Below are 144179 nucleotides of genomic sequence, written 5' to 3'. Positions count from 1 at the left end.
TGTGGGCCAATGACCTGTGTACAATTTTACATGCTGATCCATGTGTGTTGCTGCTTGCTGAGAAGCTTAAAGCAGCTGCGGAGTATGTGCTTGAGGCTGAGGAGGAAGCTCTCAAAATGGCTTCCAGAGTTTCCACAGTGTCCGTCAATGCCAGGAGAGTGCTTTGGCTTAAAGCCTGGGAGGCGGATAATGAATCTAAAAAGGCCTTAAGGTGCCCATACACGTACCAATAACCCGGTACTTTTTGTGCTAAAATAGCATTGCATCCCATGCACAAGGCATGCACAACGATGCTATTTTAGCACAAAAAGTACCGGGTAATCAGTACGTGTATGGACACCTTTAGAGGCATTAGCTTTTAAAGGAAAGCTGTTGTTGAAATTATTAAGCAGGCCACGGGAGGCAAAAGTACCTTCCTGCCAGCTCCTGCAGCTAAGCAGGCCTCAAGGTTTTCTGCTTTTAGGCCGTCCTTTTGGCCGTACCCTAGAGGGGGTGCATCCTTTCGAGGACAGTCTTTTAGGGGGATGTTTCAGTCCTCCAGGGGCAAGGCCCCAAAGTCAAAGTTCGGTTCCTTTCATAAGAAACCAAGCACCAAAGGAGAGGACAAGCTCTCCGCATGACTACCTGGGGAATACCCCAGCGGTGGTCAAGGTGGGGGGTCGTCTGAGATGGTTCAGGGCTGCGTGGGCATTGTTGGACCGGGATTCCTGGGTGCTAAACATTGTATCCCAGGGTTACAGAATTCCCGTCAAAGGTCTTCCTCCGAGAAGATTCATTCCTACACCACTGCCAAAGGAGTCGCGGCTCCGTGTTGCTCTTTTGGGGGCGGCTCAATCTCTCTTAGAGAAAGGGGTGGTTATCCCGGTCCCTCGAGCGGAGTGGAAGAAAGGCTTTTATTCCACTCTGTTTTTGGTGCCCAAGCCAGACGGGTCTTTCAGACCAATCTTAAATCTAAAGTCCTTGAATCTCCATCTGTGGGTAGACCATTTCAAGATGGAATCTCTACGGTCTGTGCTGCTAAGCCTGGACCAGGGAGAATTTTTGGCGTCCATGGATGTCCAGGACGCATATCTTCATGTGCCAATCCATCCGGAACATCAGGCTCTCTTGAGGTTTGTGATAGGAGACCTGCATTTGCAATTCCAGGCGTTGCCCTTTGGTCTGGCCACAGCACCAAGGGTATTTACCAAAATAATGTCAGTGATGGCGGCTGCCCTCCGACTGAGGGGAATCACTGTGATTCCGTATTTGGACGACCTGCTGTTCAAAGCAGAGTCGGCGGAAAAGTTGCAGAGTCACTTGGCAGAAGCCATCAGGTTTTTGCATGCTCACGGTTGGCTTTTACATTTACAAAAGTCTCAGTTGGTGCCGTCACAGAGACTCCAGTTCCTGGGAGTTGTCCTGGATACCCATCTACATCGGGTATTCCTACCAGAGACAAAGGCCAGGGACCTGGCCTCCTTGGTGCGGGAGATTCTGGCGTCTCAGAGCCCATTGGTTTGGAGATGTCTCAAACTGTTGGGGAAAATGGTGGCGACTTTCGAGACGCTACAGTTCGCCAGGTTCCACTCTTGAGTGTTCCAGTGGAACATCCTGACATCTTGGTCAGGGAATACTCAGACCATGAAGTCAGAGCACATAGTGTTGTCTCCAGAGACACGGTCTTCCCTGCGTTGGTGGATGGAGGTGGATTCCCTTCAGTGGGGTCGGTCTCTGCAGTCCTGGGACTGGCTGGTAGTCACTACCGACGCCAGTCTCAGGGGCTGGGGGGGCAGTGGTTTTGGACCTGCGCCTCCAGGGCTGGAACTGCGGGCTGTGTGGAAAGTGATATCTCTGGCAGGAGAGAGATTACAGGGTCTTCCTTTAAGGATTCAGACCGACAACGCCACGGCTGTGGCATACCTGAATCATCAGGGAGGCACACGCAGCAAGCTGGCCATGTGGGAGGTTTCCCGGATCTTCTTGTGGGCGGAACAGAATGTTCCAGCATTGTCAGCGATATTCATCCCGGGGGTGGAGAATATCGAGGACGATTTCCTGAGCAGGGAGGAGCTGCTAGAAGGGGAATGGAGCCTGAACCCACAGGTGTTTCATCAGATTACACTGAAGTGGGGAACTCCGGAGGTGGACCTGATGGCATCGAGGTTAAATCATCAGGTGCCCAGGTTCTATGCCAGGACAAGAGATCCACTGGCCGAAGCAGTGGATCCAATGACTATTCCCTGGGAGGGGAATCTGCTTTATGCCTTTCCGCCGTTTCCAATGCTGGCGAGAGTATTGAAAAGAATCCAATCCCAAGGAATTTCCGGTGATTCTAGTAGCCCCGGATTGGCCAAGGAGGTCCTGGTACTCGAGGCTTCAGAGATTGTCTGTGGACTTGTGGCGTCTACCTCTGAGGTCAGATCTATTAAACCAAGGGCCATTCTTACACATGGATTCAGCTCGGCTAAATTTGACGGCTTGGCTATTGAAACCGCCATCTTGAAGAACAAGGGTTTCTCGGAGGCTGTGGTTAACACCATGGTAAAAGCTAGGAAGTCAGTGTCTTCAGCTAACTATTATAGGGTCTGGAAGACCTATATTAGGTGGTGTGAAAGGCAGAAGTCGCATACATCGCGGTTTCGACTTTCAAAATTGTTGGAATTTTTGCAGGATGGTTTTTCGTCTGGGTTAAGCCTTCAATCACTCAAGGTACAGATATCGGCCTTGTCGATTTATTTCCAGAAAAGGATAGCTTTGCTACCGGAGGTGCAAACGTTCCTGCAAGGGGTTTCATGATTGAAACCTCCATACAAGCAACCAGTGGCTCCATGGGATTTATCGCTGGTACTGGAGTGTCTTTAAAAGGCGCCCTTTGAGCCACTGAGGTCGGCTGACCTTAAGTTCCTTACATGGAAGCTTGTATTTTTGTTGGCTGTTGCGTCAGCAAAGAGAGTATCAGTGTTGGGAGCGTTTTCATGCAAGTCTCCTTTTCTTATTTTTCATGATGACAGGGCTGTTCTTCGAACAGTACCCCAATTTTTGCCAAAAGTAGTCTCTGCTATTCATCTGAATCAGGAGATAGTTCTGCCTGTGTTTCAACCCCCAGAGGGTTCAAGAAAAAGGGACAAATTGAGGAATTTGGATGTTGTGCGCATTTATGTGGACAGGGTGAAGGGTGTCAGGAAGACTGACACTTTGCTAGTCTTGTATGATGTGCACAAGATTGGTTGGCCTGCCTCTAAGCAGACCATTGCTAGGTGGTTGCGTTCTGTTATTGCCTTTGCATATACTAAGGCTGGTAGGCCTGTGCCGGCCAGGATTAATGCGCATACCACCAGGTCGGTCGCCACCTCTTGGGCGGTTCGACATGGGGCCACAGCTGAGCAGGTTTGCAGTGCTGCCACTTGGTCATCTGTTCACACTTTTGCCAAATTCTATAGGTTCCATGAGTTCGCGTTGGAGGACGCATCATTCGGGCGAGCAGTGATGAGAGCTGCAGACCTGAGCGTACTAACCCAAAGGACCGGCTCTGGAACGTCCCAATGTTGAACTGTGTCACCAGGACCATTGAAAGAGAAAAAGGGATTTTTGTAAGAACTTACCGTTCGAATCCCTTTCTCTGATATGGTCCTGGTGACACAGCGATCCCTCCCTTACGCTCAGTAAGTATGCCAGTGTTCATGATGTTTCATGTTATATATGGTTGAAAAGTTATTTTTGAAATTGTGCATATAATATGTACAGGCGTTTGTACTGAGTTAATGTATTCCAGTGGCTTTGAAAGATTGAACTGAGGAGTCTGGGATGCAGAAGGGAGGAGCCTACCCTCTAAAGCTTTAGGATAGGTGCCTGGCTCCTACGGACCCTCCTACATCCCAATGTTGAGCTGTGTCACAGGACCATATCAGAGAAAGGGATTCGAACGGTAAGTTCTTACAAAAACCCCTTTTTAACAGGTAAGAACATAAATCTCCTTTTAAATAAGGTTTAGTTAAAAGTGGATATAGTCTGATCACCCCCACAGACCCAGTCACCATTAACTAAGCTAAACGAAGGGAGGTGCAGCACTACACTGTGGTGGCGCTTCTAGTAAGACCACGGTTGATGCACTTCTGAGTTCTAATAACCGGAAGTGGCCTCAGGGCACTGAGATTGGACCAGTGCACGTAACGTCACTTCCGGTGCGGGCGCAGCAGGGGAATAGAATCCCCCATCGATTGGGAATAATAGGGGATAATTAAACAATTTATCGGTTTCCCCTAGTTTTGAGTTAACTAAAGCGGTCTATGGTGCCACATCTCTGGCTGTTTCAATTAAAGCACAAAAACCAAGTGATATAGTAATCGTGTGACCCGGCAATGACCCGGAAACAAATGAGAGAAGTCAAAATCTCTATATACTCAGCAGAGTTTTTAAGTGTATTTTTTGGGTATAATTATGAGGTTTATATACAAATATGATTTGTATATGTATTATTATTCTGTCTCCTAGTTAGTCTTTTTATTATTATTAATATTAAACAAGTGAATCAATTGAATATCCAAGTGACCCAATAAGGAGTCTGGGTATAAATATCAGAACCGGCACAGAAATGAGACACCTTGATGAAGCTACTCGTTATATCAGCGAAACGCGTGGTGCAACCTTGCCCTGTGCTAAAGGATTTTTATTCCACTTGCTGATTCATCTGACCTTTACGTCCCACTGTCTTGGAAGTCCATTGTTATACCTCACCTGGACAATATCCTCATCATTTTTTAGGTTTCCTGGATCTGGTACAATAAAGCACCTAAAGCAGGCATGTCCAAACTGGGTGCCGGACGCGATTCCGACAGTCATTTACCCAACGTCGGGATCCTGACTGTCAAAATGTCGACAGACGGTCACCCGCTATTTCCCTCGTGGGGGTCCACGACCCCCATAGAGGGAGAATAGAATAGGTGCCCGAACCGTGCCCGCAAGGGGCTTTGTTGCGCTCACCATGCTGTCTGAGTCCGGGCAGTCGGGCTAATGGCTGTCGGGATCCCAACTGTCGGAACCCTATACCACACCCGTCCAAACTGTGGCCCTCCAGCTGTTGTGAAACTACACAACCCAGCATGCCTTGCTATAGTTTTAGCATTCCCTAATAGCAAAACTGGCAAGGCATGATGGGACTTGTAGTTTCACAACAGCTGGAGGGCCATAGTTTGAACATGCTTGACCTAAATCATCAGGATTAACACCTCCAGCGTCATCCAGGACTTTCCTTTGCCATCAGGACGACTCCACACGGGACTATCGCTTGGTTCAGTGCAGGTTACATACATACCCATTGGGTTGATTTACTGTTGCACATGGTCTCATTTTTCCTGATATTTGTTCTTTTATATGTGTTAGTAAAAGTGATATTTTATTTGATTCACTTGATAAGATTATTTTTATAGCACTGCTTTATTTCTCTTTTTTTGTACACTGACAACAGGGGGGATGACTACTCCCTACAAAGCAAGCTCCGAGTGAGCAGTACATGACGAACGCTCATAATTAACTATTGTTAATTCCCCATTTCGATTTGTTACTAATCTAAACGAGTCTACTCATAACTGAGTGGGGTATTCATAGACTAACGTATATTCAACAAATAAAATGTGTAATATGCTGTACAAGCATATGGGAACTTAGGGGGGTATTCAATCTGCGGGTCACGGCTCTCAAGCTGGCTCGAGAGCCGTGACCCAGTCTCTTTGTCGGTCAGCTCGACCGAGAACAAGCACGCCTGCCACGGGACGAGAAGGGGGAGTGGCCGCGAGACATGGCCTGGAATAGACGAGCTGCGGCCGTGAGCCCGGCCGTTCTCGGCAGAGCGAGCTCGACTGCAGTCGGGCTTGTTCTGCAAGATCCCCTGCTCAATGCTGTCGAGTAAGACAGCATTGAATAGGGCCCGGCGGCTATCTCCCCCAACGGGAGATGCTCGCCTGTGATTGAATATCCCACTTAATGTTCAAGACTAATTTATAATAAATAAATCTATTGTCCGTTGTCTCCAAAACACTGCCATCTGCTGGCAGAGAGTGAAACTACATCTCTTTCTCACACATGCACACAGAAGGTAGCAGACTAGCTTACTAGTTAATGATTGGCTGTGATTGTTGTCACCTAGGCCCTTATTCTAGTTGAATTGGACGGATGCGTATTTCGGACAGTACCCGTGTTTTCTAAGCCCCGCCTACTATATGGATCGCTCACACCGTCCGAATTCGGTAAGACGCTGACCGAACGGACCGCGAGTGGATGTTTCATGTGAACACCTCCATCCTCCAATGGTCGCCAACCACATGCGCAGATACGCCTCCGCACATGCGCAATCACCATCGGCCGTCCGTCAGCATTCGGAGCCATCAGTCACTAGCTACTGGAGTAATCCCAGAGGACTGGAAAACAGCGAATGTAGTCTGCACAAAAGTGGAAGCAAGCAAGAGGTAAGCAACTATCGACCAGTGAGCCTTACATCAGTAGTAGGGAAATTGATGGAAACACTCTTAAAACAAAGAGTTGTAGAATATCTCAAAACCAGCAATTTACAGGATCCAAAACAGCATGGGTTTACTGGGGGAAGATCATGTCAAACAAATCTGATTGACTTTTTTGACTGGGTGACTAAAGTAATAGATCAAGGTGGGGCTGTAGATGTAGCTTATCTAGACTTTAGTAAAGCTTTTGACACTGTCCCACATCGCAGACTGTTAAATAAACTTGAAAGCTTGGGATTGGATTCTAAGATAGTTGAATGGATAAGAGCGTGGTTGTTGGACAGAAAACTTGTTGTAGTAAACGGAGTACAGTCAAAGGAGGGAAAGGTTACATGTGGAGTACCCCAGGGATCTGTACTTGGACCGGTGCTTTTTAATATCTTTATTGGTGATATTGCAAATGGAAATGAGGGTAAAATGTGCCTTTTTGAAGATGACACAAAGGTATGTAACAGGGTAGACACACCAGGAGGGGTAAAACAAATGATTGAGGATTTAGGTAGATTAGAGAAATGGTCAAGAGAATGGCAACTACAGTTTAATGCCAAAAAATGCAAAATCATGCACTTGGGTCTCAGAAATCCAAAGACTAAATATAGTATAAATGGCACTATAATGGAAACTACTGAGGAAGAGAGGGATCTAGGTGTCACTATTTCAGGGGACTTAAAGGCAGGTAGGCAATGTAACAAAGCAATGAAGAAGGCAAGTCAGATGCTTGGTTGCATAGGGAGAGGTATCAGCAGTAGAAAGAAAGAAGTAATAATGCCACTGTATAGGTCATTGGTATGACCTCATCTAGAGTATTGTGTTCAGTTCTGGAGGCCATATCTCCAGAAGGATATAAATACACTAGGTGATTCATCGCGCCCTACGGGCGCTCTTCACACCGTCGTAAGGGGCTGCGCCCCCTTAATTTGTGAACATTTGTATATGAGAAAGATGGTTAGAATTGTATGTAAGATGCCTGTATTGCAACTTGAGTTATAGGTGAAATGTGTTAAATAAAGAGCATATGATTTGGAAGGGGGTGTGTATTGTTTTGTTTAAACAAAAAGCGGTTACAGAGTAAGATGTACATTGATAGTGTGGATGGTACAGTGACATTTGTGGGTGTGGGGGGCTGTGTGTGCATGTTGTTTAGGTGTGTGTGTGTGTGTGTGTGTGTGTGCAATAGTATAGTAGGGTGTTTTTGAGTCAGCAGCTCCCCACTGGCGGAGGTCACGACACAGGAAAACAGGAGGCTGGGTAGTAATAGGGGTGTGTGGACATAAGGGGGACTAAAGAGGAGGGTGGGAGATACTGTGCAGCTTCTGCCAGTGGGTGAGGGTCCAGCGTGGCAGTACAGGATGGTGGCCCTTAGTCAGTGTCTCCTCCTACTGCGTGGGAGTTCGGGTGCATGAGAGCAGGAGGCTGGGCTATGAGGCATGATAGGGGCATGTGGCCAAAACAGCGTCAGCGACTCCCCAGTGATGGAAGTTACGGTTCAGGAGAGCAGGAAGCTGGGTAGTGATAGGGGTGTGTGAGTATACGGGGGACTAAAGAGGGGCTTAGGGGTGCCGTGAATTGTGGGGGGGGGGGTGCCGTGAATCAAGGGAGGGAGGGGGCGCAGGTGTCCGCGAATCGCGGGAGAGGGCGTGAATTGCGGGAGGGGGGGTTGCAAATTGCGGGAGGGGGGTGTGTGCGGGGGGGTGACGTGAATCGTGGGAGGGGGCATGCGCGGGGGGTCCGTGAATTGCGGGGGGGGGCGCGATAAATCACCTAGTTGGTTATATATTCTTGTAGAAGGATGGTAGGATGTTGCTGTCATTCAGAATGCATTTACATAAACAGTAATAGTAGCAGTAAAAGATCTGACTTAAAACACCTACAGTAAAACAGAACAGGTGTTATATATTATACAAAGAATTGGTTGATGATGTGTAGGTTGACGTGCACATAGTGGTCACTGTAAAAAAATTGCTACAAGAAAAAATCAACACAGAAAGGTCAACACATGTAAATGTTGACATAAGTGTTGTCACGAAATGGGTGTGTGGAATCAGTCGTGACTGGAGTGGTCAGATGGTGGATTGATGGAGTGGTGCGGATCTCAGGAAGAGAGGCGTGACCAGCCGGAGATGGGTTAGCACAAACAGGTTTATTGAAGGAACTCATATAACAGATAATGTAACCAGGATCAATACTTCTTGATTGGACAAATAATAACTAGATGCAAGTCTCTGATAAATAACAAGTAACAAAAGATAGCAGTCCTTTGCAAAAATAAACAAGATGGCAGTCCATTCAAAATAAACAAGATATGTGCCGGTAGTTCTGGGAGGATAAAGCAATGTTCAGGATTTGAGTTTAGAGAAAAGGATACCTGAAGATTGGACGACTGAAGATTGGATGGCTGGATGACTGAAGATTGGATGGCTGGATGACTGGATGACTGGAAGCTTACAGCAGAGACGTAGCACACAATAGCTGGATGCAGCTTGTAGCAGGCAGGTCAGGAAACTGGTATCAGGACAGGGTAGCGACTTGGCGTTGACACAGGAACAGGTGACGGAGATAACAGAACTGAAATGGCTGACTTGGCATATAACAAATAACTGAAGAAAACCGAGTATAAACACAGGAACTAGATGAGCAGGAATTGGACCATTTGTGGACCAGACCGTGAGCGCTGGACCAGCCGGACAAGCAGAGCCTCTGGGAGCTGAACACTGAAGACTCACGCAGGGATTCCAGGAAGCAGGCTTGAACTGCACAGAACATCCAGCACATGCAGCAGGAAGACAAGTTGCTGAAGTCAGTTCTGCCTCTGTGAGCAAGATATTTATCCCCCCTGCCTTGTATTGATTGGAGGAAATGACAGAGGGCAATCTGCAATCTGGGGCAGGAATCCAGAATACTTCAGTCTGAACTAAACAGGTGAGCCACATGGAACAGGAGAGCAAAGGGTTACAGGTGATTCCAGCTTCTGCCAGGATTTCCATCAGGTGCAATCAATCAATGAACCAGCAATGCACAGACTGTCTGGCAGCATGAATGGAGACAGGACTGAGTCAGACTGAGACACAGAGCAGAATCACCATACAGGTAAGCTTGACTAAGCAGATCTGTGACATTACCCCCTCCTTCAGGGTGGACTCCGGACACCTATGCCAGAACCTTTTTTGGAAGGGAGCTCAAGGTTAACGACGATGCTTCTTCTTTTTCTTAGATGAATGCTTTGATTTTTTTTGAGGAAGGTGAAGCTTTAGGTTCTGCAAAACAGGCACCAGAGAGCACAGGACCTCCCAGGAAGGGAGTGGCATCATAATCAGAATCATACTCTGAATTTGAGTCTTGGTCTAAGGTCAGGATTGAAGACCTCTCAGTTGAATTGAAACTCCCTGAAGGACCACTGAGGTAGCATGAAGCGGAAGATCCAATACATATGGTGGGTATTGACGGGGCAGATTGCTTTTCAGAAGATGATCCTGGAGAATTGGACAGTCCAGAGGAACCAACACAATGGGTGGACATGGATGTGTACCCAATTCTAACGTCCATAGATTTGGGCATCAATAGACAATTTTTTGAAACCTTGGAGGTTCTAAGGCATTGTTGAGATGGTGCACAATCTTTAATGGATGGCAAAGAATGGTCGGTTTTGGCCACCGGATGACTTTTAACTGTAGTGGTGGAGGAATTCTTACAGGGAGTCTTTGAACCAAACCTTTCCACTACGGCCTTGGAGAAGAATGTCAGATCTTGAAGTCTGGAGTCTTTAGATTCATAAAGCGGACAAGCCCACTCCAAAGCTTCTCCTTTAAATGACAAAAACAGGTAACTGACGATGTTGGCTAGCGTGAGACCAGATGAAGGTTCGGTTTCCAATACAGACAAATATTGGTTCACCAGGGCTTCATAATGGACAAGATCCCCATCAAAATAGATGGGCGAATATTCTCTGCTTGAATCTTGAAATGGTTTTGATGGAATTGGGGCTTTGGAAGGCTTCAGCTGATCAAGAATCTTGGACTTTTTAGGAAAAACTGGAACCACGGAAGCCTCAGACACGGCGGGCACATTGAGTGTTTTGTGCATGGCAGACCCCTCGGATGCCTTGGGCAAGGCAGTCAGCACTGGAATAACTGGAACAACCTCAGGCCCGAAGGCCAGGGCATTAGGGACCTCAGGCCCGGAGGCCAGGGCAGGTGTGTCCTCAGGCCCGGAGGCCAGGGCAGGTGTGTCCTCATGCCCGGAGGCCAGGGCAGGTGTGTCCTCAGGCCCGGAGGCCAGGGCAGGTGTGTCCTCAGGCCCGGAGGCCAGGGCAGGTGTGTCCTCAGGCCCGGAGGCCAGGGCAGGTGTGTCCTCAGGCCCGGAGGCCAGGGCAGGTGTGTCCTCAGGCCCGGAGGCCAGGGCAGGTGTGTCCTCAGGCCCAAAGGCCAGGGCAGGCGTGTCCTCAGGCCCGGAGGCTAGGGCCAACATATCAGACTCTTCTCCTAGGTCCTTGGTACACAAGACCCCCTCCAGGAGCAGGACACTCTGATTCACCGCCACTTGGGGCTGGAGACTGAGAGCCCCCTCCTGGGGCTGGAGACAGAGAGCCCCCTCCTGGGGCTGGAGACAGAGAGCCCCCTCCTGGGGCTGGAGACAGAGAGCCCCCTCCTGGGGCTGGAGACAGAGAGCCCCCTCCTGGGGCTGGAGACAGAGAGCCCCCTCCTGGGGCTGGAGACAGAGAGCCCCCTCCTGGGGCTGGAGACAGAGAGCCCCCTCCTGGGGCTGGAGACAGAGAGCCCCCTCCTGGGGCTGGAGACAGAGAGCCCCCTCCTGGGGCTGGAGACAGAGAGCCCCCTCCTGGGGCTGGAGACAGAGAGCCCCCTCCTGGGGCTGGAGACAGAGAGCCCCCTCCTGGGGCTGGAGACAGAGAGCCCCCTCCTGGGGCTGGAGACAGAGAGCCCCCTCCTGGGGCTGAAGATTCTGGACCCCCTCCTGGGGCTGAAGATTCTGGACCCCCTCCTGGGGCTGAAGATTCTGGACCCCCTCCTGGGGCTGAAGATTCTGGACCCCCTCCTGGGGCTGAAGATTCTGGACCCCCCTCCTGGGGCTGAAGATTCTGGACCCCCTCCTGGGGCTGAAGATTCTGGACCCCCTTCTGGGGCTGAAGATTCTGGACCCCCTTCTGGGGCTGGAAAGGCTGAACCCCCTCTTGGGGCTGGAGACGGGATACTCGTTCTGAATCTTTAGCACAAGATACCTCTGCTGGGGCTGCGGTATTGGACAACCCTCCTGAGGTTGATGAGACGGACACATGCTTTTGGGCAGAAAATCCTGAGACACCACCTCCAGTAATGGATACAGGAACCTTCCCAGGAGCTCTGTGGACAGCAGTAAAACCGTGTTTGGCCAAGATGATCTTTGTTCTAGGGCCCCAAGTATTAACTCGGGTTTCTTTCTGAGCTGTAACGGGAGGAATCTCCCCATTTCTGGGCTGACGGAGAGAACAATCTTCTATGAAATGGTCTGAACCACCACAATAGAAGCACAGGTCTAGCTGCCTGCGCCGCTGACGTTCCTCCTCAGACAGCTGGGCTCGTGGTCTGCTTTGTGGTATGTCCTTACAAGGCTTATGAGAGGACTTCTCAGGAGTACTTGGAAGTGTAGTGGAAGTTCCTTTGAGCACAGTTCCACTGGAAAGGGGTACCAAAGAACTGTCCAATATGGCGGAGACTACAGAAAAAAATTTAGATGGTAATTCCTGTAGTTGATTCAGTAACTAGTGTAAAACCTTTAAAGTCTCTGATTCTGGCTCTTTAAAGGCCCAAGCAGAACCAGATTCCAGGTGGCAAAGTAACGGACTTATGACAGACCCACTGTCCGCAGAAGCCTCATCGTCCTCCTTTGGAGTAGCCAGGTAGTCAGGGGGTAGAGGTGAAGAGGCCAAATGACATGCGGCTGCAGATGTGACACATGAGGATTCATTAGCCGGCAAGGATTGCTGCAGCTTGCAAGAACAACCAGATAAGTCTTGCCAGAACTTTGTGAGTAAGAACTGAAGATCAATCTGTCTCTCCATGCTGGTACTGTGATCTAGACAACCCACACTTCTCACACTCTGATCACTGACCAAGTCCATGGGACTTCAGCAAACTGTCACGAAATGGGTGTGTGGAATCAGTCGTGACTGGAGTGGTCATATGGTGGATTGATGGAGTGGTGCGGATCTCAGGAAGAGAGGCGTGACCAGCCGGAGATGGGTTAACACAAACAGGTTTATTGAAGGAACTCATATAACAGATAATGTAACCAGGATCAATACTTCTTGATTGGACAAATAATAACTAGATGCAAGTCTCTGATAAATAACAAGTAACAAAAGATAGCAGTCCTTTGCAAAAATAAACAAGATGGCAGTCCATTCAAAATAAACAAGATATGTGCCGGTAGTTCTGGGAGGATAAAGCAATGTTCAGGATTTGAGTTTAGAGAAAAGGATACCTGAAGATTAGACGATTGGATGACTGAAGATTAGACGATTGGATGACTGAAGATTGGACGATTGGATGACTGAAGATTGGATGGCTGGATGACTGAAGATTGGATGGCTGGATGACTGAAGATTGGATGGCTGGATGACTGGATTACTGGAAGCTTACAGCAGAGACGTAGCACACAATAGCTGGATGCAGCTTGTAGCAGGCAGGTCAGGAAACTGGTATCAGGACAGGGTAGCGACTTGGCGTTGACACAGGAACAGGTGACGGAGATAACAGAACTGAAATGGCTGACTTGGCATATAACAAATAACTGAAGAAAACCGAGTATAAACACAGGAACTAGATGAGCAGGAATTGGACCATTTGTGGACCAGACCGTGAGCGCTGGACCAGCCGGACAAGCAGAGCCTCTGGGAGCTGAACACTGAAGACTCACGCAGGGATTCCAGGAAGCAGGCTTGAACTGCACAGAACATCCAGCACATGCAGCAGGAAGACAAGTTGCTGAAGTCAGTTCTGCCTCTGTGAGCAAGATATTTATCCCCCCTGCCTTGTATTGATTGGAGGAAATGACAGAGGGCAATCTGCAATCTGGGGCAGGAATCCAGAATACTTCAGTCTGAACTAAACAGGTGAGCCACATGGAACAGGAGAGCAAAGGGTTACAGGTGATTCCAGCTTCTGCCAGGATTTCCATCAGGTGCAATCAATCAATGAACCAGCAATGCACAGACTGTCTGGCAGCATGAATGGAGACAGGACTGAGTCAGACTGAGACACAGAGCAGAATCACCATACAGGTAAGCTTGACTAAGCAGATCTGTGACAAGTGTGGCACTTCATTGGTGTCCATGTCGACACATGAGAATGAATATGAAAACATTCAAAAAAGAAAAATAAATCTTCAAAAACTCATGTCAACCTTTTTCATTGTCGACCATAGCCGTGTCAGTGTTTTGCATGTGCCATTTAATCCTGGGGTTGCCGTGAATCGCGAGCGGGGGTGGGGGGAGGGAGGAGGTGAGGTGTGTCCGCGAATCGCGGGAGGAGGGGTCGTGGGTGGATGCCGTGAATTGTGGGAGGGGGGGTCGCGGGGGGGTGTGGGTGCCGCGAATCGTGGGAGGGGGGATGCGGGGGGTTGCAGTGAATCGTGGGAGGGTGGGTCGCAGGGGCGGGGGGTGCCGCAATGACAGGGGGGGAATCGCGATAGGGGGGGTCGCGGGGGGTGGGGGGTACCGCGAGGAAGGGGGGGCCTGGGGGGTTGGCACAAATCGTGGGAGGGGGGGTTCGCGGGGGTGGGGGGAGGGAGGAGGTGAGGTGTGTCCGCGAATCGCGGGAGGAGGGGTCGTGGGTGGATGCCGTGAATTGTGGGAGGGGGGGTCGCGGGGGGGTGTGGGTGCCGCGAATCAAGGGAGGGGGGATGCGGGGGGTTGCAGTGAATCGTGGGAGGGTGGGTCGCAGGGGCGGGGGGTGCCGCAATGACAGGGGGGGGAATCGCGATAGGGGGGGTCGCGGGGGGTGGGGGGTACCGCGAGGAAGGGGGGGCCTGGGGGGTTGGCACAAATCGTGGGAGGGGGGGTTCGCGGGGGGTGTGTCATGGGGTGGGGCCGCAAATCGCGGGAGTCGCCGCGAATTGGGGGGGGGTGTGCTGTGAATCGCGGGAGGGGGGTCGCCGGGGGGTGCCGCGAATCGCCGCAAGAAAAAATCAACACAGAAAGGTCAACACATGTAAATGTTGACATAAGTGTGGCACTTCATTGGTGTCCATGTCGACGCATGAGAATGAATATGAAAACATTGAAAAAGTGAAAAATAAATCTTCAAAAACTCATGTCAACCTTTTTCATTGTCGACCATAGCCATGTCAGTGTTTTGCATGTGCCATTTAATTGTGGGGTTGCCGTGAATGGGGGGGAGGGACACATTGCTCTGTTTCTGGACTTTCTTCTTAATTTATGGATTACCATCACCTGTGCTTAAACACCTTTCTTATCAATTACCCTGTTTAAAACAGGTGATGACAATCATAAATTAAGATGGAAGTCCACAAACAGAGCATTCTGTCCCTCCTGGAGAGGGTCATGTTGGGAGGTATGGAGGTGTGGGGCGCTCACCTGGTGTGTCTGATGAGTAGCTGTGTCTTTGCTGTGTAACATGGAGAGGCAGAGGGTGTCTAGCACTGTCTGTGGGCTCACTGGGCTGGTTCTCTGTCGTGTGAGTCAGTCATGTGAGTCAGAGGCTCCACCCAGCGTTACAGCTTCAGACACACTTTGAGTGACAGATGTAGCCAAATATATAAGAGATTAGAGACTGTACAAAGAAGGGCAACTAAAATGGTGCATGGCCTACATCACAAAATGTACCAGGAAAGACTAAAAGATCTTAATATGTATAGTTTAGAGCAGAGGGGTCCAATTAGGCGTCACTCACGGCAATAAATTCAAGTAGACAGCAACGTGAATTCCAAAGTTTAGAGCAGAGAAAGGAAAGGGGGGACATGATAGAAACTTTCAAATATATCAAGGGTTTTAACATGGTACAGGTGGGAGACATTCTTCACAGGAAGAGGAGCAACAGAACACGAAGACATGCACTGACACTAGAGGGAGGAAGGTACAGGTGGGAGACATTAGTCACAGGAAGAGGAGCAACAGAACACGAGGACATGCACTGACACTAGAGGGAGGAAGGTACAGGTGGGAGACATTAGTCACAGGAAGAGGAGCAGCAGAACACGAGGACATGCACTGGCACTAGGGGGAGGAAGGTACAGGTGGGAGACATTCTTCACAGGAAGAGGAGCAGCAGAACAGGAGGACATGCACTGACACTAGAGGGAGGAAGGTACAGGTGGGAGACATTAGTCACAGGAAGAGGAGCAACAGAACACGAGGACATGCACTGACACTAGAGGGAGGAAGGTACAGGTGGGAGACATTAGTCACAGGAAGAGGAGCAGCAGAACACAAGGACATGCACTGACACTAGAGGGAGGAAGGTACAGGTGGGAGACATTAGTCACAGGAAGAGGAGCAGCAGAACACGAGGACATGCACTGACACTAGGGGGAGGAAGGTACAGGTGGGAGACATTCTTCACAGGAAGAGGAGCAGCAGAACACGAGGACATGCACTGACACTAGGGGGAGGAAGGTACAGGTGGGAGACATTCTTCACAGGAAGAGGAGCAGCAGAACACGAGGACATGCACTGACACTAGGGGGAGGAAGGTACAGGTGGGAGACATTCTTCACAGGAAGAGGAGCAGCAGACAGGGCAGCCGAGAGAGGGGGGGAGCGGGTACAAATTACCCGGGCCCAGGCTTGCTGGGGGGGCCCCGCAGGGGCCCTGGTCCGACCCCTCCCTTCCCCCTCTGTCCCGCCCGGGTAGCAACAGCAGCACACACTTCTACAGCATGTGCTGTGCATGTGTGCTGCTGCTGAGATTACAGTTTTTAGAGTTTTCTTTTACCCTACTTAAAACATTTTGGGGGCGTGGCCTAAGTGCGGGAGGTGCCCACACCTCCCACACTTAGGCCATGCCCCAAAATTTTTACCGGGGCCCGGAATTCCTCTCGGCTGCCCTGGCAGCAGAACACGAGGACATGAACTGACACTAGGGGAGGAAGGTACTGGTGGGAGACATTAGTCACAGGAATAGGAACAACAGAACACGAGGACACGCACTGACACTAGGGGGAGGAAGATTCAGTGGAAATGTGAGGAAGAATTACTTCACAGAAAGAGTAGTAGATAAGTGGAATAGCCTCCCATCAGAGGTGGTAGACGCAAATACAGTAGTACAATTTAAACATGCTTGGGATAGGCATATTGATATCTTTACAAAAAAATAAGGATCAAATAAGGGTTTAGGTAACATGTTTAAAAAAAGGGGCAGACTAGATGGGCCAAGTGGTTCTTATCTGCCGTCAAATTCTATGTTTCTATCCGACTCAATCAAAATAAGGGCCTTAATGTTGATTTATGGGCTCACAGCCCTTATAGAGGATCCAACAATAATCCAATTAACACCACCTATGGATCCTTTAAAATGTGTCAGTGAGTAATGAGTGCACCGGTCAGGTTACCTGGAAAACAAGAACTGTGTGGGGTCCTAAGGACTAAGTTTGGGAACCACTGATTTTTTCAACTGTTCTGTGTGTGGGCATGATCAGGAGTGATCTGGATTTCAAGGGTAATTGGACAGACGTTGGATTGTACATGATATATGTGTGTGTAGGTGAGTGATTTATTCAATACCAAGTGAGAGAGAACATGGTCATACAGACTGCAATAATCTAAATATAGGAGTACTAGTAAGCCCACTGAAGTCTGCTATTGTGATTGCCTCTGTGTTCGGCCAATAAAAGCGGTCTGATAGCCCAATAAGAGCCATCTGTTGTAAAGAACTATCCAATTATGGCCCTTTTATATCAGCTGAAAAATGTCCTGTTTAAACATGGGACATGGGACAAGGATCTAGGGCCATGTGCTATTGGAGATCACAGGAACGTTAAGCGCAATCCCCAAAAAGTGGGGGCTTGGACCAGGAGTGATACAAATCTAGTTTCACATTCTGATGTTAATCTGTTCTCAGTCCGTTTTTGCACCAAATATAGATTACATATACAGCATAAATAAACACGCTGAGACTGAGATGGTAGTTAATCATTATATACGTCCGGTTGTATGCAGACTATATACAATTCATTTCATGTTTTTAAGTTAATTTGACAGTTATATCTGGGCTTTGTACACAATGTCATCTTATGTGTATATTTGATAGAATCTGATTTGAAGTATTTTGTTTCTGACCCATGCATCTGTCGAAGGACAAAGGCCTTGGACAAATATCAACACGAGTCCTTAACTCTGCTGCAAACTTGTTCACCTTGTGTCTTAAATCTATATAATCCATGTTATACGTTGTATTTAGATGTTATTTTTAACAATCAAAATTGCGGCAATAGTGCCCCCTGCTGTGTTTTTTTTTAAATCATTTATGTTTATTGCACAAGTCAAAATTTAGAACTATGACATCATTTAAGAGTTTTTCAGCCTATGGGTAGTATTCAATCCGGTATTCCAACCGTCAGAACGTTCCTCAGAATCCTGAGCCGTTTTCACTACTCTCGACAGATACTCAACAGACGGAATTCAATGCTCAGTCCGAAGATTGTTAAAAATTTACAGTTATGGTAGACTTACCTTCGGTTAACTCCCATGAACCTCGGTCCCATGACCCTCGAAGAAAGAGAGTTAACCCATAACTCTTGTTTTCTTCTGCGGGTTTCATGGTCTGGACAGGGTGACATCAGGGATGTCCAATAGCAGTAACCTAATGCTGCCCATACATATGTCAGATATTGCATGCAATCATTCGATTTCGGCCACATCTGGACGATAAATCAAATGATTGCAGGCATTTTTAAGCTAACATTTGACGCGATTGCCAGGCACGCCATCTAATGTCGCTGCACATAATATTTATTGAATTGCATGAGCAATCAGCTGAGGGAGCAGGGCAGGGATGGGGACCAGAGCCGGCGGCGGCGGAAGAGGAGCGGGAGCCAGTACCTGAGCGGGGCAGGGAGGGGGACCGGAGCTGGCGGACGAGGAGTGGGAGCCAGTACCTTAGCGGGAGCCGGAGACTGGAGCGGAGGAGCTGTCAGGCGACGGCGGCAGCAGATGACTGGACGGCCCTCTGATTGGCTGACAGGGATCTAGGTCGACATGGGATAAGGTTGACAGGTAATTAGGTCGACACAAGCATTAGGTCAACATGGTCTAGGTTCAGTCAAAAGGTCGACATGGGGTTTTTCATTATTTTTTGAGCCATGTGCCGACAGTATTTCATGCCCTACCATCCACTAGGGCAGGACTGGGCAATTGCGGCCCTCCAGATGTTGATGAACTACACATCCCAGCATGCCTTTCAGCAGTTTCAGCATGGCCACATAGCAAAACTAATACAAAGCATCCTGGGATGTGTAGTTCATCAACATCTGGAGGGCCGCAATTGCCCAGCCCTGCACTAGGGCGTGGTGGGAGAATAAAATAGTGTGCCTGAAGCATGGTGAGCGCAGGGGACGTGCTGCACATGTCGACGTGTCGACATTCAGGTAATAAAACCAGGTTAAAAGACCCATGTCAACTGTTGACCTAGACCATGTTGACCTAATGGTTGTGTCGACCTAACAACCTGTCGACCTTGCAGTAGTGGTGTCGACCTAATGACTGTCAACCATCTTTACATCGACCAACCAATCCATAGACAATGGTAATGGGAGATCAGCCTGCTGAATGACCAGTCGTATCCAGCGAGCTACAGTTTGTTTGTACACTGGCCAGACCCTTTTGTGGAAACCGTGCAGCACAAATTATACCTATGACTTTTGAATGGAAGCAGTACGGTCAACATATGTAGTGAGAGCCCTAACTACATCCAAGGAGCGCTCAGCCGGAGACAGATCCTCGGAGTTGAATGCAGGGACAACAATCTCCTGGTTGATATGAAACCTGGACACCACTTTAGGAAGGTGTGTAGCTCTGGTTCTAAGCACCGCCCTGTCTGAGTGGAAGATAAGGAAAGGGGGATGGCATGAGGACAGTCAAGTCCGATACACGTCGTGCTGACACGATTGATAAGGGGAAGACAGTCTTGGCTGTGAAACACTTGTATTCTACTGTGTGCAGTGGTTCAAAAGGAGGTTTTCCTAAAGCCTATAACACTAAGGACAGATCCCATGGTGTTGGTACATATAGTGGTTGGATACGTATAACTCCTTGCACGGAAGTAGGTGTATGTAATTGGTTTATTCTTTGTTGCAGAGTCTGACATTTGTCTGGCGTTAGAAATAGTCTCTGTGCCTGGGAGTCTAGGAGTGTGCCCAGGTGCAGCATCCATTGTGATGGCGTCAGGGAGGATTTCTCCCAATTGAGAAGCCACCCATGCTGCTGAAGAATAGCTATTGTTGTCTGCAGGTGCAGGAGGAGGTCGTCCGCGTAAGGCAGTGATGGGGAAACTTCAGCCCTCCAACCAATGTTCCCTCTAATTTTACGAAGGCTGTGTGTGGCTAAAGATTCTGGCTGTGCAACTTTGGAATGAAATTAAAATTTTTGTGCGTCACTTATATATAACTGGAAAATGACATTCAGCATTTGTGTTAACTTTACTTCAAAATGATATTAAACATTTAAACATTCAAAATACAGTACACAATGTAGTTAATGGGTGAAACACACATTAATTGAGTCCACAACTGCAAAAAGGGACCACTTCTGCTTGTGCGCTCAGTTGTAATGTCTGTGCGCATGCTCCTCAAGGTGTGTGCGCGCGCACGTGCGCACAGCTTAGAGGGAACACTGCCTCCAACTGTTGTTGGAAAATGCTTCAAAATGATCTTGCAATTCTAGATGGGTGGGCAAAAAAATGGAAGATGAGGTTCAATGTAGATAAATGTAAGGTTATGCACCTTGGGAGACACAACCAGTGTGCAAGTTACAACCTTAGCGGAGAGGAACTGGGTAATTCCATACTTGAAAAGGATCTAGGAGTCCAAATAGACAGCAATCTAGGATGTAGTGCCCATTGTAATGTAGCTACAAAAAAGGCCAACAAAATTCTGGCATGTATTAAGAGGGGAATGGAAACTAGGGACTCAAGGGTAATTATGCCACTATATAAAGCATTGGTGAGACCTCACCTAGAGTACGGAGTGCAGTTCTGGGCCCCACACTATAAAAAGGACATCATAGAATTAGAAAAAGTCCAAAGGCGAGCAACAAAGCTTATTAGGGGAATGGAGAATTTAAGCTACGGGGAGAGATTAAGCAATTTGGGACTATTTACATTAGAAAAGAGACGTTTAAGGGGGGACATGCTCAACATGTACAAGTATATCAAGGGCCAATATAAGGAACTGTCACACACCCTCTTTTCTTTTTTTTTAAAAAAACACAATTTATTGGTTGAATCACAGATAAATACAATCTAGTTACATTACAAGAACAACAATAGGTATGCAAATCGTTATTGTTAAACGTCGATGTGATCCAAACATTTTTCTGTAAGGAGTGGGAGAGAGAGAGAAGAGCCTCGCATTGGCAGTGTGGCTGGCTGCCAGCAGGAGAGTCTTAGCGAGGCGAGTAAGAGAGTAGGGAGAGCGATAGAGTGAGGGGGGTGGGGGAGTAGTGAGAGGGGGGTTTGGGAGGGTGTGAGAGCAGAGGGGGAGAGGGAGATGTTTGAGACATCAGGGAAGGGAGGGGTGGGGGGGTGGCCTCTAATCCTAAAAATCAGAAATCAAATGGGGGGGGGGGAGAGTTTTGAGAAGAGAGCCAGGGGGACCAGACCTTATGGAATTTCTTAGTGGAATGGCGTATGATGGACGTCATGTATTCCATTTTATGGATATACCAGATGCGGGAGATCACTGCTTGAAGGGGGGCTGGGGTGGATTTTTTCCAGTCGATCGCTATTTGACATGTCATGGCAGCAGATATGTGGCGGAGTAATTTGTTCTGATGGTGTGTGAGCATGGGGAGGTTTAAGGGAAGAAGAAAGTATCTAGGGTCGAGGGGGACGGCAACACCAAACAAGCTTGAAAGTAAAGTTGTTACTTCTTTCCAAATGTTGGCAATTTTCGGGCAGGACCACCAGATGTGCATAAACGTTCCCTCAGCCGCGCATCCTCTCCAGCACCTATCTGACGAATCCAGGAACATCTTTTGTAATCGGGAGGGAACGTAATACCATCGATATAGGAGCTTATATATGTTTTCTTTGGTCTTCACGCAGATCGAGCTGGAGGCGGCATTATCCCATATTTCCTCCCATTCTTCAGAGTCTAAAGCAGGCATGTCCAACGTTGGCCCTCCAGATGTTGTGAAACTACACATCCCAGCATGCTTTGCCACCGTTTTGCTAATAGAGAATGCTAAAACTATTGCAAAGCATGCTGGGATGTGTAGTTTCAAAACATCTGGAGGGCCAACGTTGGACATGCCTGGTCTAAAGGGTGACCTAAGTCTCGTTCCCAGGCTAGCTCATGCGAGGCCCTTGTGGGGTCGGAATTTGTCCCCAGAAGTGAGTGGATTGCGGAGATTAGACCTCTGGTGGAAGAGCGCTTCCAGCAGATATATTCAAAAGATGTTAGGGGTCTGGCGGTGAGGGTTGACAGGATTTTTGAGTGAAAGTGCCGGACTTGCAAGTAACGAAAGAAGTCTATGTTTGGGATTGCCGTGCCCCCACGAATGTCTGAAAACTGGGGAAAACTAGTATCGATGGCAATATCGTTGAGGTAGTAGATCTTCTCTTTTATCCAGCTATTAAAGGAGGATTGGCCGAGTCCGGGGGGGAAATCTGGATTGTGAAATAGGGGGATTAATGGGGAGGGGGATGGTGCTAATTTAAATCTTTTGTTTACGAAGTCCCAAACTGTTAAAGACCGGGAGACCACTGGGTGGGCGAGAGTGGTGCGAGGGCGTCTGGCTCTGGGGAGCCACAGCAGGGACGCCATTGTGGCCAACCTCAGTGCTTCTGCTTCGATCTTTACCCATACCTTTTCCGCTCCCCAGGGATTACACCATTGAGCGCTTTGTGACAGTTGGGAGGCATAGTAATACTTCCGGAAATCTGGAATTCCCAGACCACCCTGTCTTGAGGGGCGTTGAAGTAGCTTTAGTCTAATTCGGGGACGTTTTTTATCCCATATGAACTGGGAGGTTTGATGTTGTAAGGTTTTGAAAACGTAAGGGGGGATATATATTGGGAGGGTTTGAAAAAGGTAAAGGAGACGAGGGAGTATTGTCATTTTAACAGAGTTAATTCTACCGATCCATGAGATGAAGTAAGATGACCATGAGGTTAGATCTTTTTTAATCGTATCTAAGAGTCGGGGGAAGTTAGCCTGAAACAGTTGGTGGTAATGTTGTGTAAGGTAAATTCCGAGATACTTGATCTTTTTGTTCCAATTACAAGGAAGCAGGGTCTCTAAATCGGGTTTAAGAGTTTCTGGGATATGAAAATCAAGTACCTCGGTCTTCTCCACGTTTATTTTATAGCCAGAGTATTGAGAGTAGTGTCGTATCTCGGAGAGAAGAGATGGGAGGGATCTGGCCGGGTCTGAGAGAGTTATTAAAACATCGTCAGCATACAATGCAATTTTGTGTTCGGAAGGGCCAGTGTGAATACCGCGGATATTAGCGTTGTTACGTATTCTCGCCGCCAGGGGCTCCATGATAAGAGCAAATATGAGCGGGGAGAGGGGGCAACCTTGGCGTGTACCGTTCGCTATCTTGAATTTGTCCGATGTAGCTCCATTGACCGAGACCCGGGCTGTCGGAGTGCGGTATAATGCTCTAATGCCTTCTAAAAAAGTTCCTGTGAAACCCATCCTGCCCAGGACCGCAAAGGCAAAGGGCCAGGATATGCGGTCGAAGGCCTTTTCTGCGTCGAGTGCTAGGACCAGGGATGGAGTTTTCTGCTTTTGGATGGTGTGGATTAGGTCAACCGCACGCCTCGTATTGTCTGATGCTTGGCGACAGGGGATGAATCCAACCTGGTCTGGGTGTACCAGGTGAGGGAGTAATGGGGCTAGCCGGATAGCCAAGATTTTGGCGTAGATTTTTAGGTCTACATTCAGTAGTGAGATCGGTCTGTAGTTGGAGCATTTAGTGTGGTCTCTGTCCGGCTTTGGGATCACCACAATGTCTGCTTGTGTCGCTTCCGTGGTGAAGGCAGCGCCTTCTAGGATGCTGTTAAAGAGCTCGGTGAGGTGAGGGGACAACTCCTTCGCACAAAGTTTATAGTATTGGGCAAGCCATCTGGGCCTGGGGCAGCAGAGGTTCGCATGGAGCGAATTGCTGCAATGGTCTCTTCCCCCGAGACACGAGCATTTAGAGGGGAGAGCTGAGAGTCTGTGAGTGTGGGCAGAGGTGTGTCGGCCAGATAGGAGGCTAAGTTCTCAGTCGTAGTTGGGGAAGTAGGAGAGGGGTCAGTCAGGTTGTATAGAGAGCTGTAAAATGTACGGAACTCCTCTACCATTTCTTTAGGGTCGTAAGTGAGAGAGCCTAGCTTCTGGGAGTATAATTTATCGATCGCTTTGGATGCTTGTTGGCGACGTAGTTTGTTAGCTAGGAGCGAATCTATTTTGTCTGCTTTATCATAGAAACGTTGTTGGAGTTTCTTTAGGATGGTCGCAGCACGGTGTGAGAGGAGTGTATTTAGCTGGCCTCTTAGCACTTCACCTCTGCCAGAGAGGAAGGGTGCTGTAAAAGAGAGTCGTCTAAGCGCCATCTTAGAGTCTTCGGGGGGCGTTCATATATGTCTAATAGTATGAAAGTGCCTGCATGGTCTGTCCACGTGAACGGGGTGATGCCTGCTTCCCTAATTTGGGGGATCATAAAAGAGGAGATGTGGAGCATATCTATCCTAGAGTATTGTTGGTGAGGGGCTGAGAAGTGTGTAAAATCTTTATCATGGGGGTGTTTGAGGCGCCAGGAGTCGCATAGACCATAATGCTTCAAGGAGGCGACCAGGGTGCGGGAGGCTTTGGGGACCGCCGTCGAGGTGGCGTTTGGGGGGGGAGAGGATCTGTCAAGTAGTGGGTCAATAATTGTGTTAAAGTCTCCTCCCAAAATAATATGACCCTGTGCCACTTTATCTATGCGTTTAAAAATGGTATCAAAGAATTTAGATTGATCCTGGTTGGGGGCATACATGGAGATTAGGGTTAAGGTTACTGAGCGGATGGTTCCTATCACTATAAGAAACCGGCCATCAGGGTCTGTAATGGTCTTAATCGGGAAAAAAGGTACATTACGGTGGATTAAAATAGCAACCCCCCTTTTTTTGCAGTCAGCAGAAGCAAAAAAGGACTGTGAGAATGCGCGACCCTTAAGTTGGGAGTGGGTACCTGTGAGGTGGGTTTCCTGCAGAAACACGATAGCTGCGTTCTCTCTTTTACAGGCTCCCATAAGGATCGTACGTTTCCTAGGGGAGTTCAAACCATTTACGTTAATAGACAACAGTTTAAGAGTCATGGTGGTTTATGTGTAGACATCTCATGTATATCTAGAGAGTATAATGGGGTGAGCTTAGGAACTAGAGGGGGCCACCCCAGGGAGGGGCCGGGGGGGGGGGAAAGAGTAGAGGTGAGGGGAGCCACAGAGGATAGAAAAGGTTAGTAAGGCCAGATGGAGAGAGAAAAAGAAAAGTTGCCCAAAAGGGCAGGGTCCCTGGAAAGGAGGGTCCCGGGTGGAGACCGCTACAAAGATAAACAGCATTACATTTGTGCAAAACATTTTAAGGGAGTATGAGGGGGTCGTGGGGTTTGGTGGTGGGGTCCAGTCCACCAGGACCGAAGCAAACTTAGTCGGTAATAACCTAGCAAACTTATATTATATAAGTTGTATAAACTCGATCCCTGCTGTGCAGGGCTTTCAGACCTGTGTTGTAAACAAACTAGGTGGGAGGAGGAAGGGGGAAGGGGAACAGGGAGGGGTAACACTTCAACTTTGAGTCATGGGGAAAGGGTAGAAAATGTGTACAACGATTTAAATCCGTTAGAGATTCATAACATCATTAGGGGTGGTAAATTGGTAAACATTTAACTAGTTATAAAGAGAGGGAGGTGCTTCCTATCACGGGGAGGCAGTCACATGTGGCAGGTTGGTATGTCCTGCAGTGGTATAGGTAAGCAAAGGGCACCACTGCGTGTTTTCAGATAGGCTGGCTGTTTTCCGCCTGGCGACGGGATACTTTTGTCCATTCCGGAGAGGGTGGTGGGAGTCGTTGTGGTCTCGCTGAGGAAGCCCTTGGATCTTCTTCCATGGACGAGGCCGGTAGGAGACCCAGTTTGGCCAGGAGTTCTTGACCCTGGGTTAGGGTTTTAACATTGTGCACGCACTATTTGCTGTGACCTGAAGCATAAAGGGAAATCCCCATCTGTAACGAATTTTGTGATGTCGGAGAATTTTGGTAACGGGTTGAAGATCCCGCCGTTTCTGAATAGTTGAGGGGGCTAGGTCTTGAAAAATTTGTAGCTGCATGTCTTGAAATTGAAGTGTCGGGGAATCCCGGGTGGTGGTGAGGATCTTTTCTTTGGTTTGGTAATAATGGAAGCGGACAATGATGTCTCTTGGAGGTTGTGAGGGGGGAGGTTTCGGGCGTAGGGCTCTGTGTGCTCTATCTAGGAGACAATCCTCATCCGAGAGGGATGGAATGATGTGTTGAAAGAAGTCTTTCAGGAATGAAGATAGGGATGGGCTTAGGATGGTCTCCGCCACGTTACGGATACGCAGGTTGTTGCGTCGGGAGCGGTTTTCTTGGTCCTCTTGTCTCTCTTTGAGGGCCTCTACTTCATCATGAAGTCTGGATAGCTCCTTGTCTAGGCGGGATTGGGAGCGGCAGATGTCGTCCGACTTAGATTCCAGTGCGTCGGTTCTGTTGCCTAAGGCTGCGAGATCTGATTTGAATTCAGAAACCGCTTTGGAGAGTTCTTGTTTGAAGGCATTTTGGACCCCTTCCAGCAACCCAGCCATCACTGCCTGAATCTGAGGGTCAATTGTCGCTTCCATTGAGTCGGGGCGGGAGGGGGAATCTGGAGGCTGCACTGAGCCTGGAGTACCTTTGGATTTGGAGCCAAAGAAGTTTCCTGAGGCCTGTGCGGACTTCTTGTTTTTTTGTGACATTATAGAAGAGGACCAGTTGTGACAGGTACCGTGGAGTAGGTCTGGATCTAGGGCTAAATATCAGGGGCTGCCCACAGGGGTATAGTGCTTCGGTCCTAGCAGGATGGGGATCACGGCTAGGCGGGCATGGCCACCATTTCCATTGTCGTGGCGAGAAAGGCCAGGTGGGGCAGAGGTGGTTTTACCACTCGAGGACCAGCCTGCGAGTGGTGACTTCTGCACCGGGGATGTGGATTCGTTTGGAGAAGGTAGTTTGAGTTTTTGTGGTGGGGGGAGGGGTGGGTCAAGGGGGATTCTTCCGGGCTGCGGATAGGTTTTCTGTGGGAGGCTCCCAGGTCGGGTCTATTGGGGCCACCTCCGGTGCCGGACTATGTGGCGCCCTGTTTTTTGGTTTTTCTTTGGTGATTTTTATTTGTGTTATCTTTATTTATTTGTGTGTTTTTCACCCTTTTTTTTTTTTTGTTTTTTTTTTTTGTTTTTGTTTCCCCTTTAAATTATTTATTTATTTTTAATTAATTTTTAATAATTTATTTATTTGCTTCTTTTCCCTGTAGGTTGAGGGAAGGCAAAAAAAAAAATGGGGGCTGGCTATTTCTGGGGGGACCCACGGGTCCCCTGCTGTCTGGGGGGGGAGGGTGACAGACCCCAGTTTATTGAGGCTCCTGTCTGTTTGTGACTGAGTCAGTTCCTGGGTTATCTGGCCCGGGAGGGGGGGAGTATAGAGAGGGCTGAGGCTCTTAGGGGTTAACTGAGCTGTCAGCTTTGCGCCACCCCGCCGGGATCCCCGTTGGACGGGGGACACGTAGGCTGTAAGAGCTGAGCTGTGTGTCCGGGGGGAGCCGCAGCGCGTGTGTGCTGACAAGCTGCCGGGCGGGTGCTTTCCGGAGCCGGTCCCCTTCTGGCAGCGTGACTGGGGGATCGGCAGATGTCCGGGCTGGAAGCACTAACCTGGTTGCAGTCTCCGGGCACCAGGGACTCCCAGGGGGATCACAGCGGCGGCGTGTCGGGTCCGGTACGTTCCCCGGAGTTCACGGCCGGGGGATGGCAAACTCCAGGTCCCGGCTCCGAACCGGCAGGAGGGCCGCAACCCGCGAGAGCTCTGAAAAGTGCTCCCCGGCTCCGCAACTCGCTCCCACAGGAACCGGAGCACAGCAGAGCGGCAGTGGGCTCAAGAGGGGGGTAAGGTAAGGGGCACCGGGTGGGTAAATGGGTGTTTTATTTGGTTGGGTGCAGGAGCTCTCCTGAGACACGTCTGCTCCCTTGCCGTGTTAGGCCACGCCCCTCCACACACCCTCTTTTCTACTAGAAAAGAATCTAGGACACGAGTGCATGAGTATAGATTAGAAGTAAAAAAAAATTTCATTCAGTTAGTACAGTGGTTCCCAACCCTGGTCCTCAAGTACCCCCAACAGTGCACGTTTTCCAGGTCACCACACAGAATCACAAGTGACATAATTAGCTCCACCTGTGGATCTTTTAAAATGTGCCTGAATAATCTGTGCACCTGCTGGAGACCTGGAAAACGTACACTGTTGGGGGTACTTGAGGACCAGGTTTGGGAACCACTGAGCTAGTAGAAAGAATTTCTTTACGGTCAGAACAGTCAAACTCTGGAACTCTCTTCCCAGAGAGGTGGTAACAGCTGGCTCATTAAATGCGTTCAAGGCAAAGTTGGACAAACATTTACTGGAGAAAAACATCCATGGGTACAAATAAGAAATATAATTTGTCTGTAAAATACCAGAACCTACCAAATCAGCAATGGATATCTATACCAGGTTGAACTAGATGGACGCAAGTCTTTTTTCAGCCTTACCTACTATGTAACTATACATCCCAGTATGCCCTGCAACAGTTTTAGCATGGACAAATAGCAAAATTGTAGCAGGTCATGCTAGGATATGTAGTTCAACAACAGCTGGAGGGCCGAAGGTTCCCCATCCCTGATGTAAGGGAACACTCTGATGCCCTGTTGATGTAGACCATGGGTCTTCAACCTATGGCCCTCCAGATGTTGTGAAACTGCATGTTCCAACATGCATTGCCACATTTTTTCCTATAACAGTATGCCAAAACGGTCAGGGCATGTAGTTCCACAACATTTGGAGGGCCACAGGTTGAAGACCTGTGATGTAGACTATATCTAGAGACACCATATAGGGCGGTATTCAATGTGAATACCGGCGAGGTGCAGTGAATCCTGTTTAGGATTCGCTGCACATTCGCCACGTTCCGGAGCCTCGCCGGCTCCGGTATTCAACGAGTCAGGGGCTCGCTGCCCCTGACCGGCGAATATGAGCTCCTGTGGCGAACACAGCAGGGAGCCTGAGGACGGTGGCAGGCAGGGAGATGGAAGTCTCCCTGCCTGCCCCAGATTGTTTGTGGGGGGGGAGGTGGACTCCCCGGGTGCCAGGCAGCACAGGCTGCCCCCCGGGGGTGCCAGCAGGGGACCGGTATATTCACTACACCCGATCGTGCATATGTAACGATCGGGTGCAGTGAATATATGAATATCTAATGAGCGGCTCGGCTCCGGCACCCCCTGCTGGCTGCTGTGTAAATAAAATATATATATTTTTTTAAATTAAATATATATATTCATGTGCTTACAGCACATGAATAAAAATAGCATGCCCCTCCTCAGAATAAAATTCCTGATTTTTTGACACCAAATGTAAAAAAAAAAAAAAACACTTTATTTTAAAAGTTCACATTCCACTTCACCATAAAAAGATAGCGATTGCTACTCGGTGAATCATGGCGAAAAAAACCCTTCAAATGTATTCGCCATCTGGTCATTGAATAGGGTGATTCACCATTTTAGTCAAAAATTCACCAAACAGCACAAATTCGCCATAAAAACATGGCGAATCAGGCTCACTGAATACCACCCATAGTCCCCCGGCTTCATAGCCACCACTATTGTCCGCAAGGTCTCCATGTGGAATTTTGGCACTTTAACAAACTTGTTGAGTGCCTTTAGGTTCAGAACGGGCCTGTAAGTCTTGTTTGGTTTCAGAACTAGAAACATGGTCGAATAAATTCCGATCCCTCTTTGATGTTGTGGGACCGGCGCAATCACTTGAGATTGGAACAGGGAGTGTAGAATGTCTCTTAGCTTTTCTGCTTTTTGCGGATTGGGTGGGAGGCCTGTGCAAAAGAATGTTTGTGAGGGGTACCTTTTGAATGATACTGAGTATCCCCATCACATGACTTCTGTGTGGTGGTGAGCCACTGTTGTGTGAAGTCAGCCTCCCACTTTGGGGTCCCCGAGAGAGGCCCGCCCCATCATGCTGAAGGTTTGTCAGGCATAGCTGGGGGCTGTCCAGTGGCCCAGGCTTGTATGGACTTAAGCCCCGTACACACGGGAGAGATATATTGCTCAGTTCCTCTTTTTTATCAGCGACCAGAGATGGTCGCTGATGAAAGGGAACCTCTGCTGGCGGTGCCGCAGAGGTAATCAGCTGGTCACAGGAGCAAGCTCCTGCAACCAGCGATTAGAACGGGGCTGAAAACGGGAGCACGCAACCGGCAATTTATCGCTGGGGCACACTCCCATCACTGGCAATATGGTCGCCAGCGACCATATTTCCAGCGATTTCAGCCCCTATCGCCCCCGTGTGTACACAGCTTTAGACTTGGCCGCTTCGACACACTGAAGGTGTGAGGGAAACTTTGACCCCTAGCTTTGCCTTGGGGACAAAAGAACCGAAAAAGAAGCAGCCTTAGGTCTATGCGGAGAGCTGATGGCAGCTACTGAGACTGCGTGTCTTCCAAAGAACCTACAATTTTGTTAAGCTCTGTAGACAGGTCCTCTGGATCTGCCTACAACCCCCGATGTCACCCTGTGGGGGACCATGAAACCCAAAGAAGAAAAGTGGGCATGTCTGCAAAAACTGGTGCGGATTGTTGGAAAACGGACATGAATTCAACAATCCAAGGGTGTTTCCAACAAAACAGAGCTGACTTGTTTTAACGATGGATCTGTTTTGTCGGAATCCACCTTCATTGTAGTCAGAAATGGCAGCATAGGTCAGGGGTTCCCAAATGCGGTCCTCAAGGCACCCCAACGGTCCAGGTTTTGGGTATATCCATGGCTCAGCACAGATAGTAACTCAGTCAGTCTGATTTAACCAATTAAATCACCTGTGGCCAAGCATGGATATACTTAATACCTGGACTGTTAGGGTGCCTTGAGGACCGCGTTTGGGAACCCCTGGAATAGGTGGTGGGAGCTATTACCCCCAGCAGAAATGGCGGTCAAAATGTAATACCCCCCTATATAAGCTGGAATCGGTCAGTATTATTTAGCCTCATGCCTGTAAGAATATACGGACTGTAGGAGAGACAGGATGATCTGAATACCTCTAGACGCAGAGGGTGAGGTTCCGGTGTTTGCGGATGTGACTGGGGTATTGAATATCTGCTGAATTAATAACGTTAGCCAAGGATACAACAGAATTATATTTATACAGTGAAGTTATTTGTTAAGTGCTATTCTGGGAATCCACCCATATGGATCTCCTTGAACTTAACCCACATGAAAAAAGGTAAACATAAGGGGATTTTTCGGTACTTGTTTCCTAGCACGGCGCCAGCGATAAAGATTGCATCCATCGGGACCCCCCGAAATCGCATCGCATGCGATGGACGCGATTTTTGCATTGGAATCAATGTAAAATGGTCCCTGGACCCGATTTTACATTGGCCCCAATGTTAAATGGCCCCCAGACCCCAATTTTTATTGTTTCCCAACCCTGATGGGTCAAATAACCCCCCATTGTTAATGCCACCCCACGATCAACGCCAACCCTAGGGGCGGCGGTATGCGTCCTCCTCCGACCTTTTCATACCCCCACTATCCACGTCGGTGTGGAGTTGATTTTATATAGTGTGGCAAAAGCAGCGAGCCCTGCGAGGGGAAGCGCATTACGCGTCCGCTAGCCAGGCTTCAGGCTCGGTGACTCGCCACACTATATAAAAAAAATCAACTCCACGCAGACGTGTATAGTGGGGGTATGAAAAGGTTGGAGGATGCGTTCCACCGCTCGCCACGCTTCGGGTTGACGTTGATCGTGTGGTGGCGTTAACAATGGGGGGGGGGGGGGGGGGGGGGGGGGCGCGCATTGTCATGTAAAATACCCATAAGGGTGGGTATACAATGAAAAATCGGGTCCATTGGCCCATTTAATATTGTTCCCTATGTAAAATTGCGTCCATCGCATTGGTCGCATCGCATGCCTTAACTTAAGGCATGTGATGGACGCGATTTTTTAATTGCCGGCTGCTGTACCAAGCAGGTGTGTTCCTCTACTTGTTACCCGCCAGAGATAAAAAGCCGTTTCCCAGTGCTTGTCTGGGCTGCTTGCTAACCCGAACTGGACCCTCAAGGCAATCTCCAGGTGCTTAGGTGTTTATCTCCGTGGTCCAGGTCTGCCGCGACCATCTTGGATTCTTCCGGCTCTGTGTCCCCTGTGTGAAGCACAGGGGCCATTATACTCAATATAAAGAGCAGAATGGTCCAATCAGGACACCCACACACAATGGCAAATTGTTCCTTTTATTTAAAATGCTAAACAGGAGGTGAGACATGAAACATTATTCTTCAGCAAGTTAAATAAAAAAAAAAGTGCATAGAAAACAATTGTTCTTACAAATCTTTGTACAATTATTTACACTCGGTCCTCCGCACGGCGTCGCCTTTATTAGATTTAATTCTGAAACTGCAATATGGTCACCACTCATTCCCTCACAAACAAAAAAATATTTAAAATGAAGAAAAGTTCTGGAGACGAGAAAGGATGAACGAGGAGACCCTCCGGGAAAAGAGGGTGCGCTCTGTTGGGGTACTACCGGTAAAATGACTTCAGCTGAAGAGACGCCGGTGGACGTTAACCCTTGCAGGGCCTGTTAGGTAATGTAATTAGCAGCAAAAGGATTAAAAATGATTGTCACCCCCCAAACAAAGTACGATGTTTGCTCCCCAAAAAAGTGTAATGGGAGTGAGCTCAATTTTGTTTTAGAAAAAAAATAAAAAGACCGATCAAGATTGTTAAAAGATATCCTTGCTGCATGTGACGTCATAGCGCTACATGCCCCTCCCCCCATTGATCTCACACACACATTCTGAGCGCTGCAAAGTGCCCCCGAAAATGTGCCAGCTTAAGAAGGGGCAAGCGGGAAAATAGCAGCAAGGAAGAGGCGTAATCCAGAGAGGAGAAAATCAAGAAGACCCTGAGAGTAAGGAGAGGAATCGCCCTGTAGTCTCTAGTGGGGACAGACAGGACAGAGGGTAAAGTGCGGTTTCCTGTAATGCTCTCCTCTCTTCCGAACCTCCAATATGTACAGCTTTCTACAAGGAGAGAAGCGGAAACGCGGCCCAGCCTCAGAGACTAGTGCGTCTGTCCGCTCCGGGGGATGGGAAGTGCCAGCACCTCCACACATCAGTTCTTGCTGCCAGGTTTTCCGTCACTCAGTTGAGGAACCGACGGCACTTCTTAGCACCACAGTTACAGGGCAGCTTGTTGCTTGCATCCTCAATGGGAAACTTGTAGTCGTACGTCAGCTCCTCGCCGCGGTAAATGCTGCGCAGGGCGAAGATCACAATGTGTTTCTGGCCTTCCACGTGGATAACCCTCGAGAAACAGTTGGGCTCGCACGAGTGGTTGATGAATCGGGCTGCGTTGCCGTGCATGGTTGCGTCCACCACGTCTAAGTCATCTATACGGAACATGTAGCACCCGATTCCCTGTAATACAAACATAGTAGTGCACCAAATTAGTCATTTAGGCTGCAATTATTGACCAGATCGGTCAACACATTGGTGGACAGTATGACCATGGGGATAGAGAGTTTCTATTAGGACTTTAGCTCTTGAAATAGCGGTTTAAGCTCCTCCCTATTCCTCTGATGAAACCACAATAATTCTATAACTGCTGTAGAAACATTCCAGTAATATGCTATTGAATATAAGGTGCTTTATTGCTACTCATCCGGAATGTTCTGCTAGCTATGCGGCACTCCCTTAGAGGAAAAACAGGCCTGGTCTGGTCACAAACCAGCACCCAAGTCCTCAAACAAATTGTCCGCGTGGCAAAACCCATCCCGCAGCAGCTCTTCAGGAGGCCCATCTATTACTTTAACAAGATCAGTGGTTCAATTCCTCTTTTGGTTATTGGGTCAATCTACTGAAAAGACCGCCATATGAAGATTTCTTACTCCAGACCTGCAAAATTGTATTCCTTCTTGAACTAGCTCACCCAAACCAGTGACTCAGCAAGTTCAAGAAGGAATCAACCGCATGGGATGGGACTAGTACATGCTATCCCGAGATCAGCCATCAACCACATATGACTAGTACATGCTATCCTGAGATCAGACATCAACCGCATGGGATGGGACTAGTACATGTTATCCTGGGAACAGTCATCAACCGCATGGGATGAGACTAGTACATGTTATCCTGGGAACAGTCATCAACCACATGGGATGGGACTAGTACATGTTATCCTGAGAACAGTCATCAACCACATGGGATGGGACTAGTACATGCTATCCTGAGATCAGACATCAACCGCATGGGATGGGACTAGTACATGCTATCCAGAGATCAGTCATCAACCGCATGGGATGGGACTAGTACATGCTATCCCGAGATCAGCCATCAACCACATATGACTAGTACATGCTATCCTGAGATCAGACATCAACCGCATGGGATGGGACTAGTACATGTTATCCTGGGAACAGTCATCAACCGCATGGGATGGGACTAGTACATGTTATCCTGGGAACAGTCATCAACCACATGGGATGGGACTAGTACATGTTATCCTGAGAACAGTCATCAACCACATGGGATGGGACTAGTACATGTTATCCTGAGAACAGTCATCAACCGCATGGGATGGGACTAGTACATGCTATCCAGAGATCAGTCATCAACTGCATGGGATGGGTCTAGTACATGCTATCCAGAGATCAGTCATCAACCGCATGGGATGGGACTAGTACATGCTATCCCGAGATCAGCCATCAACCAAATATGACTAGTACATGCTATCCTGAGATCAGACATCAACCGCATGGGATGGGACTAGTACATGTTATCCTGGGAACAGTCATCAACCACATGGGATGGGACTAGTACATGCTATCCTGAGAACAGCCATCAACCGCATGGGATGGGACTAGTACATGTTATCCTGAGAACAGTCATCAACCGCATGGGATGGGACTAGTACATGCTATCCCGAGATCAGCCATCAACCAAATATGACTAGTACATGCTATCCTGAGATCAGACATCAACCGCATGGGATGGGACTAGTACATGTTATCCTGGGAACAGTCATCAACCACATGGGATGGGACTAGTACATGCTATCCTGAGAACAGCCATCAACCGCATGGGATGGGACTAGTACATGCTATCCCGAGATCAGCCATCAACCAAATATGACTAGTACATGCTATCCTGAGATCAGACATCAACCGCATGGGATGGGACTAGTACATGTTATCCTGGGAACAGTCATCAACCGCATGGGATGGGACTAGTACATGCTATCCAGAGATCAGTCATCAACTGCATGGTATGGGTCTAGTACATGCTATCCAGAGATCAGTCATCAACCGCATGGGATGGGACTAGTACATGCTATCCCGAGATCAGCCATCAACCAAATATGACTAGTACATGCTATCCTGAGATCAGACATCAACCGCATGGGATGGGACTAGTACATGTTATCCTGGGAACAGTCATCAACCACATGGGATGGGACTAGTACATGCTATCCTGAGAACAGCCATCAACCGCATGGGATGGGACTAGTACATGTTATCCTGAGAACAGTCATCAACCGCATGGGATGGGACTAGTACATGCTATCCAGAGATCAGTCATCAACTGCATGGGATGGGTCTAGTACATGCTATCCAGAGATCAGTCATCAACCGCATGGGATGGGACTAGTACATGCTATCCCGAGATCAGCCATCAACCACATATGACTAGTACATGCTATCCTGAGATCAGACATCAACCGCATGGGATGGGACTAGTACATGTTATCCTGGGAACAGTCATCAACCGCATGGGATGGGACTAGTACATGTTATCCTGAGAACAGTCATCAACCGCATGGGATGGGACTAGTACATGCTATCCAGAGATCAGTCATCAACCGCATGGGATGGGACTAGTACATGCTATCCCGAGATCAGCCATCAACCACATATGATTAGTACATGCTATCCTGAGATCAGACATCAACCGCATGGGATGGGACTAGTACATGTTATCCTGGGAACAGTCATCAACCGCATGGGATGGGACTAGTACATGTTATCCTGGGAACAGTCATCAACCACATGGGATGGGACTAGTACATGTTATCCTGAGAACAGTCATCAACCACATGAGATGGGACTAGTACATGCTATCCTGAGAACAGTCATCAACCGCATGGGATGGGACTAGTACATGCTATCCAGAGATCAGTCATCAACTGCATGGGATGGGTCTAGTACATGCTATCCAGGGATCAGTCATCAACCGCATGGGATGGGACTAGTACATGCTATCCCGAGATCAGCCATCAACCAAATATGACTAGTACATGCTATCCTGAGATCAGACATCAACCGCATGGGATGGGACTAGTACATGTTATCCTGGGAACAGTCATCAACCGCATGGGATGGGACTAGTACATGTTATCCTGAGAACAGTCATCAACCGCATGGGATGGGACTAGTACATGCTATCCAGAGATCAGTCATCAACTGCATGGGATGGGTCTAGTACATGCTATCCAGAGATCAGTCATCAACCGCATGGGATGGGACTAGTACATGCTATCCCGAGATCAGCCATCAACCACATATGACTAGTACATGCTATCCTGAGATCAGACATCAACCGCATGGGATGGGACTAGTACATGTTATCCTGGGAACAGTCATCAACCGCATGGGATGGGACTAGTACATGTTATCCTGAGAACAGTCATCAACCGCATGGGATGGGACTAGTACATGCTATCCAGAGATCAGTCATCAACTGCATTGGATGGGTCTAGTACATGCTATCCAGAGATCAGTCATCAACCGCATGGGATGGGACTAGTACATGCTATCCTGGGAACAGTCATCAACCGAATGGGATGGGTCTAGCACATGCTATCCAGAGATCAGTCATCTACCACCTTGGGATGGGACCAGTACATGCTATCCTGAGAACATTCATCAACTGCATGGGATGGGACTAGTACACGCTACCTAGGTTTCTGTATCTAGATATGGGGGGGGGGGGGGGGGCAAGGGGGCTGTTACCTTGCTGTCGTAGTACTTCTCCCTCTTATCAGTCAGCACAGAGCGTATCACAATGCCGGAATACTCTATCACCATCTCACCAGCATCAATGTTTCTTTTGCAGAACAGACCCCTGCCGTGTATTGCCGACCTGATGAAAGAGCGGATTGTACGTAAGTGCCTACAGAGTGCATTAAGGAACAGCAATTCTGATCCACAATCAGTGCACCCATCACTTACCTGTATACACCAACAGCTTCTTTGGAAGTTCTCTTCAAGTGACGGTACCTCATCGCCATGGGTAGATCCAGACTAGTCGCACGCCTGAAAGCACAGGGGCAGAGGCATTTTATATGGTGGAGGTCACTAAGCACCCATGGCTTGCAATGGCACCCTAAAATCTGCCTGTTTGCTCCTAGAATGCGTATAGGGGCAATAGGGGTGCATGTTAAAATACACAATTTAGGGACTAAGTGGGGCAGAGGAGCGCATCAAACCAAAGGTATTGTCCCGAATTAAAGACACCCTAGTCTGGGTAAAATAAATGAAATCTACTAAATGAATTCTCCAAATCCTTCACTCCCTTGGCCTGCGTGATCCTGCCCTCCTACCTCTCTGACCGCTCCTTCTCTGTCTCCTCTCATAACTCCACCACTTTCTCTCACTCTCACTCTATACACCCTTCTTTAGGTGAACTCATGAGCTCTTCTGACTTCCAATATTATCTCTGTGCAAATGATACTCAAATCTGCCTCTAACCCCCCCCTGACCCTTCTCTTGCTCTCCTTACTCATGTCCCCAACAGTCTATTATTTCTTTTTGGATGTCCCAGCACTTTCTTAAAAAACATAACATGTCTAACACTGAGCTTATCATCTTCCCACCCTCCCGCATAACCTCACTTCCCACATCTATTTGCTGGCACTATTATTTCCTATAGCCCCCAAGTGCGCTGTCTTGGAGGAGTAATCCTAAATTCTCCCTCTCCTTCAAACCACACTCAGCACCTCTGACAAACAAACCCCCCTCACCCAGAATTCTACTAAGACTCCCATCCACACACTGGTCCTCTCCAGACTGGACTACTGTAATCTTTTCCTATGTGGAATCCCTGACAAATGTCTCTCTCCACTCCAATCTATCCTCAATGCTGCTGCCGCCCGGCTCATCTTCCTCACCAAAAGCACTACAGCCACCTCCCCTCTTTTACAAGCCCTTCACTGGCTCATCTCCCTTTAGACTCCTGCACGCCGACTTTGCTAGGCTAGGGGGGAGAAGAGGTGAGGCAGCTTCCTACTATCTGCGGTGGGTTTGCTGGGGCAGGGGGTTTAACCATCTTTGATGGCCCCAGATCCTGCGGTTTCGGACTCCCTGAAACTTATGTCAGTTCCGCCTGCTGATGCAGCTATGGTTATGTTTCTAGGTTATATAGTCTGTAATAGGCTGCTGCGGATCCCTTGTTCTCTGCCCCCTGATACTTATGTCAGTGCCGCCTGCTGATGCAGCTATGGTTATGTGCCCTGTACTTGTCCTCTATTGTATTCAGCTGTAAGTCACTGTCTCCTGGGTTATATACTCTGTAATAGGGCACTGCGGATCCCTTGTTCTCTGCCCCCTGATACTTATGTCAGTGCCGCCTGCTGATGCAGCTATGGTTATGTGCCCTGTACTTGTCCTCTATTGTATTCAGCTGTAAGTCACTGTCTTCTGGGTTATATACTGTGTAATAGGGTGCTGCGGATCCCTTGTTCTCTGCCCCCTGATACTTATGTCAGTGCCACCTGCTGATACAGCTATGGTTATGTGCCCTGTACTTGTCCTCTATTGTATTCGGGTGTAAGTCACTGTCTCCTGGGTTATATACTCTGTAATAGGCTGCTGCGGATCCCTTGTTCTCTACCACGATACTTATGTCAGTGCCGCCTGCTGATGCAACTATGGTTATGTGCCCTGTACTTGTCCTCTATTGTATTCAGCTGTAAGTCACCGTCTCCTGGGTTATATACTCTGTAATAGGGCGCTGCGGATCCCTTGTTCTCTGCCCCCTGATACTTATGTCAGTGTCCTCTGCTGATGCAGCTATGGTTATGTGCCCTGTACTTGTCCTCTATTGTATTCAGCTGTAAGTCACCGTCTCCTGGGTTATATACTCTGTAATAGGGCGCTGCGGATCCCTTGTTCTCTGCCCCCTGATACTTATGTCAGTGTCCTCTGCTGATGCAGCTATGGTTATGTGCCCTGTACTTGTCCTCTATTGTATTCAGCTGTAAGTCACTGTCTCCTGGGTTATATACTCTGTAATAGGGAGCTGCAGATCCCTTGTTCTCTGCCCCGATACTTATGTCAGTGCCGCCTGCTGATGCAGCTATGGTTATGTGCCCTGTACTTGTCCTCTGTTGTATTCAGCTGTAAGTCACTGTCTCCTGGGTTATGTACTCTGTAATAGGGAGCTGCAGATCCCTTGTTCTCTGCCCCGATACTTATGTCAGTGTCCTCTGCTGATGCAGCTATGGTTATGTGCCCTGTACTTGTCCTCTATTGTATTCAGCTGTAAGTCACTGTCTCCTGGGTTATATACTCTGTAATAGGGCGCTGCGGATCCCTTGTTCTCTACCCCGATACTTATGTCAGTGCCGCCTGCTGATGCAACTATGGTTATGTGCCCTGTACTTGTCCTCTATTGTATTCAGCTGTAAGTCACTGTCTACTGGGTTATATACTGTGTAATAGGGTGCTGCGGATCCCTTGTTCTCTGCCCCCTGATACTTATGTCAGTGCCACCTGCTGATACAGCTATGGTTATGTGCCCTGTACTTGTCCTCTATTGTATTCGGGTGTAAGTCACTGTCTCCTGGGTTATATACTCTGTAATAGGCTGCTGCGGATCCCTTGTTCTCTACCCCGATACTTATGTCAGTGCCGCCTGCTGATGCAACTATGGTTATGTGCCCTGTACTTGTCCTCTATTGTATTCAGCTGTAAGTCACCGTCTCCTGGGTTATATACTCTGTAATAGGGCGCTGCGGATCCCTTGTTCTCTGCCCCCTGATACTTATGTCAGTGTCCTCTGCTGATGCAGCTATGGTTATGTGCCCTGTACTTGTCCTCTATTGTATTCAGCTGTAAGTCACCGTCTCCTGGGTTATATACTCTGTAATAGGGCGCTGCGGATCCCTTGTTCTCTGCCCCCTGATACTTATGTCAGTGTCCTCTGCTGATGCAGCTATGGTTATGTGCCCTGTACTTGTCCTCTATTGTATTCAGCTGTAAGTCACCGTCTCCTGGGTTATATACTCTGTAATAGGGCGCTGCGGATCCCTTGTTCTCTGCCCCCTGATACTTATGTCAGTGTCCTTTGCTGATGCAGCTATGGTTATGTGCCCTGTACTTGTCCTCTATTGTATTCAGCTGTAAGTCACCGTCTCCTGGGTTATATACTCTGTAATAGGGCGCTGCGGATCCCTTGTTCTCTACCCCGATACTTATGTCAGTGCCGCCTGCTGATGCAACTATGGTTATGTGCCCTGTACTTGTCCTCTATTGTATTCAGCTGTAAGTCACTGTCTACTGGGTTATATACTCTGTAATAGGGAGCTGCAGATCCCTTGTTCTCTGCCCCGATACTTATGTCAGTGTCCTCTGCTGATGCAGCTATGGTTATGTGCCCTGTACTTGTCCTCTATTGTATTTAGCTGTAAGTCACTGTCTCCTGGGTTATATACTCTGTAATAGGGAGCTGCAGATCCCTTGTTCTCTGCCCCGATACTTATGTCAGTGCCGCCTGCTGATGCAGCTATGGTTATGTGCCCTGTACTTGTCCTCTGTTGTATTCAGCTGTAAGTCACTGTTTGCTTATTTGTTTACATACTCTCTAATTAGGCAAATACTCTGTAAATATGGTGCCATATAAAGGCAATTTATTATTATTGTCACTACTCCATGTAGCCCCATTAATCCCAGTATAAAGTCACAATGCCACCAAACCTTGCAGGAAAAACACACACACACACACACAATGCGGTTACATGGGTGGGTTTAAGGACAGCGGTGACAGGGGGCAGTATAGAGGAACAGGATAGGGAGGCAGCAATTTTAGTGTGTAAGCGGTGAATGAAAAGATTTGGTTACATTACTGACCAGCGTGATCAGGAATTTGTAAAATCGAGGTACGCAGCAAAATTTAACAAAGCCTCATCTTAACCGGGTTTCCCATCTGAATCTAGGAATGAGTAAGATCAATGCCTGGGAAAACTTGTCTCGTGCAATAGTTACCTGGTGGATTTCAGTTGTACTTCCTCCTCCTCTTCCTCATACGTACATACTTCCGGTAGAGTGCGATGCTGAGAGGCCAGGAAATTGAACATGTCAAAAGTGCATTTCCTAGAAAACAATAACATACAGAAAAAATAAGACACTGGTTTGCATCTTTCCAGAGCAGCAACTGAGAAGCCATGCATAATGTGTCCACTAGGTGGAGCCAGGATCCAAATTGTGCTTACCTGGCGTAACACTGGCTTCGTGCACAACCTGATGGGTTAACCACAAGCTCCTCTTCGTCTACCTCCTGCGGGTGAAAAAGAAACTTGTACCCGCGGCAGCGTTCGGCACCTATGAGCTGCTCCAGCAGGAATAGAACCGCGTCGTGCTGGACTCCCAACATTCGTGCTCCGCTCAAACCTGCTGTGGATAAGAGGCGTTGGGTTATACAAGAACCATCTATACAATACAAGCAGCTCTGCGAGGCCAGCGTCATGGAGCTTACCAGAGAAGGACAGGTGTCTGAGTCTCCCAACGCCTCGAGCCTCCTGCACCTTCTCAACAACAGTCTTCCATGCACCTAAACAAGAGCAGCAGTTAAATTATAACCACAGAGTGAGGATACAAAGGGGGCTAGGAGGCGTGTTTCGGTGAGGCAGTGGTGTAACTCATGTATTTTGGGGTGGATGGTTAGTCGCACAAGAGCACCGTAATGTTTGACTTTTATTTGTGTATTGGCCCACTCATTACTACTGTATCAATTCTTTGTTTTTTTGTTAAAGATTAAAAGGGGTGTGCTACTACCAGACAAAATCAGAGGACATTTATAAAGAAAAGAAAAGCTTGTCGCTTTGTAGTGCACCTTAAAGAATTCTACCAATCCTAAAATGTAACCTTTATTGGGATTTAACTAAAATTGCGGAGTATAAGAACACACATACAAACATATCAGTGAAAACAAACACCATAGATTGTTAAAAAGCTGTGTGTGTGCGCTTCCTGCACTCAATACTGCCAATCTTGAATTCAGAGTGGCCATCGTCTTTTATAGGTATCCAAATATTTTTTTCACATTTAGTGCTTCTCAGCTATTATGTTGGATACAAATTCAAGTTGATCTCTGCCCTTAAATCTCTGCTGATTGTTGCTCAAGAAGCAAACTGACACTTTGTTGTTTGATACTTTATAGAATGTCTATTGTAAAGCGCAACGGAATCTGCTGCGCTATATAAGAACCTGTAAATAAATAAATAAATAAATAATGTTCATGCAATAAATTGGATGGATTTCCTGTGTATCATTCTATACACAATACAGCAAAGTACAGTGCTGTGAATGTCTTGCTGATATAACCTCTATTATTATCAAATGAATAGGAAAAGCCAGGTCAGTGTGTTTGGTGCATTCATAACATATTCCGGCAACCGTTTGCCTGTGGCATGCTATTATATAGTATGTAAGACTGATTGGTCAGATTTTCCATACAATGTCAGATTCCTCTGGCAGATATTCAGGTTCAATCAGTATTTAGTTACCATACTTTGCAGGCTATCGTTCCTGCACAAGTCTAGAATGCACATTTATTTCGTATATAAATGTCACCATTGTTCACAAACTGTCATTTGATACTAACTCTGCAAACGGCATTGCTTTCCTACATTCAATTAGTTGGTGCGTGCAAGTTATTTAAATTATCAATCTGCAGTGGCGCTGCTTTTTCTATATTGACACAGCGTGGCACAACTTTCAGGCTATCAGCAATACATATATCACATTTAGGCTAGGAGATAAGGCAGACTGCTCTTATAAGAGCATTTGTATTTAGACGCTGGATATACTACTCGATCTCAGCCCTCGCACGGAGGGAGTGCTACGGAAGACGCCACACACACAGACTGTGCGCCGACGTACGTTCCTCTACCGCTTCATCAGGGCGGTGTAACTCAACAGTTCTGCCTCATCAAGATCACAAGAGCCGATGACCAGACCGTGGATTCAGCATGCAGTCCATCGCGAGTATAATTACAGTCTTGTGTGGAGTTTGTATATTCTCCCCGTAATTGCGTGGGTTTCCTCCGGGTGCTCTGGTTTCCTCCCACATTCCAAATACACACTTTTAGGTCAATTGGCTCCCAACAAAGTTAACCCTTGAATGTCTGTGTGCGTGTACATGTGGTAGGGAATATAGATTGTAAGCTCCACTGGGGCAGGGACTGATGAGAATGTTCGAATATTCTCTGTACAGCGCTGCAGAATATGTGTGCGCTATATAAGAAACTGGTAATAAACAAATAAAATAAAAAAAGTCAGGTATGGACCAGCAGAGGGCGCTCTAACCTTCAGCGCTGTCAGACAGCGTGTAGAAGCCATCCTCACTGATAATTTCGAAGCACAGGTAGGGGCTGCCTTTCCTGGGTAACACATTTTTCTTCTCTTCCTGGAAGTAGTCAATGGAGTCTTCAGAGATGGGAGATAAATCTGTAACAGATGGATATTTAATGACACCTCATTACGCACAGTCTCTGTATTACCACAAACTCCTCCCACATCCAAAGCTTGGCCAAGGTTGCGCAGTACCTGGAGGTGTTTCCGAGCAAGACGATTCTTTGGCTAGGTCTATTGGCGGGTCCTCCGTTTTCACATCAACGGTAAGATCTAAATGCAGCCTAGAAACCAGAGGGGATAAAAAAATGAATAAATAAAAAGCTAAGACAGCGGAAAGTGTCCCCTCATTGAAAAATCCCCCCAAATATCTGCAAATGTTTAACCGTATCTGCTTAAAAACACATACAGATGGCAAGGCGCGTTGTCTACACTTACCCATTACCCATCCTCTGATCGTCTAAGTCTATGGAGTCCAGATCGAGGATCGCTTTAATCATTGGTGTTTTGATTCTGGCCCGCTTTGGTCTGGGACAAACAACGACAACGTAGCAAAGGAAACCAAAATCAGCACAAAATACAAAGTCATTTTTTTTACAGCATATAAAATGTTCATTGGCACGATCAAAGTCTCATTAACCCTTTCAGGTCCAACGTCTAGTCAGGCGCAACAGCCCTAGCACTAATAGCAGATCTAGTGGTGAAGCCACTTTAAAAAAACATTAACATCGTTCAACATTCAATGTGGACCGTTCTCGCATTAAAAAAAAAGTACAATTAATTTAAACCAGACTGTTTGAAAAGCAAAAAAAAACATTTAGACTGCAAAAGGTTAATAGATTTGGGATGCACCTGCAAAAATGGGGATCCAAAGGGTGCCGGATGATGCTCCGACAGTGGGGATCCCGACTCACAGGGGCTATTCTCCCTTGTGGGGGTCCACGACCCCCATAGAGGGAGAATAGTACCTGTGACGTGCGTAGCGAGCCACCGATCTTACAGTGTGGCAAGCGTAGCAAGGGGCTTCTTTGCGCTCGCCCCGTCGGAGCACGGGCAGTCGGGATCCCCCGTCTGAGCCCAATTCCACACCCGATCCAAAAATACTAATAACCCAGGTTGTCGCCGGGTTGACCCGGGCCACTGAGCGGCATGAAAGGGCCTTCAAAAAAAATCACGTGTCCAGCAATCTGACCCGGGTGGCTGGGCAGTGTAAATGGGTAACACGGGTCCTGTTCACACTATAGGGAGGAGGCAGCGTCTGCTCCAATTGCTCCCTCCCCCCAGCGATGATGCGCCGCCGCTCCGTGGTCTTATCATTGACCAACGCAGACCCGGTATTGGCATCCCTGGTCCCGACCCCTCACACGATCAGCAGGAGGAGAAGGGACATGATGCACAGATCAATGACTGAGGCGTCCCAGGATACAGCACGGACCTTTCATCTCTCTCCTGTCTGCAGCCAATAGTCAGACCATACGTAGTAATCGTAGGTCTTCAAAACCCATTTTATGCTGCAAACAAATATGGTTACCATGGCTACTTCTTCACATGTAGAATGATCATACATTGCCTGTGGCCTTTAAGATTGATCAGTTACAATGTGTGTTGCCCTGGCACCTGCTATGTGCCACCAAATGCCTATTGGGGATAATGAGAAGGTACTGTACACCATCACGACTTATGGTGCCCATAGGTGGAGCGATGTGCTACAGCAGCCCGTGTTCTATACTCGACCTAGTACAAAAAGTACATGCTGCACATACAACTTGTTCCATGCACTGTGATGTGCGCAGGAGCGCGCACCGTGTATGGGCACCTTAACAACCAGCTGATGTGGCTGTTTGCCCCTTTCCGCAACATAACGCCAAAACAGATTACAACGCCGGTATTTTAATGCAAATGTATGGACCTTTCATTTGGTATAACAATGGTGCTAGGGGGGTAGAAATAGGTCACTCTGGTGTCAAACATCTGCTATTAAACACTGCAAATAGATTAATAATGTTATTGACATAAACAAGACTTACAGTGCCTCAGAATATATTACGGTCCCCATCCCCCAGAGCATAAAGTCTTACCTTGTGTTAGTCAACGTTTCGGATGCTACGTTTAGCACCTTTAATTTTTGTGGATCTAGCAATTCCAGTTTATTAGACATTTCAAGTTTGGGTTTCTTGCTGCGGTTAGGCATGCTGGCAATGGCACAGGGTCTTTTGATGGGGAGCGGTAGAGCGTGGATGGGTTTCAGGGGAGCGGGCTGTATCATGGAAAGCTGCAGCTGAGGCGGCAACTGGGACTGCAGCTGAGGCGGCAACTGGGACTGCAGCTGAGCCGGTAACTGGGACTGCAGCTGAGCCGGTAACTGGGACTGCAGCTGAGCCGGTAACTGGGACTGCAGCTGAGCCGGCAACTGGGACTGCAGCTGAGGCGGTAACTGGGACTGCAGCTGAGGCGGTAACTGGGACTGCAGCTGAGCCGGTAACTGGGACTGCAGCTGAGGCTTCTGCTGAAGCTGGGTTGGCGTGAGACTTAAAAGCCCTGTGTTCATGGGGATGCCCTGTAACAGGCAAGTCTGAGGGATTCCAGTGATTGTTGGGCCCATCATTGCTGGGCCCCGCAGCGTAAGCTGTCCAGTTCCTTGCACTAGATTCAGCATAGGGAGCACACGCAACGTCCAAGACTGAGATGACGAGGGCGCCGTTTGCAGGAAAACCGTGCCAAGGTGTGGCGTGGGAGAGGAGGTCGGGGGTGGATGAAGAACTGCAGTAGTCTGAGGAAGACGGGGAATGGGAGCGTTCTTGGCAATTTTAGGCCTAATAAGGGGCGCTCTCGTTAGTTGAATGGTCTCTGATCTCAGAGCGTCCTGCGCCATCGGAAGATGTCCTGCAATATCCGGACTCCCACTTTGCATCTTTATAACCATCTGGCCTGTGGCTTTGTTAAGTAAAATAAGTTTTGATTCGGGCTTATTCATGCTCACAGATGGAGGATCTGGGGGGCAAAACGGTCCGTTGGGGGGTACGGTAATAAGTGGACGGCATACTCTTTGCAGCTGTGGGGGGTCCCTGAGAGGTGGGGGTCCTTGAGGAGTCTGGTAAGTTAAACAGTCTGTGCCATTAGAAAGAGCTGTGTCCCCATTCTGTGCGGAAGAGCTTGGAGCGGTGGAAGAGGAGACCTGAGGCTGCAGTGCAGGAAGTTCCGAACCGGAGCTGCCCGCACTCTTCAATACAAACTCAACAATTTCTGAGGGCAGGTGGGACGGGGCCTTCCCACTACCAAGAGGACCATGGTGGCTCTGTGTGGCATCCTCACTGTCCGTACTGTCGTGTATGCCATCCAGCTGTTCAATGTTACCCGATGATGCCGTAGATAGCAGAGGACTGAAAGGTTCATGGGATACAATTGTCCGTGTCAGCCGGTAGTAGTCATCCCCCGCTTCCTCCTCGGAGCTGCTTCCACCCTCCGAATCATCTATTGGAATCTCAGTGCCTACAACAAGCTGCGCTCCGCACAGCAAAGGTCCAGACGGCAACCCAGCATCTACAGACACAACATCCATCTCACTGACATCGCATAGAAGCTGTGTCTCGTTCTCCCCCGAAGAACAACGAGTAAGCGGGCAGGGCGTATTGGCAGGGCTCGGACTTTTAGGGTCTCTTGGAAGCCGAGCTGAGGACTGGAGAGTCACTCGCTGATTAGGTACCGGTGGCCTTCTGGTCCTGCGCAGAGGGTTCACTTCTGGATCAGAGATGGTCAGAATGTGATGGGACAGTGGAGAAGTCGACGGACTTCCTGTAAAAGACAGACAATGTGAGGCGATATTTCCTTATTTCTCCAATTGTAATTATATTGTAAAAAAGAATGGCTTTTGTTTTTTTCCTGTCCTTGTTAGGGGAGGAGTTAGTGAAGTCTTAGATGATGCTAGGCAGATTTAGCACCTTTCTGATCTGGTTCACCCACCCATCCTGCCTAGATCTCTGTTGTGTGCACAAATTTACTACAAGAATGTGGACTACTACCAGGGAGATTTCCTTATAATCAGCTTTTCGATGCCATACCTGTAGTCGCAACATAATTTTTATTTTATTTTTTTAAACCAGGCAGCATTTTCTCATGCCAGACTTACCTGGTGAAGGTAACGGGCGAGAAGAGCCACCAAGAGGGCGCCGGGATGGGGAGAAGTTTGGAGCTTTTATCCTTGCGCCACTGAAGGACCGGGGAGCAGTTGCGCTTGCAATGGGTTCCGAAGGTGGTTGGCGGGTAACTGAGGGGGTTTCTGGGACAGGAGTACTCGCCCGTTCTCTAACTAGAGGGTGAAATAAGAATATAGAGATGAGATCCACTAAATGAAAATGTAACACTCCTCTGCCCAAATGCATAACAGATTAGCTTTAAAGTAAAACCAAAAGTAAAGAAAAAGATATGTGTTTAAGAGTAATGCAGCATAAACATCACATCTACACTCCATGACCCCGGTCCCTGCATATTAGTGACTCTGTGGTCCAACCGATGCACCGCAACGGCATAGAGCAGGGCTGGCCAAACCGGTGATCTAGATGTAACCGGTCACACTTTCCAGACACCCCAAGCTGGTGCACAGGTGCAGTCAATACCAACGGTCACATTCCTAGGCAACCTCGCTGGGGCACAGGTGTCTGGAAACCATGACAGTTTGCTGGTGCACCGGTGCAGTCATTACTAAGTGTACAATTTTCAAACACGTGCTGCCTACAGATCCACAGGTGGTCTGGAGAACGTGGGACTTTAATCTCGAGGACTGGATGGCCATCCCTGCAAGAAGCAATAACTAAGCTGTAATGGGAGGGGAGATGGAGAGGGGAGCCCCTAAAGGTAGTGCGCCAGTGGTGCTCCGATGGAGGCACCGCTGGCGCGCACCTACTACATAGTGGTATGCCCGAAAATTTTCTGAGACAGCCCGCTGCGGCAGTGCAGCTGAATCCGGATTCAGCTTTGTGTGTCATTGAGCTGTGGCAATTTACGTGGACAGAGTTGGATGCTATTTCTGCCCTGTACCAGCACCTGATTTACCTTAGTCAGTTAGGTTCAGCCACTTCTTACACAAGGCTATATAACGCCACACATACTGCTGATGTCACCATACCAAACAGATTTAATGACAAATGCTACGGGTTCATGTTGTTAGACATTACCTGGCATCACTCCAGGACTGTGAACGATTGTCTGGTTTTCCACACCGTCGTCCTCTTCTGGAGGGATATCGCCCTCTTTCGGGTGATGCTCGACAACCCTGCATTTGTACCAGCAGCGCCGCCGGGCGTCCAGCGTGCTCCAGTATAAGCGCGAACACCTGCAAAATAGTTTCATGGGGTGTAAGGTGTAAGATGCAGAGAGCAGCTCTAGACAGAAGATAACTATATCCCAGCGGAGGCTGCGGCCATGTCGCTGTTATACGGCAGCTCAGTATAGGACGGGAACCAGCTGGTAGGATACACATAGGGAAGGCGGCATACTGCAAATATCCTGATTCCTCAGCCCAGAATGCAATAAAGTCCATTAATACTAGATGTAGGGTCCATGAGGTGCCATCACCACCTGCCATTTCTGAGAAATCTTATAACCACCAAGGGGTAGCCACAGCCGCCTGGCACTCGGTGGTACAAGGCAACTTAATGTTTGTTCTGCTACAGGAGATGGAACGAGAGGGTCAGATCTTCCCGCAAGTCACAAAACTAAGGCAGAAAGCAAGTCTTACCCTCCCAAGGAATAATCAAGATAGTATTTCTGTAGGGTTAGTTTTGTGTTGTAGGCTATGTACCATTTTAGTTGTCCTTATTTTTTTCATCTCTAATGTACAGTATTTATATCCTTCCGGAAATATGGACATTACAAATACACAAGAATACTTCTATACTATGTATTTAGAGCCTAAACTTGTGCTGTAACCCGGCAGATAAAACGATGACTGCTGATTGGTCGCAGCACAAACTCTGCACATCAATGCAATATCATTAAACAGCCCAATCTCTGAATATCCAACTCCAGGATACTTACTGATAACCGACTGGGTATATCTTCCCCTCAGACACCGATAGATCTGTCAGCATGCCCAGGCTGTCTATCTTCATGGACCCTTCACAGAAAAAGCATCATTGCGTCATACAGGAAAAGGGACAAGACGTCGCCGCAGGCAGCCTGATCAGCCGCAGGCCGGAGCACATGGGGTAATCAGTGAATACATTTTGGAACAGCAGCTCCGTAAGCCCAGGGAGACCCCGCGGCCCAACCACAAGCGCCTCTTACCGATCATCATGTGAACGTTCTCCGGCTCCAGACCCTGAAGAAACTTCCGTCTAAATGTGATTCCTTCAAAATCTACATAGACCCTGCGCAGGACATCGAAAGCATCAGCCGCCACAACCTGTATATCGGCAGATGTGAGAGAGCGATGTCACCACTATTCCGTAGACCCACAAAGAGAACCATCGTGTGGCATGCAGCAATTTGGGAGATTACTTTTCAGGATTGTGCTAACAAATGTTACAAGTAACGAATCATACAATAAATATATTTCTAGCAGGAAACAGATTACGCAGAGCATTAATATACAGGTCTCTAAGGAACGCTATACTTATTCAGTCTCCACGTACAATGTCACTCACAAAGTTCCCATGAGCCCCCAGACTAAGGGTGCCGGGTGAGGGGATCTGAACCAGAGCACACTAGACGGACTCAACAAGGAGAGACCCTGAGTCAGGTACTTCTAGATTCATTGATTCAAATGGTCTGGACAGGACATTATTACAGCAAATTACACTGATGCCTCTGTACAGAAAACACACTTAATCTTCATATCTAGATTCTTTATATACTAGAATACATGCCAGAAAAGAGATGAAGACCACAAGGGATGTTCTCGCCCTTATCTTAAAGACCCTGGAGCTTCTTGCGGAGCAAGGAGGGAGGTTTATTGAGGGAACCGGGTAATGAATGAGGTCACTCAGGGGAAGGGCAAAGTACAGTGTCAGAGACACATCAGATTTCAGCCCCTTTTATTTTCCAGGTGACTGATACAGACAACCGGTCTACTTGGACCCTGCACAGTGACACTCCAGAACACCATGCTGCCAAGTCTCTGCAGAGCGCTGAATGCCAGTAACAAGGGCAAAGAGCAGAAGATGATTCGGAAGCAGTGACCACTTTTTTTTTTAAAGCCCAATTGCTATATACTACACATGCTGATGTATACAAGGCCCTTGGGGTCATGGAACTCGGACAGCGGAGCCCATTGAAATGACACCAATACAGCCATGTGGAGAACACACAATGAGTGCAGCACTATTAATCTGTGGGTTCTCAAAAAGGAAAAGTCCCCACACAACCTGGGAGCTGGACAGCGCCAAGCCACGCCTCGCTCTCACCGTGCCGTCCAATAGATTTGTGTGTTTCTGACAGTACATCTTCTTGTCGTCCTGAAAGCTGCAGTGGCTGGCCCGTGCGCACATGAAGTGGAAGTTACTGAGGCAGGTAGACAGGCAGCAGCCGACGGTGGCCCCGATCTTCGAACAATGCTCACAGCGCTGCCAGGAAGACATGGGATGCGTTAGGCTGGAGCAGGACCGATGGACTACACGTAACATTACATACATCATGTATGGACCGCCATAGAATGCTCACCAGCTGCCGCCCACGGGCAACGGCCGCGTGCACGTTTTTCAGTGACCCGTCGTTCTCTTCGAACACCTCTGCTGACCATATGGCACAGTTGATGTGAGTCCACTCGTTCTGGCCAATATAGAGCAATCTTCCAGCATCCTAGGTGGGAGAGACCAGGAGACATTAATAAGGTCATTACAAAACCTTACGCCACCCAGAGAAAAAAAGACAATTATATTTTTGACAGGGTTCAGAGACATAAAAACAAATCACTCTCTATCAGTACATTGTTGGCCAGATCTGCCCAAGAGTTGAAATAGGTCCATTCTGCTTTATTATAGATTCACTCAAAGGAAGAGGTTGTCAATGCTCCTCCCACTCAGCAGTGTTTTAGTGTGGAGCAGTGAGCGCAAGGGCTCTGTGGGCGGGATCAGCTTGCCCCATGGCCCTCCATTCTGGCTAGCAGTGTACATGGCGTCAGGATCGCCATCCTCGGCACATAATCTGCACGCTGTTCGCTGGACACTCTTGGCGGTGCTGCACTTCCTGGCTGTGTTCTTGCCCCCCCCCCCCGCCCTGGGCACAATCATGGACTCGGGGTCTCCGCAGGGCTCCCTGCCACCCTGTTACTTCACTGGCCATCACTCAACATTGGGCACACGGGGGTGCCGGTGTTTCTTTAGATTATTGGTTCTAGGTGTGATCCTTCACGTCTCATCTCACCTTTGGCTCATCGTCGCCATACTTGAGACAAAGGGCGCACTGGCGGGTGTCCCTCTCGACATCAAGCTCAGCCTCCACTTCTTTCTTAACTGAAAAGAAAGCATAAAAAAATGAGAAATAAAACCCCACTTTTGTGAAGCGCAGACTGCAGCGTCCAGCCGAACGCATACCTTTCTCAGGAGTAGCGGGCTGCGGTGTGTCTCCATTGCTCGAGGTGGAGGAATCTTCTCTCTCCCGCCAATAGGCGTAAGTATGGTCAGAGTAAGGAGGCACCACAGCGTGGGGAAGTAGTCCACTGTAACGAGAGAACGCTATCAGCAAACTGCATCTAAACACGAATTTAAAGAGCAGTTCCACTAAAATTGAATTTGAGGGCCGCAGGCGTACAAGCTACAAGCTCGCTAGTCTGCAGAAAGACTTGCTGGCTGGGGCAGGTTACCGCAGGGGAGACGTTCCTGAACGGAGCAGATCCCCAGGTGCCGTGTTCCGGTAACCCATTCCCTGCAATGAATATGACAAGGCCAGAGGGGAAGACTGCAGGTCTCTGTAATCTTGTGTCCAGCTGTAAGGGAAATGGGAAAATTCCTCTGCATACAAATCAAGGCTGCGCACCATATATTGTATTCCAAAGCCATGAAGATGCATCCAAACACCTGGGCGAAGATTTCAAATGAGTGCCAGGTGGGTGGGGGAGAGAGAACAAGGGACCGACGTCCAAGACAGGACGCTGGGATGCCATAGATCTTGTATACCTGTAGGTCCCTCCATAGGTGTCCGCATGCTAAACCTCCCATCACAAGCTGTTAAAGGGTTAATAAGCCGGGACGACTTTTTAACAGAAGAAAAAGGGGGGGGGGGGGTCCACACTTACTTGGTTGCAGACTGTTTCTTCTCCCAATATTTTGAGTCTTGAACGTTGAACCATCCAAAACACTTCTCCATGATCTGCAAAGGAAACAGATTAGGTACAAATAGTCTGATGGAGTAAAAGGGGTGTATTCAATGCTGCTGGCGAGCTGTATTCAACTGACCCCCTGCATACGCCGATTCCCCCACACTCCGTTTTTGGAGGGAGAATCGGCGTCCACTGAAACACAGACTCAGGGCTAAATGCAACAAGCTCCCTGCATTAGCCACAGGCCTCGCTGTTTGGAGGAATCCTCGGCGTCCTGTGACAGCGAGGATTCCCATGGAACGTTGAATAGAGTGAGCAGCCGGCACAGGATTAAAAAGCGAGGATCGCTTGTTTTCTGCGACCCCAGCCTTTTAACCCCCGAGCCGCCCGCATTTAATACACCCCATAGTGTTACATGCCTGTGCTAAACCCAACGCTCCCTAGTCTTACTCAGCAGGCTGCGAGCACGAGACAGACGTGCACTACATAACTAGGAGGTCTCTCCCTGCAACAGTCTCACTCAGCAGGCTCCGAGCACGAGAGAAACACGTGCACTACATAACTAGGAGGTCTCTCCCTGCAACAGTCTCACTCAGCAGGCTGCGAGCACGAGACAGACGTGCACTACATAACTAGGAGGTCTCTCCCTGCAACAGTCTTACTCAGCAGGCTGCGAGCACGAGACAGACGTGCACTACATAACTAGGAGGTCTCTCCCTGCAACAGTCTCACTCAGCAGGCCGCGAGCACGAGAGAGACGTGCACTACCTAACTAGGAGGTCTCTCCCTGCAACAGTCTTACTCAGCAGGCTGCGAGCATGAGACAGACGTGCACTACATAACTAGGAGGTCTCTCCCTGCAACAGTCTCACTCAGCAGGCTGCGAGCACGAGAGAGATGTGCACTACCTAACAAGGAGGTCTCTCCCTGCAACAGTCTTACTCAGCAGGCTGCGAGCACGAGAGGGACACGTGCACTACATAACTAGGAGTTCTCTCCCTGCAACAGTCTTACTCAGCAGGCTGCGAGCACGAGAGAGACGTGCACTACATAACTAGGAGGTCTCTCCATGCAACAGTCTCACTCAGCAGGCTGCGAACACGAGAGAGACGTGCACTACATAACTAGGAGGTCTCTCCCTGCAACAGTCTTACTCAGCAGGCTGCGAGCACGAGAGATGTGCACTTCATAACTAGGAGGTCTCTCCCTGCAACAGTCTTACTCAGCAGGCTGCGAGCACGAGACAGACACGTGCACTACATAACTAGGAGGTCTCTCCATGCAACAGTCTTACTCAGCAGGCTGCGAGCACGAGAGGGACACATGCACTACATAACTAGGAGGTCTCTCCCTGCAACAGTCTCACTCAGCAGGCTGCGAGCACGAGACAGACGAGCACTACATAACTAGGAGGTCTCTCCCTGCAACAGTCTCACTCAGCAGGCTGCGAGCATGAGAGAGACGTGCACTACATAACTAGGAGGTCTCTCCATGCAACAGCCTCACTCAGCAGGCTGCGAGCATGAGACAGACGTGCACTACATAACTAGGAGGTCTCTCCATGCAACAGTCTTACTCAGCAGGCTGCGAGCACGAGAGAGACACGTGCACTACATAACTAGGAGGTCTCTCCCTGCAACAGTCTCACTCAGCAGGCTGCGAGCACGAGAGAGACACGTGCACTACATAACTAGGAGGTCTCTGCATGCAACAGTCTTACTCAGCAGGCTGCGAGCACGAGAGAGACACGTGCACTACATAACTAGGAGGTCTCTCCATGCAACAGTCTTACTCAGCAGGCTGCGAGCACGAGAGAGACACGTGCACTACATAACTAGGAGGTCTCTCCCTGCAACAGTCTCACTCAGCAGGCTGCGAGCACGAGAGGGACACGTGCACTACATAACTAGGAGGTCTCTCCCTGCAACAGTCTTACTCAGCAGGCTGCGAGCACGAGAGAGACACGTGCACTACATAACTAGGAGGTCTCTCCCTGCAACAGTCTCACTCAGCAGGCTGCGAGCACGAGAGAGACGTGCACTTCATAACTAGGAGGTCTCTCCCTGCAATCGTCTCACTCAGCAGGCTGCGAGCACGAGAGAGACGTGCACTACCTAACTAGGAGGTCTCTCCCTGCAACAGTCTCACTCAGCAGGCTGCGAGCACGAGAGACACGTGCACTACATAACTAGGAGGTCTCTCCCTGCAACAGTCTCACTCAGCAGGCTGCGAGCACGAGAGAGACGTGCACTTCATAACTAGGAGGTCTCTCCCTGCAACAGTCTCACTCAGCAGGCTGCAAGCACGAGACAGACGTGCACTACATAACTAGGAGGTCTCTCCCTGCAACAGTCTCACTCAGCAGGCTGCGAGCACGAGAGAGACACGTGCACTACATAACTAGGAGGTCTCTCCCTGCAATAGTCTCACTCAGCAGGCTGCGGGGACTGATGACCACTTGTGCTGCAGTTTTAAATCAGAACAGTTCATTTAACTGCTTGACATTCGTGACCATGCTAATACGAAGATGTAACCAGAGGCCATAAGCGAAGTCTGGCCATGGATTATCCAGTGCGCCCTGTGTCCCTCAGAGGAAACGCTCAGTCTGTTGCTTTCATAAAAGCTCAATTTTATTATTCAACAGATTGTTTGCCCCCAATATCTTAACAGTAAGTGTATATCTAGACCTTTGCTAGGCAGGACGGCACCTGTGCTTTGCTTTACTGTTAATTGGGTTGAATATTTTTGCAAGTCACTGTATAGAAGCAATCAGCTGCTAGTCGTCCTGCGATCCAATGCCAACATGACATCACAAACAATCAGCTGCTAGTTATTCTGCGATCCAATGCCAACTTGACATCACAAACAATCAGCTGCTAGTCGTCCTGCGATCCAATGCCAACATGACATCACAAACAATCAGCTGCTAGTCGTCCTGCGATCCAATGCCAACATGACATCACAAACAATCAGCTGCTAGTTATTCTGCGATCCAATGCCAACATGACATCACAATCAGCTGCTAGTCGTTCTGCGATCCAATGCCAACTTGACATCACAAACAATCAATTGCTAGTTATTCTGCGATCCAATGCCAACATGACATCACAAACAATCAGCTGCTAGTCGATCTGCGTTCCAATGCAAACATGACATCACAAACAATCAGCTGCTAGTCGTTCTGCGATCCAATGCCAACTTGACATCACAAACAATCAGCTGCTAGTTGTTCTGCGATCCGATGCCATCACAATCAGCTGCTAGTCGTTCTGCGATCCAATGCAATCATGACATCACAAAACAATGGAAGTCTCCTTTTACCTTAATGTACAAGGACTTTACGGCTTCCCCATGTTCTTCCAGTCTCCCACACTCTAAATTGTTCTGGATAATCCAGACAACGTGGTTGTTGAACTTGGCCTATGGAGACAGGTTTAGGAATGATGGGTAAATACCAAAGGAGGATTAGACAGAAGAGAAAAACGTGTCAGCGGGACAGGAAGCGTGGCACTCACTAAGGAGGTGTAGTGTCCCGCCTCTAGGAGATCGCCCAGGGACTCCAGGTCACATGGATTTTGGTGAGCCTTCCCTTCGACATCACCACACAGGCACTGAAACACAAAGAGGACAATTATAGGAAGACAAAGGATAGGTCATCCCCGTACTGCTGGAGGAGAGGTTGCTATGGTTACACTGTGAGTGCATTCTGAACATTTGGGGAACATTTGGAACCGTGCAAGGAGCGGGCAAGTCTTACCTGTGCGCAATGCAACATCGAGGCAGAAAGTGTGGAGCTCATCAATGCTTGCAGGACTTCGTGAAGACCAGCAGTCAGCTCCGACAGCATGGCCTCCTTCCATATTGCCCCACTGTCCCCCAAACACGGGGGGCAGGTGTAGACCACACTTTCAGGCAAGTTGGACAGGATCTCGTAGCCCTCATCTGCGGATAGGTCAGGAGAGTTAATGGCGTTGCCTCACAGTAGAACCCCAAACCACCACCCTAGGCCGCAGGACTCACCGGAAAGTCCTTCACACTTTGAGTGCACCCACTTATCGCACTGGACGCACTGAACCATCTTGCTCTCGTAGTCGTTCTCTTCATAGCAACGGCTGCAAATGGGGCAGAAGTTCCCTGTGGGGAGAGGACGGGGGCATAATGCAATCCAGGCACAGGGGAAGGGCAGGGAAAGTCCACAATAATAGCGAGTCTTACCTTTGTTGTAGAGGCTGAAGCAATCCGTACACAGGCTGCCGCCCTCTGTCAGCTCCATGTCGGCGTCTACGGCAGGGCAGGCGCCGCAACTCTTGCAGCGGACGCAAGACGAGCAAAGCTGCAAAGCACAAGGTCGGCATTAAGACACAAACTACACAAAGAGAAAGGAACCTGCACATGGATTTCCCAGCAGCCACCTAAAGACCAAAGGCAGATTTCACTCTAGATGGCAGTGCCAATGCTAATATGCCACATAGGCAGCTAGAAATGTCCTAGTTTAGTGCTGGCTATCTGACCAGGTATGGATAATTCGGTCCATAGGCAGAAGGTCGACACATAAAAAAGGTGAACAAGCATTAGGTCGACAAGGTCAAAAGGTGAACAGAAGCAAAAGGTCAACAAAAAGTAATGTGCTCGGCACTATTATATACCCCCTTCGTTTGGTATGAAGGAGGTATATAATGATAAAAATAGGTACAAATCCTTTTTATTTTGGGGAAACAAAAAAACGAGAAAGCCTTGCGTCGACCCTATGCCGGCATGCCGACTGACCATGGGTTTGAGCCTCACTGTGCAATCCTAGCGGGATACATTAATAAAGAAGTTCTATTAAGTCAGGATGGGGAACCTTTGGCATAGCAGCTGTTGAACTACACATCCCAGCATGAACTGCTACAGTTTTTCTATTTGGCCATGCTAAAACCATTGCAGGGCATGCTGGGATTTGTAGGTCAACAAATGCTGGAGGGCCGAGGTTCCCCATCCCTGCATTAATAGTTATTTCGGATGGAGGACACTGGAGAACAGGACAGGCCAATCTATGGCTCTCCAACGGTTGGGAAACTACCGGTCCCAGCATACACTCCCATGGATCAGCTGGTAAAGCATGCTGGGATTCACAATCACTGTGGAGTCACATGTTGGTTAGAACCTAAAGACCATAAAGGAAGGTGACACTACCAATGGAACACAATCTCTATTAATCAAGGATAGTATTCCCACACCAATATGGAGGGAACAGAAATATGGAGTAGTAGAATTAAAGTCTCAGAGTTACAGGCTGCAGTAGAAGTCCCCAGTATCCCAGTGTCACCAGCTGGACCACTGAGGAAAGCAGGAGGGAACCTGGGACCGGTCACATGTGCGGGATCCAAGAGGTCTTACCATCAGCCCTATTCCACCTGCACCCTCAAGGTGAGCGTATTCGCGCTGATTGTGCAACACAAACCCAAAATCCACAAACTCGTTTTCATGTGCGACCTAAGGAGCGGAGACCCCGGAGCATCAGGTGCGCTTACCCAGCCTTTCCTGCTGCGTGGCGGCTTGACGGGGTAATTTGGTCCCAGGCAGTTAATGTGATAGTTTGTCTGGCACAGTTCACACTGGAGCAAAGGCTTTTTGAACTTCCCTTTGCGCCCACACACGTTACAGAACTTGCATCGTTGGCAGCACCAGCTGTCCTCCTGCACGGGGAGCGGGCGGTCGGCCTCCTCCAAACAGAACGCGTGGAAAGGCTCGCAGCACACCTGACAGTACAGGAACTGGGGAGAAGAAAAACCAGCGTGAGAATGAGTAGAACACAAGAGCAGTCACGGTTCTGGCTCAGAGAGCCGGCTACTTTACCTCGTGATCACCGTGACTGGCACACAGCAGGCACAAGTGAGTTGGCGTTATAGGGACAGAAGTCAGGACGCTGAGTCCTCCCATAAGCCACACGTTCTGCAGATCACAGTCCTCCTGAAAGAAGGACACTCATTAATTCATTGGGAAATATGGAGAAGCCAGCATCTAAGGCACAGAGGAGGCAGCCACCTAAGCTGTACTGGTCAGTATATATTGGATCGATCCCATGTACAGCCACGGAGGAGACTCACCTTGAAATCCACGCGCAACCTGTGGGTTCCGTCTGAAGACCTGATCTTGGATGATGAACCATTCCACATGGAGTCCTAAGAGACAGGAAGGGATTGAAGGGCTGAGAATGAACCAAGACAGATGGGAACCACAAAATGCCTTATCTGATCCACGTCTCACCTGCTCTGGCCCGGACCTGGCACGGAGGATCAGCGGCTGCTGGGGCGTTTTACGTGGCTTGCTCTGCTCCTCCGAGTCCTGGGGAAGCAAATCTGTGACATGAAAGTAAAAACGGTTTCCGTCCGGTACACATCACGCCGTACATTGCCAATTGTAGAGATCACGCCCACTAATGCGTAAGGCATTAGCGGGCATTTGTACTAAGCCTTGTCGAAAGATACAAAGGAGAGAGATAAATACCAACCAGCTCCTGTTTTATTTTTAAACACAGCCTGCAACATGACAGTTAGGAGCGGATCGTCTGGTACTCTCTAAGGCTTAGTACATCTCCCTCCACGTATGAATCAAGGTGGTGGAACCCATACAGATCAAGCGGCAATACTGTGCTTACCAGACTCCCGCCTCTGCTTCCTGCGAGGAACGCTGGGGCCGAAGTCTGAATCCTCGGAATCGGGGAACAGGCCATAACATGGGCGCTGCCTGACGCAGCGGCGGCTAGACTTCCGCTGCGACGTCTGGCTGGATTCTAGGCGGTCGGAGGCTTCAGTGTCTTCATTTTTACCAACATCTTGGAAAGATTCATCCGACTCACAGGGGCTCTCGCGAGCCGGCGGAAGGTGTCTGATCACTCTCCGTCCTGTAAACCATTACAAATATTACAATATGACAGGCTACAGCCATAGAACATCACAACAGCAAGAAAAAGAGGTGTTATATTTCAAGTTCTCATCCGATGGGGACAGAAGTAATGTGTACACACTGTAGTACCCTCACTTCTCATTATGCCGCACACAACTTCCAATTCACATAAGCCGGTCCCTCCCACACTGATGATGTAGTGATCTATTTCTAGATGTGGGTGTGGTTTGGAGGCACAACCGCCTGGTGGCTTGGAGGCACAACCGCCTGGTGGCTTGGAGGCACAACCGCCTGGTGGCTTGGAGGCACAACCGCCTGGTGGCTTGGAGGCACAACCACCTGGTGTCTTGAAGGTACAGGCATCTACTAGGCAACAGATGTAAGGAGCTCACCTTTCTGCGACTGTCTCTGCTGCCTGCGAGCTTCAATCCGTTCACACCGCCGGTTCCTGGAGAGATAAATAGGTTAGTGCCCGGGGTAAGGTGGAGACAGTCTCGGAACATGGTCAATCTCCAGATGAACACACTTTGCCTAGTCAGGAGAACAGCAACTAACATTTGTTATAGGTTAAGTCACCTATCGCACATGACCAATTTAATCTCTCATCATTCAAATGTGAACACTCCAATGGCGGAAAATTAAACAAACACGAGAACACCACCCCTTCATCACGGTGTGGATCAAAGGGTCGACAGTGACGAGGTGGACAGTGACAAAAGGTCGACAGTGACAAAAGGTTGACACAAGCAAGAGGTGAACAAGCAAACAGTAAACACAGGAAAAGGGTTGGCATGAGAGTTTCTAGGTTTTAGGGTGATGTTGACGCCCGTCACGTGGAAGATGATAGAAGAATAAAATGGTCACTCATGTTGACCTTATCATGTGTCGACTGTTGGCAAGTTAAGCTTTAGATTGCGACAACCTTTTGTCAATGTCAACATACGGTGTCGGCGTGATTACTGGAGCACGCTACAAGAGGAATCCTGCCTGCCACCTGGCGGACACTTACACGCAGCATTGCTTTTTGGTGTTGGGACCTCCAAACTTGGTTTTGTCTTTGCAGTTGCCACATTTCCCACAGTCTTCCATCACATTGCAGGCCTCGCACTCGCCACATCTGGTCATGCGCAGTCTGGCCCTGGACACTCGCCTCGTCCGGCGCGGTGGCGGAGCTGGCGGCTGCCTCACTGGCCGCTGTCTCACTCTGGCGGTGGGCTCGGGCTCAGAAGCAGACGAGGAGTCTGGGGACAAGGGAAGGAACGATCAGATCTCATGTACTGTTATACACCACCTAATCCGAACATATCTTATAGTGTTCTGCAAAGGAGAGCTTTTTTTTTTTTTTTTCTGTGCATAAAACTTTATTCGTAGCACTTTGCAGCAGCATTTACTTAGAACAAAAGTAAGCAGACAATTCAAATGCCGCGGGTTCAGGTGGTTTACCTTCCGCGAGTTCCACTGAGGGGGCAGCCACCGTCCTCTCACACATGGGCAGAGCGCTGAGCCTAGGGATGTCCTCTGGGATCATGGCACGAGGCTGTCCAAGGGCAACGGCAGGGTGCCGGCACACATGTTTAATTCGTGGTCCCTGCAGAGGAGAGTCCTTCCCCTTTAAAAAAAATAAAATAAAGGTCAGATGACAAAAGGAATACAGTATAGACAGAACCCACTGTGCTTCCCATAAGGCTAATTACCTGCCCGCCTGAACAGCTGTCATTCTCCAGATTCTGAGCAGGTTCTGTATCATCTGAGGAATCCGCAGCTACACCCTGAAACGCGTATAAGCAGCGGCCTATTACGTAAATGCATTAGCCAAAAGCATTGAATTGCATTTGTACACCTGGATTTATACTTCTGCTGGATCCTTCTTGCTAAATTGGGAATATAGGACACTGAGGAACAAGAGACTATTAGGACTCGGATTATAATATACTATATTCCCCCTCCCTCTAGAACGTAAGCTCCTTGGCACAGAGCGCGCTTCTCACAGCCCTTCTCTCTCTCACTTCAATTACAGCTCTCTCCTACTCTGCGACCGTCTATACCGGCATCTCCTCTCTCTCATACTCGTTCAACAGCAGCCACCTCTGATAGTACACAGGCACCTCCTCTGCCCAGCTGTATTGTACTAATGTGTGCCCTATATACAGCGCTGCTGATAGTACCCGGACACCTCCTCTGCTTCCCTACAGCCCAGCTGTATTGTGCTCTATATACAGCGCTGCCCCTGATAGTACCCGGACACCTCCTCTGCTTCCCTACAGCCCAGCTGTATTGTACAGATCTGATTTGTACAGTTATCTCCTTTCTAGCTTTAGGATGTCCTATTCTGGGTGTAGCATCAAATTTATCACCGATTTTGAGCACCTTGGGGCTTATGGAAATCCGAGCCAGAGAGTAAACAGGGCACTTCCAACCTATTCACAAAGCATTCTCACAACATACTTCTCCATTGGGCACCGAAACGCGTCATTTTCTGGCTAGTTGAGCTAGACATTAACTTCAAATTGCAGCAAACCCAGGAGAAACAAGACACCCAAAAATCGAAGATGCTACGAAAGTGCCCAAAACCTTCAAAATGTTAGCCCAATAGTAAGTACATAGAGCTTCCGGATCTAACCGCCAACGCATTTTAGCCATCTTAAGTCTCTCTGATCTCTCAAGTGGACATAGAACCTCTCCAAAAAATAAACGGAAAACAGTAACACTTACCAGGTCCACGCCCTTCTGCTTATCGATCTTAAACAGCTGCATTTTGGCTTTTTTCAGTAGGCTGATGACTTTCTTGTCTGTGCCGGAGAGGGGGAGATCATTTGGTGGAAAAGAGGAGCCTTCCTCCACAGGAGACTGGGATCGTGACTTGACGGAAACTTTACACAGAGCTCCAAGAAAGTGGCTACTACGGAGGGTCATGGCTTCAATCTTCGGTGGTTTTACTGATGTCGCATTTTTCACTAGATCGCTGGATGCGGTTTCAGCAGGCTCAGGAAGCATTTCAGTTTGTTCAGGGTTTGCTAAAGAGACTTCAGATGAGATGGAAGGTGCCAAGTTCTCCGAACCAGTGCCAGCAAACAGAGGTAAGGTCAAGTGGTTCGCCCTTCTAGCTAAAGGCTGCAGATCACCAAGCTTTGCTGAAGGGGCCAACAGGACCTCTGGTAAAGAAGCAGTGACTGCAGTAATTGGACTGTGGTCTTTTGGCTTTAGGCTGTTCGTACCGGCAGAGGGAGTCCTTTTGGCCTCATTGTCCTGAAGGGAAACCGCTTCATAAATTTTCAAGTGTGCTTCACTGGGAGTGAATTGAGGTGCACGAAGAAGCGGAGACCGCTTGGCAGACTCTGGCTTGGGAGGGGGTTCAGAAGGAAGAGGGGAGGATGGCGCAGATGGAGGAGAACCAGGCAGCAAAGGCTCGTCGGGAGAGGCTGGAGAGGACAGCCGAAAAAACGGTTTAGCGGAACACTGCGGTTCATGGGAATCAGTAGCTGAAATACTGGAAGAGTTCCAACAAAAAGTTGGGGCTCGGAGAATGTTTTTGCGTGCGTTGTCAGGAAGAGCTAATGGAGCGGACTGTAGAGCCGGTGATGAAGCGGATGAAGAATGAGAGGACACCGTCAGGGTTGAGTCTGTACGGGGGGAGTTTGGAGGTAGCAAGTTGAGGTGATCATCTTCATTAAAGAGACTAAAACGAGGGTCAGAAGGGGGCAGAAGGGTATCGGAAAGCACCTGCTGCTCCAGTTCAGCCATGGTAATAATGGGCTTGGACAGAGCCTGTTTGGCTGGGGCTTCAGTGACAGGAGATGGCTCATCGTCCAAGAATCTGCGAGGCATTTTAATCACGCGGGAAGGGCGCAAACTCACCACGGGCCTGATGAAGTCACCACTTTTGGTGGTCACCGCTTTGGAAGACGGAGCTTGTAGATTTGGTTGCGCTTTGCTCTGCGCTTCCTTCACCTTGGCTAGAAGCTTCCGAGTGGCACTGCGCTCGGATCGCCAAGAATAACTCTGCTTAGCTCTATCCCCCCTTCTAAACGTTCTCTGCTTTTTCCCGGTGGACTCTGTGGAGGCAGGAGGGGCACTTCCCAGATCAGTCAGTTCATGTACTGGTGCTAAACCCTGAGCCAACTGGGTCTCTACAGTTTCCGGGAGCTCTTCTTTGACTGCTAGACTAGACCCAGATGCAACAGTCGTCTCCGAAGGTTTCTCCTCAGAATGACAGAGCTCTTCATCGGTTGACATTTTATCTCCTTCGACAGCTGAAGTTTCGGTTGGATCCTTGCTATCTTGCAAGGTTTCATCAGTGGTTTTTTCCTTTTTAGGCAACGCTTCTGTGCTTAATGCAGAATTTAGTCTACAGTCAGTAGCAAGATCAACATCCATCAGTAGTTTCTCTTTCCCCTTTTCCTTGTCCTCAGATTCTCCACCTCTCTCTTCACCTTCCTGCTCACTCACTTGCCTAGAAGTAGCTCGTAGTTTCCACTTAACTTTGGGAAGCCGACTATCTCTTAGCCTTTGTAGTTTGAGGGTCAGAGACCCAATTCGTTCAACGCTCACTTTCGCTTCGGAGCCCGGCCCTGCAACCTCGGTTTCGGCTCCATGAGATGTCTCCCCAGCGGGTTGCTGTGCATCAGCGCTGGAAAGCTCAGAAGAAGCATCAACATTTTTTCTGTCACTGGTGACCTTGGAAACTCCCTCTGAAAACTCTGACTTTCGCGATTTACCAGCCCTCTTTTTTTTCGGCCGCGATGTACTTTCCTTTTGAGTGACGTCTTTACTTTCCTTTGCAGGAGCATCCAGACACGAAGAGGCTTCCTCTGTGTGAGCAACTGGGCTGACCTCCAAAAAGTTGGACTTGCCCTCATTGGGTGATGTGTCGGAGTTGGATGGAGGACTTGTTCGCTTCCTCTTCCGCTTCGGACGTCTGCTCAGTTTTGGTGGGAGGGCGGAGCAGTTTTGTTGCTTAGGTGGAGTGACATCATCAGGGCGCTGCTGCGTTATCTGTTTCTCAGTGGGAAGGGAAAGACAGGAGGACAGAGTCGCACTATGAGTAATGGGGGCTCTCTGCGTCTCTCTTGAAGAAAGCAGAAACGAGGAATTCAAGCTGTACAATGAGGGGTCAAGTTGCGTGAGATGTACTCGAACTACCTTCTCAGGGGTGAAACCTTGCTTAGCGCTGGGCTCAGAAAGTCTCTCTTGCTCAGTATTGGCCCTAATAGGGCTGCCTGGCTCAGCACTGGTCCCAGAAGGGCTTGCTTGCTTTGCGGTGGGCCTAGAAAGACTTTTTTGCTTTGGGCTGGTCACAGCACATGCCTCTGGTTTCACAATTGTCCTAGTAGGGCTGTTTTGCTTTCCACTGGCCACAGCAGGTCCACATTGCTTAGATTTGGCCACAGAAGGTGCACATTGCTTAGCTTTGTCAACAGAAGGTGCACGTTTCTTTGCACTAGTTCTAGCAGGGCTGTCTTGCTTCTTATTGACCACAGCAGGTCCACATTGCTTAGCTTTGTCAACAGAAGGTGCACGTTTCTTTGCACTAGTTCTAGCAGGGCTGCCTTGCTTTACAATGGTCACAGCAGGTCCACATTGATCCGCACAATTCCTAGCAGGGCTGTCTTGCTTCTTACTGGTCACAGCAGGTCCACATTGCTTAGCTTTGTCCACAGAAGGTGCACGTTTCTTTGAACTAGTTCTAGCAGGGCTGTCTTGCTTTTTACTGGTCACAGCAGGTCCACATTGCTTAGCTTTGTCCACAGAAGGTGCACGTTTCTTTGCACTAGTTCTAGCAGGGCTGTCTTGCTTCTTACTGGCCACAGCAGGTCCACATCGCTTAGCTTTGTCTACAGAAGGTGCACGTTTCTTTGCACTAGTTCTAGCAGGGCTGTCTTGCTTTACACTGGTCACAGCATGTCCACATTGCGTCGCACTAATCCTAGCAGGGCTTTCTTGGTTCACACTTGCCACAGTAGGTTCCCATTGCGTCACACTAGTCGTAGCAGGGCTGTCTTGCTTCACACTGGCCGCAGTAGGTCCCCATTGCGTTGCACAAGTACTAGTTGGGCTATCTTGCTTCGCACCAGCTACAGCAGTTACCGCTTGCTTCCCACTGGGACCAGGACTCGGAGGATTCGCACTGGGAACAGTTCGTGCACGGCGTATCGAGGCTACATATTTCTGACCTAAGGAAACAAAAACACACATGAGAGTAACTCCACGGATCACGTGATCTCTAGGCAATTATCAGTTACCAATGAGTGTAGAAAGCAAAAAGCTTTATCTCTCTTCTATAATTGATAGTCATGTCAGCTGTTCACCAGGCCGAACTGCAAGTGGTGGTGATTGGGGGGAGTGGGGACGGGAAGAGTCAAAGTAATTCCACGTGTGTGTGAAACTTAGCCCATAAAATTAACATCTGAAGAACGAATGGCAAATTACAATGTTAACGAAGACCCTGACCTTATCAATGGTATTGGTAAGAATGTCCCATGGCTTGTACATTGTATATCAGAGTTTTTAAAGACCAATCTGTACCTCAGTGAGTATTGCCAAGAGCATGTGAGATAATGACTATTTCTGTACTGCGCTCTGTATGGATAAAGCAGCTCCGATGAATGATACAATTAGAATCGGTTTGATAAGAGCGCTGGTGTCAGATATGGAAAAGTATTTTGTGTATGCAAATAATAAAAATGAAATAAAAGAATGTAAACATTGTTTTAACCAGTTCTTTATTCGCATGTGTCCACTCTTATTTCAGGTTTATTATTTTAATACACAAAATACTTTTACTTATTTGACACCAGCGCTCTTATCACACTGATGCATGCTGGGATAGCGTCTGAAGGACCTCAACTGCCTCATGGTCACTGCTGATGGCTATTTTACTGACACTTAGTTACTGCTTCAGGCAGTTCCCTACAGACTGTGTGATCACCATCATTAACCAAAAGCAATTGACAATAGTTGTACTTGAACCCACAATTATTATTGTTATTTATGCACATTTAACACACTCTAATGAGGTTGATAACATTAAAATATATATTTTTGTATAGGAGACTAAGCCGAGACCATACATTTATGCAATTTGAAAAACAGACTTGATCGGTGCACTACTATCTGCAGCTGGTACTGGGGTTGTCAAATGTAAAAAAACAAGATGGTGTACCAGCGCAGGCTGACAAAAAGTATGATGGGAACGGTATATTGTACAATATATTTTATTAATATTTAATTAGATGTCATTTAAAATTATGAAGTTCCATATAAAAATCTTTTTTTTTTTAAATGTATTTAAATTGATGGGACATTCAATATCCCGGAATTTGGTGACCATCACAATACATAGAAGCAATTGTATAGGGCATTGTACTATACGTAGTGTTCCCGCTAGGCTGTTTAGCGGGGTGCTGCGCCCTGCCTGATTTCTAAAGGGCAAAATGCGCCCTGCCCCTCCAGCAGTGCCCCGCTAAAAGAGCCTGCTGCCTGTCTAATGTTGTGCCCGGGGAAGCTCCAGCACCGCAATCTCGGCGGCGCTAGGCTCCCCCGGCAGCTCACGGACTACGGAGGCGGCCCGGGCACGCCTCCTCTGGTGACGCGGCGGCCCGGGCACGCCTCCTCTGGTGACGCGGCGGCCCGGGCACGCCCCCAGCTGTGACGCCGGTGTGCCCGGTCCGCCCGGTCCGCCCCCCAGCGTCACTCCTAGAGTGAACACTATATACGGACATCAGTTTGTTGTCTCCAATTAAAAAGCAGATGGCCAGTGAGTCCATAGATTAAATTAGGTTCCTCTGATGGGAAAGGTGGTAAACCTCTGGACCTGTCTCGGATTGATTAAGATGTTTTTTATGGAGACAAATTTGGATGAAGGAAATCGGATTGTCCTTAGTCCGAGGATTGCCCTTGGTGATGGTGGATATGAGTGTCCAAGGCGATATAAATCTCAACGCGTTTCCCTGGGATTGACCTCCCAGCTTCCTCAGGAGCAGAATTTTATTCTATTTTAATTAATTTTTAAAAAGATTTTAATACGGAACTTCATAATTTAAATTACAGCTAATCAAATATTAATAAAATATAATGTAAAAGATACCGTTCCCATCATACTTTAGGTCAGCCTGCGCTGGTACACCATCTTGTTTATTTATGCAATTTGAGCTGATTTCACACAACTCGGACAGACCGGACCACGAAATCAGGTAAAACTGGACAAATCACATGTGTATGGTTCCCCATCCAATCCGCGGGTACCTGCGCATCGGATCAGAGCCGGAGGTCGGCCCTGACTGCATGTCCTACCCCCCCCGGACTCGCAGCCCCGCCCGGAGGCCAGGGAACCGGATTGTTTGCAATACATGCACAAGTACCTTATCCGATATATTGCATGCAATCCTGCTGCACGGGAAGGTCCCGGGTTGACTCAAGGGGGGACCGAATGGTTATAGGCTGCTATGTCTTCTCGCAGTACTGTATGGCCACCAAAAACTACAGGTCGGGGAGAGAAATAGTTACCTTTATTAGATCTGCCAGACAGGCGTACAGGGCGTCGTGCAGTTCGGTTATCAGTGAAACCCACAAAATCTTCCTGAAAAAAATAAATAAATAAAAGATCTTAAGTTCAACTAAACTACAATCAAAAAGACCAAAAAATGTAACTAAATACAATACACCAGACTAGAATAGTATTCATAGTGCAAATGTTACCTAAACCCTCCTGCACCCGACAATTCCCAACAGTTTTGTATTTTTACCTGATCACCAAGGTTACAGTCAGTCTTGTATTATGTAAAACCCCCAGGAGACTAAAACAGACGGGGCATCCAGGTTCTATAGAGCAGGTGGGACGGCTCCCCAGAGTATGACATCTCCACTATGGGTATGGCAGGTAGAACAGCTGCACACGGAGTTATCCCAAATGTTATAGCGCAGACAGTTCTTCTGGAGACATCTACAAAAGGACTGCTTTTTGTTGTTGTCGGAGCTGTACGAGTCCCGCCATTAGGACCCTGGTCCAGCAGGCAAACTAGAACTCTCTCATGACATATGTCAAAGGCCATCTTAGCACTGCACATGTCTAGAACATTAGCTAACCTCTTTATGTGCGGACAAGCTCCAGCTCTAGAAGGTAAAACCTATCTTGTACCACCCAAAGGCAGGATAGGGTTAATCCACCAAGAGTGCCAATGATAAGCTGAATAAAAGACAGGACCATGGCCAGGGGGATCAGTTTTTACACTGCCACTATGTAAGGCACGTTCACAGGTTCTAGTCTTCGCAAGTCCTACATGAGGCAGGGTGGCGAACGTATGGGGAAAGGTCTCTATACTGTAGGTTGCAAATTAGCAGTTTTGTACAGTGTAGAGCAGCGATTCACAACCTGGGGTACTAGTAATGGCGAAAGAAGAAGTCTCCAGATGGCAGAAGTAGTCACTCATTGCCATGGAGACGGACCATGATACATCACTTTCAGTTCTGTCTGCAGCGTCATCTTGTGCTTTTGCCTGACCGGCAATCCACTGGGCGCTGCCCTCCGACATCAGCGTTCATCTGCACAGCGCTGACACAGGGAAGGAAGCAGCAACATTAATCCTACAGGTGTTAACAGGAACCCCAGAGACAGTACACAGCCAGCAGCCAGACACAGAAGGACCCGATTCCTGACCGCACACAACTCCTCCACTACCGGAGACAGTACACAGCCAGCGGCCAGACACAGAGGGGCCCGATTCCTGACCGCACACTACTCCTCCACTACCGGAAACAGTACACAGCCAGCGGCCAGACACAGAGGGGCCCGATTCCTGACCGCACACTACTCCTCCACTACCGGAGACAGTACACAGTCAGCGGCCAGACACAGAGAGACCCGATTCCTGACCGCACACTACTCCTCCGCTACCGGAGACAGCACACAGCCAGCGGCCAGACACAGAGGGGCCCGATTCCTGACCACACACTACTCCTCCGCTACCAGAGAGACAGTACACAGCCAGCGGCCAGACAGAGGGACCCGATTCCTGACCACACACTACTCCTCCACTACCAGAGACAGTACACAGCCAGCGGCCAGACACAGAGGGGCCGATTCCTGACCGCACACTACTCCTCCACTACCAGAGACAGTACACAGCCAGTGGCCAGACACAGAGGGACCCGATTCCTGACCGCACACTACTCCTCCGCTACCGGAGACAGCACACAACTAGCGACCAGACACAGAGGGACCTGATTCCTGACCGCACACTACTCCTCCGCTACCGGAGACAGTACACAGCCAGCGGCCAGACACAGAGGGGCCTGATTCCTGACCGCACACTACTCCTCCACTACCGGAGACAGTACATAGCCAGCGGCCAGACACAGAAGGACCCGATTCCTGACCGCACACTACTCCTCCGCTACCGGAGACAGTACACAGCCAGCGGCCAGACACAGAGGGGCCCGATTCCTGACTGCACACTGCTCCTCCACTACTCATTTATATAAAGACACACACACATACCGCTCGCTCGCTCCCACTCCACTCATAAGTACTGTGGGTATTTCAAATTGAGAGGAGGGGGTACTTGTAAATGTAAAGCCTAATCAAGGAGTATGGGAGAGAAATAAGGTAGGGAACGGCTGGTATAGGGGGCAGGGTAGGGATCGGGAGGTTGAATACAGATACATTGCAACCGCTACATTATAAGGCCCAACCATTTAGAGTGGTGGAGGTAACACAAGGCAACCAAACCTCTTCCTCCATGGGTGAATGAAAACTTCTGTCCAGCATGATGAAGGGGCAGAGTTATGCCAGGCCATTAAGCAGCAAACACCGTCCGCCCACGCTGCCGAGTCACACTACCAACTAGTACAGCCTATATAATTACAATTTGTTTAAAAGATACAAAAAGATGCCAACATGTCCAGAAAGCGGTTCTACTGCAGCAGTTTTATCCCTAGATTTCTGAAATGTACAGTACTATATTTTAGGGCCCTGCGCCTCCCTCCAATCCAAGAAGAATGGTACTCCGGAGGCAATAAAAATTTTTCAAAATGCGGATGTGTAGTAAAACAAGCTTTCCGGGTTTGTTCCCCTTCATTAGGACACAATCCTACAGCCTGTAGCATCGTGTCCTGATGAAGGGAGTCAATTGATGTGTATCATTGTTCGGGCACCGGGACCAGTTGTTTGTTAGTACTGAGCGCCAGCTGAGTTGGAGAATTATAATATATATAATTCACAAATTAAACCCAGGATTGCATCAACGTTAGGCTGCTCAAATCAGACTGGACAGGTCTCGGAGTAGTGGCTTTTTAATTCAATAATAAACCTTTCTAATTTAAGGCTTTAAGTCACATGAACAGTCCTAGTAAATGTGAGTATTCGATCAGTAAATCTGATCTACATTTACTTTCCCTCAAAACCGCCAGAACGCAGCAGAACCACCACAAAGGGCCAATGTCAGGCAAAAACAGAGGGTCCCAACTGTCCAGGTTAAAGAATATCATTACAGGATGCCAGGCCTCCTGGGTGTGTGTGTGTATATATATATATATATATATATATATATATATATATATATATATATATATATATATATATATATATATATATATATATATATAGCTGAAGCCCTCTGTGGTGGTGCTTTTTAGCACAGGACTGGTCTCTATATCAGTGCTGAAATACAGACCAAGCTGTGCTAGAAGCACCACAGCAGAAAGTCACACTCCTGTTATTGTGCTCAACAAACAGCCGATTATTAGATTCTGGGTGGAGAGGTTTGGAAGATCCCACCCAATCAAGCAGCCAGTCCACGCACGATATGGTGTAGATGCAAAGTGTCAGGCAGGATAAGCAGGGTCTTCCTACCAGGACAATGGATAACACCCGCATCTGTGTACCCACTTTGATTGCTATTCCATCCAGCACTTTAGAAAGTTTACCCGGTATTTGTTGCCAGAATGCAAAGTTGCTGCTGGCTTCTCAGCCTAGATCATCAACGGCACTCTGTCTTGTACCCAGAAGCTTGTTCTCTTGTGCGGACATAAAACTTCATCTCCCAGTACTAAGAGTGAGAATATGATTGAACAATCATGTTTGCTGCTTACCAGGCCGAATAACCAGATACAGGCAGTTGCGGGTACCCAAGTAATGGAGTAAACATTGATCACCAGAGAGATCTTCCTACCACAATAACCTCAAGGCTGGCAATTAAGTTCATTGAGAGAATTAGTCGCTGGTCTAAAGTGGCTGTTGGTGCGTTTAGTACCGATGCGGGGGCGATAGATGTATTCTGGCGCCCTAATGCACAGGACTATAGTGTTCATTCTAGCTCCCGATATCTTTGAAAACCCATGCAGTTCCTCTTCCCTGCCTGGGGTGTCGCTGTCTGCTGCAGTGCTTCTAGCACAGTGTATTCTGTATATCAGCACTGATATGCAAACCAGACCTGTGCTAGAAGCACTACAGCAGACAGCGACATCCCAGGTAGGAAAGAGGAACTGCATGGGTTTTCAAAGATAGCGGGTGCTAGAATGAACACTAGACTAGCTGCGATAAGAAGATTTTCCCATGCTAAGTGTCAAGCATGCAGCATTGACTGTGTGCCCACTCTAGGGGATGTGCCCAGCACATACCAAGTTGCTGGCCTCCCTCCAAGCTCTCCCCCTCAACCAGCCTAGCAGGAACGCTGCATGGGTTCAGGGTTAACCAACTGCTGAAAAGGTTTCTTGTTAAGGATTAACCTATTCACCATAACCATTATAACAGAACCAATGACATCCATCATGGTACTGACTCAGCCCCACATCTAACAATTATAATTCGGGTGCCAGTCGGGATCTCAACAGTCGTTTACCCGACGTCGGGATCCTGACTGTCAAAACGCAGACAGCCGGGTTCCTGACGGCCGTCGGCTATTTTCCCTCGTGGGGGTCCACGACCCCCATAGAGGGAGAATAGAATTAGGTGGCTTGCTACGAGAGCCACCGTGCCCTCACCGTGGCGAGCGCAGTGAGCCCGCAAGGGGCTTTTTTGCGCTCGCCATGCTGTCGGCATAATGACTGTCGGCGTCCCGTACCACACCCTTATAATTCAACTGAAGATTTAAAAGAACCAAAAAGGTAAGAACATAAAAACGGCAACAGAACTGGGGAGGATGAAAATGGCAGTGATCATTGAAACCTGCACAGTGACGTACAAACACTGAAGTCCATTCTGTGAGATGAACCACTGCCCAGCTTATAACTGGGATGAAATAATGACATCAGTTATCTCGTGTCCTCATTCAAAAAAAATTTAGTTGGTTCAAATAACAAAATGTTTGCGCCTAACGTGTAGGCCGCAGGCCCCTAGCATTCCCACTAGGCTGATTTAGTGACTAAATGTATCCATACTATGTTGCTGCCCCACTGAAACCACCCGCCCTCTGCCATCCCCACACACAGTGGTCGCAGTGCCCCGCGGGTGGGAAATGTTAGCGATTATCGACAATGAATAGGAACGGTGAGCATGTTAAGGTTTTAAGACAAAACCCACAGACACAAGGGAAACAAAACTCCGTTCTCAGACAAATACCAGAGAGCAACAGATGCACCAGAACTGAGAGCGAGAACCCAGGCAGGAAAGAGGAACGTCACGGGTTACGATAGGTGCAGTGTGCTAGAATGGCCAGGACGGTGGATGAAATTAATCCGCAGATACAAATGTATCTTCATGTTTAAAGCTGAAGTACCATCAATTAATAAATGTCTACCCAACCCCAGACAGAGGGGCAAACACTCAAATGGTAGAAGTAGCCCGCCATGCACCTCCCTGGCAGCAAGACTGCGTACTGTATGCAGTCATTTTACATATGATGTATAGCATGCAATCCCCGCCAAGCCTGAGACACGATGGCACTGCACATTGGATCGGATGTTAACAATATGTGATGTATCATCGCAATCACATAAGAAGTGACCAAATCACCCTAGTGTATGGGCACCTTTACCTCTTGATCTCTTTCCCCTTGAATCTTAGTGACTGAAACTCGCCTGGCCCAGCATGCATGTAGAGGGCAAGGACTGCAAATAGATGCAGCCAAACTGCTAGGCTCATGCCAACACACAGGAGTATTGCTGCATCCAGCACCACCTAGCTTAGGAAAGCCCCTGTGTGTATACACACATACAGTACACTATCACACTCTGCACAAGGACAGTAATCATACATACAGAAATGGGTGTATCCCAGAAGACATCACCAAGAAAGGATCTATCTGATCACATGACAAGACAGGCAACAATGGCTCAGACTGTAATTACGCTCACATCTTCTCTAGAACAAAGGTTTGGATTACGCAGTGCAAGAGGCCTTTATTTATAGGTCCTCCTACGGGAGGTGGCAGAGCAATTCCCTGGCTGGTAGCATATCAGTAGACCAAATGATCACCAATGGTCAGCTAATAGAAGCAAGCAATAACGCCTTGATGGACTCTTAAAGAAATGGGAGTACCTGTGGCTTGGTATTCCCCAATCACTTACAAGGGATGGAGTGATGCAGAGATATATATACTGGAAAACCCCATAGACAAAGCTTAAGAAACTGAATCAAAGAACTACTTACAACATGAGACTTGCAAAGTATAAAACTACTAGCCCGCACAGCGATTCTGAGGCCTGACATGTAGAACAAACTACTAGCCCGCACAGCGATTCTGAGGCCTGACATGTAGAACAAACTACTAGCCCGCACAGCGATTCTGAGGCCTGACATGTAGAACAAACTACTAGCCCGCACAGCGATTCTGAGGCCTGACATGTAGAACAATCTACTAGCCCGCACAGCGATTCTGAGGCCTGACATGTAGAACAATCTACTAGCCCGCACAGCGATTCTGAGGCCTGACATGTAGAACAAACTACTAGCCCGCACAGCGATTCTGAGGCCTGACATGTAGAACAATCTACTAGCCCGCACAGCGATTCTGAGGCCTGACATGTAGAACAATCTACTAGCCCGCACAGAGATTCTGAGGCCTGACATGTAAATATAAATAAAACAGCTGCTGCTGCGATTCTGAGGCCTCACATGTAGAACAATCTACTAGCCCGCACAGCGATTCTGAGGCCTCACATGTAGAACAAACTACTAGCCCGCACAGCGATTCTGAGGCCTGACATGTAGAACAAACTACTAGCCCGCACAGCGATTCTGAGGCCTGACATGTAAATATAAATAAAACAGCTGCTGCGATTCTGAGGCCTCACATGTAGAACAATCTACTAGCCCGCAAAGCGATTCTGAGGCCTCACATGTAGAACAATCTACTAGCCCGCACAGCGATTCTGAGGCCTGACATGTAAATATAAATAAAACAGCTGCTGCGATTCTGAGGCCTCACATGTAGAACAATCTACTAGCCCGCAAAGCGATTCTGAGGGCTGACATGTAGAACAATCTACTAGCCCGCACAGCGATTCTGAGGCCTGACATGTAGAACAATCTACTAGCCCGCACAGCGATTCTGAGGCCTCACATGTAGAACAAACTACTAGCCCGCACAGCGATTCTGAGGCCTGACATGTAGAACAAACTACTAGCCCGCACAGCGATTCTGAGGCCTGACATGTAGAACAATCTACTAGCCCGCACATCGATTCTGAAGCCTGACATGTAGAACAAACTACTAGCCCGCACAGCGATTCTGAGGCCTGACATGTAGAACAAACTACTAGCCCGCACAGCGATTCTGAGGCCTGACATGTAGAACAATCTACTAGCCCGCACAGCGATTCTGAGGCCTGACATGTAGAACAATCTACTAGCCCGCACAGCGATTCTGAGGCCTGACATGTAGAACAAACTACTAGCCCGCACAGCGATTCTGAGGCCTGACATGTAGAACAAACTACTAGCCCGCACAGCGATTCTGAGGCCTGACATGTAGAACAATCTACTAGCCCGCACATCGATTCTGAAGCCTGACATGTAGAACAAACTACTAGCCCGCACAGCGATTCTGAGGCCTGACATGTAGAACAAACTACTAGCCCGCACAGCGATTCTGAGGCCTGACATGTAGAACAATCTACTAGCCCGCACAGCGATTCTGAGGCCTGACATGTAGAACAATCTACTAGCCCGCACAGCGATTCTGAGGCCTGACATGTAGAACAAACTACTAGCCCGCACAGCGATTCTGAGGCCTGACATGTAGAACAATCTACTAGCCCGCACAGCGATTCTGAGGCCTGACATGTAGAACAAACTACCAGCCCGCACAGAGATTCTGAGGCCTGACATGTAAATATAAATAAAACAGCTGCTGCTGCGATTCTGAGGCCTCACATGTAGAACAATCTACTAGCCCGCACAGCGATTCTGAGGCCTCACATGTAGAACAAACTACTAGCCCGCACAGCGATTCTGAGGCCTGACATGTAGAACAAACTACTAGCCCGCACAGCGATTCTGAGGCCTGACATGTAAATATAAATAAAACAGCTGCTGCGATTCTGAGGCCTCACATGTAGAACAATCTACTAGCCCGCAAAGCGATTCTGAGGCCTCACATGTAGAACAATCTACTAGCCCGCACAGCGATTCTGAGGCCTGACATGTAGAACAAACAACTAGCCCGCACAGCAATTCTGAGGCCTGACATGTAAATATAAATAAAACAGCTGCTGCGATTCTGAGGCCTCACATGTAGAACAATCTACTAGCCCGCAAAGCGATTCTGAGGGCTGACATGTAGAACAATCTACTAGCCCGCACAGCGATTCTGAGGCCTGACATGTAGAACAATCTACTAGCCCGCACAGCGATTCTGAGGCCTCACATGTAGAACAAACTACTAGCCCGCACAGCAATGCTGAGGCCTGACATGTAGAACAAACTACTATCCCGCACAGCGATGCTGAGGCCTCACATGTAGAACAAACTACTAGCCCGCACAGCGATGCTGAGGCCTCACATGTAGAACAAACTACTAGCCCGCACAGCGATTCTGAGGCCTGACATGTAGAACAAACTACTAGCCCGCACAGCGATTCTGAGGCCTGACATGTAAATATAAATAAAACAGCTGCTGCGATTCTGAGGCCTCACATGTAGAACAATCTACTAGCCCGCAAAGCGATTCTGAGGGCTGACATGTAGAACAATCTACTAGCCCGCACAGCGATTCTGAGGCCTGACATGTAGAACAATCTACTAGCCCGCACAGCGATTCTGAGGCCTCACATGTAGAACAAACTACTAGCCCGCACAGCAATGCTGAGGCCTGACATGTAGAACAAACTACTATCCCGCACAGCGATGCTGAGGCCTCACATGTAGAACAAACTACTAGCCCGCACAGCGATGCTGAGGCCTCACATGTAGAACAAACTACTAGCCCGCACAGCGATTCTGAGGCCTCACATGTAGAACAAACTACTAGCCCGCACAGCGATTCTGAGGCCTGACATGTAGAACAAACTACTAGCCCGCACAGCGATTCTGAGGCCTGACATGTAAATATAAATAAAACAGCTGCTGCGATTCTGAGGCCTCACATGTAGAACAATCTACTAGCCCGCAAAGCGATTCTGAGGGCTGACATGTAGAACAATCTACTAGCCCGCACAGCGATTCTGAGGCCTGACATGTAGAACAATCTACTAGCCCGCACAGCGATTCTGAGGCCTCACATGTAGAACAAACTACTAGCCCGCACAGCAATGCTGAGGCCTGACATGTAGAACAAACTACTATCCCGCACAGCGATGCTGAGGCCTCACATGTAGAACAAACTACTAGCCCGCACAGCGATGCTGAGGCCTCACATGTAGAACAAACTACAAGCCCGCACAGCGATTCTGAGGCCTGACATGTAGAACAATCTACTAGCCCGTACAGCGATTCTGAGGCCTGACATGTAGAACAATCTACTAGCCCGCACAGAGATTCTGAGGCCTCACATGTAGAACAAACTACTAGCCCGCACAGTGATTCTGAGGCCTGACATGTAGAACAATCTACTAGCCCGCACAGCGATGCTGAGGCCTCACGTGTGTAACAAAGCATGGGATAATTAAGAGCAGAGGACTCAAAGAACGTGGTCTTCAAGGCAGGATGGTATTGAGATCCGTGGACTTGGGACACATGCAGTCAGAAGAAAGACATCAGCAACCCGATGGCTTAGAATCCAGACACCATGTAGGTACGTATAATAACCCTGCCTACCTGCAGCCTAACCCTGACCCTCCCAGTAGTCTAACCCTCCCCCCTTAGTGCCTAACCACCACCCGCAGCCTAACCCTGACCTTCCCACCTCCCAGTAGTCTAACCCTCCCCCTTAGTGCCTAACCCTGACCTTCCCACCTCCCAGTAGTCTAACCCTCCCCCTTAGTGCCTAACCCTGACCTTCCCACCTCCCAGTAGTCTAACCCTCCCCCTTAGTGCCTAACCCTGACCTTCCCACCTCCCAGTAGTCTAACCCTCCCCCTTAGTGCCTAACCCTAACCCCCACACGCAGCCTAACCCTGACCTTCCCACCTCCCAGTAGTCTAACCCTCCCCCTTAGTGCCTAACCCTAACCCCCACACGCAGCCTAACCCTGACCTTCCCACCTCCCAGTAGTCTAACCCTCCCCCTTAGTGCCTAACCCTAACCCCCACACGCAGCCTAACCCTGACCTTCCCACCTCCCAGTAGTCTAACCCTCCCCCTTAGTGCCTAACCCTAACCCCCACACGCAGCCTAACCCTGACCTTCCCACCTCCCAGTAGTCTAACCCTCCCCCTTAGTGCCTAACCCTCCACTCCCCAGCCTAACCTAGGGATGGCCATTGACCATTGATTATTTTATGGCTGATGCAGAATAGTTTTGCCATTGATGATGGAGAACCAGATGGTTTCCCACCATTGATATCCAGTTTAAACGAATAGTATGGTTTTTCTTTTTGCCACAAGGGACAGGGACACCGTCACATAGCTCCACCCCCCCCCCCCCCACCCTGTATTTTGATTGGCCCACAGGTCACTCAAAGAAAATGGATGACCATCAATATGTAAAAACATTGGTCCAACATTGCAGAGTATGACACTACCAAATAGACAGTTGCTCTATTGCCAGCCCGAGCCTAACCCCTGTTCCGCAGTCAGTTTGATTATACCATCTGTGCACAAGCAGGGATATCCTTAAATCCTGGACTTCAAGACCACTGATTGAGTGTTAACCTAAAAAAAACAGTGCAAGTTTCCCCATAGTGAAGTAATAATGAGCCTACTATAGCCCATTCCTAACCAGTAGCTCACATGTCCAATCTCAGGAACCCATGATAATCAGGACATCAATTACAGCGCACCACTTTATAACACGCATCAACCACACTGACCTCCCTGAATGCCAGGTGGATGCAAGGGAAGCTGACGTTTTCAGCACAGTATTCACATTAAACCACCTTTTAAGAGAACTTGCCAAGCAAAGACATTTACTTATTTATTAACAGTTTCCTTATATAGCGCATACATATTCCGCAGCGCTGTACAGAGAATATTATTACCAGTTATTATATAGTGCACACATATTCCGCAGCGCTGTACAGAGAATATTATTACCAGTTATTATATAGCGCACACATATTCCGCAGCGCTGTACAGAGATTATTATTACCAGTTATTATATAGCGCACACATATTCCACAGCGCTGTACAGAGACTATTATTACCAGTTATTATATAGCGCACGCATATTCCTCAGCGCTGTACAGAGACTATTATTACCAGTTATTATATAGCGCACACATATTCCGCAGCGCTGTACAGAGACTATTATTACCAGTTATTATATAGCGCACACATATTCCGCAGCGCTGTACAGAGGCTATTACCAGTTATTATATAGCGCACACATATTCCGCAGCGCTGTACAGAGAATATTATTACCGGTTATTTATATAGCGCAGACATATTCCGCAGCGCTGTACAGAGAATGTTATTACCAGTTATTTATATAGCGCACACATATTCCGCAGCGCTGTACAGAGAATATTATTACCAGTTATTTATATAGCGCACACATATTCCGCAGCGCTGTACAGAGATTATTACCAGTTATTTATATAGCGCACACATATTCCGCAGCGCTGTACAGAGAATATTACTACCAGTTATTATATAGCGCACACATATTCTGCAGCACTGTACAGAGATTATTATTACCAGTTATTATACAGCACACATATTCCGCAGCGCTGTACAGAGAATATTATCACCAGTTATTATATAGCGCACACATATTCCGCAGCGCTGTACAGAGATTATTATTACCAGTTATTATATAGCGCACACATATTCCGCAGCGCTGTACAGAGAATATTATTACCAGTTATTATATAGCGCGCACATATTCTGCAGCGCTGTACAGAGATTATTATTACCAGTTATTATATAGCACGCACATATTCCGCAGTGCTGTACAGAGAATATTATTACCAGTTATTATATAATGCACACATATTCTGCAGCGCTGTACAGAGAATATTATTACCAGTTATTATATAGCGCACACATATTCCGCAGCGCTGTACAGAGAATATTATTACCAGTTATTATATAGCGCACACATATTCCGCAGCGCTGTACAGAGATTATTATTACCAGTTATTATATAGCGCACACATATTCCGCAACGCTGTACAGAGAATATTATTACCAGTTATTATATAGCGCACACATATTCCGCAGCGCTGTACAGAGACTATTATCGCCAGTTATTATATAGCTCACACATATTCCACAGCGCTGTACAGAGAATTTTATTACCAGTTATTACATAGCGCACACATATTCCGCAGCGCTGTACAGAGAATATTATTACCAGTTATTATATAACGCACACATATTCCACAGCACTGTACAGAGAATATTATTACCAGTTATTATATAACGCACACATATTCCGCAGCGCTGTACAGAGAATATTACCAGTTATATTATATAGTGCACACATATTCCGCAGCACTGTACAGAGAATATTATCACCAGTTATTATATAACGCACACATATTCCGCAGCACTGTACAGAGAATATATGAACATTCACATCCGTCCTTTCGACATTGTATCGGATTATGTTACATCGTACAATTAAAAGGCAAGGAATTCGGAGGGAAAATTTAGGGAATTATATCAACTAATATTGTATATGCTGAATGCTACATATCAGAGAGAAACAAAGTATCAGGGAGCCAATATAGACTGCAACTATATCAAATGTTGCAGGAATTACAAACAGCAGAGATAGCTCTTGATTTTTCCTACAATAAGCAAGTGTCTTACAAGTCTCCAGAGTAACTATAAAAGTGCTGCCTGCTACCACTTCTCATTGGCCCAGCTCACATCATGGTTACAGTGTGGCATAAGATGCACAGGTGAGGAAATGCCATGCCATAACCACAGCAGATGCCGTCCCCAGCTCTCACCGGATCTACTCAACGCAGACATTAACAGAAGTAGGGTTACTAAATACAACGTTCCCAGAGAGTAAGCTCTTGGGGACAGTGCAGCATTTTATAAGAACCTTTTAATGAATACATAAATAATGGCGCTGTCCAGCGATAAGTATACCACCCCGACTATATGGTACAGCAGACAGTACACCCACAGACAGACCTACTGTATACTATTAGCTAGATCACTATAACAGCAGATGACAGAATGTCAGACTCCCCACCACCCTAACGTGTGACACTATTCAGGGGGGTGGTAATACATGGAAAGCAGAATGCGCGTGTGACAATAATGGGGTGTGGGGAGCACAGTCACCGGGATGACCTGGGGGTGGGGGATATGGAAGAGATACAGAATGTCAAATGTCAACATGGAATTGGTCGGGTCAACTATGTTTTCTAAGTGCCCGCATGACTTGGGGGGGGGGGGTACACGGCTATGGCCATGACACGGGGCAGAGGGGGTACACTGCTATAGGCATGACATGGGGGGGGGGGGGGGGAGTACACAGGGTTAGCTTACCCTAATGGTATGTCTTGGTGATGACAGGTGGTGGGGGGTACAGTTTTTTTGGGATGATTTATTTGGTGCTCAGTACAGCTGTGAGGGTGACTTTAGGGGGCAGGAGTGACGACTTTGGTGGTTATGGGGATGAATGGGGGGCAGCTGTGGGGGTGACTTTAGGCTCAAGAGGTATAGGACAGAGATATGGGGATGATTTGGGGGTGGGGGAGGGAGACAGCCAGCCATGATGATGTTGATTGGAGGGGGGGGGGGGTGACTGTGGGTGTGTGTGGGGGGGGGGGGACACAATCCGTCTCGGTGACCCACATTCTGGCATCCCCCCTTCCCGTTTGACAGCTGCCCCCAGGTCCCGGTACCCCGGATCCCCGCCCACCTCGGTGCTGTCACTGTCCCGGCCACAGGCCCCCGCCAGGCGCTTCATGTTCAGGTGAAGTCCGAGGATCTGGAGCTGGGCCGGGTCGGCGATCTCGGTCCCCTTCCCGGCGTTGTGGAACGGCACCCGTGCCCTGTCCGCCCTGCTTCCGCTCCTCCCCGCCCACGGCCGGCCCGGAAAGCGGCCCCGAACCGAGCCCGAGGCTCCGGGACCAGCCGAGGCCGCAGCCGCCATCTTGATCCGCTCGGGGAACTACAATAATAACGCGCACGGCGCCGGCGCCAAAGTCTCTGCTGCCAGCCGGACGCCTCTAGGCGCGGGGCATCCTGGGACGTGTAGTCCCTGCTGCGGCAGACGGCGCGGCTCTCAATGGGAGCACGGACTACAACTCCCATCTGCCACCGCGCCCTATGCTGAGGCGAACGGGACCGGGGGAACGCGGGGAGTGGCGGGAAATGTAGTCACGGCAGACCGCCGGACGCTGTAACGGTAGGGGTAGGGGGTGGGGAGCACAAGGTTCAGGCAAAGAGTGGGGGCTCGGCGGCAACCGTGTACCACACGGAGCGGCCTATCGGACTGCGCAGAGCGGCGCAGGGATCTAAGCCCGGGTAATGACAGCACGCGCAGGTGGAGCGTGAGGCATGCCGGGAGTTGTAGTCCGGCGGGGAGGTTCAGGCAATGTGCTGCTCCTAGGCGTGAGGGAACTACGAGACCCAGACGCGTAGCGCCGCGGCACCGCTGTGCATTGTGGGGAGGGAGTCTCACATGGCTTCCCGTTTCCCTGTTTACGAATGGACGGCTAATGGGCTGCGCACTATAAGTCCCGACGTGCTTTGCGACTATTGAGTGTCTAGCTGGGGGAGGAGAGTGGGCCTGGTGCTGCTATTTAGGAGTCTGCGAGCTTTCCCGCTTCTTCCTAATGTGTAGGTGCAATAAACATTATGAAGTCAATTTACTAAGATGGGATGTTGCCCATAGCAAGCAATCGGATTCTATCTAGTATCTTCTAGATTCTAGAAGATGATACAATAGATAACTAGAACCTGACTGATTGGTTGCTATGGGCAATATCCCATAGCAACATTACAGTTACTGAGACACTACAACAGATCACAGGTTACAATTTGCAGCGACCAGTGGCGGATCCAGGGGGGGCAGCAGCACAGTTCAAAATTCAAATAGGAAGCTGCACTTGAAAATTGAAATGGCAGTTGGTGGCAAAAGCAGGACATGGGGAAAGGTTGACTTGAGTTTTTCATGTTTTTTTTTTTGTGTCTATGTCAACATGGACATTGTATAGGTTTTATGGGAAAAAGAGGGAATGAGAGAAAGAGAGAGAGGATGTAAGAGAAAAGATGAAAGGGGTGGATGTACAAGAGAGAGACAGGAGCGAGAGGGGAACAAGAGAGTGAGATATGGCCTAATTCAGACCTTATCGCATTGTTAATTTGTGCAGCGTCCAATTATCGATAGGCGTCACATGCGTGCACCCCGTAGTATGGAGACGTGAGGCCGTGCTACAATGAGATCCTGCTTCTTCTATACTTTGTTAGCCATTTGCAAGGTGATGAACGGGAAGTAGACAACTGAGGGTAACCGAACGTTTCATGAGAGAGCCAAGATAAACGCTAGGCGTGCCAGAAAAACTGCTGGCACTGTCAGGGAAAACAGCGTTTTAGGGGAGGGTGCGCGACGTCTGACAAATTCCTTCTTAGATGGACAAAACCATGTGCACTGCAGGGGGGGCAGATGTAAAATGTGCAGAGAGAATTAGATTTGGGTGAGTTATTTTGTTTCTGTGCAGGGTAAATACTGGCTGCATTATTTTTACACTGCAATATAGATCTCACTTTGAAGTAAAACCCCACCCAAATCTAACTCTCTCTGCACAAGTAACATCTGCCCCACCTGCAGTGCACATGGTTTTGTCCATCTAAGAAGGAATTTGTCAGAAAGAGTGAACCAAAATAACCCCCTGTGTACTGGAGTGTGTCAGCAGGATCACCCAATACATTTCCAATTCAACTGCAGCTGCGGCTCTGTGCGTACGGAACACTGGAAGCGTGCACTGAGCAACTTTTTTAGACACGTGTAGTTGTGAGAGCCATATGTGCCCATATTTATCAGCTTAGCCACAATTTTCATACTAGTATTGGTAAGTATGATTGTGTGCTACCATCCTGTGTATATAGGCCCTTATTTCGATCTGATCGCAGTACATATTTGTTCTCAAAATGGGCAAAACCATGTGCGCTGCAGGTGGGGCAGATGTAACATGTGCAGAGAGAATTAGATTTGTGTCAGTTATTTTGTTTCTGTGCAGGGTAAATACTGGCTGCATTATTTTTACACTGCAATTTACTTTCAACACACCCCACCGAAATGTAACTCTTTCTATACTTGTTACATCTGCCCCATCTGCAGTGCACATGGTTTTGCCCATTTTGAGAACAGTTACTTATCTTAACACTCTTGTAGACCGATCCAACCAGGCACCTTATACCCCTTTCACACCAGTAGCAAATTACCAGGTTTAAGCTTTTCAACCTGGAAATTTGCTGGTAAAGAAACGGGTTTTTCTTTGGTGTGAAAGGGTCTTAAATCCCGGCACTCCGGCCCTCATTGCAGTGAATTGGGGTCAGGCTGCACTCAGCAAAATGACCCAAAATGACTCAGCACTCAAAAAAGGCGGGTGACCAATATGAAAGGTGCTTACATAGGTGAAAATAATAATGTGATGCACCTCGGTGAATTGGGTTTAAGGGATATGGTCACTAGGTCGACAAGCCTTAGATCGACATGCAGGAATGTCGACATGGGTTAGGTTGGCAGGGTCATTATGTCGACATGGGGTTTTTCACTTTTTTTGGGGGGAGGGAATAAAACAGTGTGCCGAGCTTAGCGAGGCACCGTCCCCGAAGCATAGCGAGTGCAGCGAGCCATGCGAGGGGATGTGGTGCTATGTTTCAGTGTCCATGTCGACTGTGTCGACTTTTGGGATAAAAAAAAAGGTGAAATACCCCATGTCGACCTACCCCATGTAAACCTAATTGCCCCAAATTGGATGAGTGGAAAAGCACCTTTAGGTCCTCTGCTTTTCTCAATCTATCCCTCATCTCTTGGCTAATGAATCAGCCCCGCTCCAGCCACATAACTCCCATTCTCTGCTCCCTTCACTGGCTGCCTATAAGATGGCGAATCATTTTCAAGATTGGCTTACTGACTTTCAAAGCTCTACACGACCAGGGCCCAAGGTCCCTGCAGCAGCTTCTGATCCCTCATTGTCCCACTCGATTACTGCGATCGGTTGATCAAGGACTACTAACAGTACCCAGAATTTCCCTGAATTCATCTGGGGTTCGAGCTTTCAGCGCTGTGGTTCCAACATTATGGAACTCACTTCCCTGCTCAGTTCAAGAAGCTTCCACTCTGGAAACTTTCAAAAATAGACTCAAGACTTTCCTGTTCACCCAAGCATTTCACTAATTTCAATTGTTAAGTTGTTTTGTAGTTTGTGCTGTAAGAGGCTAATGCAGGTCTGGGCAATTGCGGCCCTCCAGATGTTGATGAACTACACATCCCAGCATGCCTTGCATCAGTTTCAACATGGCCACATAGCAAAACTAATGCAAAGCATCCTGGGATGTGTAGTTCATCAACATCTGGAGGGCTGCAATTGCCCAGCCCTGGGCTAATGCAAGCACTTTGAGTCCTATTAGGAGAAAAGTGCTATATAAATAAAATTATTATTATCCTCAAACTCAATATTTCCAAAACGGAATTACTTATATACCATCCTGATATCTCCATAACTGTTGACAACTCGACAATCTTACCTACCCCACAAGCTCATTGCATAGGGGTCATCCTCCACTCTGAACTGTCCTTTGTTACCCACATTCAATCGGTCTCCAAATCATGTTACATGCATCTAAAAAACAGGCGCCCACTACTCCATTAACGTAGTGGGCTATTCAGGGTAAGGAAATCGCATCACGTGCTGGGGTTCCAAGGCTCGACATCGACTGCTGACGTCCAGTGTAGGACGGCTGTGCCCGGAGAGGAGAGACGGAGCGGGACGGAGTCCAGCGAGTGTCCAGGCGCGGGAGTGTGACGCGGCTGACACGTGTCGGGGGAGTGTGACGCGGCAAGCCCGCAGCGTCTCCCCGGCGTCTCCCCGGTGGCAAGTGAAACGCGAGAAGGAGAGGGGGTGAACACGGCGGGCTCCCTACCAACAGCCCGGTCCCTCCCCCCCAACAGCTGGGGCTACATCCTGCCAAGCGCCCGGACGCAGACGGAGGAAAGTGAGGAGGCACGCAGAGCTGGCATAAGGGGCTTCTCCTTACCCCATATAGCCACGGCAAAGGGGTTAAAAGTCGGCATAATTGCGGTGTGAGCTGCAGCAGCGAAAGAAATAAAAAAGTCAAGGCACCAGCTGAATTCCCCTCCTGCAAGGCCTATACAACCAAGTGCAGTGTCCTGGGGTGCAACCTGATAAGGAGGTGAACTACAAAGCCCGCAGCAACAAAAGGCAAGCTGAAAAACACGACTTTTCTTACTCTGCAGACTGCCTTGTAACATTTCTAGAAGATACAGAACTGACGGGGTAATATAAACTGTCTGCATGTAAAACCCCTAAAAAGGAAAAAAAAAAAAAAAGCCCTGTTAACGTATACCTGTGCATCCCAGCGAGAAGGTGATATCGGGCGGGCGTTCAAAGCTCTTGAAGGAGTCTCACACCCCAATACACCACAAACAAAGCAATAAAAACACTCTCAAAATTAAAAAGTCTAACTGAGCTGGAAATCTCCCCTTCCCGGCCCGTCCTCCTTAAATTTTTCCTTTTTTTGTGTGTGTACCTCTGCTCATCTTTCAGCCCCAAGAAAAGCATTTAGCTATGGGGAAAACGGGGAACACAGCGGCAGCAGCAGCCCGGCTAGAAAGATACGCCCAGTTGCAAGCAAATAATAGTACGCAGTCTCCCGCAGCGACACCCCAGAATACCCCTACAAAGGAAAAAAGTCCCCAGAATCCTCCTGAAATCACGTTACAGCAATTGCTGGAAGCCATCAATGGCAGCGAGCAGCGCCTGACAGAAAAAATAGGGGACATTCAGTCAGATATAAGCGCTATGAAGCAAGACATAAAGGAGGTCAAAGCCCAAATTAAAGAGGCTGAGACGCGGGTCTCTAACCTGGAGGATAGCAATAACACACTGTCGGCAAAAGTCAACATGTTGTCAGACCAGGTGCGGGACATTAAACACAAAATGTCTGACATGGAGGGGAGACTACGAAGAAACAATGTAAGACTTGTAGGACTCCCTGAGCGGGAGGAGGGCGCAGATGTAGTTCTGTTTATGGAAAACTGGATAAAGGAGAAACTAGGCAGTGACTCTTTTTCAAAGGTCTTTATGATTGAAAGAGCCCACAGGGTCCCTTCCAGACCATTTCCCCCGGGAGCCCCGCCACGAACAATAATTATTAAGTTTCTAAACTTTCACGATCGGGTCACAGTACTCCGTCTAGCTAGGCTGAAAGGCCCGCTAGACCATAATGAAGCAAGAATCTCATTGTTCCCGGACTTTGCCATAGAGATACAGAAGGACAGAGCCAAGTTCATTGAGGTTAAGAAAAGGCTCCGGGAAAAAGGGGTCAAGTACTTAATGATGTTTCCGGCAAAATTGAGAATCGTGGCCGAGGGGGAAACGATCTTTTTTCAGACCGCCAGGAATGTCCAACAGTCCCTGCTGGTCCCATAGGTCGAAGTTGCTGTGCTAGTGTCATATGTTGGACTCTGTTTCTCCATATAGGGTTCTTTCTATTATTTAGGATACTCAATAGCCCGCTTTGGTTTTTTAGCTGGTGTCATGTCCTCTGGGGGTCCTGGAGGCATTTATATGCTAGTCAATTGCTTGATAATTCATTCCAATGTATGAGGAGTATGGGTGTGTAAGGTGTGTCCTGTTCCGAGGTTCTTTTCCCACAGGGAGGTGGGGGACAATAACCATAAAGGTAAAAGGTAAACAAGTAGATCCAGAATGGTAGTAATTGTATCATGGAATATAAGGGGCATGAATAATAAAATTAAGAGGTCGCTGGTTATGAAGCAAATTAGACAATATAATGCCGACATAACATGCCTGGTGGAGACCCACTTAACAGGCAATACATTAAGGTCCCTGAATAAGCCGTGGGTGGGGTGGACTTATCATGCCCCTTTTACCACAACATCTAGGGGGTATCAATATTGGTTAAAAAGTCCCTTCCCTTCGTGTGTAATCGGAACAGGATGGATCCGCTAGGGCGGTTTATTTTTCTCGACTGCACTGTGAACGCAAAGCAAATGCTCCTGCTGGCGATCTACATTCCACCACCATTCACTTATGAAATCCTGAAAAAAGCAGCGGGGTTTATAGCAACTGCACCAGATCTCCCAGTAGTATGTACTGGTAATTTCAACAACATACTAGATATTCAAAACGATAGATGGAGCAGATCGCCAGCAGGAGGGAGCAGAAGCAATAGGGGATTTGATGTTTTTGTCCAAAATCTGGGTTTTTAGATAGGATGCGATTGTTAATGATAAAGCTGCACTTCTGTGGACCCACAGTCGCATCCATTTGAGGACCTTTTTGCTACTCAGCTTTCGGGACTGGATCACAATCACCATCAGTGGTAACTATTGGGCAACCCTAATTATCCCAGATATTAACCCACATTCACCATATTGGGTTCATTCCATTCAGCCTCCGGTCCAGTTATTGATTCACCTTTTTATTGTTGTATGTAATTGATTTATGTCATGTTGTTTTAATTAATATTAAATATTTGTACGATTATTTCATCAATACCAGCGCCACTTCCTTTTCTTTTTTACTCTGGTTTCTTTGGGGCTGACTACCCCTTTAATAAGTGGCAGCTCTTGGCACAGCACCCGTGGTAGCGCCTGTCCGTGCACCCTAGGGAGCACATTGCTATCCATTTTTGTGGTCATCACTGATGTCAGACACCCTCCTCAAAAACACTGGGTACGCCTGTGTTTTTTCAACCAGACCCAGAAAACGCCACGTTTCCACCCAGAAACACTGGCTTCCTCTCAATCAATCTGATTTTTTTTCCACTAATTGCTTACACGCACAATATGGCCGATTGTTCGCACAAGCACTTTTTTTGATAACCAGATTATTTGCGTATTCCCTCAATAGCGACCCATACTGAATTTGCCACCAAGTTCGGTACACATTAAGGGGCTAATTCTGGGTTGGGAGCTAATACAGATTTGAGCTCCGACACCTGCTTCTCAGATTTAAATATTTTTGCCCATTTTAAATCTGCCTCACCTGTTACTTTCATTTTTTTGCTTTGCTTCCAACTCAGAATCAGCTCTTCAGACAGGATAAGGGAGCAGGCACCAGAGAAGTCAAGAGTGGAAGCCATCATTCACAGCTACTGCACAACAGTGTGCAATATTGAGAAAAACTAACACTGGCAATCACTGAATGCTACGTTTGTCATTATAGTGTTGGGAGGTGAGGCAATAAGAGATTTCTGGCCATGGTTTAATTTCAAGATTAATGAATTATATATGGAAATGACTATTAATCCAACAAAAATCCAGACCAGTCACTTTCACCCAATGAGCGAGCTGTTTCTATAGTCGCTGCTGAGGGTTCTGGCATTCTCTGGGGAAGCACCGTAGAAACAGTCTATATGTACAGTGTTTCTCTGATGGAATGGGAGTGGCATTCTTACTAGGGATGCCAATCCCGGGGCATTTTTTCAATCCCGGGATCCGGGATTGAAAAATGCTCAATCCCGGGATCCCGGGATTGGCATCCCTACCTGTGCTGTGCTGCATATTTGTGGATACCCACCCCCACACCGGCCGACCCGCACATTTACTTACATTAGCGGGCGGCCGGCCGGGAGTGGGTTCGGAGGTGCACGGTGCCTCCAGGCTCGTGCACCTCATTCTTAGCAGGCAGGGCAGGCCGGAACGAAGAGGCAGGGCAGGCCGGAAAGGAGGCGGGTGGGCGCGCGTGCTGAGGAGACGAGAGGGGGCGGGCACAGGAGAAGGCTGCGCAGCGTGACCTCTACTGTCACGCTACGCTGGCCACACGCAGAGGTCAGGATTCGGGAGCCGGGCAGCGTCTGAGCGAGTGCTCAGACGCTGCCAGGCATTAGACTGCGCATGCGCAGTCTAATCCCGAAATCCCAGGATTGGATATTCCAATCCCGGGATTGAAATCCCGCACTTTTTGAGGCCAAATCCCGGGATCCCGCCGATCCCGATCCCGGGATTGGCCACCCTAATTCTTACTTTGCCAAGACCTATGTATGGTACTTGTGTATTATCACGGCACCCGGCTAAGCTACGTTGTCAGCGTAGCCCAACGGCTGCCTAGCGTAGTCAGCGTTGTGACTCCGCGGCAACCCTGCGTAGTCAGCGTAGTGTCCCCGTCAGGCAGCTAGTCACCGTACTGTCCCCGGGAGCTGCAGCTCTGTCCCCGGTGTCCCTGGCAAGCCTAGTAGGCGCCTCTCCCACAGCGCCTGCGCCTGCATGATCCCCTCTCCGCTGGTGGACGCCGGCGGAGAGGGGATCATACAGGCGCCGGCAGAGAGAGGCGCTCCATCTGTCTGAGACGCAGGAACGTCTCAGTAAGTATTGCGGCAGGGTACGGCAGTGTGTGCATCTACTACACAAAGGGGGGGGTGTGGCCCCAAGTGCGTCTCATGCACAATAAAGGAGGCATTTGCCAGTGCTCCATGTTACATACTGGCAAATGCCTCCATTTGAAACCCCCACTATCCACATACCCTCCAACTGTACCGTTTTAGCCGGTACAGTACCGTTTTTTAACGGCCTGTACCGGCTAAAAATCCTTGTACCGATTGTACCGTTTTTTTCATTTTTAATTCAGTAGCACTGCGCTTCCTCCCCCGAGGTGGCCAAGGGGACTCTGGGAGATGTAGTTTCCTACACCGCCGGCTGCTTATTAGGTAGCGTGAGGGGTAGCCAGCTGACAGGACTACAACTCCCAAGGTGCACCACCTCGGGGGGAGAAGGGACGGAGGCGGAGCGTGCCGCTAGCCAATCACATGGCAGCAAACTGAGAGGTGGGAGAGCATCAGCGGGCGCCGGGTGAATGAAAATGTGCAGCGCCGTCTGTGTTTGCTACAATTCTGCTGCCCATGTGGAGTCAGTTCTGTCAGGTATAGTGGTTGCTGCGCTGTGTTATACTCCGGTTGCCGCGTGTGCTTATGTGAGCGGGCCAATGCGGGGACACTGTACCACAGCAGCAGCAGCAGCATTAGTATAATTCTGTTACACTCCAGTACCATTGAAAGTATAGAAAACGAAGTATGACCACACCCCCTTCCCATGGCCACACCCCTTTTCCCAGTTGTACCGAATTCACCCGTTCAAATGTTGGAGGGTATGTATCCACACCAGCCCGAAGTGTCGGGAGCGGACACATTACGCGTCCTCCCAACCTTTTCATACCCCCATTATTCACCTTGGCGTGGAGCTGATTTTATAAAGTGTGGCGAGCGTAGCCCGAAGCGTGGCGAGCGGACGCGGATTACTTCACATCTATTCCGCGTCCCCTCACTTTGCATCCATAGCCACCACAAGTGCATGGAATAGCTCATGCGCTTCCAGCCTTCCACCAAGACCAGGGGTATACGCAGGAGGCTGTTAGAATACATTCACATTCTTAGATGTAAGCTCAGCTGAGCAAGGGACTGATGTGAAAAACCAAATATTCTTTATTAATGCTGTGGAATATGTATGTGCTATATACAAGTCACTGTGAAAGAGTAGCAGATGGCATACAAAGGGGCATGTGGCCGGGGCTCTGATGGCATTTAAGGTGCATGTGAAGCAGCTGGCATATGTGGGTAGGAGGGCATATGTGGGGCAGAAACCTGACAAATTAAATAGTTGTAAAATAGTAATAATAATGCATAGTTAGAAGATAATAATTGGGGTAATAGCTAGTAACTTCCTAATCAAAGTGATGTCCATGGTGACGTCACCCCCCATCCCAATTATTCTCCTCTACATAGCAGGAGGACTCAGCCCACAAGCAAGATGGCGGCAGCCGCGCCTGACGCTGCGTTCCACCAATCTACATCTGACGTCAGCGCGTATAGGCCACCGCCGGAAGTCACGCGTATAGTAGGCGCCGCAGCGGAGCTCTGTGAGTGCGTGAGAAGCAGGGAGAGAGCGTCCGGGACCGGAGAGTGAAGCGGAATCATGGCGGGGAAGAGCGGGGAGGACAAGCTGAAGGAGATGGAGGCGGAGATGGCGCTGTGAGTAGCGTCGCCCACCTTACACGTCATGACAGGGGTCTCAAGGGCTCCATGCACATCCATTGGCCAGCCTGTGGGGAGAACTATAACTCCCAGCCAGGCAGCCACAGGAGACTCATCTGCTGCTTGAGCATGAGGCGATGCTGTGGCCGGGGGAGGGGGGAAGTCTTTCCTCCTATGCACCCCTGGCTTCCTGTCAGCACCGGTTGCTGATTGTGATCACCACGATTCTGGTGTATAAGTAGGGTTGCCACCTTATACCCCTTTCACACTTGCAAAAATATCCTGTGTTTTTGCACATGAACGCGCATCAACCCGGGATTTAATGCAGTGTGAAAGGGTCTTGGACGAATATCCTGTGTTCAGCAGGTCCTGACCTGGCTAGAACCCAGAATCAACACGGGATGTGGTCAGTGTGAACGGGTATTCCGGGTCAGTGTGACCCAGATCCCGTTCACTGCAGTGAAAATGCCTCCCAGGGCCGCCCCGGCCAAGCCTTCACATGACTCCACCTGCCCGACTTCATTCCGGGTCGGGTGGCCAGCGTGAAAGGGTACATTCCCGGGTAGTGTCCCAGGAAGCATCCAGGAACACATTCCCGGGTGTGCGAATGTGAAAGGGGTATTACTCATCATCGATTCCTGGAGATCCCCCCCCCCTCTCACCTTAATGTGCGCACCATAGGTGCGCGCTCCCAGAAAAGTGGGCGTGGCCTCTGTAATACAGGCGTGGTAAAATCCGATATTTCTGAAAATACATAATCTAATTTTTAACTTCCCACTGATCCCATTGCACATGTGTGTTACTGTTACATATATGAAAGCACTGATCCCATTGCACATGTGTGTTACTGTTACATATGACAGCACTGATCCCATTACACGTGTGTGTTACTGATACATATGCTGTCATATGCTGTCATATGCTGTCATATGCTGTCATATGTATCAGTAACACACGTGTAATGGGATCAGTGCTGACATACTGATCCCATTGCACATGTGTTTTACTGATACATATGACAGCACTGATCCCATTACACATGTGTGCTACTGTTCCATACAGTATATGACAGCACTGATCCCATTGCACATGTTAAATATGACAGCACTGAATACATGCTCAGCAAACAGACCTGCGGCTATGAGATAGATTTAGTGCAACTCCAGGAACAAAGTGATACTTGTACTATCTCCACTGGGCGAGAAGTGCCTGCAGCACCGAGCCGGGGAAGAGCATTACTGGAGGAGATGGCAGAGAGAGCGGCCATGTGCAGGGGGTAGGAGGCAACAGTGACACATACATACGCCGGAGGCGGGGCAGAGGGAGGATATGTCACATACAGAGCAGAGTCACAGAGGAGGCGGTTTCAAATAAAAAGGAAGAGACGTTTGATACGGGGGCGGGGCCATGAAAGTGATGTGTTGGGTTGCGTCTCGGGGAGACGCTGCAGCAAGGAAGGAGGATCCAGAGCAGCTGCATGGCATTGGTGGGAGGACAGCTGGCTGGAGGCTTTTTTAGACCCCCGGGTAACGGGAGAATCCTGGAATCCGGGAGACAGGAAAAGCCTCCTGGAGGGTTGCCACCAAAAACGGGAGAATCCGAAAGAGGTGGCAACCCTAGATATAAGAGATATGGGTGGGTGGGGGAGTGTTTCTTTGTATGCACCCCTGGCTTCCTGTCAGCACCAGTTACTAATAAAATTGCGTACTCTGCATGATTGCGGGATATACGTTACATATTCCTAGGCTCGGGATAATTTTCATGTGGTCACTTGATAATTATACAGGCTCTAATCCAAACACTTATCAGTCCTGGAGGGGCTGGGTATCCTGGGTGGGGAGGATGGATGTGGACATTGCTGGTCAGTGGGTCCAGATCCTCTGTAATTCCAGTGAACCCCCGGTATAACATTTCCCCACTTTACCCTTTTACAGTTGGCACCGTATACAAAGTACTGAACATGTGCTCTGGCAGTGTGACCCCTAGACCGAGGCTAAAGAAAAGAAGGGAGAGGGCAGTGTTACCAACATTAGGACAGATGCATTAAGCCTGGCGAAGAGATAAAGTGGGAGGATAAAGGCAGCAGCCAATCAGCGCTTTGTTTGAAATATGACAGTTGGGAGTTGATTGACTGGTGTGTTATCTCTTTCCACTTTATCTCTTTGCCGGGCTTAATACATCTGCCCCAATGTGGCATATATCCTACTGCTCCTTGGCATCGGGCTGTTACTTATATGTTGTTAATCTTATCTGCTGCATTTTCTCAATGCTATATGGTCCGCTTCCCAAATACAAAGACATATGGAAATATACATAGTCACAAATCACATTACTATACATGATGCTGAGGGGTAGAGCCCTTCTATTATAATGCATTGGGAGGATGCCTTTGTGGGACAGTTAGCCACCATGGCCGTATTTGATTTGAACCCATAAAGATCATAGTTGGGAGAAGTCCGAACTGAACATGTAGGGGGGAATGTAATAGGGAGTGAGAGATTGTTCCTATTTGTTTTAAAGCGGCAATCATTTGCATGGCAAAATCAACTTGGTGTTTCAGTGTAATTGATTGTGGCTTTAAAAAAAAAAGGGGGGAAAATTCTCCCAAAATCTCACTTTGATTCTCACACCCACCCTTTTACATTTCACCCGTAATATCTTATGTAGTTTTTGTACACATTTCTCTATAAGTAAAATACAGTATAATGGGTGTAATAAGTGAAACACGGTACTGACACCTGAGGGGTGTGGTATAATATTCCGACAGTCATTAGTCAGACGTCGGAATCCCGACTGCACAGCGTGGGGAGCGCAATGAAGCCCCTTGCGGGCTCGCTGCGCTCACCACGCTGCAGGTACGGTGGCAAGCTGTGCTCGCCACCTATTTTATTCTCCCTCTATGGGGGTCGTGGACCCCCACAAGGGAGCAGTCAGGATTCCGACGTCGGAGTACTGACTGTCGGAATCCCGACTGTCTGGGAGCCGTCCGGCACCCCACCTGAGGTGTGATCTTCTGTCCTGCGTGTTCCTGGAGTAAGTGTGTGTGTCTGAATTAAGACTCCAGTAAAGTCTGCCTGCGAGGCTGAGGCTGTATCACGGGGAAATAACATGTTGGACACCAGGTCCTGGACGCAATGCGGTGCGGGATGCCGACCAAAGTCGGATGTTTTTTTTAAAGGGGCAGTCCTTTACAACTCATGGTTTTGCCCCTCTAAAAAAAAAAAAACCTCAGTGTTCATCCCGCATTGCTGCTGGACTCGCACTGTGTTACATCCGGTCCCAGGATTGACTGAATTCAGTTTTAGATGTATTTCCATATGGTTGTCAGGTGATCTGCTGCAGGTTTGACAAGTGTCCTGTGTATAACATAGTTTTGCTTTCTACGTCTAGGTTCGAGCAGGAGGTGCTGGGTGCCCCTGTCGCTGCGCCTCCCGGTGATCCTGTTCCTCTTCCTGTGCCGCTATCTATCACAGCTGTTCCCGTCATACGTCCTGTTATAGCCACAAACACCTACAGTCAGGTGAGCAGATGTGTCCCTGTACGGCCTTATGACGCTGATGCAGCACTGTGTATACACCATGTCCTGCAATGCTCTGTACTGTAAAGGTGTGTACATACGCCAGGATATGCTGTGAGATGCGAGTCCCGATACCATCAGATCGTATCGGGACTCGCATCGCACGGCATGCATGCAGATCTGCACTATATAGTCTTGGCTGCCCTCTCTATTTCACTGCCGATTTGCGCTCACACGCAAGCCCTAAAAAAGCATGCAATCTGCATGCGATATGGCTTCCGATGTTCACTATATCGGCAACATCGGAAGCCATATCTTACCGTCTGTACACACTATTAGACTGGTTTTGTTCATATGGTTTCTGTTTGTTTGTTATAAGGCGCTGCAGATCACTTGTGACGCCATATAAATAAATGATGAGGATTACAATACCCATCATTTAATGTTGTTTTTAAGCTATAGACCATTTAGTGACCATGTTATAATAAAGCACCTTGTTGTTTTTATCTATTATTATTATTGCACTGAAATGCAGACCCTGGCCAAGGTAAGCCTGCAATGGATGAACACAGCTGGTTTTGTAGAATGGTCCCCATCGGCACCCCCTCCCCCAAGTGACTGTAGCCTGTCAATCATGCATCTTGTTGGCACTGCGGGTGATAGTCTGGGATGTTCTGCACATGCTCAGATCGGGTCCTACTCATGCGCAGTTCACCTGCCGTCGGAGTAGTACGTAAGCCATTGGGGTGTGTATTGCTCTGAATCAGGCCCTCTGTTCAGTTTATGTGTGCATTAAGGTAAGTACTGTGTCATCGTTGTTCCCCAGTCTGGAGGTGTCACCTAAAATCTGCAACTTCTCCCATTGCAACCCGCGTTACTGCAGGTTTCTAACTGATCAAATAAAAGCCGTATTAAGAAGTCATTTATCCTTCTATGCGTTTTTTTTAAGTCCTGCTTTCAGTGCACCTCCTGGCCTCTAGGTGGTGCTGTCTTCCACATGAGATTCTTATAGTAGTATAGCAGTAGCCTGCTATAGATATACATATTTATTTATTAACCGTTTCTTATATAGCGCACACATATTCCGCAGCGCTGTACAGAGAATATTTGAACAGTCACATCAGTCCCTACCACATGTACATGCACATACAGACATTCTAGGGGTAAATTTTTGTTAGGAGACATTTGACCTACCAGTATATTTTTGGGTTGTGGGAGGAAACGGGAATACCCGGAGGAAACCCACGCACGTACGGGGAGAACATACAAACTCCGCACAGTTAGTGCCATGGTGGGATTCAAACCCATGACCTCAGCGCTGTGACGCAGTAATGCATGATCTTATCATGCCACAATGTTATTAATCGTTTTCCTGATCAGTGCATGAGTGTTACATATCCATTACTTTCTATTGCCTGTTACTTGAGTGCTACTGTTCCCCTGATGGATTTGTGTGTCCCCCCCCCCCCCCCTCACAGGTGCAGCAGAGCCTGGATGCCAGAGCGGCAGCAGCAGCAAGTGTTGTGGGTCCTATGATGATTCCTCCGGTACAGTTTGTAGGGCCAGGTGAGGACAAACCGTCGTAAGTCATGTTGTATGTATACATACAATACTGCATTCAACTGTCAAAAAGAAGAAGTCCTTTGTTTGTTGCGGAGAGGAGACACCTAAGCTGTGTAGTACGTCAATGTTCCTTCATTTCCCACCGGTTCTTATTTCACCGATTTTACTGCTAATTCTTTTCATCCGCCAGCCTCCATCCCTCCCCCGAGACCCCCAATGATGAGACCCAGCTTCATCCCCCATGCGTTACAGCGAACAGCCGAGCATCACCTGCCTATGTCCAGACCGTCCTTTATCCCCCACGTCCTGCAGCGGCCGAGTGAGTGTGAATCCTTCATATTGTTCTTACTGATCTGATCTAGATCTGTCAGTGTGCCTTATTGTTACCTGTGCTTGGCAGTGGGTCCACGGCATCCTGGCATGCCTCCCCCTCACTCCATGATGTCCCATCCGATGCATGGTCCGCCCCCACCACTGATGAGCCATCACTTACCCCCTCCCCCGTTGAACATGCGAATCGGCCCTCCGGTAAGTTCTGTCTTGTGTGTACTTGGTGTCCGCCTGCGTGCATGTGACTAGTATCCCATCCATGTGGTGTATGGCTGTAAAGTCCACTTTCACTTTTCCCCACCAGCCTGCCCCAATGGGACCTATGCCGCCTCCTTCTCGGCCCGTAGTACAGTCCTCGCCTAAAATGAACCCCACAGTTATACAGGCGGCTCCTACGGTTTATACTGCGCCTCCTGTAAAGAAAGTGGAGGTGAGTAACCACATTGTCTATATCTGTTCTAACCATCATGAAGACACAGTCTAACACGCAATGCTTCCCTTCAGGAGGAGATCCCGGAACCCCCGGCCTTGCCAGACGACAAGGACATGAGCTTTGAGGAAGCGGTGATTGGCCCCAGCATGCCAGAAATCGAACCCGTGCAGCCTGAGGTCAGTGGCTGGTGTTCTCGTAGGTCGTAGATCCGGTACAATTGTCCGGGGCTGGTCATTAAAGTATGTGTCTCTGTAGGTGGTTCTGGAACCTGTGCAGGAGGACAAGAAGAAGTCTAAGCCGGAGAAGCTGAAGCGCTGTATCCGTACGGCAGCTGGGACTTCCTGGGAAGACCAGAGCTTGCTGGAGTGGGACACCGGTATGTGCATATTATGGGGGCGATTGTAATGAGCCCGGTAAACCAGGAAGCTTGCAGCTTACCTAGCACGTGTGTTGCCCCAATCGCAGGATAGATGCATTGGGACACAACTGTCGATCGCCCCAGTGACTTGTTAGTAGCACCCCTTTTTATTCCATTTTACAGATGACTTCCGGATATTCTGCGGGGACCTTGGAAACGAGGTGAACGACGATATCCTCGCCCGAGCGTTCAGCCGATATCCTTCTTTCCTGAAAGCCAAGGTGGTCAGAGACAAGCGCACGGGCAAGACCAAAGGTTACGGTTTTGTGAGCTTTAAGGACCCCAATGATTATGTCCGCGCCATGAGGGAGATGAACGGTGAGCGGGAAGCTTGTGTGCCGCTGTGATGTCTGTTCGGAGTGCAGACATGTAACGCTATGTAGAGGATGATGACCAGCGCACATACAGGCCTTGAAAAAGCTGTGTTAGACAGTGAAACGTGTGCGTTGGCATAGATCCAGTCTGAAATGCTTGATAGCCTAAAAATTGAAATGTGATTATTGATTGCTATTTTAGTATTAGACTATATGATCCCTGTGAGGCAAAGGAAATGGAACCTAAACAATAGAGTGTACCTATGAGAGCCCAGCGGTGGGACTCTAGGAATTTTCACTTGGCTCCAATATAGAAATGCCTTACAATTTTGCTTAAATGCCTCTTAGCCATATACCTCTATAAAAAAATGTAATTCAATATTACCAAATGACCAGCAGATGGTATCAAAGATTCCCTGTAATATATGTTAAGTTGCCCATACACATTACAATTATTATATACAATATTGCATCTCGGTTTTGCGATAAGATGAAATGATATGAGATCTAGTACAAAAGTATGTGCATCATAGATTTCATCTCATCTGATCTCATCGCAAAACCGAGATGCGATGAGATGCGATATTGTATACAATAATTGTAACGTGTATGGGCACCTTTAATGTTTGAAAATAAACAGTGACAACTTCTGATACTTCACTAGCTGCATATCTTTAAAAATTGAATGCAATATTGCCAAGTGACCAGCAGATGGTACCATAGATCCACCAAATACACACCAATGTTGGGAAAACAGTGATCGATTCCCGACACCTTATACTAAAGTGGCTCACTGGACCTTCTGATGAGAGGTGCACTGTGTGTTCCATTACATGCATAGAACACACTCGGAAGGGGTCAAAGATTAACGCAATCCATTCACAGGCTATAATATAACAAGCAATTTTTCAGACTGGTCTCTGTGTAAATATTAGTACGCTTATTTTCGTTCTTTGAACAAACTAAGTGCACATGTCTGTATGTTTGTGATTTTACCTCTATTTTTCACTGTTGTGTCAGATTTCCATATTAGAATATAGGAAATATTAAATAAACTAATAAAAGTTATAGTTTATTCTTTCTATCGCTAGTGCGTTCCCCACCAAACAGTCCCCTTTTTTCTCTTCTCTTTGTGAATAACGAATAAGGGTGTGCCATGTCATTCCTATAACTTACAGCCCATATAGACTTGTCACAAATTGTATACACCGAACAGCAGAAGGATGGGACGCAGGTTACATACATAGTGTTCACTCTAGAAATTGGGCAGGGCGCCGGGGGGCGGGCCGGGGCAGCTGACGGCACACTTGTGGGCGGTCCTGGACCGCCGGCGTCACTAAAGTGGGCGGGCCCGGCCACGCCGAAGATGCTGTCACCACAGGGGCAGCATCCTGGTAGTGCCTTGTTTCCGGGGAAGCGCCGGGCATCGCCGTCTAAGGCGGCGCTGGGCTTCCCCGTGCAAGGAGTCGGGCAGGCACCAGGCTGTTTTAGCGGGGCGCTGCTAGAGGGGCAGGGCGCATTTTGCCCTTTAAAAAATGTAGTGTATTATTGGGAACTGGTGGAAGTATTAATCTACTGAGCACTTTGTGGGGGATACAGAAGGATGACCGTGGGGATGCCAGCAGTCAGAATACCAACGCCGGCTTACTGAGGGGCTTCCCGACAGCGTCCTTACCTTCCCTGTGACTCCTCCTAACAATGCACCACCCTGGTAGTGCCTAGTCCTAATTCTCCATCTTTGAACCCTAAACCTAACGCTTCCACCCCACAGCTGTACACAAAGTCCCCCACTAGTGCTGGAATTCTGGCATCGGTGGTCTTATCAGTGTTTGTACACTTAACCGCGTCTTCTCGGTGGGCAGGGCCAGTATCCAATACAAAGGGTCTGCTTTGCGGGAGACTATTGTCCTTTCCTTACGCCTCTTGTGTTCTTCCTCTCCAGGTAAATACGTGGGCTCACGCCCCATCAAGCTCAGGAAGAGTATGTGGAAAGATCGCAACATGGACGTGGTGCGCAAGAAGCAGCGGGAAAAGAAGAAGCTCGGCCTGAGATAATCCTGAACTAACACGGACTGCAGAACTTTGCTTTGTGTGTATTTGGCTCCTCTTGTCATATTTTAATGACCGGTCCTTCTGGACGTTAGGCCAGGATACCCACAATTCCCTGTCCCCCACCGCGTCTGATGTCATATAAAGCCCAGGAGTCGTCACATGGCGTTTCATTTCCTGTTGTGTGACAGTTGAGTCACAATCATCTGAAGATAACGGCAAGGAGACCTCCGATTCCTGGGGGGAAGTGGGGGGCTCCTGTTGGAGGAAAACCTGCTCCCGTCTGAGCTCCTGCTGCTGAGTGGTCAGGGATATTGGGTTTGTCTCTGTTTCTATTTATCCATAAAGAGTTTTTTTCTGATTTTATTCCCTTGCGGCCTTTATATTGTCATGTGCGGACTACTAGCATGCTGTGACTTGTAGTGCCAGTCTGTACGCTGCAGGATACAGCAACCTCCAGTGCAACACACAACTTCATTGTTATCTGTTGTTCCTGAGTGATTACTCTGTCGCTGTAAACCTGGGAGCCAAGCGTGCTCGGGCGGACCCCCCCCCCCCTTCCGCCCCACCATTATTAGTCTGGTTTCAACCTTGTAATGAGTGTTTGCAAACGCTCTGTCCAATACGTTTTAATAGTTGTAAGTAGACCTAATTATTGTCTAATTAAATTGGCCCTAATTAGGTCAATAGTTCAGGCATGTCCAAACTATGGCCCTCCAGCTGTTTTGAAACTACAAGTCCCAGCATGCTTTGCCTCAGTTTTGGGAATGCTAAATTATGTCAAGGCATTCTAGGATGTGTAGTTTCACAACAGCTGGAGGGCCATAATGTGGACACCTGAGACTGTGGACCACCAAATAACGTAGCGCATACCCCCGCATGGCTGCTACAGGCCAGGAGCATCGCCCCGCTCAGCACATTTTACAGTTCCCTTCGGAGACCACGTGGATGGTAAAGTAAAAAAAATTAAAATGTCGACCTCTTCGTGTCGCCCATTTCCAAGTAAACCCTTTTGCTTGTGTCAACATTTTGTCAATGCTGCCCTGGTGTAAGTAGACCACTTTTTTTTTCAGTGTCGATTTATCATCAAGATACCCCCCCCCCCCCCCCCCCCCCAAAAAAAAAGTGTTGTGTTGACCATTTTCATGTTGACTACCTGTTAATGTAACTACACTATAAACCATTTGTGGGTTAATCTATTTGATCCATACCCATTTTATTTGGAATGTTGTTGACACAATGAAGGTCGACCGTCAGTAGGTCCAACCGCTATTGGCTAAAATTCCTATTTTACCATCCAAGTGGAAATAGACTTCTATCATGCGAGGCGCAGTGAGGGGGATGCGGTGCACTATTACTGTAACCATGTTGACGTAGACACCAAAAAGTGTCAAATTGACTGTCAACCTTAATTGTGTCGACACTATATAATGAAGGGATGGGGAAACTTTGGCCCTCCAGCTGTTGTTGAACTACACATCCCAGCATGCCCTGCTACAGCTTTGCTATTTGGCCATGCAAAAACTGTTGCAGGGAATGCTGGGATGTGTAGTTCAACAACAGCTGGAGTGCCAAATGGTCCCCATCCCTGCTATAATGCAACCCCAAAGTAAAGGGTATGTCAATCAGACTATTTGATGTACTACCATTAACAGCCAGTAGGTGGCACTGTGGCCTTTTGTCGGCCTGGTCCCCAATCTCTCCGTCCTGAAGGCTCTCTATTGGTCCAGAGGTTAAGGTTATCTCTGCTTAGTTGCTGGGTTTATCACAGTATCCAGCTTAGGTCACACAATAACTAATATTTCTACCGGGTCATGTTGCAAATCTCAATTCTATTGTTACACAGAATATACAAATGTTCCCAGAAACCATGTTCTATGCGTAAAGCCGCGGCGGGTCTCCTCTTCCGTCGCTGGCCAGTGTATAACCCACGGGTACTGGGGTTTTGGGAGTAGAGGCCCATTGATGTGATTGCCCGCAGGTACCCATGTCACATACACACCAGGCATCTGTGTCACATTCTGTGCTTTAAATAGTGACCAAGCAGATCTGTGATTGTTCTTCCATGTACGGCTGGATGACGTGAAGGCGACGGGGCCGATACAGTGTCAGACGTCACCTTGTCGCTACGTATCGCTCAGACGCGGGAGTGCTCATGTCATACACAACCCGATACATTCTGTAATGTTTCCTATGCGTGGAACCGCCCAATATATCCCACAGCTGGGCTCATTGGAAGGTGCGGCTGGCGGTTCTGACTGATCAGTGATTGGTGGAGTCATTATAAGCATCACGTCCTACTCTGCTTCCGCTGGGACAGTAAATGGTTGATGCTGGTTTATAGGAGGCTCCTAGGCAATCATTAAACCATACATGGTGCCGACGGGGTGAATCCAGATACTGAATCTAGGGCCCAATTCAGATTTCTTATCAAAGTAAAAAAAAAAAACATGCAAATGTTTAAAGCTGTGCTGCACTGCAGGTGGGGCAGATGTAACCGGTGCAGAGAGTTAGATTTGGGTGGGGTGTGTTCAAAATGAAATCTAAATTTGCAGTGCAAGAATAAAGCAGTCAGCGTTTACCCTGCACAGAAACAATATTAATGTCTTTGCTCCCGTCATACCGTACCATGGTTTGTTTTTAGGTGAGTTGTACGTTTAATATCATTGGATAAATGGGTTCCTTTCTCACAGCTGTGACGTATGGGGTGTAGTTATTAGCAGCCTTGCTGTCGCCCCTAGCAACTGTATATGTAGTGTGATCTCTGCCCCCTATATCATTTACAGCAAAGGACATACAGGCCGGCGTGGCCGGTAGTTGGGCCACCCACAAGACAGTTCTATCAGTGCCAGGAGGGCGGTACTGGCATGGCATACTCCGTCGTCCCTTTGCATTGGCACGTATGTATGCAGGTACCGATGCCGGGTCCTATGGCTCATCGTTCCTATGTGTAGCCAGCCTTACACCAATCTTTGCACCCCAATACACTGGGCCTGATTCTGGTTCACTCACAATGGACAAAACCATGCTGCACTGCAGGTGGGGTAGATGTAACCTGTTCAGAGGGAGTTAGATTTGGGTGGGGTTTGTACTTCAAACTGACATACCTCCCAACTTCTGGCTGGAGGAAATAGGGACACTCGCGCGGCGAAGCCGCGCCAGCGCCCGCAAAGGGGGTGGGGCGTATGCAAATGAGGGCGCGGCTTATGCTAATTAGCCGCGACCTCATTTTCATACGAGAATAGACGCTGTGCGCATGCGCACAGCGTCTATTCTACTAGATTGGGGGGTCTCCCAACTGCCACCCCCCGCAGCGGGACAATGCCTGCCGCGGGTGGGACGTCGGGACAGGACCCGAAAATCGGGACTGTCCCGACGGAATCGTGACAGTTGGGAGGTATGAACTGATATCTATCTTGCAGTGTAAATATAAAGCAGTATTTACCCTGCACAGAAACAAAATAACTCACCCAAATCTGCACGTGACATCTGCCCCCCTGCAGGGCAGCATAGTTCCGTCCATTAGAGAGACAATTTGCTTTTGTGTGAACCAGAATCAGACCCAATTATTTTTGCACTCTACCAGTGTACTCTTATCTCCGTGCCACTGAGTACCCCATGTCTGCTATCGCAGTGTACCCCATCTATGTGCTGCATAGTACCCCATGTCTACTATTGCATTGTACCCCATCTCTGTGCCACATATGACCCCATGTCTGCTATCGCAGTGTACCCCATCCCTGTGCCACATCGTACCCCATGTCTGCTATCGCAGTGTACCCCATCTGTGCCACATAGTACCCCATGTCTGCTATTGCAGTGTACCCCATCTCTGTGCTACACATTACTCCATGTCAGCTATCGCAGTGTACCCCATCTATGTGCCACATAGTACCTCATCTCTGTGCTGCATAGTACCCCATGTCAGCTATCGCAGTGTACCCCATCTCTGTGCTACACAGTACCCCATGTCTGCTATTGTAGTGTACCCCATCTCAGTGCCACATAGTACCCCATGTCTGCTATCGCAGTGTACCCCATCTGTGCTGCATAGTACCCCATGTCTGCTATCGCAGTGTACCCCATCTCTGTGCTGCATAGTACCCCATGTCAGCTATCGCAGTGTACCCCATCTCTGTGCTACACAGTACCCCATGTCTGCTATTGCAGTGTACTCCATCTCTGTGCCACATAGTACCCCATGTCTGCTATTGCAGTGTACCCCATCTCTGTGCTGCATAGTACCCCATGTCTGCTATTGCAGTGTACCCCATCTCTGTGCTACACAGTACCCCATGTCAGCTATAGCAGTGTACCCCATCTGTGACACATAGTACCCCATGTCAGCTATCGCAGTGTACCCCATCTCTGTGCTACACAGTAGCCCATGTCTGCTATTGCAGTGTACCCCATCTCTGTGCTGCATAGTACCCCCATGTCTGCTATTGCAGTGTACCCCATCTCAGTGCCACATAGTACCCCATGTCTGCTATCGCAGTGTACCCCATCTATGTGCTGCATAGTACCCCATGTCAGCTATCGCAGTGTACCCCATCTCTGTGCTATACAGTACCCCATGTCTGCGATCGCAGTGTACCCTATCTCTGTGCTACATAGTACCCCATGTCTGCTATCGCAGTGTACCCCATCTATGTACTACATAGTACCCCATGTCTGCTATTGCAGTGTACCCCATCTCTGTGCTACATAGTACCCCATGTCTGCTATTGCAGTGTACGCCATCTCTGTGCTGCATAACACCCCATGTCTGCTATCGCAGCGTACCCCATCTCTGTGCTACATAGTACCCCATGTCTGCTATTGCAGTGTACCCCATCTGTGCTGCATAGTACCCCATGTCTGCTATTGCAGTGTACCCCATCTATGTGCTACATAGTACCCCATGTCTGCTATTGCAGTGTACCCCATCTCTGTGCTACATAGTACCCCATGTCTGCTATCACAGTGTACCCCATGTCTGCTATCGCAGTGTACCCCATCTCTTTGCTACATAGTACCCCATGTCTGCTATCGCAGTGTACCCCATCTCTGTGCTACATAGCACCCCATGTCTGCTATCAGTGTACCCCATCTGTGCTGCACAGTACACCATGTCTGCTATCGCAGTGTACCCCATCTATGTGCTACATAGGACCCCATGTCAGCTATCGCAGTGTACCCCATCTCCCCCATGTCTGCTATCGCAGTGTACCCCATCTCTGTGCTACATAGTACCCCATCTATGTGCTGCACAGTACCCCATGTCTGCTATCGCAGTGTACCCATCACTGTGCTACATAGTACCCCATGTCTGCTATTGCAGTGTACCCCATCTCTGTGCTACATAGTACCCCATGTCTACTATCTCAGTGTACCCCACCTGTGTGCCACATAGTACCTTATGTCTGCTATTGCAGTGTACCCCATCTCTGTGCTGCATAACACCACATGTCTGCTATTGCAGTCTACCCCATCTGTGCTGCATAGTACCCCATGTATGCTATCGCAGTGTACCCCATCTCTGTGCAACATAGTACTCCATGTCTACTATCGCAGTGTACCCCATGTCTGTGCTGCACAATACCCCATGTCTGCTATCTCAGTGTACCCCATGTCTGTGCCTCATAGTACCCTATGTCTGCTATTGCAGTGTACCCCATGTCTGCTATCGCAGTGTACCCCATATCTGTGCTACATAGCACCCCATGTCTGCTATCGCAGTGTACCCCATCTATGTGCTACATAGTACCCCATGTCTGCTATCGCAGTGTACTCCACCTATGTGCTGCACAGTACCCCATGTCTGCTATCGCAGTGTACCCCATCTCCCCCATGTCTGCTATCGCAGTGTACCCCATCTCTGTGCTACATAGTACCCCATGTCTGCTATCGCAGTGTACCCCATCTATGTGCTGCACAGTACCCCATGTCTGCTATCGCAGTGTACCCATCACTGTGCTGCAGAGTATCCCATGTCTGCTATCGCAGTGTACCCCATATCTGCTATCGCAGTGTACCCCATCTCTGTTGCATAGTACCCCATGTCTGCTATCGCAGTGTACCCTATGTCTGCTATTGCAGTGTACCCCATCTCTGTGCTGCATAACACCCCAGGTCTGCTATCGCAGTGTACCCCATCTATATGCCAAATAGTACCCTATGTCTGCTATCGCAGCGTACCCCATGTCTGCTATCGCAGTGTACCCCATCTGTGCTGCATAGTATCCCATGTCTGCTATCGCAGTGTACCCCATCTCTGTGCTACATAGCACCCCATGTCTGCTATCGCAGTGTACCCCATCTATGTGCTACATAGTACCCCATGTCTGCTATCGCAGTGTACTCCACCTATGTGCTGCACAGTACCCCATGTCTGCTAGCGCAGTGTACCCCATCTCCCCCATGTCTGCTATTGCAGTGTACCCCATCTCTGTGCTACATAGTACCCCATGTCTGCTATCGCAGTGTACTGCAGTGTACTCCACCTATGTGCTGCACAGTACCCCATGTCTGCTATCGCAGTGTACCCATCACTGTGCTGTAGAGTACCCCATGTCTGCTATCGCAGTGTACCCCATATCTGCTATAGCAGTGTACCCCATCTCTGTTGCATAGTACCCCATGTCTGCTATCGCAGTGTACCCTATGTCTGCTATTGCAGTGTACCCCATCTCTGTGCTGCATAACACCCCAGGTCTGCTATCGCAGTGTACCCCATCTATATGCCACATAGTACCCTATGTCTGCTATCGCAGCGTACCCCATGTCTGCTATCGCAGTGTACCCCATCTGTGCTGCATAGTATCCCATGTCTGCTATCGCAGTGTACCCCATCTCTGTGCTGCATAGTACCCCATGTCTGCTATCGCAGTGTACCCCATCTCTGTGCTGCATAGTACCCCATGTCTGCTATCACAGTGTACCCCATCTATGTGCTGCATAGTACCCCATGTCTGCTATCAGTGTACCCCATCTATGTGCTGCATAGTACCCCATGTCTGCTATTGCCGTGTACCCCATCTGTGCTACATAGTACCCCATGTCTGCTATTGCAATGTACCCCATGTCTGCTATCGCAGTGTACCCATCACTGTGCTGCAGAGTACCCCATGTCTGCTATCGCAGTGTACCCCATATCTGCTATCGCAGTGTACCCCATCTCTGTTGCATAGTACCCCATGTCTGCTATCGCAGTGTACCCTATGTCTGCTATTGCAGTGTACCCCATCTCTGTGCTGCATAACACCCCAGGTCTGCTATCGCAGTGTACCCCATCTATATGCCAAATAGTACCCTATGTCTGCTATCGCAGCGTACCCCATGTCTGCTATCACAGTGTACCCCATCTGTGCTGCATAGTATCCCATGTCTGCTATCGCAGTGTACCCCATCTCTGTGCTACATAGCACCCCATGTCTGCTATCGCAGTGTACCCCATCTATGTGCTACATAGTACCCCATGTCTGCTATCGCAGTGTACTCCACCTATGTGCTGCACAGTACCCCATGTCTGCTAGCGCAGTGTACCCCATCTCCCCCATGTCTGCTATTGCAGTGTACCCCATCTCTGTGCTACATAGTACCCCATGTCTGCTATCGCAGTGTACTGCAGTGTACTCCACCTATGTGCTGCACAGTACCCCATGTCTGCTATCGCAGTGTACCCATCACTGTGCTGTAGAGTACCCCATGTCTGCTATCGCAGTGTACCCCATATCTGCTATCGCAGTGTACCCCATCTCTGTTGCATAGTACCCCATGTCTGCTATCGCAGTGTACCCTATGTCTGCTATTGCAGTGTACCCCATCTCTGTGCTGCATAACACCCCAGGTCTGCTATCGCAGTGTACCCCATCTATATGCCACATAGTACCCTATGTCTGCTATCGCAGCGTACCGCATGTCTGCTATCGCAGTGTACCCCATCTGTGCTGCATAGTATCCCATGTCTGCTATCGCAGTGTACCCCATCTCTGTGCTGCATAGTACCCCATGTCTGCTATCGCAGTGTACCCCATCTCTGTGCTGCATAGTACCCCATGTCTGCTATCAGTGTACCCCATCTATGTGCTGCATAGTACCCCATGTCTGCTATTGCCGTGTACCCCATCTGTGCTACATAGTACCCCATGTCTGCTATTGCAATGTACCCCATGTCTGCTATCGCAGTGTACCCATCACTGTGCTGCAGAGTACCCCATGTCTGCTATCGCAGTGTACCCCATATCTGCTATCGCAGTGTACTCCATCTCTGTTGCATAGTACCCCATGTCTGCTATTGCAGTGTACCCTATGTCTGCTATTGCAGTGTACCCCATCTCTGTGCTACATAGTACCCCATGTCTGCTATCGCAGTGTACCCCATCTCTGTGCTACATAGCACCCCATGTCTGCTATCGCAGTGTACCCCATCTATGTGCTGCACAGTACACCATGTCTGCTATCACAGTGTACCCCATCTATGTGCTGCAGTGTACCCCATGTCTGCTATCGCAGTGTACCCCATCTCTGTGCTACATAGTACCCCATGTCTGCTATCGCAGTGTACCCCATCCCCCCCATGTCTGCTATCGCAGTGTACCCCATCTCTGTGCTGCACAGTACCCTATGTCTGCTAACGCAGTGTACCCATCACTGTGCTGCATAGTACCCCATGTCTGCTATCGCAGTGTACCCCATGTCTGCTAACGCAGTGTACCCCATGTCTGTGCTGCACAATACCCCATGTCTGCTATCTCAGTGTACCCCATGTCTGTGCCACATAGTACCCTATGTCTGCTATAGCAGTGTACCCCATATCTGTGCTACATAGTACCCCATGTCTACTATCGCAGTGTACCCCATGTCTGTGCTGCACAATACCCCATGTCTGCTATCTCAGTGTACCCCATGTCTGTGCCACATAGTACCCTATGTCTGCTATAGCAGTGTACCCCATATCTGTGCCACCCAGTACCCCATGTCTGCTATCGCAGTATACCCCCCCCCCTGTGTGCGGAATAGTACCCCATGTCTGCTATCACAGTGTACCCCACATATGTGCTGCATAGTACCCCATGTCTGCTATCGCAGTGTAGCCCATCTCCGTGCTGCATAGTACCCCATGTCTGCTATCGCAGTGTACCCCATCTGTGCTGCATAGTACCCCATGTCTGCTATCGCAGTGTACCCCATCTCTGTGCAACATAGTACTCCATGTCTACTATCGCAGTGTACCCCATGTCTGTGCTGCACAATACCCCATGTCTGCTATCTCAGTGTACCCCATGTGTGTGCCACATAGTACCCTATGTCTGCTATAGCAGTGTATCCCATATCTGTGCCACCACGTACCCCGTGTCTGCTATTGCAGTGTACCCCATGCCTGTGCCTCATAGTACCTCATGTCAATATCGCAGTGTACCCCATGTCTGCTATTGCAGTGTACCCCATCTCTGTGCTGCCTAGTACCCCATCTCTGTGATGCATAGTTCCCCATGTCTGCTATTGCAGTGTACCCCATCTCTGTGCTGCACAGTACCCCATGTCTGCTATGGCAGTGTACCCCACCTCTGTGCTGCATAGTACCCCATGTCTGCTATGGCAGTGTACCCCATCTCTGTGCTGCGTAGTACCCCATGTCTGCTATCGCAGTGTACCCCATCTCTGTGCTGCGTAGTACCCCATGTCTGCTATTGCAGTGTACCCCATCTCTGTGCTGCGTAGTACCCCATGTCTGCTATCGCAGTGTACCCCATCTCTGTGCTGCGTAGTACCCCATGTCTGCTATCGCAGTGTACCCCATCTCCGTGCTGCATAGTACCCCATGTCTGCTATGGCAGTGTACCCCATCTCTGTGCTGCATAGTACCCCATGTCTGCTATGGCAGTGTACCCCATCTCTGTGCTGCATAGTACCCCATGTCTGCTATGGCAGTGTACCCCATCTCTGTGCTGCATAGTACCCCATGTCTGCTATGGCAGTGTACCCCATCTCTGTGCTGCATAGTACCCCATGTCTGCTATGGCAGTGTACCCCATCTCTGTGCTGCGTAGTACCCCATGTCTGCTATTGCAGTGTACGCCATCTCTGTGCTGCATAACACCCCATGTCTGCTATCGCAGTGTACCCCATCTGTGCTGCATAGTACCCCATGTCTGCTATCGCAGTGTACCCCATCTCTGTGCAACATAGTACTCCATGTCTACTATCGCAGTGTACCCCATGTCTGTGCTGCACAATACCCCATGTCTGCTATCTCAGTGTACCCCATGTCTGTGCCACATAGTACCCTATGTCTGCTATAGCAGTGTACCCCATATCTGTGCCACCACGTACCCCGTGTCTGCTATTGCAGTGTACCCCATGCCTGTGCCTCATAGTACCTCATGTCAATATCGCAGTGTACCCCATGTCTGCTATTGCAGTGTACCCCATGTCTGTGCGGCATAATACCCCATGTCTGCTATTGCAGTGTACCCCATCTCTGTGCTGCCTAGTACCATATCTCTGTGATGCATAGTTCACCATGTCTGCTATCACAGTGTACCCCATGTCTGTGCCAAATAGTACCCCATATCTGTGCCTCCCAGTACCCCGTGTCTGCTATCGCAGTGTACCCCATCTCTGTGCTGCATAGTACCCCATGTCTGCTATCGCAGTGTTCCCCATCTCTGTGCTGCATAGTACCCCATGTCTGCTATCGCAGTGTTCCCCATCTCTGTGCTGCATAGTACCCTATGTCTGCTATTGCAGTGTACCCCATCTCTGTGCTACATAGTACCCCATGTCTGCTATGGCAGTGTACCCCATCTCTGTGCTGCGTAGTACCCCATGTCTGCTATCGCAGTGTACCCCATCTCTGTGCTGCGTAGTACCCCATGTCTGCTATCGCAGTGTACCCCATCTCTGTGCTACATAATACCCCATATCTGCTATCAGTGTACCCCATCTGTGCTGCATAATACCCCATGTCTGCTATGGCAGTGTACCCCATCTCTGTGCTGCATAGTACCCCATGTCTGCTATGGCAGTGTACCCCATCTCTGTGCTGCGTAGTACCCCATGTCTGCTATGGCAGTGTACCCCATCTTTGTGCTGCACAGTGCCCCATGTCTGCTATCGCAATGTACCCCATTTCTGCACATATCGTACCCAGGTCACCCACCATCGCACACCCTACAACACTTCGCCCTGTCGCTGTACCCCTGTAACATTGTACCCTGAACTCTGCACACTCATATAACATACCAATACATATAAGAAGCCTCTGTACCAATCACAGCCGCCGGCTATCACTATGTTACCATGGAGGTGCCCTATCAATGTCTCCCATCTGATGGGCTCAGCGCGAGGCTTGTGGGGCCATTTCTGCCCTTTGTCTTGTTTCCTGATAAACAGGAAGCCATCTGTGCGAGTGTGTATACAGGATGTGCATTAATGTCTGGCAGGACAGGGCAGGATATCAGGCAGTATCATACCTCAATCACTTTCAGTCACTCCGGCTTACCAGAGATCACAGGTCACGTTCTGTATCATTACCGTCCTGTGTTCTAGGCTCCATCTATTGGGGTGAGGATACAGGAGCTGACATGGAAATGGAACACCCGGGGCGCAGGCTGGTGATATGTGGCCTAATAATGCCAAAATATCCGACCTGCAATGGCAGCAATCTATCTATCAGGCATGACCAAACTACGGCGCTCCAGCTGAGAAACTACAAATCCCATCATGCCTTGCCACAGTTTTGCTATTAGGGAATGCTAAAACTATGGCAAGGAATGCTGGGATGTGTAGTTTCACCACAGCTGGAGGGCCACAGTTTGAACATGCCTGGTCTAAATTTATATAAAATTTTGTGCCGGGCAACAGTTACAATTTTTTATTGCGATTAATCATAATAATTTTTTGCAATTAATTGTATTGTTAGGCGCATAAGTGCCGCTTACCTACAATCTCATTGCCAGGGGTTCCATGCTCATTGCCAGGGATAATTACATGCTTGTTGCCAAGGTGGATTGCAAGCTCATTTCCATAGAGGGTTCTATGCTCATTGCCAGGGGGGAATACATGATTGCTGCCATAGGGGGTAAAGCGCTTATTGATACATCTTTTAATTGTGGGGGGGGATCGGCGCCACAAAGGCGCAGAGTCTCTGACAGCATTAGAGACCCAGCGCCCCTCCAAAGATGGCCGCTGCAGCAAAGGATACAGCCGCTAGAGGTGCAGGAGTACTTCTAGCGTATCTTCTCTGTGGCGGCGGCCATTTCTGGAGTGCTGTCAGAGACTCTGCGCCTCAGTGACACTGCTCTCCCCACTGCCGCGCATTAACGGCATTAAAAATTGAAATCAGTGTTAAAGTGCTGCCGCTTTAATATGATATTAACGCATTAATGCGCCCAGCACTAATAACATTATTGTTGGATAATAATAATAATTAAAAAAAAAGACTAAGGCCTCCTAATATTTTTAATATAGAAATAGATAAAAAAAAATACAAATAACACAAGACAAGAAAAATATCAAAACATTGACCCAAGGAAGTCCTCACAGAGCAGGAGGTCACATTATCTTTCATCCAACACACGCCAGTGTCCTTGTATTCCCTTATGGTCCCCCAATAATACATGTCCAGGAGGATCTATCCACAGTTCTCTGTCTTTACGTTTCGCCACGCTCATTTCGCCACGTCCGTTTCGCCCCGCTCCTGCACTTCTACATCCTCTAAGCTTCGGCTCAGTAATAGCTCCCCAGATGAGACCCCAGCTGGCCGCCGTGCTGCCGTGTCACTCCCTGCCCTGGGTACAGTCCTCCACCAGGTGGCGAACTGTAGTACTGCACTGGGATGATAGGCAAGGAGGGCGACTGGGTGTGGTGGGGCGGTAGAGGAACGGCTTGTTTGACCTGCTGTGTGTAATAGTTCCCTTCCTGGTATTTGCAGACTGAGGGGTCATTGTTGTGGGATTGCTGAACCACTTGGATCCCCTGGAAATCGAATCTGTAGGCGTATCTCTTCCCGTGCACCTTGCTCATGATGTTCTTGTCGTAGTAATAGCGCAGGGCGCGGCTCAGCTTGTCATAGTTCATGTTTGGCTTGCTCTTCCGCTCACCCCAGCGCCGCGCCACCTCATCCGGGTCTGTCATCTTGAATTCTCCATTCACTCCCTCCCAGGCGATGCAGCCGGCATTCCCACTGTCCGATAGGAGCTCCAGGAGGAACTGCCACAGCTGAATCTGCCCGCTGCCTGCAGGAGACCAAACAGAATGAATGGTGAGCGACTCAGAGCCTCACTGGCACCGTTCCCACAGTGCCACCCTCTGCCCAGATAATCTCTCTTTAAAGCAGTGGAACAGCGCCCATAACGAGGCTTGGGCAAGCACAGGGTGATGAGTACTGCCCATGGAGCCCAGCAGAGTCACTCTGACATAGTGGTTTTATATTATGCAATCTAACCCTAACCCTACCATAATCCTAGAAGAAGCCGAACACTAGCCGGAACCTAACCCTACATAACCCTAGCCAGAGCCTAAACCTAGCACTACAATAACCCTAGCCAGACACTAAACTACCCTACCAGTCTAACCCTAACTCAACCATAACCACGGCCTAACACTAGCCACAACCTAACCCTAGTCACAGCCTAACACTAGCCACAACCTAACCCTACCGTAACCCTAGTCACAGCCTTACACTATCCAGAACCTAGCCTTACTATAATCCGTGCCAGAGCCTAACACTAGCCGGAACCTTACCCTACCACAACCCTAGCCAGAGTCTAACCCTAACTCAACCATAACCAAGGCCTAACACTAGCCACAACCTAACCCTAGTCACAGCCTAACACTAGCCACAACCTAGCCTTACTATAATCCGTGCCAGAGCCTAACACTAGCCGGAACCTTACCCTACCACAGCCCTAGGCAGAGTCTAACCCTAACTCAACTATAACCAAGGACTCTCATCTCACGAGTGGGGGTTGGGTGCAATCCCTGCACTGTTATGTAACATCAGGGAGCCCTCCCCATAAAGGAGAAAGTAGATATAAGCATTTATTCATATCCCTAACCTGTGACCCTGTAATACCGGACATGGTTGCTCACAATACCGACCAGCCCATACACATGCAATGGCGGCTGGCAGTGGATGATTTAGGTCTGAAAGGGAATGGGTGACCTTCCTATGACCATCTAATGATTAAAGCCCCCCCCCCCCCCCCACACTAGAATGATTTTTTGTCCGATTTCCGACCGATTGTCCGATTTATCGGCCGATTTTTACCGATAATCTAGCAATAATCTGACGATTATTGCCAATAATCGGTAAAAATTGGCCAATATATCGGAAATTGGACTTGCGGCCAAAAAATCGTTGTGGGGGGGCCTTAACATTGCTCTCTCCAGGTATACAAAGTAGAGCAACAGCAGTCTGAGTGGGATAACACACCTGGGAGACTTTTTCCCTTAAACCCTAAAGGCCCCCATACATTAGGCCGACTTGTCCTAGGGACAAGTCGGACCCAATTTACCTGCGAGTCGCTCGGCAGCTCCCCGGGAGGCTCACATACAATTTGGCACTTGATGTGCCATTTTTTACATGGGATAAATCGCATGCGATTTATCCCATGTAAAAAAAACCTCAGGGAGCTGCAGGGCGGTGAGGAGTAGTGGGGGCGGGCAGCGGCGGGCAGCGGCGGGTGCGGTGAGCGCTGCTGACCTGGCCGGGCAGTGTACTTACACATAGCAGCAGCGGGGACGGGCAGCGCAGTGGCGGCTATTATATTTTTAAAATACTTGTCAAATGACCGGCCGCTCTCTGATTGGCCGGAGAGCTCTCAGCCAATCAGAGAGCGGCCGGTCATTTGACAAGTATTTTAAAAATATAATAGCCGCCACTGCGCTGCCCGTCCCCGCTGCTGCTATGTGTAAGTACACTGCCCGGCCAGGTCAGTCAGCAGCACTCGCCGGTGCTCAGGGACCCGCTGCCCGCCCCACTGCTCCCCCGGTGTCTGCATGCATATGCCTGTCAGGTGGCAGGCATATGCATACAGGGAGGTCGGACGTGATCGTATGTACAGACCGTCCGACCTCCCTGATCCGGTCCGATGCGCACGGGACCGCGCATCGGATCAGATATCACACACCTACGATTTTGGGCCGATTTCACCCGAATATCGGCACAAGGTGCCGAAATCGGATGAAATCGTCCCAAAATCGCATAGTGTATGGGGGCCTTTAGGGAAGATGGTTAACCTCAAATTGTTCTACCTGAAATTGATGGCGTAATCTGTCCAATGTTATTTGAAACAATTTTATAGACTTTAACCTTTTAGTACTGCGGATTGTCACAAATTTCTACAATTGTTATTCATAGAAATTTCCTACCTTTGAATAATATTTTCGCTGGCTATAAACTTTTTAGAGTACATAGGAAGACTATAATTTAAGACTTATTAATTATCTGTCAGATATATCTTCCTGAGAAGAATACTCTAAATTTGATTGAAGCATATACTCTTTTGTCTTCTCATTAACCTTTTTGTTACTGTGATTTATCAGGCTAATTTGCCCTAATTCATCCAGATAGGAGACAATTGAGGTGCTATAATAGCTGCTAACAGAGTGTTTATAGTACACAGATTTCTGAATACACAACCTGGATACACTAGCTAACAGATAGACAACAATGTTGTCACCTTTTTATTGTTACATTGTAATGAGCTCTTTCCAAAACAATGTTATACTTTCCATATTGACAGCATAACTTTACTGTTCTACCTATCCAGGAAGGAGACTTATACCCCCTTTTACACCGCCTCAAAACTACGGCTCTTCGGTGGGTCAGACCCGGGACAGAGGTGGTGTAAATCTGTCACGTTGTGTCCCTTTACATGGGACTTCTACCCAGGTCCTGACCTGGGTAGAACACGGGCAGGAAGTTGGGTAGAGGGCGGTGTAAATGGGTACGCCGGGTCAGATGACCCGGCTCCCATTTACATGAATGGGGGACGGAGCGTCCGCAGGTTGGATGGGGGGGAACACATAGCAGCGGCGGAGGAGGTGAATGGATAACCGTGTGCGGCACACCTCCACACCTATTTTTTGTTCAGAATTTCTCAGACATTCTATGACTGTGGATCACTATATTTGTTATTTCTGCACACAGACTCTCTACGCCTGTGCACTTGAATTCCCAGTTCCCCTTTTCCCTGTAAAGAATACTACTATAACACTAGCCAGAACGTTACCCTACCACAACCCTAGCCAGAGTCTAACCATAACTCAACCATAACCAGGGCCTAACACTGGCCACAACCTAACCCTACTATAATCCTTGCCAGAGCCTAACACTAACCAGAACCTAATCCTACTATAACCATAGTCACAGCCTAACACTATCCAGAACCTTACCCTACCATAACCCGAGCTAGAGTCTAACCCTAACCATACAATAAGCCTAGCAAGACCCTAACACTACCCGGAACCTAACCCTACCACAACCCTATTCAGAGCCTAACACTAACCAGAACCTAACCCTACCACAACCCTATTCAGAGCCTAACACTAACCAGAACCTAAAACTACCATAACTGTAGCCAAAGTCTAATACTAGCCAGAACCTACTATAACCATAGTCACAGCCTAATGGTGTGTACACACGTTAGATGTGCCTTAAGATCCTATCCACGATCTGATCAGATAGGATCGTGGATAGGATCTTAAGGCACATCCGATTTGCATCCTATCTTGACTATATAGTGCAGATCTGCACTATATAGACAAGGCAGCCAAGACTTTTTGGCTTCCGATACGTGAACGCGCATCGGATCGGGATCGCAAGGGTTAAAACCCTTGCGATCTGCATCCGATGTTGATCCGATGCGACTATATCGTCAACATCGGAAAGGAAATCGGACCGTGTGTACACAGCATAACACTACCCGGAACCTTACCCTACCATAACCCTATTCAGAGCCTAACACTAGCCAGCAGAGCCGGCCCTAGCCTTAGTGACGCCCTAGGCAAGATTTTGGCTGGTGCCCCCTAGCACCGCCACTAGTTCCGCCTCTGACCCTGCTCCCCTTTCCCAGCACCATCAACCCTCATCAAAGCAGTCATCATTTTGGTGCTCCTACCCACAATATTTTAAATAGAAACAGCGCACACATTTGGAGCGCAGCCCAAACGGGTGTTTTCTTGCTAGGAAGGGGCATGGCCACACAATAGTACCCCCAATTCAAATTATGCCACACAGTAGTGCAACTTTATTCACATTATATCATGCAATGGTGTCCCTTATTCACGTTACATCACACAGTAGTACCACTTTACCTTATGTACATTATTGCTCACATTATTCACAGTATTTTAAGCACCTCCATGGCCACACTGCAACCCAGCACAAAGCTGTGTGTGCTGGGCAGAGGAGAAGAGCTGCAGCTGCTGCTGTCACTTAAGGGGATGTTTCCTCATACATCTTGCCTCAATAGGCCATGCAACTCCTGGCCAGTTCTTCTAACGTTGGGTGCCTTTTTTGCTGTAAATTCGTCTTATTTGCATTGTTATGACCAGCACACACAAGGAGCTTCCGATGATTAAAATGATATGTGGCATGAATATATTCTGTGTGCGACTGTGGCTGTACCTGCATATGTTACAGTGATTTCCATGAATACACTATTTCATATGCAGATACAGCCTCACTCACACAGAGATTATAGGCATGCTGCATATCACTTTAATCAGCAGAAGCTGCTGGTGCCCCTAGGCATTCCAAATGCCCTAGGCAATTGCCTAGTTTGCCTATGCCTAAGGCCGGCTCTGCTAGCCAGAACCTAACCCTACCATAACCGTAGCCAAAGTTTAACACTAGCCGGAACCTAACCCTACCATAACCGTAGTCAAAGTCTAACACTAGCCAGAACCTAACCCTACCATAACCGTAGCCAAAGTCTAACACTAGCCAGAACCTAACCCTACCTTAACCGTAGCCAAAGTCTAACACTAGCCGGAAACTAACCCTACTATAACCGTAGCCAAAGTCTAACACTAGCCAGAACCTAACCCTACCATAACCGTAGCCAAAGTCTAACACTAGCCAGAACCTAACCCTACCATAGCCAAAGTCTAACACTTGCCAGAACCTAACCCTACCATAACCCTATCTAGAGCGCAATCCTAGACGGAACCTAACCCTACCATAACCCTAGCTATGAGTGTAATGATGTTCCCCATAGTAACCAATCAGATTCTGTTTTCAATTCTCTATTGCATGCCAGAAAATGATAGACAGAATCTGATTGGTTGCTATGGGCAACATCACCTATTTTAATGATAAGCAGCTTTAGTAAATGTACCCCTTATAATCAGACATCGGTATAGTAACCTGGCCAATCTGCTATGGATGGTTCTGCTCAGATGGTAGCCATGGTAACAACAGATCGGGAACTTATAGATACATCTAAAACAGGCATGTTCAAACTGTGGCCCTCCAGCTGTTGTGAAGCTACGCATGCCTTGCCATAGTTTTACCATCCCATAATGGCAAAACTGTGGCAAGGCATGATGGGACTTGTAGTTTTACAAAAGCTGGAGGGCCATAGTTTGGACAGGCCTGATCTAGGCCTTGGAGAGAGTGATAAGGGGTCCATTTATCAATGAGGTTTATCTATTTAGAAGTCATTGCATTTGATAAATGGTGCTCCAGCCAATCAGCCCCCAACTGCCATATGTTTGAAAGATGGCAGTTGGAAGCTGATATGGTCGACTTGCACAGAGTCGACAGGGTAAATTGGTCAACACAGTGGTGTAACAATAGCCCCGCAGACCCCGCGGTCACAGGGAGGCGCTGATTAAGTGTGGGCGCCGGGGGTCTGCGGAGCTATTATGCGCTGCACTGCTGACCAACCTTGCCCCGCTCTGTTCGCCAGCAGGACACGTGACCGACTTTGCCCCTTTGTTCACCGCCGCCGCCGGGACCGCAGATCTACTTGTCTCTTGTCTGCAGTCCCGGCTCTCCTCCTTTCAAAATGGCTGCCCCCTAACAGCAGACCGTTTTTGAGGATGCTAGAGGAGCCTGCTACATCCTCTAGCATCCTCAAAAAGTGTCTGTTGTTAGGGGGCGGCCATTTTGGGAGGTCCATTTTCCTTGACAAGCCTGACAGGAGGAGTGCCGGGACCGCAGACAAGAGACAAGTAGATTTGCGGTCCCGGCGACGGTGGCAGCATCGAGCAGAGGGTAAGTGCAGAGTTGGCTTTACTTTAAGAGGGAAGCCTTTATAGTTACGCCACTGGGTCAACATGTAAAACATGTTTTACATTCGGCAGGGCATTCGCAGAACCATTGGCAGCCGGGGGGGGGGGCGGTCGCTGGGGTCTAGTCGGCGTGCCCATTACCACCATGCAGTAAAAGCTCAGGCTTACTGTTATCTGCGAAGAGAGGAAAAATCATTCGATGAACGATCATTGAATGATTTTTCCTCTACGAGGCCGCATGCAAGCGGATAATCCCTTTTGTCTATATAGAGTCATTTCATACAATTGTTACCATGTCTGTCCTGTCTGATATTTGATATATTTGTAAAAAATGTATTTTAATAAAAAAAAAATATTTTTTTGAAAAGTTGTGACAATGCGTTTGATCCTATAAATATAATAATGTGGGGTTTTTATCTCCGGCCTCACCCGCAGCACCTTCCACGCCGTTGCATTCTTATTCGATCAAACTCCGCAAACAAAGGACAAAGGGGGAAATGTACTAAGATGGGATTTCTATATCACACAGACTGTTGCTACGCGCAACCAACGAAAATCTACTTCTTATTTAATTAGCACCCTCTGGAAGATAATAGACAGCATCTGCTTGGTTGCCCCTAGCAACATCCCATGTGAACTCCCTAGAATGTTTTCTTTCTCCGTGACACCCCGCGGCAGGGCCACGCTCCAGACACCAGCCAGGCTTGTACTAATGAAGTTGTTAATTGATTGAGTAAAACACATTGCGGGTAATCTGCGTTGGTGCAGAGCAGCTAATGACAACATTTACACATGTCCACTAAGCCGCGGTAATTACGCGTCATGTGGTGGCTGTAATCTCCCTGCTCCCTACTGTGCCCTACTGATGAGGAACAACCACCGAGCAGGCACAGGCACTGGGTGGGGGAATGGAACATGAGATGGACAGGGATCAGCAGTGGGGGGTACAGATCTGCAATGAGCATTACATTGGGGTAATTAGGTAAACAGAGCTTGTGGGGTATTACCAAATCCTCGCCAGCTTTACACTCATCTTACAGACATTGCACAGACTGACAGCGACCTTATCTAAGCAGGACCCCCCAACCCCCCCCCCCCCCCCCCCCCCCTAGAGTCTACATCAGTGTTCTCTACTAATGCAGTTTACTATTGGAGCTACAATCTAATGTTCCCGCCGCACGCTAGGAGGAAGCCCATGCGGACACAGCAGGAACATGCACAGTGAGACAGGTAGAGCCGGGTTCCGCATACACCTGGCAAACAGGTGACTCACCTGGATTAGAGAGGCGACTGCTCGTGGGTCCCAGCACCTGATAGGGGTCTGTAAGATAAATAAATGGGGCTATTGATGTCTTGTGCCCATGGGCATTCACTGTGTGTGGTTATTGCACTCTCTCAAACACTGGGGCAGATGTATTAACCCCTTGGGTGGTATGCCCGGAAACCGCCAGAGCTGTCCCGGAAAATTTCTGGGCATACCACTTTGCATTAGGTGCACGCCAGTGGTGCCTCCAGTGGAGCACCACTGGTGCACTACCTTTAGGGGTCCCCCCCATCACCCCCCGTCCCTTCTGTCGCCATCCCACCTCCTCCGCTCCGGCGATCGTACGCCGGAGCTCCCCTGCCACCAACCGCCATTAACTATATGCATCAGTGACGTAGGCGGCAGACTCGGGGTTGGTCGGCGTGGCTCAGGGGGCCTCGGGAGAGTTCAGGCGCCCGAGTCCTTCCGAGCCACCACGAAATATCCCCGAGCCTGCCGCCTACGTCACTGGCAGGGGGAAGCGGCGACAGGGGAGCACCGGCGTACTAACGCCGGAGCGGAGGTGAGGGGGGGTGGCGACTTCCTATGATCTGTGGTGGGTTTTGCTGGGGCAGGACAAACCTGCCCTGGTAGGTTTGTCCTGCCCCAGCAAAACCCATCACTCAAGGGGTTAAACCTGGAGAAGAGAAAAAGTGGAGTTAAACTGAAAGGAGATAACGCACCGGCCAATCAGCTGTGTTTGTGTTATCTCCACGTCTCCTCCACTTTAACTCTTCACCAGGCTGAATACATCTGCTCCACTCTTTGATGTCGATGGTCCCCCCAAAAAATGTGCAGTCAATGGACATTTTTAGTCCATTATGGTATAGAGGATCGACAATACCCAGGTCGACAGCCATTAGGTTGACAACTAATAGTCGGCAGTGACTAGGTCGACTCCTGAAGATGGTCAACATACTAAAAAAAACGCATGAAAACCGGTGTCGGCATTTTGAGTGTCGATCTTGTCCATGTCTACCTTAAGCTTGTGTCGACATTCTGTCACTGCCGACTTATGGTATGTCGACCATTTCCAAGTGTCCACCTAGTCACTCTCGACCATTAGCGGTCGGCCTAGTGACTGTCATCCTAGACAGTGTGTCGACTCAAGGACCCCATGACCTTTAAATAATCAATAACCATTTCCAGCAATTAAGATTACATTCCAAGCCGATGCCGACTCACCTGGCGTTCCGCGCACAGAGCCCCCCGTGCTGGTGACTGTCGGAGTCTGAGGCGGGGAACCTGCAAGAAGACGCAACCATTTATTCCATGTTTTATGGACTACCGTCCCCTCCCCTAAATCCTGACACCCCAGGTTGCCGCCTGCTTCTCCTGGTGGTAGGGGCGACGTGGGTGCCTAGTGCCACCTGCCTTACTGCCCAGAAGACGGGCAGCAACTGCAGGGGCGATGACTATTTGAAAGACAAATCATTGATAACCAAGGTCCTATCGGGAACAGCAGCGCACAGAGACCAGACACGGGTGAGCTGAGCGTGCCACACACAATGACCGCCCCTGTGGCGCACCAGCTGCGGGGGAACTACATATCCCAGCATTCCCTGACACAGTCTCAGCATGCCGTAACAGCAATACTATGGCAGGGCATGCAGATATTTTGATTGGTCACTTTGTGAAATGACCTCATAGGATGTGCACGAGTAAATAACGGCGTCCTATTCGTTTGTTTCGACAGCGCATTAACAACGTTACCTATCCCCGTACCTCTGTGGATTGAAGCGGCCGTTGGGTTCCAGCCCGCCCTTCGCACATCTTCGTATAAAGGCTCTGCCGATAAAGAGCAAAACAGGCATTTAGAGTTAACACCAAAAAGGCGAAAAGCGTCGGTAATCAATTTCCACAGCCGCTTCCCCTGCACTCACCGGTTTTTACTGGATTCCGAGGGGGCGCTGGTTGGGGCGGAAGAGCTGGCACCACGGAATATGTGAATGTTGGGCTGTCTGCGGATATGTAAGAAAGACAGATAGTGAGGATGAGGAGGAGACGGTGTAACAGTGCGTCAGTAACCTGATCAGTAGGTGAGCAGCGAGTATCGGACATTTCCATGGGGCAGAAACTCCCTGTAACGGAGGAGCGGGATCCAGGCCCCTCCATCAGACCTGGTAAAAAGTACCCACCCCCTCCCTCTTGGCGTGACTGAAAATAATAATCTGATTCGCCCAGTTAAACTGGGCAAATGTTTGCTGGGTAGAACATTTTGCCCCTCTTTACCCCCTTAGAAGTAAAATTTGGAGAATTATGCTTAGTGGTTGGCTTCAGATAACTGTCACAGTTTCCAGACCACCCAGCAGGTAACATGTTCCAGGTCACCCAGGAGGTGCACAGGACAGTTCACCAACTGTCACATTTTCCGGCGACGTTTTGCCACACTGAGGTTTGGGGACATGTATCCCCAATAGCAAATGGCGCTAGTAACCAGACTCCTTACCAGTAACCAGACTGTAATCACCAGTAACCAGACTGTAATCACCAGTAACCAGACTGTAATCACTGAATTGGTGCAGATATTTTGTACATATTGTAATCACTGAATTGTTGCAGATATTTTGTACATATTGTAATCACTGAATTGGTGCAGATATTTTGTACATATTGTAATCACTGAATTGGTGCAGATAATTTGAACATGGGCGGCACCTACTCTGGCGGAGGTACGTTAGGTGTGACATCAGCATTTCTGTGCTGTAGGAAGACGCCATCCGCAGGAAGTCCTCTCTGGTCATCCTGCACAGATCCTTCCCATCCACCCCTTGCATCAGCGAGGTGTTCACATCGCACAGTCCGTATTCCTTCACTGCCCAGTCCAGCCACTGAGCCACGTGGTCCTGTGTCCACACCTGCGGGTCTGGGAGCAGAGAGAGACAATGTCAAGCCACTAATGGCCACAGTGACTAGGTCGACATTTCCTAGGTCGACAGTAACAGAAAGTCGACACACGCTATAGGTCAACATGTGCACGGTCAACACTCTTAAGGTCGACACGAGTTTATCACGTTTTTTGTTGTCTATGTCAACATATGTCGACAAGGGTACCGTATAATTGTACCACACGTTCGCCATGGCTTGAGCTCATACTATTATAATCGAACTCTATGCCCACTTTGATAAACTTGCGTCAAATCTATGAGTGTTGACCATGCACGTGTTGGCATTTAGCTTGTGTCAACTTAGGGTATGCCAACCATTCTAGTGTCTTTATTAGTGGTCGACCTAGTGATTGTCATAGATATTGTTGACTCGTCGATGTGATACCATTCCAGGCGGATCCATAACATTAATATTGAAGTCCAGGGTACGGGACCCCCCAGGTTAGCAGGCGGTTGACTTGTGCTGGTCTGGGGGGTCCCGTGCTCCGGACTTGGTTGCTGCCAAGTCAGTTCTACACTACCTACTTGTCCAGTGGCAGCAACAGTGTGTTTCTTAGTTTTGAACTGCCAATTTTGTGTAATTTAGGTCTCAAGTGTCCCCTGCCCAACCCCTTCTCCCCGCTACCCCCATCTCCCTGAGTACCCCCAAACATAGTCCATTCCCAACCTGCAGGCACGATCACCCTCTTCTCCTCGCTGGCATTTATTTGGTTGGGGGACTCTGTTCCGTTGCTCCTGGTATCATGGTAAGTCGTCTGGTAGTTTGTGTGTGGGGTCCCATTCTCCTCTTCTGTTTTATCCGCTTGTAATACCGATACCCCAGCTGGGGGGAGCCTGAGAGAGAGAGAGAGAGAGAGAGAGAGGGAATAAGGCATAATCTATGCAACAATTGAAAACTATTGCATATTCTTATGTATCGGTTCTCCCAGCTAGCAGAAAGATGGGACACTACCATTTGCACCAACAGTTTTGAATATGAACCCCTCATTGATTCCCCTCCTAGCATTGTGTGGCTGTGATCCCTTTCCCCTGCTGTTTGTATTCCCTGTATGACAGCTTTGCAAGGTTCAAAGATCTTACATCAGGGCCGGTGCAAGGCACCGGAGCGCCCCAGGCGAGTCAGGGTGGGGGCGCCCCGGTGCCGGGGGGAGGGAGGGGGGGGTACCTGTGTAAAAAAATTGCTGCCCCGGCGTCCCTGCAGTGCTGGGGCGGTCAGGGGTGTCCGTGCCGTAGGGGTACCTGCGGCGCCGTCATGTGTATAAAGGTGGCTGCGGCCGGCGGGGTCCCTGTAGTGAATAGCAAATAACTAGCGCTTTCCACGCCGCCGCGCGCATAGCGCTAGTTATTTGCTATTCACTACAGGGACCCCACCGGCCGCAGCCAGCTTTATACACATGACGGCGCCGCAGGTACCCCTACGGCACGGACACCCCTGACCGCCCCAGCACTGCAGGGACGCCGGGGCAGCAATTTTTTTACACCGTTCGCTGGGGGTGAGGGGCGAACTGCCGCCCTCCAGGTGCCGGCGCCCTAGGCAAATGCCTAGAGCTGCCTAGTGGTGGCGCCGGCCCTGTCTTACATTGATTCTGCTGCCTGCTACAGTCTAGATTTATCAAGTGCCGAGTTGCTGAGGAACCTGGGTGCTCCAAACATTGGCTGTTTTGTGCTGTGGGTCAGGATTTATTGTTGAACCACCCCTCCTAAAAGAAAAATCTAGATTCTCCCCTGTCTCTGAGGTGCTATTTGCACATACAGTATACCAGAAAGTGGGCCAATGTCTAACATACACCTCTGGCTTCATGATGAAGCTTCAGCCTTTGCTAATGTCTTTGAAACACTTTCAGTGATGATGGAGCGATGTGTGGTGTGGTGAGATGAGGTGAGGCGAGGTGAGGCCTCTCCTGTCATGTTCCCTGGGAGTCCCAATAATTACTGGACGTCCATATCCTAAATACTAGGATAGACACACATCATCGTTATATCAGCCCAGTACATTAATAGCAGCAGAGAATTCCCACCTGTTTATGGTCCGCTCATCGGCCTCCTGTTTGATGCTGTGAAGACGTTCACTGTTGGAAACCCAGGTGGGTTCCGAAATAGTTCCACGCTCCTTAATGCTTGGTGAGTATTCATCTGGCATCTCTGTCTTCAGGAGAAGAGGGGAGAAGAGAGTGTGGTCCTCACTGACCACTGAAAGAGCCTCCTGCAGGTAGGGAGATGGATAGAGTTATGGTACAGTGGGAGATAACATGACATTGTCCTTACACTTCAGACGTGACCAATGCTTATTTAATGAGGTCATCAAGACACCATTACAATTATTGCTCCCTGCCATTAATATATTATCATCACCGTCATGCAATCATGGAAACGGCACTCAACTAGCTTAAAGGAATCCATGATTCTATTCTACTGTTATAAAATAAAATCATCTAAGCGCAAAAACCTATAGAGCATCTTCTAAAATGTTTGGAAAGGCCACACACAGTGCTGTTATAAGGACACGGTGGTCCGTGTCCATGGTCCCCCTAAAATGAAGGCCCTCACACATAGAACTATCACAGTGCAATGCTGACTCCGACCTTCACAAGCCAGTATTGAAGGCTGGTTCCATGATTTCATATCAAAGGAAGTAGCACAGGACTGGAAAGCATTACCGGTACTGAAGGCACTGTAAGGGGTAATGTGAACTGGGGGCTCTGTAGCATTTTATGAACTAGGGGTACTGTGTAGCATGATGTGATCTGGGAAAAGGGGCATGAAATAAACTGGGGGCACTGTAAAAAATATGTGAACTAGGGGCACTGTGGCATAATGTGAACTTGGGGCACTACAGCCTGTTCAACACACTTATGGTGCTGGGAGTATTTACATATTATAGTTTGTAACAGGAGAAGGTGATAAATGAAGCTCAGCATGGTTTTGTCAAAAATAGATCATGTCAGACTAATTTAATTAGCTTCTATGAGGAAGTCAGTAGAGGGCTGGAAATCTATTAATGTAATACTTCTTGATTTCGCTAAAGCTTTCACACTGTGCCCCATAAAAGGTTATTAATAAAATTAGGTAACTTAGGGTTAGGAGATAACATTTGTAATTGGATTAAAAACTGGATGCACAATTGGGGACAGAGAGTGTGGTAAATGTTATGCATTCCAGATGGGGTAAGGTCCAAAGTGAAGTCCCACAAGCTTCAATATTGGGAACCACCTTGTTTAATATATTCATTAATGGTATAGGAAGTGACATAGTGAGTAAAATTGCAATATTTGGGGACAACACAAAATTGAGTAAGGAAATTAACTCAGGAGAGGATACACTACAAAGTGACTTAATTAAACTGGAAAGGTGGGCTGAAAGCTAGAAAATGCAGTTTAACATTGATAGATGTAAAATAATTAATTATGGGAACAAAAATGAGCAAGCTACTTATAGGCTAAATGGAGTTATTATAGGGAATTCTGCAGTAGGGAAGGACTTGGAGGTCATCATAGATGATTCATTGGGTAATAGTGCTCACTGCTCAAGTGCAGCAGCAAAAGCAAACAGAACACTAACATGCATTACAAGGGGAATGGATACAAGGGATGCCAATGTGATAGTGCCTTTTTACAAGGCATTGGTGAGACCACACTTGGAATATTGTGCTCAGTTCTGGGCACCGCACCTTAAAAAGGACATAAATGGAACAGGTACAGAGAAGGGCGGCCAAGCTAGTAAAAGGTCTCGAATCACTAGAATACAAAGGTAGGTTATACCAGGCTGAATATGTTTTCACTGGAGAAACGGAGGCTGAGAGGTGATATGATTATTAGTATGTTCAAATACAGGACTGGGAATCATATGGAACTGGGAGATGATTGGTCAGTAACAGGCCTATACTTAGGACACGCGGGCATGTACTGAGGCTCGAGGAAGAGACATTCCGCACTGAACTAAGAAGAGGATTCTTCACCATTAGAGCAGTAACATTCTGGAACTTATTGCCGGTGGGGTGGTTACAGCAAATACTGTTAATGAATTTACATAAAAACTGGAGGCATCATTGGCCACTAAGGGAATCCTATAGATATGACTTACTCATGTCAGTAGTTACAAGTTAGGTCGGATGAACCTTAATTACTATGTTACTATATTACTATATAACAACATAACCCACATATCATTTGACATGTTTACTGGTAGCGGCTCCCACAAATTAGGTGTCCCACAGCCCCTACAAACTTCAACACACCCCCACCCATGGAAATACTGGCATCATTATTGCATGCAGCAAGAACAAATTACTCAATCTTAAGCAACACTGCACCTTAATTATTTATCTAGACCTTAAGAGGGTGCCCCTGACAGCAATGTAGTGGATCCTATAATGCTGTATACAACGCACAAACGTCAACTACTCAAAATATTGTCTATGCCATGAATGTTTTTTTTTTATACGTTGTATTACATTTTCTTTGTTATAATCTAATTAAATGTCTAAATATTGCAACGCTGAGACAAAGGCGGTGATTCTGGTTTGTTTTCAAAAGCAAACTCGTTCTTTAATGGACAAAACCATGCTGTGCTGCAGGAGGGAAAGATGTAACATGTGCAGAGAGAGTTAGATGTGGATGGGTTATTTTGTTTCTGTGCAGGGTAAATACTGGCTGCTTTATTTTAACACTGCTATTTAGATTTCAGTGTGATCACACTCCACCCAAATCTAACTCTCTCTGCACATGTTACATCTGCCCCACCTGCAGTGCAGCAAGAAGAAGTTTGCTTTTGCAAACCAACCAGAATCACCCCAAAAAGACAAAGCAGTGTATTATATGTATACAGGAGGCTGTGCACAATAATGTCACTTGCCTGACGGTGGAAACCCCCTTTTACATGTGGTGAGTTTTATTTTATGAAACCTTCGCAAAGATTTACAAAATGCAAAACTCCTCATTGAGCAGCCAGAGGGGTCCCATTCATGTGGGTATATTGTACTGCTGGTAACGGCAGCGGATGTTGCCCCACTGAGGCCAGGTTGCACAAACACTCCTTGCTCCACAACCCTTTCTTCCCCTTCTTCAGAAACCAAGAAGCTTCATCCAGTGTTTTTTGGTCTGTGTCGTCACAGGAGCTGGCAATCTATGTACACTCAGCGGAGGGCGACTTACGGGAGCTCAGCTTTGTCGGAATGCTGTTTTATTTTATATTGTCTTCGTTGTGTAATTGACTACTGTCTCTGTGGGCCAGGACTCAGGTATAGGATGCTGCCTGGCTGCTCTTATTGTGTTCAATTCACAATCGCAGCAGCTAGGGGGCATACTCTGCTGCAACGGGACACAACTCACAGATGCTGGGAAGATGCCTACTGTGCCCATACATTAAGATGGTCCTGTCCTTACTCGTTTAGCTGCGTATATTTGGATCCTAGCAAACAGGTTAATTCCGCCCAGCCGAACGCAAGTCCCCTACCACCAACACAGACCCCCACCACCAACAGAGGAGCCAAATTCGCTGCTCTACAAGTATGTCTGAATGGGCCCCATACTGTGAGGAGCACAGATCAGACCTGTAAACAAGGGACGTAAAGTGCTGACCGCAGAGGGGGCAGATAAACCACCGGCCTCAAACACTTACACATATAGCGGATAAGGGCCAGGGCACCACCAGGATAGAGCCGTACGATGCTGTGAAACGGCAATGTAACTGCGCAAATCCTTTATTGTGTGCCATTTTGTTACTTTGGGGCTTATTCAGACATGATCGCTGCTCTGCTAAATTGCAGAGTCTTGTGATCAGATAGTCGCCGCCCAGAGAGAGTGAAGTTCCGCCCTGCACAGGGCTGCGAATGGCCGATCAGCCGCTAGCTGGAAATCCATACGCAAATCACTTACCATCGAATGATTGCCCAGTCTGTGCGTAAGCCAGAACCTAATCTGCCAGTGCGATAGAATCCGGCTGATCGGGGCCGGCGCTGGTGTCACCCTCCCTCCCCGATAACACCAGGGCACACCTGCATTTACCTGACATTTCCAGGCCGGTGGCTTCCCGTCAATCAGCTTGCGAGCGGCTTGCAATCAGAATAGATGCTGGATTTTGTCACATGTTGGGCTTGCACATGTGCACTACAATCCGTATGTACGCGGAGTCGGTCATTAATTCATGTCTGAATAAGGCCCATAGACCACAATGCCCTGACAGTTGTGACTGAGTGTAACCCCCTGAGTCAAGGAAAGAGACCCCTCAGCGATTACTAGCGGGTGGTTCTGGGCCACCTCTCAGCCAATCATTCCCTGCCGTCCTGTCCCACAATCATTAGATGGGAAGTGTCCTAGCAGCATAATGTGGTCTCCAGGAACCTGCTGATTACATGCTGGCCCCTCACAGGAGGTAAATGGATTATTATCACCACTAACTGCATCACTAATCTCATATCATTTACATTTCCGGGATTACAGGTGACTATATTTACATGTAGTGTGACGGAGAGTGGTGGAATATACAATACACAAGTGAGGTAAACAGACGATGCAGGGACTGGTGCAGAAAAGGCAGACATTGCCCTCGCAGCCAGGAGCATTCCTGTTGTGATGTCATATATTCATCAACGGGGCAGCAGAAAGCCATATAGTGGGAGGAGCATGGTCCCCAGCAGCACAGAGTATATCAGGAGATGAGTGATGTGTCAGTGAGGACAGGGCTGCATGTGACAGGGGCAGTGACATGATGTGAGGAGGGGAATGGGGGCAGCAGGAAGTCACAGACTGAGAGTTATATAGTGGGAGGAGCAGGGTCCCCAGCAGCACAGAGTATATCAGGAGATGAGTGATGTGTCAGTGAGGACAGGGCTGCATGTGACAGGGGCAGTGACATGATGTGAGGAGGGGAATGGAGGCAGCACGATGCCACAGACTGAAAGTTATATAGTGGGAGGAGCAGGTCCCCAGTAGCACAGAGTATATCAGGAGATGAGGGGTGCGTCAGTGAGGACAGGGCTGCATGTGACGGGGCAGTGACATGATGTGAGGATGGGAATGGGGCAGCAGCAAGCCACAGACTGAGATTTATATATAGTGGGAGGAGCAGGGTCCCCAGCAGCACAGAGTATATCAGGAGATGATTGATGTGTCAGTGAGGACAGGGCTGTATGTGACAGGGGCAGTGACATGATTTGAGCAGGGGAATGGGGGCAGTAGGAAGCCACAGACTGAGAGTTATATAGTGGGAGGAGCAGGGTTCCCAGCAGCACAGAGTATATCAGGAGATGAGTGATGTGTCAGTGAGGACAGGGCTGTATGTGACAGGGACAGTGACATGATGTGAGGAGGGAAATGGGGCAGCAGCAAGCCACAGACTGAGATTTATATATAGTGGGAGGAGCAGGGTCCCCAGCAGCACAGAGTATATCAGGAGATGATTGATGTGTCAGTGAGGACAGGGCTGTATGTGACAGGGGCAGTGACATGATTTGAGCAGGGGAATGGGGGCAGTAGGAAGCCACAGACTGAGAGTTATATAGTGGGAGGAGCAGGGTCCCCAGCAGCACAGAGTATATCAGGAGATGAGTGATGTGTCAGTGAGGACAGGGCTGTATGTGACAGGGACAGTGACATGATGTGAGGAGGGAAATGGGGCAGCAGCAAGCCACAGACTGAGATTTATATATAGTGGGAGGAGCAGGGTTCCCAGCAGCACAGAGTATATAAGGAGATGAGTCATGTGTCAGTTAGGACAGAGCTGTAGGTGACACAGAGGAAAAAATATGTGCTTATTAATATATATACTGTACATACACCCATATACATACACATGCTTGATTCCACCTGCATACAAACTTTTTTTGAAACAATAACCTTCTATACATACAGCACATCTATATTAATAATACATTGCTATGCTCCAAGAGCCGATATCCCATCATTAATTTAAGACATAAATAAGATATTTTTTAATGAAAACTGGAAAAGTTTAGAATTTTCAGCAGTAACGGGCAGGATTTAGAGATGACGTTGATGTCGCACCGTGCACATTTCTGTGCAATCCCTGAAGTGCAGACACAGACTGACATTACCCGACTAGTGATGCGCGAGGGAGAACAGTGTCACCTTACAGACCCCCACAATAATCCACAGATGGAGACCCTGGAATTTATAAATTGAACCTCATGTTGCAAAAGGATGCAGTATAAAGCGCTACATCCAAAATCTGCACATAATGGGTGTTTAGTGCTGCAAGGGCCACAGATACAGGATTGCACAGGGCCAGTGCACGCAATGGCAGTATTCACCCTCCCCTGCTGTCTTATTTGAGCGTTGTTATTAACCCCACCATAGATACAGTTCTTCTAGTGACCAGATGAAGGAAAGTACTCTCTAAGGCGAGCTAGGCAACACTGGCCCTCCAGATTTTGATGAACTACACATCCCAGCATGCCTTGCATCAGTTTCAGCATGGCCACATAGCAAAACTAATGCAAAGCATCCAGGGATGTGTAGTTCATTAACATCTGGAGGGCCGGTGTTGCCCAGCCCTGCTCTAAGGCATGGGAGCACCACCAGCAAGTACACAGCAGTGTCAGCATTACCCATAGTGACCTCCCCTCCAGCGCCAGATTAAGGTCTAAATGGGCCTGGAGCTGAAAATGATCAAGGGCCTATTATGCGCAATAATAGGGGTGTGGCCAGCACCTAATAATGTGGGGGGGCGTGACCAGTGTTCTGGTTGGGTGGTCTGCTCATGGGTGTGTCTCTATTTGTGTAAATACTTTCAACTAATTATATATATATTAGTCCAAAGGGCCACTTGGGTACGTACAATTAAGGGCACTCACCAATTTTTTAAGAAAATGAAAAAAAGTTTTTTATTTTTACATCACCATTTCCAAGGATTCGTCTGTGTGTAAACAGGTAAGTGTTTTTGTGGGACCCAAATTCAAAATTCACGTTATGCCATACAGATTAAGGCAAAATTCAGAAGCGACAGCCATTGACAGCCGGGCAGAGAGTGGGGGGCTACCCGGCTGTATTCAGAGCACTGCAGGTCCCAGCTATTTGAAATAATACCCCTTTCTAGGGTGACCAACTCAGGTTCTGTGGCAGCTTAAAACCAGGTGAAATGGAGTCTTGAGGTGTGGCAGTTTAAAACCAGGTGAAAGCCAGCCACAGAACCTGTGTAATTAATATGTGTCCAGAATTAAAGGGATGAGTTGGTCACCCTACCCCTTTCACACCAGAAAATGCAGGGACTTACCCAGGAATATGGTCCCAGGATCATGCAGGGACTTTCCTGGACTGGCCCCTTTTACACAAGCCTAGTCCCTGCATTTTCTTGTGTGAAGGGGAGAGAAACCCCCCCCCCCCTTTAACTGACTATATCGTTTAACTGACTATGTCTTCAGAACCAACTGACCCATTTACATGAGACCAGTATCATATTGAAGAACTTTTAAGTGGGCTTTGAATGATTTTGGTCCCATGAAACTGGGCCATTTGGTTCCAGAGAAGTCTGCCCTCAAATAATATCTCTGGAACCAATTAACCCATATGAACCAGCCTGGTATAAGATTGAAGGCCCAGCGATTTGGGTTCGAATGAGATCAACCTCGAGCTTCTGTGATGCCAGGGGGGGGGGGGGACTGGCAGCCATCAGAACTGGGTGGGGGGCGGAATTAGAGGGTCCCATGTTATCCTATGGGGAAAACGTTCCAGCTTTGCCCAGCGGTATCTTGGATTCCCAGGGGGCTAGCAATATGGGGCTGGGCTCGTTGGAAAGCCCCAGTCCTCATCTACAAAATGGGCCTATTTGGAGAGTGGGCCTGGAGCTGTAGATCCATCAGGCCCATTGTTAATCCGGCCCTGCTCCCTCCTGCATTCTGCAGGAGACTCCCTGACATAGCAGCAATCTCCCTCTCATCCTCATTAGTCTAGCAATCTCCCTCATGTCACCTAGTCCACATTATAATGTTAAATTTTTTGGGGAAAAGGAATGAGAGAGAGATACATTTACATTGAATCATCAGCGCCATTTCCCGGCACTTTACCAAGTATAGTAGCTCATACTAACTGCTTTGGGGCTCATCTACATTTGGATAGATGTCATAATAAAAGATTCCTCTCAGATGTAGCAGTACACACCCACGCTTCTAGGTGCCACGTTCACAATCTCTTTTCACAATCTCTCCATATATGGAAATAGCCACGCCCTTTGGGTGGGGCATGACACGCCCCCTCATTGGGGCGCTCTGCAAAATTCTGCTACCAACTATATTCTCCCTGAAACTAATTTTCAAAAGTAGGCAAGTGTGGCGTTACCACAATATTGGTAGCATTGTCGTCTGCTGATGCTCTACTGCTGCTAATGCGACAGAAACAGGCTCTTCCTTTCATTATGCATCACAGCCCGACCAAAATAGCACCAAGTGTGAGCAGATATAAAGGTTTCTTGGTAAACAGGAAGCGTCTCAGTTGCCACAAATAATCTTCACAGCAGCTCTAGTTAAGATGGCCAATTCTGCACTGTTCTGCCGTGTTCTAACGAGGTATTAATCATCACCTGCCACCAACGCAGGTCACTTCCTCCTCGCTATCTGCTGTAGGCCTCCCTGAGAGGGTGTAAGGCCACATTAGGGACATTAGGGGTGTAAATGCCATGATTCCTGAGGAGAAAAGTTAATCTATTGCTAGTCTAATAATATAAAAACATGCAATTAACTCTTTAAAACATCTTAAGTGATGTAGTAGAAAACACACATTGATGGCGGCCATTTTGTACGCTGGAGCCATGTTGAGGAGAATGCGGACTATTAATTCACTCTGCGCTGGAGGCATCACCTGGGTAAAACTTTTGCATTGCGATATATTACAGTGCGACTTCGCAGCTGCCCAATTTTTTATTTTTTTCTTATAAATGAGTTTCTCGAAAACAAGTAAATCAAGGAAGGGTCCAACAAAGCAAATGAGTAAAAGTCTACGAAGCTGATAGACTATGCCACAGTGCATGTTTTCCAGGTCTCCTCACAGAATCACAAGCAAAATAATTAGCTCCACCTGTGGATCTTTTAAAATGTGTCAGTGAGTAACGAATGCATCTGTGCCCCTGCTGGGTAACCTGGGAAACGTGAACTGTGTGGGGTCCTGAAGATCGAGTTTGAGAGCCCCTACAATACGCTGAAATTGTAAGCGCACCACAATCTGGCATAGAGTGCAATATAAATCAAGGTTACCTACCTGACCCTCTCTTTCAGGGACACCATGCTCTGTTCCTGGACTTCCCTGGTACTGTATGATTGCCAGCACCTGTGGTGACACCGTTCTCATCAGTTACCTAGCTCCCCACAGGTGCTGGCAATCATGCATTATCCATACCTCCCAGCCTGCCCCTCTCCAGGAGGACACAATGCTCTGTTCCTGGACTTCCCTGGTAATGTATGATTGCCAGCACCTGTGGTGACACCTTTCTTATCAGTTACCTAGCTCCCCACAGGTGCTGGCAATCATACATTATCCATACCTCCCAGCATGCCCCTCTCCAGGAGGACACAATGCTCTGTTCCTGGGCTTCCCTGGTAGTGTATGATTGCCAGCACCTGTGGTGACACATTTCTTATCAGTTACCCAGCTCCCCACAGGTGCTGGCAATCATACATTATCCATACCTCCCAGCATGCCCCTCTCCAGGAGGACACAATGCTCTGTTCCTGGGCTTCCCTGGTAATGTATGATTGCCAGCACCTGTGGTGACACCTTTCTTATCAGTTACCTAGCTCCCCACAGGTGCTGGCAATCATGCATTATCCATACCTCCCAGCCTGCCCCTCTCCAGGAGGACACAATGCTCTGTTCCTGGACTTCCCTGGTAATGTATGATTGCCAGCACCTGTGGTGACACCTTTCTCATCAATTACCTAGCTCCCTACAGGTGCTGGCAATCCTACATTATCCATACCTCCCAGCATGCCCCTCTCCAGGAGGACACAATGCTCTGTTCCTGGGCTTCCCTGGTAATGTATGATTGCCAGCACCTGTGGTGACACCTTTCTCATCAATTACCTAGCTCCCTACAGGTGCTGGCAATCATACATTATCCATACCTCCCAGCATGCCCCTCTCCAGGAGGACACAATGCTCTGTTCCTGGGCTTCCCTGGTAATGTATGATTGCCAGCACCTGTGGTGACACCTTTCTTATCCGTTACCTAGCTCCCCACAGGTGCTGGCAATCCTACATTATCCATACCTCCCAGCATGCCCCTCTCCAGGAGAATACAATGCTCTGCTCCTGGGCTTCCCTGGTAATGTATGATTGCCAGCACCTGTGGTGACACCTTTCTTATCAGTTACCTAGCTCCCCACAGGTGCTGGTAATCCTACATTATCCATACCTCCCAGCATGCCCCTCTCCAGGAGGACACAATGCTCTGCTCCTGGGCTTCCCTGGTAATGTATGATTGCCAGCACCTGTGGTGACACCTTTCTTATCAATTACCTAGCTCATCACAGGTGCTGGCAATCATACATTACCAGGGAAGTCCAGGAACAGAGCATTTTCTCCTTGAATGAGAGGGTCAGGTAGGTAACCATGAAATAGCATAATGTTGGGTCTTATTACCGGAGACCAGCTCTTGACCAATATACAGGTGACAACAGTTTCATTTTATTTATCATCAGGAGATAAACACAGTTTCCTCAGACTTCGCCTTTACACTCCAGATGTTAAGGCTATCCATATATGAGTCCAGATTATTAAATTGACTTAAGGTGCCCATGCACGTTACAATTATTGTATACAATATCGCGTCTCATCGCATCTCGGTTTTGCGATGAGATGAGATCTAGTACAACAAGTACGTGCAGCACATACTAGATCTCATCTCATCGCAAAACCGAGATGTGACGAATTGCGATATTGAATACAATAATTGTAACGTGTATGGGCACCTTTAAGCTCCGTACACACAGAGCAATATAATGCTCAGTGTCCCTTTATCATCAGCGACCAGAGATGGTTGCTGGTGACAAGCAGCCACTGCTAGGGGACCCAGCTGATTGCCGCGGAAGGCGCTGGGCGCAGGAGCATATTCCTGTGACCAGCGACCACCCCAGGGCTAATTGCAGGAGTGCGCTCCCAGCAACAGTCGACAGGGTCCTTAGGTTTACCGGCTGAAGGTCAACAATGCAGAAGGTCGACACATATTTTTTTGGGTGTCTCGTTCTGGACACTGTCTATGTGTACGGCAGCCCCTGGCATCGCTTGCTACGCTCGGCACACTGTTCTATTCTCCCTCCATGCCATAGTGGATGGTAGGGCCTGAAATACCGCCTGTTCTGGAACCACAGGGGGGGTGGATTTAAAAAACCCACATCGAGCTACTGCATTGTCGACCTTCCGGTGTTGACCTAAGGAGTGCCGACCTTTCTTGGGCCGCATCCGTTAGCAAACTCTGCAGCCTTAACACACTGTACAATGAGGGTTTTTACACAGACAATTAACAGTATGCATCGGGTCCAACGATTAAATTACCACAAAAAAGGGTGTAAAGTTTCCCTAGAATAAGATATGTTGTCTCAGAAGACACTGGAATGAACTTCCCATCACTTTTACTCCTTGTAGAAGGACGTAGAACTCAGTGATGGATTGATTAGGTCTGACAGCGTTTTCCAGTTCTGCTTTCTGTATTTGGCTGTACAGTAGGTGCATGTAAATGATGATGAAAGAGTGTGGAAACTTTTACCACAGCTTTATGCGGTACGTTCCCGTCCAACGCCCAATCAGCATACAAAACCTTGTATTTATTATTATTATTATTATTGTATTCATTTTTTTTTCTTCAAATATTTGGAAGCTGAAACTGAAGCACGGATCCATCAGGCTGGGGAAGTATCTTATATATTAAGTACAGTAATTCCCTATGCTAACCTGTGCAGTCAGGATATCTCATTGGGAAGGAAAAAACATGGACACTGCGGAGCTTACATTGTACAGTCAGTGAACACAAGCTGAGGTTTATGATGCCATCACTTCTCTGTGCTGCTGGGGACCCGATCCTTCCTCTATATAATTATAAGTCTGTGGCATCCTACTGCCCCCATTCCACCTCCTCACATAATGTCACTGCCACAGTCACATGTAGCCCGGTCCTCACTGACACATCACTCATCTGCTGAAATAATCTGTGCTGCTGGGGACTCTGATCCTCCCACTATATAACTCTCAGTCTGTGGCTTACTGCTGCCTCCATTCTCCTCCTCACATCATGTCACTGCCCATGTCACATGCAGCCCTGTCCTCACTGACACATAACTCATCTGCTGATATACTCTGTGCTGCTGGGGACTCTGCTCCTCCCACTATATAACTCTCAGTCTGTGGCTTCCTGCTGCCTCCATTCCCCTCCTCACATCATGTCACTGCCCCTGTCACATGCAGCCCTGTCCTCACATCACTCATCTCCTGATATACTCTGTGCTGCTGGGGCCCCTGCTCCTCCCACTATATAACTCTCAGTCTGTGGCTTCCTGCTGCCTCCATTCCCCTCCTCACATCATGTCACTGCCCTTGTCACATGCAGCCCTGTCCTCACTGACACATATCTCATATCCTGATATACTCTGTGCTGCTGGGGACCCTGCTCCTCCCACTATATAACTGTCAGTCTGTGGCTTCCTGCTGCCCCCATTCCCCTCCTCACATCATGTCACTGCCCCTGTCACATGCAGCCCTGTCCTCACTGACACATCCCTCATCTCCTGATATACTCTGTGCTGCTGACATTATTCTGATGATCTTATTGGACACAAGTTGTTCTATACACATCCACTTAACAATAGTAACAATAATGCCCCTTTCAGACCGCACTAAAAAAAATGGTAATATGTGCGGTCTGAAAGGTGCAGAGTGAAAAAAGCAGGTCCTACCCGTTTCAGGCCCGTTTTTTTGCTGTCTGAAACGATTTAGGACCCTAGGACCCAGCCAATAGGGGTCCGCTCTGTGCATATCTAATGAGCAGACCACTATTGGTCCCCCCCCATTTGGGCAGCGCAGGAAGGGAATGATCATGCTGGAGGCAGGAGGTACCTGCAGTGTATGTTAGATCAGTGGCGGGGTCCCTACAGTGGATGGAAACTAGTAGTACTAGTACCCCATGCCCCGGCTGCCCAGGTAGGAGAGGGGGGGACGGACAGATGGGGGCGGCTAAGGAGAAGCGCCGGGAGCAGCTGAGCCCCGATCAATGGCACCAATGTGGACGGACTGACAGCCCCCTGCACCAGGTACCCTGCAGCCAGGGGCACTTCCCAACAGCCGGCCCTGACTGTGCCAGCAGGTGCTGGGACCCCCCATGCCCTGAGCTCAGCACCCTATAGGCGGTCACATCCCTGCTACCCTGTGCGAGGCATCACCAGAATCCGACTCTGTCCTGTGTCATGTTCTACTCACCTAGGCTGCTTCCACACCGCAAACCTGCTTTAGACCAGGTATTTACATGTGATGTGAAAGGGGTTAAACTTGCTCTAAAAAACGTTTTAAATACCGGGTCTAAGCCGGTTTGCAGTGTGAAAGCAGCATCACCAGACTGAAACAAATCTGTCCCCTCTGTGATCTCACCCAGCCCCAGCATGTGATTTCTGAGCGTCTGAGAGAAATCTTAATAACCACACAGTGAGCCCCACCCTGACCTCCACCCTACACCCGAAATCTGCCTGCGCTCTCCCACAGTCAGCGATAGTGAGATTGGGACCAGCCCAGGAGCTGTGCTGCGATATGTATATATTTATGGGGTGATTCAGACCAGCTTGTACGGACAAATTCGGTCCTCCTGCTGAGGGTGCAGGTTTGCGCATGTACAAACCCTCTGCGAGGACCCTTAGGCCGAGTTTCCCTGTCGCCCAGGTGTGCCCTCCAGTATCGGAGGGCAGGGGGCGGAAGCAGGCGCGCCCATACACATGCTGGTCATGCCATTGTCGATGCCTGTTTGGGAGCATTTTCCTGCTCGCCAGTCAGCAAATATACGCTGAATCAGACCCATGGAGCGATATGGTAAGATCCTGGGCCTAGGATGCACAATGCTAGCACTTTGGCGCTCCCTGAGAGAGTGGAGGGGGTATGGGGAGGGGTGCTGGATGCTTCCCAGCTCTGGGATACGCAGGATGCCGGGCCGGATGCTGCAGAAGTCTGGGCCTGTAGATAAGAGCAGCTAATCACAATGGCCTCGCAGCTTCCTCTGCTGGGAATGGCAGAAGAAGAGACGTCTGCTCCCTCCGGGCTGGGACGCAGAGCACTTACTCTACGCACTCTGATCAATAACACTTTATAGCAAACATATGCTCTGTGGCTGCTGCTGTAGAACTATAAGTCTCAGCAAGCCTACTCATCCTCCCAGAGACTGATTAAACCCAGGTTAAGTAGATGAAGCATGCAGTAACACAACACTGTGTGGGATACGGTCATTTTGTATACAGCAACTATGTCAATAAGCATTGGGTCGACACCACTAGGTTGACAGGCAACAAGGTCGACATGGGTTTAGGACGACATGGGTCAATGTCGACATGGGTCTCGGTCGACACAAGCATTAGGTCGACATGGGCAAGGTCAACAGTCAAAAGGTCGACATGGGGTTTTTCACTTTTTTTTGAGCTGACGTGACGACGGGCGGTATTTCATGCCCTACCATCTACTAAGGCGTGGTAGGAGAATAAAATTGTGTGCCCGAAGCATTGTGAGCGATGCGAGGGGATGCGGTGCACTTTAAACTGTGTCCATATCGACTGTGTTGACATTCGGGTCAAAAAACAGTGAAAAACCCCATGTCGACCTTTTGACTGTCGACCTAGCTGCTGTCGAACTAATGACCTTTCAACCTAGAACCGTACCCGAAGCATTGCGAGCGAAGTGAGCGATGCAAGAGTATGTGGTGCACTTCAAACTGTGTCCATGTTGACTGTGTCGGCATTCGGGTAAAAAAACTGTTAAAAACCCCATGTCGACCTTGCCCATGTCGACCTCATGTCCTGTTGACCTAAACCCATGTCGACCTTGACCCATATTGACCTTGACCCATGTCAACCTTGCTGCCTGTCGACCTAGTGGTGTCAACCTAATGCTTGTCGACCTAGTTGTTGTAGACCAAAAGATCCACACCCCACTGTGTGTGTTTAATTCATTTCTACAAAGGGTTTTGGTTAGCTAGGAGACTGCAAAAGAGTAAGTACAACCCAGGCTTCCCCATACACTGGGAGGGGTCTGATCTGGTCCCTCTCCACTGGGAGGGATCTGATCAGGTCCCTTTCCAGTGTGTATATAGCCTATATCATTTGCTCGGTAGTTGTGAGGATATCATTAGCCATATCATTCGCTAACGATATTGTATAGTGTGCACCCAGCTTTAGGGGTATCTCAGGCACCTTTTAGGGATAATTCAGCTCAAAAGACGGTCTAAAGAATATCAGTATGAATTAAAAATAACACAAATAGTCAGAAGTGCCATTAGAGACAATGGAGGGTATCCAATTAGCCACGATGCATTTTCGGGACTAATTGGATACAGTCAAAAACAATGATATATTCAGTTTGTCCAATTAGAGGCCATTTTTATTGGTCAAAAATTGATCCGCGATCGCACGAAAACACACAGGATCCGGGATAAGTTCCCGATCCCATGTGTTATTGTGGTTCCAGTGGCTCCTTCTTCTTCACGTACCTCATATCCCGATAAGTTCCGGTATTGTGAGATAAGGATTTTGGCATAGGGGCTAATAGTGAACCTATTAGCAATTGCAAAGTACGACTGCTAATAGGATATGCCTCAATAACAAGTGGACACTCATTAAACAATTACTGACATTAGCAGGTAATTGGGATAATTACACAGATAAGAGGATATAGGATGACCAATTATCACATGTATAACGTACTGATCATTGTGCGCCGCCCAATAGCGCTTATCAGGATTCCGCACCATTCTGCTTACCCTGGACGTGGCGGGGATCGTGGAGGAAGGAAATAGTTTAAATTTAGAACCACAACTTTCAATTTGAAGATAAACTTTTGACTATAAGTGACGCTGGGGTGAGTTGAGAAAGAGAAACTACAACATCAACAAGGCGAGGACGCACGGGCGTGACCCCATAACCAAAATGTGATTTATTTCCTAACTGCGCATAAATAAGAGGAATACTGTAATATTGTCCATTAACTCTCAAGACAGTTGTATAAGAGACTTTTTATAAGCCCAATAGGGCCACTTCTGACGTCATGTGACCTTGGCGGTCTCTCACTGCATCACTGCACGCGCAGGACCACGGCATTACGCAGGTTTGGCCCATCTGGTAATTGCACAATTGGCAATTGGCGCGCCTGAAACAGTGACAAACGCAATACTGCATTTATACAAAGTTTGGTCAGGGGTCGGTCCTACCTGTAAGCCAATGGCTGCAGACTAAGGCCCTTGTGGGCACTAGCGGGCCTGTTCAGCGAGTATCACTTGAGGTGTAAGCTCTGGGGCCGACCCACATCGCTATTAATACAAATTTGGTCAAAGAGGCTCCAACAGTTTTTTCCTACTCTAGCACCCAAAGCATAACCGTCTCCAGCTTCCCATGTCCCTGCACAGAAGTCACGCGTGTTGTAAAATAGTCATATATGACTGCGGCCATACATATGTAAAAATAGAGATACATGCTCTGAAGAGTAAAGTGAAAGACTCAAGTTCCTCTTGAAGGAATGCGCATTTTACCACAACTTCCTTTCTATATAAATATTCCCTCTCCTCCACCTGACACCTTACTCTGGCCCATCCAGTGCTTCATTCTCCATTAGACAAGTTCTACCCTAGGACCCAGCGGGCACTGACCCATACAGTGCTTCATTCTCAATTGGACAACCTAAATTCTCCCCTAGGGCCCAGCGGGCACTGACCCATCCAGAGCTTCATTCTCCATTAGACAACCTAAATTCTCCCCTAGGGCCCAGCGGGCACTGACCCATCCAGAGCTTCATTCTCCATTAGACAACCTAAATTCTCCCCTAGGGCCCAGCGGGCACTGACCCATCCAGAGCTTCATTCTCAATTAGACAACCTAAATTCTCCCCTAGGGCCCAGCGGGCACTGACCTATACAGTGCTTCATTCTCCAGTAAACAACCTAAGCTCTATCCTAGGACCCAGCGGGCACTGACCCATACAGTGCTTCATTCTCCAGTAAACAACCTAAGCTCTATCCTAGGGCCCAGCGGACACTGACCCATCCAGAGCTTCATTCTCCATTAGACAACCTAAGCTCTACCCTAGGACCCAGCGGGCACTGACCCATACAGTGCTTCATTCTCCAGTATATCACCTAAGCCCTCCCCTAGGGCCCAGCGGGCACTGACCCATCCAGAGCGTCATTCTCCATTATACAACCTAAGCTATCCCCCAGGGCCCAGCGGGCACTGACCCATCCAGAGCTTCATTCTCCAGTATATCACCTAAGCTCTCCCCTAGGGCCCAGCGGGCACTGTCCCATCCAGAGCGTCATTCTCCATTATACAACCTAAGCTATCCCCCAGGGCCCAGCGGGCACTGTCCCATCCAGAGCTTAATTCTCCAGTATATCACCTAAGCTCTCCCCTAGGGCCCAGAGGGCACTGACCCATCCAGAGCTTAATTCTCCAGTATATCACCTAAGCTCTCCCCTAGGGCCCAGCATGCACTGACCCATCCAGAGCTACAACATCCATTAGGCAACCTAA

The 144179-nt window shown here is 48.5% G+C and overlaps 3 protein-coding genes across 9 annotated transcripts in view; 1 reads left to right on the top strand and 2 right to left on the bottom strand.

Moving 5' to 3' along the window:
* Window positions 1-32201: 32201 nt before the first annotated feature.
* On the bottom strand, window positions 32202-82718 carry KMT2B (lysine methyltransferase 2B). Of its 2 annotated transcripts, none has more exons than XM_083161979.1 (36): window positions 82108-82718; window positions 68257-68329; window positions 62467-65924; window positions 61449-61523; window positions 61198-61363; window positions 60764-60995; window positions 60147-60202; window positions 59507-59752; window positions 59116-59207; window positions 58956-59030; window positions 58705-58818; window positions 58380-58622; window positions 57082-57199; window positions 56887-57000; window positions 56624-56808; window positions 56382-56477; window positions 56188-56286; window positions 52843-52916; window positions 52142-52266; window positions 51972-52060; window positions 51270-51407; window positions 51014-51172; window positions 49896-50013; window positions 49647-49725; window positions 48785-48942; window positions 47740-47919; window positions 45692-47405; window positions 44052-44141; window positions 43809-43897; window positions 43569-43709; window positions 41737-41811; window positions 41474-41651; window positions 41247-41354; window positions 37215-37298; window positions 36996-37125; window positions 32202-33405 (listed from the first exon to the last, which is right to left on the bottom strand). In XM_083161979.1, the coding sequence occupies exons 1-36, from the start codon at window positions 82339-82341 to the stop codon at window positions 33130-33132; spliced, it is 9681 nt and encodes a 3226-aa protein (XP_083018105.1). In that variant the 5' UTR covers window positions 82342-82718; the 3' UTR covers window positions 32202-33129. The 2 variants fall into 2 exon arrangements, with proteins under 2 accessions (XP_083018105.1, XP_083018104.1); XM_083161978.1 differs by having other exon boundaries at window positions 41474-41654; window positions 82108-82717.
* Window positions 82719-92264: 9546 nt separating this feature from the next.
* RBM42 (RNA binding motif protein 42) lies at window positions 92265-101419 on the top strand. Of its 2 annotated transcripts, XM_083161974.1 has the most exons (11): window positions 92265-92426; window positions 95820-95949; window positions 96482-96493; window positions 97425-97512; window positions 97700-97828; window positions 97910-98037; window positions 98144-98269; window positions 98344-98448; window positions 98528-98648; window positions 98814-99008; window positions 100947-101419. In XM_083161974.1, the coding sequence occupies exons 1-11, from the start codon at window positions 92371-92373 to the stop codon at window positions 101057-101059; spliced, it is 1203 nt and encodes a 400-aa protein (XP_083018100.1). In that variant the 5' UTR covers window positions 92265-92370; the 3' UTR covers window positions 101060-101419. The 2 variants fall into 2 exon arrangements, with proteins under 2 accessions (XP_083018100.1, XP_083018101.1); XM_083161975.1 differs by lacking the exon at window positions 96482-96493 and having other exon boundaries at window positions 92266-92426.
* Window positions 101420-113482: 12063 nt separating this feature from the next.
* The window catches only part of LOC146042062 (Friend leukemia integration 1 transcription factor-like), a 44280-nt gene continuing 13583 nt past the window's right edge, over window positions 113483-144179 (bottom strand). For 4 of the 5 annotated variants that reach the window (XM_083161969.1, XM_083161970.1, XM_083161972.1 and 1 more), the window contains exons 2-9: window positions 126493-126677; window positions 125142-125308; window positions 124249-124452; window positions 123470-123547; window positions 123312-123374; window positions 122772-122831; window positions 121557-121604; window positions 113483-114276 (exon numbers count right to left, since the gene is read on the bottom strand). In XM_083161969.1, coding sequence (XP_083018095.1) covers window positions 113768-114276; window positions 121557-121604; window positions 122772-122831; window positions 123312-123374; window positions 123470-123547; window positions 124249-124452; window positions 125142-125308; window positions 126493-126677 — 1314 coding nt within the window. In that variant the 3' untranslated portion in view covers window positions 113483-113767. Of the gene's footprint in view, window positions 114277-121556; window positions 121605-122771; window positions 122832-123311; window positions 123375-123469; window positions 123548-124248; window positions 124453-125141; window positions 125309-126492; window positions 126678-135678; window positions 135710-144179 lie in introns of those variants that run through there. The other variant, XM_083161971.1, reaches the window with a different exon arrangement.

This window comes from Crinia signifera, chromosome 19 (genome assembly GCF_055691185.1).
Source record: "Crinia signifera chromosome 19, ASM5569118v1, whole genome shotgun sequence".
In the NCBI taxonomy this organism is placed as follows: Eukaryota; Metazoa; Chordata; class Amphibia; order Anura; family Myobatrachidae; genus Crinia; species Crinia signifera.
The sequence above is the reverse complement of the archived record's forward strand: the minus strand, read 5'-3'. Positions and strand labels throughout refer to the sequence as shown.

Excerpts from the sequence above, each read along its gene's own strand:
- KMT2B (XM_083161978.1), bottom strand. The coding sequence starts at position 82,341 with ATGGCGGCTGCGGCCTCGGCTGGTCCCGGAGCCTCGGGCTCGGTTCGG. Across the intron at positions 61,364-61,448 it reads ACAGCTGTTCAGGCGGGCAG|GGGAAGGACTCTCCTCTGCA; the intron begins GTAATTAGCCTT and ends TTTTTTTTAAAG. Across the intron at positions 57,001-57,081 it reads CTTCAGCCTCTACAACAAAG|GGAACTTCTGCCCCATTTGC; the intron begins GTAAGACTCGCT and ends CTCTCCCCACAG.
- RBM42 (XM_083161974.1), top strand. The coding sequence starts at position 92,371 with ATGGCGGGGAAGAGCGGGGAGGACAAGCTGAAGGAGATGGAGGCGGAG. Across the intron at positions 97,513-97,699 it reads GGTACAGTTTGTAGGGCCAG|CCTCCATCCCTCCCCCGAGA; the intron begins GTGAGGACAAAC and ends TTCATCCGCCAG. Across the intron at positions 98,038-98,143 it reads ACATGCGAATCGGCCCTCCG|CCTGCCCCAATGGGACCTAT; the intron begins GTAAGTTCTGTC and ends TTTCCCCACCAG.